The sequence below is a fragment of the Sarcophilus harrisii genome, chromosome 5 (genome assembly GCF_902635505.1).
Source record: "Sarcophilus harrisii chromosome 5, mSarHar1.11, whole genome shotgun sequence".
Lineage (NCBI taxonomy): Eukaryota > Metazoa > Chordata > Mammalia > Dasyuromorphia > Dasyuridae > Sarcophilus > Sarcophilus harrisii.
This window is the reverse complement of record NC_045430.1, coordinates 27,003,023-27,147,201: the sequence shown is the minus strand read 5'-3', so window position 1 is coordinate 27,147,201 and position 144,179 is coordinate 27,003,023. Positions and strand designations below refer to the sequence as shown.

Genomic DNA, 144,179 nt, shown 5'->3' with positions numbered 1-144,179 from the left:
TCCCCTACCTTTCCATGGTCCCCCAGCAGCCCAGTCTCTGAATAATAGATGAATTGGTATTACTTGTGCTAAAATTGAGCCTTGTTTAAAATTCGTTAGTGATCCACTATCAAATAAAGTTCATATTTTTTGTCTGGCATTCAAAGCCTTCCACATCTACCACTACCTTACCTTCCCAACCTTATCTCATATTACTCTGTTCCAAATAATCTGCTTTCAGCCTCTTTCTATTCCCCAAAAACATCCTGAGCTTTCTTGCCTTTGGTACTTTGGGTGCTGCTGCTCCCTAAGTCTAGAATGAAGCTCTCCCTTTCCATTCTGTATTTGTTGGATTCTTAACCATCCATTAAAGCCCAGTCTCCAGGAAGTTTTCCCTTAGCTCCCTTATTGTTAAATAGCATTGCTCTGTACTTCTCTCATGATGTTCAAGTTTCTCTATGTTTGTGTCTCATCTTCCATATTCAACCATGAGAATGGGAATCTTGTCTTAACTAAATTTGGTATTTTCTAAGAAACTAGCACAGAACTCTCCATACAATAGGTGAGGAAGGAAGGAAGGAAGGAAGGAAGGAAGGAAAAGAAAGAGAGAAGGAGGAAGGGAAAGAGAGAGGGAGGAAGAGAGTGAGGAAGGGAGGGCAAAAGGGAAGGAGAAAGGGAGGGAGGAACAAGGGAAGAGAGGGAGGAAGAAAGGAAAAAAGGAAGGAGGGAAGAGAGGGAGGAAGGGAGGAAAGGGGAAAGGGAGAAAGGAAAGAAGAGAGGAAGGAAGGAAGGAAGGAAGGAAGGAAGGAAGGAAGGAAGGAAGGAAGGAAGGAAGGAAGGAAGGAAGGAAGGAAGGAAAGGGAGGGAGGAAGGGCAAAAAAGGAAGACAGACTGTCAGGTACCAGGCAAACTACTGTCATGAGGCCTCTGGATTGGGCATCTCAGCAGAGAGAAATGAGAAAGAGGAACAAGGACAGCCCAAGAATGGCTTTTGCCATCTTCACAGTCTTGCCGATTGAGGGCCAGCCCTGCCTGTTGCTGGCTTTTCCAGCTTCACCTTGTTTCATTTTCAACTTTATCCTTCAGGATATGCAAACTGCAAATTTGAAGCTGGCTTTGGCAGCGTATAAATGGAATGACATTCTCACCCTTTTAAATTTAATTCCATGTTATAATTAAGCACACAAACTGTACACACATGGGTATAATACAAGCTGTCGGTTCAATTTGGAAGTGTGCATTAAACAAATCCAAATAAGTAACAGTCTAGACAAAATAGTTCTGGGCCCATGAGCAGCGTGTCAGTCTGAGGAAGGCTTTATTTCCATGTATCATGCTGCCACCCTGTGGCCAGTGGTCCAAAACTCATCAGCAATATGGACATTTCTGATTGAGGAGAAAGTCCAGGTATTTCTGGATCCATGAAATAGCTAAAGGGCTTAGGTTTCATCCCATTTCCTGTTCTTCCCCCTTTGACTTGTCAGAACTATGGGGAAAATTAAGCATTTTCTACAGGTTGAAAAATTTGATTTGTCTAATGGTAACAATTGCTTTCCCTTGCAAATCTCCAGGGCAAATATCCCTTTTTTACCCTTCTCAGCACCATAGTATCCCCAGTTCTTGACATTTTGAAGGTGGTAATCCTTGGTCTGTCTGGCTCATCAAAGACTGTATCTTCCAATGCAAAAGATGCCCCAGTGGACACAAAACAGCCAAAGCAAGGTCAGATGGAACGAGTAGGGGAGAGTCGCCTCCCTCCAAGAGACAAAAATACTTTCCTGTAGAAAGAATAGTTAAATCCTTCTATCTGGACTAATAGGAAAGATCCAACAACAGAGTTTCCAGTTCTGCTCCCTACTACCCATATGATCTTTCTGGACCTCAGTTTCCTTCTCTATAAAATCAAAGGGTTGGACTAAATAAGATAAAGTAAACCAAATTTGACAAATATAACAACACTTCATTTTAAAATATGAAAATAATTTTTAGCCTTGCAGGCTTTGCAAAAAACAGATCGGGGGCCTATTTGACCTGAGCCCTAAATTTCTTCCAGTTCTAAATTCTATAGCCCTTTGGACCAAAATGACTACTGTGCATATCTGAAATCACACCTAAAAGCAGGATATTAAAAAATAGTTGGAGAGAGTATTGACATGCTGTCCTATAGAAGTAACAAATAAGGTGAACCCCAAAAATTCATATCCTCTAACCAAGAGTGTTTAAATAACTTTTGTGGCTTAACCATCACACTTTGAGTTAGAGACAAGGGTTGCAAGCCCTTGGGAAGACATCATTCACAAGATCCCCACTCCTGGATTTTAGTGCATGAGAATTCCACATCTTTTTTTTTTTTAATCCCCCAACTTTTTCTTTTTTAATAAGATTTTATTAATCTTTTTTTAACCTCACCATAGTTTCTCCCTATATTACACCCCACCCAATTTTGTGTAGGGTCAAAATGCCCATAGTCACAGTGGAAACAAATGGCTATAATGTCATTGAACTTGGATTCAAATCTAACTTGTATAGGGCCAGAATGTCTATAATCACAGTGGAAAAGGATTGCTCTAATGTCATAGGACCTGGGTTTAAATCTCATCTCTGCTCCTTGCTACTTGTATAGCATTGGGCAAATCAATTAAAATTCCCTTGACTTCAGTTTTCCCATTTATAAAATAAAAATATTGGACTAGAAGGCCTCTGAGTTCTCTTCTAGTTCTAATTCATTGATACTACATATTAAAAGAGTTCTAGTCAACAAGATTATATGATGATCAATTCTGATGGATGGGGCTCTTTTCCAATGGTCTTGTGATGGAGAGACCCATCTGCACCCAGAGAGAGCATTGTAGGGATTGAGCATGGATCACAACATGGCATTTTCACTCTTTTTCTTGTTGCTTGCTTGCATTTTGTTTTCTTTCTCATTTTTTTTTCCTTTTTGATCTGATTTATCTTGTGCAGAATGATAATTGCAGAAATACATATAAAAGAATTCCACATGTTTAATATAGATTTGATTACTTACCATCTAGGGGAAGGGATGAGTAGAAGAGGGGAAAATTTTGGAACACAAGATTTTGCAAGGTCAGTGTTGGAAAATTATCCAACACATGTTTTGAAAATTAAAAGCTTTAATTAAAAAAGAGTTCTAGCTCTGGAATCACAAAACATGGTTTCTAATCCTTCCACTGATATCTGCTCCCTGTGTGACATTGAGGAAATCACTCAAACTCCTTTGCTTTCAGTTTCCTTAGCTGGGAATTGATAAGCCTTAATAGCCCTTGAGGCCCCTTATAGATCTAAACTCATATGACCTGTATACTTATTATGTATCTAAGTTATATTTTAATATATTTAACATCTACTGGTCATCCTGCCATTTAGGGGAGGGGGTGGGGGGGTAAGAGGTGAAAAATTGGAACAAGAGGTTTGGCAATTGTTAATGCTGTAAAGTTACCCATGTATATATCCTGTAAATAAAAGGCTATTAAATTAAAAAAAAAAAAAATAAAAAAAAAAAAAAATAAATAAACTCATATGACCTTATAAGCTTCTTCACTCTATTTAAGGTCATTCTGTATCATATGTAGAACTACTCAAATAAGGGGAGTCTTCATTAATCTTAAAAGAAAAATCCATTTGAAGAAGACTTCAAAGGCTATGGTAGAAGCAATGATTCAAAGGATAAAGGAATGAAATGTTAAGGTTGGATCAAATCAATTAGTCAGTCCCATGATACCATTTGATAGATGAGGATCATACATTAAGAGCTAAAAGAGGAGCAGCTAGCTGGTACAGCGGATAGAGCACCAGCCCTGAAGTCAGGAGGACCTGAGTTCCAATCTGGCCTCAGACACTTAACACTTCCTAGCTGTGTGACTCTGAGCAAGTCACTTACCCCAATTGCCTCAGCAAAAAATAAAAAATGGGAAAAAAAAAAGAACTAAAAGCTATCTTAGACTATCTCCCAAAAAGATTAGAAAAAAAGAAGAAGGAAAGGATCCATATTACAGATATAGTTACAGCAGTTCTTTTCATGGTGGCAACAAATTAGAAACTAGAGGGAACTAGAGGATTAGAAACTGAGGGGATGTCCATCAACTGAAAAGTGGCTGAACAAGGTATGGTATATAAATGTGGTGGAATATATTCTGCTGTAAGAAATGATGAAGGGGGTGCTTTCAAAGAAAACTAGACTTGTATGAATTGATGTGAAGTAAAGTGAGCACAATATCTTATATAATAACAATGTGGAAATATACAATAACAATATTATAATGATAGTCAATTGTCAAAGCCTTAGGAACTCTGATGAACACAATCACCCACAACAATTTCAAAGAATTTATGATGAAAAATGCTACTCACCTCCAGGTAGAGCGCTGATGGACTCAGACTGCAATTTGAAGCATATTGTTATTTCTTTCCTTTGGGGGGGGGGGGGGGGGGGGGGGGGGAAGAAGATTGCTAATTTAGGGATTGCTTTGCCTAACACACACACACACACACACACACACACACACACATATATATCTGGAATGGATTTTGTTTCTCTTGCCTCCTCAATGAGTGGGTAAAAGGAAGATGGGAGGAAGAAAATTCAGAACTAAAAATAAAATAAAATTCAACTAAATATGAATAAATGAAAGTCCTTGGAAATAATCCAATCTAACCTTCCATTTTATAGATGCAGAATCAGAGAATCAGATGCAGAGAAGGTGAAGGTCTTGCATTGAGAAAAGAGAATATACCAGCAACTAAGGAGATCAGGAAAGTCTTTCCTTAGGAGTTGAGTCTGAAAAAAAAGCAAGGGCTTCTCAGAGGCAGATGGAAGGAAGGAATATGTTTCAAGCAGAGAGGACAAGTCTATGCAAAGTTGCAGAGATGGGAAATTGCACACCAAATTCAGACAATAACAAGAATAATAGTTAGCATTTATAGAATGCTTGTAAGTCTTACAAGTACTTCATCTATATTATCTCATTTGATCAACAAGTTCCTAAAGAAACTTCAGAAATTGAGAAAAACAGCCTCCAAATTTTAAATGCTACTTTTTTTTTTTTTTTTTTTTTTTTTTTTTTGCTGAAGTAATTGGGGTTAAGTGATTTGCCCAGGGTCACTCAGCTAGGAAATGATAAGTGTCTAAGGCTAGAATTGAACTCAGGTCCTCCTAACTTCAGGGCTGATGCTCAATCTATTGCACCACCTAGCTGCCCTAATGCTACAAATTTTAAGTGATCCTCTAATTATCAGAGACTAGTCTACAGATAAGATCTATATATCCAAAGACAAATAATTGCTTTACACTGTGAAAAAGTGGAAAGAGCAATGGATTGGGAACTAGAGAATTCAAACTCAAATCTGACTTCTGTGTGACTTTCCCAATTCTGTGCCTCATCTATAAAATGAGAAAGTTGGATAGCCGAAAAAATCCCTTCCTTACCTTTTACTAATGTATGTACAAGGAAACAGCTACCTTTTCCTGAAAGAAATAGCCTAGTTTACTAAGAGAGCCAACTGCTATATTTATTTATTAAAAAGACATCTAAACGACCCCATTTCTCCTGCTGGTATTTACTCCTCAAAAGGGCACCTTTGAAAGTTATTTGATGCACTTCAAAAATTTATATCATCATCTGTACCTAGAGTAATGTTTGAGGGAGATAACATCTCCGGAAGAAATTCTAAGTAAACTAAGTGAAAATGGTAGGAGGAGGGCAAACTGAAGAGACTTGAAGACATTTCAAGAAAAAACATATCCATTGCAATGAAAAACTTAAATTGGGATTACAGTCAGCAGCAGCAATAAAAAAAAAAAAAAAAAAAAAAAAAACTCCAAAATCTCTTCCAGCATGAGAGAAGGCTGCCTATTCTGACCTCTTCCTCCAACAGGGAGATTCAGAAGTGAATACAGGTCAATCATTAAGAGACAATCATAGCTTCACCAAAATTTTATTGTCCTATGCAAGCCTAATTTATGGAGCTGAAGAAAATCGTTCATCCATCCACCATCTTTTCACATGCAATCCTTTTAGAGATGGTATAGTTTGAGAAGCATTTCCTGCCAGTGAGAGCTGTTAAACCTTTTTGGATATTATCAAGGGAGGCTGTGAAATATCCTCCCCTTAACCTGAAGATCTTTTAAAAATTAGAGCTATTTATCTGCTTCTCTTGACTCTCCTGTTTCACTGTTTGTTGCATTCACAGGGCACCTCTCACAGAAGATCATAGGATCATAGATTTCAAGCCAGAGGAGATTTTAGAGATGAGGAAATTTAAGTCCTAAAAGGTTAAATGACATGATCAAGGTCACACTAGTAACTATCAGAGAAGGAATGAGGTTTTTCATTCCTCAGATTTCCCTAAAGTATTTTGTTTGAATCTCTCCTTTCACCATTTCTCTCCACCTTATATTATAGCTAGCTGAAAAACCATAACTCTGGAAAGGCAACTGGGGTTTTTGCTATATTGTAAGCCGTCATGCAGAAATAAAAATCCAATTCTCGGGTGCCACCTTCTTAGCCAGCTGCTTACTCCCCAAACTCTTTTCCCCCCTCTTCTATATCCCTTGCCTTCAATCAGCAACAATGAGAAAAACATAATTTGTTTCCCTATGGTTTTTGGTTTCTTGCTCAAGATTTCAAAATTATTGTCAATACCCAAAAGGATTGCCACTAATTTCGAAGTCTTGGACAAAAAGTTTCATCTAGAAGTGTCATTTTTGCCCATCTATCTTGAAAAGTTTTGAAGGGAACAGAGATAGAAAAGACAGAGAAAGGAGAGGGAGGGAAGAGGAGAAGAGGGAAGGGAAGAGGAGGGAGGGGAGGGAGAGAAGGGAAAGGAACGGGAGAGGATGGGATAAAAGAGGAGAGGAGGGGAGGAGGGGAGGGAATGAAAAGGAGGGAATAAAGGGGAGGAGAGAGGAGGAAAGAAAGGGAAGGGAAGAAGAGGGAAGGGGAGGGGAAGGAGGGGTCAAAGGAAGAGAAGAAAGGATGAAAGGAAAGGAAGAAAATAGGGAGGGAAAGAGGGATGGAGGAAGGAAGACAAGAAAGTTGGAAAGGAGGGGAGGGAGGGAGGGAAGAAGGAAAGGAAAGGAAAGGAAAGGAAAGGAAAGGAAAGGAAAGGGGAAAGGAAAGGAAAGGAAAGGAGAAAGGAAAGGAAAGGAAAGGAAAGGAAAGGAAAGGAAAGGAAAGGAAAGGAAAGGAAAGGAAAGGAAAGGAAAGGAAAGGAAAGGAAAGGAAAGGAAAGGAAAGGAAAGGAAAGGAAAGGAAAGGAAAGGAAAGGAAAAAGGAAAGGAAAGGAAAAAGGAAAGGAAAGGAAAGGAAAGGAAAGGAAAGGAAAGGAAAGGAAAGGAAAGGAAAGGAAAGGAAAGGAAAGGAAAGGAAAGGAAAGGAAAGGAAAGGAAAGGAAAGGAAAGGAAAGGAAAGGAAAGGAAAGGAAAGGAAAGGAAAGGAAAGGAAAAAGGAAAGGAAAGGAAAGGAAAGGAAAGGAAAGGAAAGGAAAGGAAAGGAAAGGAAAGGAAAGGAAAGGAAAGGAAAGGAAAGGAAAGGAAAGGAAAGGAAAGGAAAGGAAAGGAAAGGAAAGGAAAGGAAAGGAAAGGAAAGGAAAGGAAAGGAAAGGAAAGGAAAGGAAAGGAAAGGAAAGGAAAGGAAAGGAAAGGAAAGGAAAGGAAAGGAAAGGAAAGGAAAGGAAAGGAAAGGAAAGGAAAGGAAAGGAAAGAAGGATGAAGAGAGAGAGGGAGGAAGGGAGGGAGGGAAAGAAAGATGATTATTCCTGCATAAGAGTAAAGAAATAACATTGAGGATTTCTCAAGGTTTCTTCAAAATTTGTGGTTCAATCTATCTCTATATAATCTCTCTATGATCACAATATATCTTTTAAAATCTCACACAGGAGCTTTACTTAGATCAGAATGAGTCAGTCCATCTACGTAAGCAGGTGAAGGCCAAATCTAGCACATTATTTTGCGGCTCAGCAGTCTACATCTTCTATTTCTGAAAATCCTAAGTTTAAGTTCCAGGTATGTGGTTTAGACTGGCTGATTTTGACTCTTTTCTATTTCATGACATAAAAAGGAAATGTTCTTTTCATACAGCAATTAGATTGAAGCTTTGTGGGAACTAAATGACCCATAAACCTGTGCCCAGAAAGAAACCAGAGCAGGTCAAAAATAATAGAATGAACCAAATAAGACCTATTTCAACATAACCACTCAGCACTTCCCAACTGTCTCCGTCTGTTTATTGCATAATGACTTTCAAGATAGTTGACAGATTTTGACCAAATTTCAGACACTGTTCAAAAATTTCAAGACATACCTCAGTTTCAATTTATGGTTCATCTCATCATCTTGAAACCAAATGGAAAATTAAACTACAAATCAAACTCAAAGCACCACAAACCAATTTCCATCTGAGTCAGAGGATCATTTATTTAGAGACAGCTAAAGGTCAGTTGCTCCAACTCTTTTATTTTAGCAATGAGGGAACTGAGTCCCAATTACCCAGTCACAGATGATCAGCCCAAGGTTCAAACCAAAATTCTCTCTCTTCCATTCCAATACTCATTCTACTAACCCATGGGCATTTCTTTTATAATTTGTAAATGAAATAGAGTTATACAACTAGTGATTCCTGAAACTTATTTTAATAGTTTCTGCCAGCTTAACAGAAAATGGATATATTTCTTGCCACATTTACACAGATTCAACCTGTCCCCAAGTAGGATAATAAGATATATGTCACTTAACTGCTTAGTTACATTTGTACTTCAAAGAATGAGAAGTTTTAATATATTCTGCTAATTCTACCCATTCACAATTACTTCCTGACTTCCTTTTCTACTCTTATTTTCTCATAGTTCTTTTGTTGTTGTTTTTTATTTCTTTCATCCATATTAAAGAATTCTGCTTAGAACCATTTTTATAACCTTTATCTTTGATCTCTTCTTTCATTTTCTCAATATAAGTAGAATTTGGGTTGCTCCAGATATATTGCTAGCCCAAAAACCCCTATAACATAGTGGCAAAAGAGATGACATGAAGAGCTGGGTGCAAGTGCTGACTGATATGGAGCTGTAGGTTACAGGATAAATCACTGAAGCTCTTTGGTTCTAGATGACTCTCTGAATCAATGAGTGGCAGAGAAAATGCTTCCCTGAATTGATAAAAAGGATTCCTTTACCCAGGTATCACCTATAACAATGAAAACATGGGGCCTGTCTGTCCTGTGTCTAAATCGATGGGTTCTCAAAAGGTGGGCTGCAAGACAATAATGTGACATGATTTTTTTTCACTAAGTACAACCCAACATTTTGAAAGCTATAACTGCTGATAAAAGAAAATCCTTAATTTTACTCTAAATTTTCTTCATCCAATATGTGCACATGGTAAGTAAAGAATTAATAAAATAAACACAAGTTGCCTATTATATGTTTGCTCTAAGCACCAAACATGTCAGACCTTCAAATCACAAGGAACTCCACCAAAAAAAAGTGTTCTTGTTGGTGGAAAAGTACTGGAAGATGTCTCTTGATTTCCATGTATTGCCAACAAAATCACTCAGTGTGCTGGAATTCTTTGAGGCAAACAATACGGTGTCATGAAGGGAGAAAGAACATGATCATTTATTAAGTATTTGTTGTATACACATCACTCTGTCAAGCACTTTACAAATATTATCGCATTTTATTCTCATAACAACCCTGTGAAGTAGGTACTATTATGAGAAAACTGAGGCAAACAGAGTTGAGTGATTTGCTCAGTATCACACAGATAGTGAGTCCCTGAGATCACATTTGAACTCAGGTATTCCTAACTTCTAGTCCAGTGTTCCATTCACTGTGCCCTCTTGGAATTGAGTCTAAAACAAAAGCTTGAGAACCACTTATCTACCTTTATAACCTCACAAAACTATTATGACTGGCAAAGTTTATAAACTCTAGATTATATAAAGGCAAACTATAATTTCTATGAGTTATTATTTTGTTTCTGATCAGGACTTGTAATTTCTTTTTTTTCTTTTTTTAATAGTATTTTATTTCCCAAATATATGCAAAACCTTGTGTTCCAATTTTTTCTCCTTTTCTCCCCCTTTTCCTAGATAGCAAGCAATAAGTTAAACAAGTGTAATTCTTCCAAACATATTTCCATATTAGTCATGTAGCACACACAAAAATCAGATCAAAAAAGGAAAAAACCATGAAGAAAAAAAAAACAAGCAAGCAAACAAACAACAACAAGAAAAGGTGAAGATACTATGCTTTGATCCACATTCAGTCTCCATAATTCTGTACTGGATGTGCATGGTTCTTTCCATCACAAGTCTATTGGAATAAGAATTGTACATGTTTAACATGTTAACTTGCTATCTAGGGGAGGGAGTGGGGGGGGGGAAAGAAGGGAGAAAAAAATTGGAACACAAATTTTTGCAAGGGTGAATATTGAAAATGATCTATGCATATGTATTGAAAATAAAAAGCTTTAATTTAAAAAAAAAACAAATCTATTGGAATTGTGCTAGATGACACAATGGATAGAGCACCCTAAAGACAGGAGGGCCTGACTTCAAATCTGGCCTCAGACACTTAACACTTCCTAGCTGTGTGACCCCGGGCATGTCACTTAATTCCAATTGCCTGAAACAAAATAATAATAATAATAATAAAATAACCACAAATCTATTGGAATTGCCTTTAATCACCATTTTGTTGAAAAGAGCTATGGGACTTGTAATTTCATTGGTGTTTAAAGTAATTCCCTCTACCAATATAGATTAGCACCTGCTCAACAGCATAGAGTCATAGAGAATTTACTATAGCACTGAGAAGCAAACCTATCCAGAAGCAAAAGCAAGTACATGTCAAAAAAGCAGGACTTGATCCAGGTCTTCTAGGCTCCAAGAGCAGCTCTCTACCCATTATGTCATGCTGCCTTCTCTTCCATGATGGTTAAACCCAAGAAAGTATTAATTTCTAAGAACTCTTTGGAATGGTCTTATTGGTTAAAAGTCTCCAATACATTCCAAGATCTTCTTGATAGTCTTGTCACATTTTGAGAAAGGGCCATAATCATAAGGAGGGCATAAAAGCTCCCAGGAGCATTAGCTGCTTAGAAAATGACTTAGCCATTCAGGCCCTTGCCAATTAGGGTCCATAAGACCATCAACTGAGAATTGAAAGAGAGAGACCTCAATTGCCATTTTCATTTTAAATATGAGAAAACAGTCTCAGAGAGATTCAAAGAGCCTGTGAAATAGTCAGAAAAAAACTTTGAAGCCCATTTAGTCCAGTTTTCTCACTTGAAAGATGAGGCAACTGAAGCCCATGACCTTAAATTAATCGCCCACGTTCATTGCCCAAGATCATACATACAGAGAGTGAGCATCAAAGGAGGGATTTGAACTCAAGTGCTCTGGGACTCCAGAGATAGTGCTCCTTCCATGGTACAGTGTGCCTCTGATATGTGTATGTCTCAGGACAATGTAAGCTCCTTGAGGGCAGGAACTTTCACTTCTGCTTCTCTAGCACATAGCACAGTGCCGTTCTTCAGTCGTTTCAGTTCCAACTCTGGATTTCATTTGGGGTTTTCTTGGTAAAGATACTGGAGAGGTTTGCTATTTCCTTCTCCAGTTAATTTTACAGATAAGAAAACTAAGGTAAACAGGGTTAAATGACTTGCCCGGGATCACACAACTTAATAATAATTGTCAGAGATTGGATTTGAATTCAGAAAAATTATTCACTGTGTTCCCTAGCTGATCTAGAACAGTCACTTAATAAATGCTGTTGGATTAAATCAAATAGTTGTTACTGAGTATGATGTGACTCTAAGCTGATAATCAAGGAGGTTCATAGACTCATGGATAGAGAATGAAGGATATTGGGGGTCATAAATCCAAACTACAGATGAGAAAGCTGAAGCCCAGAGAGGCCCAAGGTTGCAATGATCCAAACAGAAGGTATAAAAAATACCCAAAGAAGCTTCCTGAAAGTGCTCATAAAAAATTTTAAAGGACCAAAAAGAGAGGTAGAAGAAAAAAATGAGAAAAGAAATGAGAGCTATGCAAGAGAGAATCAACAGCTTGAAAAAGAAAGGGAAAAAATTGACTGAAGGAATACCCAAAGACTCAATTTCTTCCAAGGCATTGGTTCTCTTTGGTTGTTTAGCAGTTTTACAAAGAATAGTGGGAAAAGCAATACCAATAATAAACTAAGAAAGCTCAGATTTGAACTCAGGTCCAGAGAAAATCCATGACTCATTCGAAAATGTTTTACTAGTTGTGTTCAACTAGCTTATCAAAGGCATATAGTCAGGCCAAGGAGAGCACCAAATGAAGACACGATAGTGAGGAATAAGGTGAAATAAAGTTGAAAAGGCAACATGGAGGGGATAGATTGTGGCGAGTTTTAAATCTCAGACAGAACTAATATTTGATCCTAGAGGTACTAGAGAAAGTGGTATAGTGAGACCTGTGCTTTAGGAATATGACCATAGTCCAGCCATGGACTAGAATGGATAAAGACTTGAAATAGGTAAAAGCATTAGGGGATTATTTCAGAGAGGTGTCAAAAATCCAACTTACACTTAAATATCTCAAGCCAGATTAAAATGGCAAACCCCTCCAGTATTTGCTAAGAAAACAAACCCATAGAGGATCACACAGTCAGACATTTATGAAACATCTGAAAAATAAAAAGCAGCATACATATCAACATGTATATACATATATATTCATATAACCACATACATATAACATGCCTTGGCACTTTGCTAAGTTATTTATAAGTATTACAATAACCCTACAGAAGTAGGTACTATTAAAATCCCCATTGTACAACTGAAGAAACTGAGGCAGAAAAAAGTTAAAGTAACTTGCCCACTGTCACACAGCTAGTAAGTAAAGCCATATTTGACTCCAGGTCTGGTTCTTTTCCCACTCTACGACCCAGTTCAGGTTCTGCTTGGGCAAACTTTAACCCAGCACTCCCACACTCTCTCAACAAAGTGAGCTGAACGCTATTAGTTATTTATTAAGGCTTGTTATGTGCAAAGCACTAATGCTAAGAGCTGAGGATGCAGACAAAGAAGTAAAACAGAACTCGTAATGTGAGCTTCTTGTGAGCAGAGGGTGTTTTTTCCCTTCCTTGTATGTGTATTCCCAGCCCAGAACCTCACACATTGCTTGTTGATTGATTAGTTGATTAGGAAGAAGGGAGGGCCAGAAACAAAGTGAGAACTCAGGGCTGTATCAGGACTAAAAACCTGAATGAGTGGAAGAATGGGGGTACCCTGGGCAATTATAGAGAAATGCAGAAAAAGGGATGCTTGGGGGGGGGGGAATACAATGACTTATATACGATGAAAATGTATTGAATTAATTGTGTTGTGAGCATGTTGAGTTTGAGACAGCTACAGGATATCCAGGTTAAAACATCCAACAGGAAGTCGGTGATGCTTTAGGGAGTGACAAAAGAGATGGTCGGGTACCCCCAAAAGGAAGCATCAAAAGCTGACATGATCAGAATGAAAGGCTCCCCTCATTTGTCACAAAGAGAATACCAGTGGGCAGTAGGGAATCAGCAAAGCACTCTCCTATTTATCCCCAGCTTTAGAGAGGTAAACTCCAGCAGAGAGCAGCTCAGTGGGGGTGTACAGGCAGTGGTGCCCAAAGCTGCCCCGACCATAATTCCTTGTGACCTGCTGCCCTGAACATACATATCTTGTCCACAGGAGGGCAGAGAGGGAGCACAGCTTGCCGGCTTTGTTTTTCTGAACTCTCTTCATCTGGTCCCTCCCTGACCCCTGGGGTCTGGTCCTTTTCATATTTGATCCTCGACTGATTAATGAGTTGCTTTGTCCACCCGCCTACTGAATTCTATAGTGAAGTAATTTGCCCTCCAATTCCCACGAAACACGATGGTGGTCAAATGAATCAGGAATCAGTAGTTCTAGTTTCATCTTCAATAGGATGGGGCGGGGGGAGAGAGAGCTAGGTATGGGGACAAGAGAGCATCTCAATCCTCTCCCTTACTAACAGGGGCAGAGGGGCTTACACATCTGAGCTTTAGTCTCTTAAATATATATATATATATATATATATATATATATATATATATATATATATATATATATAAAGAGAGAGAGAGATTATATATAATAATGATTGCACTACTTTCCATTGAGGGAGGTAAATAGATGATACAGAAGAGGGAGGAGAGGGAGAGAGAGAAAAGATGAAGAAGACAGAGACAGAGAGAAGTTGAAGAGACAAAGACAGAAAGAAGATGAAAAAGAAGAGACAGAGACAGACAGAGAAAAGAGAAATATATATATTAAAAAATATATCTATACATATATATAAAATAATGACTGCACTACCTTCCATTGAGGGAGGTGAGTAAATAGTACAGAAGAGGGAGGAGAGAGAGAGACAGACAGACAGAGACAGAGAGAGAGAGAGAGAGAGAGAGAGAGAGAGAGAGAGAGAGAGAGAAACTATTTATACATATATATAAAATAATAACTGCATTACCTATCACTGAGGCAGGTGAGCAGATGGTATAGTGGATAGAAGGCTATGTTTTGTTTCAGAAAGACCTGACTTCAGATGATTTTGATCTATGTGAATCTGGGCAAATCACTTCATGACTTTCAATCTCAATTTCCTCACTGGTAAAAAGAGAGAGAAAGAGACAGAGAAAAAGAGGGAGACAGCCTCAAAGATTGTAAGGCAAATTCCAGACAAGTATGAATGATGACAAGGATGATATTACTGAGGAGGTATATAGCTTGGGGCAGTTCATTTCACCTACATATATATACATATATATCTATAAAATGAGGAAGCTGGATTAGAATATCTTTGTATAGACATAATTTCCTTAGGGAATTCTGCATATTCCATTACACCACACTGCCTTAATTATGTGGAGTGACCCAAAAAGCAACAACTTCCCATGATCATTGACACTGTTGCACAGATATCAACCCGGTACTTTTAAGTGTGATAGAGGGCCAACAAAAATAAACATTTTTCAGAGAATACTTTCAAGAGATGCAGCTTAGAGCCACATTGCTTCACCTCTCCACAAAGGAAAACCATGTTTTCTGTAGTTTGTTCTCTTTTGCAAAAGGCAATTAAGAAACCCTTTGGGAATAGGAGGTTGCTTTTGAACTCACATCAAACCACCCGACAGTCTGAGGTTTGCCAGGGCTTTGAGAGACTCTAGCACGCATACAACATCATTTCTTCCCTAGATGTGTATTAACAGAGTTAATGTCTTAGCTAGTGCCAATCCCTATTAAAAATAATCACTGGAACTGGTGCACAAGTCTCTTTCAAACACCTCATTATCTCTATTCATTTAAAAATAAGAACCAAGAATATTTCATTTATTCAGATATTAAAGGTTTCTTGTTATTTTAAAATATATAATATGTATACATGTATTTTCCTCATCTGCATGAATCTACTTGTATGTGTATTCCCACCTATTTTCTTTTTTAAATTTTTGTTGGGTTTTTTTAAGAGAGAATGATTCTAAAATAAGAAGCCCTTTGTATTCTTGTCCATCATTGTACCCACATGAAAGTTTAATTGAACTAGTGTTAACTATTTTCAATTCTATGCTTTATGTAACTACATTTTCCTCTCTTCCATTTTCACCCTTTGCTCCTGGTTCTCTCTCTGGGATTAAGCAGAAAGATGCTCATCCCTTTACCACAAGGGTATCTCCTTAGATATTAGATGTCTCTCCTAAAATATCTCTTCTCCAGAATGGCTATCCCCAGCCCTTTCTACCCATCTTCATGATCCAGACCACCTGGGAATCATTTCTAGGTCCTCATGGACAGAGAAAAATGGAATCATGATCAGAAGATGCTGAGTCCAAGCCAAAATAAGCAAAAGACAGAAATGAACTCGATCTGAGGACCAGGGAAGTCTTATTGATATTATAAGGCAACAATTCACCAATCAGCAAGGTATGTTTACTTCTCATCTTTCATATGGAATATTCTCTCTCCCAGGAATGATTCTTGAGAATATACATGTCAGGAAGGGAGCCTCTGTGAATGGGTGTCTTCTCCAAAATGGGATCTGTTTTTAATCGATTATGTTAATAGTTTTTTTTTTTAATATTGAACAATCCCTGCATTGCTGGTATAAATCCCATTTGATCACTCATGAGTACCATCAACCGGATAGGTGACCAGAATCAAACACAGCAGGTTAGAGATAGGACACAAACAGAAGTTTAATTTATTTCAAAATAAGGAAAACAGCTTTCAAGCAAAGAAACACTTGGAGGAACTGGGCAAGGTAGTGTGGGGAGAATGTAATACTTGTACCAATGGCTCTACAGTGAGCATTAGCCCTGACAATGACAATAACAGTTATAATGTGGGAGCTCAGAGCAAGATGATGGTCACTTGTGCTCTCCCCCAAACCCCTCCAAATAAATTTAATGAATGACTTTAAACAGATCCTAGAGCAGCAGAAGCCACAAAAAGATGGAGTGAAGAAAAACAATTCTAGTCCAAGACAACTTAGGATCTGTTATACCAGAGTAAGGGAAGACAGCAGTCCAGCACAGGTCATAACAGTATAGACACAGCATAGCCCTGAAGTTTCCAGACCTCTCAGCCTATGGACAGTAAGGGGATCAGATAACAGTCAGAAGGAGATTTACTGGAAAGATCCTTCTGTTGGGATGAGGGGCAAGACTCTGTTGTGTTGCCTACATCATAATCCTAAATCTTATCCCTACTGAGAGGAGGAGCACTAGCACATCTGTATGCAGCTGCAGAGGATCAAGTATCCTGGTCACAGTTCCAAGGTTGAAAAGAGTACTTATGGTCACTCATAAGGTCAGTTCATAGGACAAGAGCTCTAGATCATCCCACCTTGGAAGAACAAAAAATTTACAAGTCTCCAGAATTACCTCTTAAAATAGGTACACAAAAAAACCCTAAAATTTGAAACAATGGCCCTTCCATTAAGACTTCAGACACTCATTTTAGCAAAGTTAAAAGTTAAGAAACAGGCTGGGAAAATGAGCAAACAACAGAAAAAAATCATTCTGACCACAGAAAGTTCATAACAAGGAAGATCAAAACACTCAGAAGAAGACAAAATTCCTAACTGAAGAAAATAACACCTTAAAAAACAGAATAGGCAAAGTGGTTAAAAAAAAAAAAAAGCCACAAAAATCCAATGAAGACAAGAATGCCTTGAATATACAAAAATTCACTGAAGAGAAGAATTCCTTAAAAAATAGAATTGGCCAAATGAAAAAGATAATACAAAAGTTCACTGAAGAAAATAATTCCCTAAAATTTAAAAATGGGAAGTGCAAATGAATGACTTTATGAGACATTAAAAACAAACAAAATAGAAAGAATAAAAAAAAATAAAAGACAATGTCCTATATCTCATTGGAAAAACAATTGACCTGGAAAAACAGATCCAAGAGAAATAATTTAAGAATTATTGAACTACCTGAAAATCATGATCAAAAAAAGAGCCTAGACATAATTTTTCAAGAAATTATCAAGGAGTATAAAAGAATTGCACATGTTTAGCATATATTGGATTACTAGAGGAGGGGGTGGGGGAAAGAAGGGAGAAAAAATGTGGAATACAAAGTTTTGCAGAGATGAATGTTGAAAACTATTATTGCATACATTTTGAAAATAAAAAGCTATTATTTAAAGAAAGGGGAAGAATTATTTAAAGAAATAAAACAATATTGCTGTTACTGGAAAGAAAGAAAGAAAGAAAGAAAGAAAGAAAGAAAGAAAGAAAGAAAGAAAGAAAGAAAGAAAGAAAGGAAGGAAGGAAGGAAGGAAGGAAGGAAGGAAAGAAAGAAAGAAAGAAAGAAAGAAAGAAAGAAAGAAAGAAAGAAAGAAAGAAAGAAAGAAAGAAAGAAAGAAAGAAAGAAAGAAAGAAAGAAAGAAAGAAAATGAGAAAAAGAAGGGGGATGGAGGGAGGGAGGGAGGAAGGAAGGAAGGAAGGAAGGAAGGAAGGAAGGAAGGAAGGAAAGAAGGAAGTCAAGAAAGACTGCCCTGGAATTCTAGAATCAGAGAATACATTAGAAATTGAAAGAATCTACTGATCACTTCTTGAAAGAGATCACAAACTGAAAAGTCCAAGGAATATATTATAGCCAAATTTGCAGATCTCCTAAATCAAGGAGAAAATACTGAAAGCCGCCAAAATTCTCTTCTATTTTTTCATTCTTATATTATTTCTTTGTGTCTTATGAAGTCATTATCTTCCCTTTGCCCAATTCTAATTTTCAGCAAATTTTCAGCAAGTTTTTGGATTTTTTTTAATTGGATGACTTTCTTTTCATTTTTTTTTTTTTTGCTTTTCTGACATTATTATTATTACTTTTCCCAATTTTTCCTCAGTCTCTCTTATTTTATTTTTAAAGTCCCTTTTAATCTCTCCTAAAAACTCTTTTTGGGTTTATGACCATTTTACATTTTTTACTGAAGCTTTACAAATATCTCATTTGACTTCATTATATTCTTCTGAATTTGAGAAGAAACCTGATTTCCTCTATCCCCATAGTAGATACCTATAATGAAGATCTCTGTCTGCTCATTTTTTAATGATCTAGTTCTTGGCTGTTAACTTTATATTAGGGTCAGGCTCTGCTTCTGGGGTGTGGAAGAGAATGTCTTAGACTTTGGGGTTTTTGTACTGTGTGTTCTGAGCCCCATTTGGGTGGCCTTTGACCTCTTGGCTCTTCCAGTGTTTTAGAATCCAAGTCCATTCCTGCTCCAACCACACCTTGGTCTATGGGTCCTCTCAGGGACTCCTCTATCCCTGAGCCACAATCAGAGCACCCAGCACCACGGCCATAAAAAACACTCTTGCTCCCAGTGATCCCTGAGTCTGTAAGCACCAGCTCGCCTCTCTGCCCAAAATCAAAACCAGGAATTCTGCTGTCCTTTGGATAACCACAACCACCAGGGCTCTCCCTGATCCCCCCCACCCCCCGTGATACTGCACTCAGCAGTTTATCCATCCCGCCTCACCCAGCCTTGGACCCCATTGCACCTGGTCATTATGCCTGGGTTCCATGTCTAATACTAGCAAACTCCTCCCACATTTTTTCCTGAATCAACCAACTGACCCTCACAACTACCATGGAAACCAGAGTTCCCAAAGCTCAGGCTATACCACACAGCTGTCCCCTAGACTTGCTGTTTGTCGACTTGGTAGTATCTGCACGTCACATCACCATTTATCCACAACTCCCTCCTTGATAACTGTATTTAATCTAACTCTTTTCCTTTAAACTCCTATTTTTTTTTTTTTGCATTTAAAAACATTCTGGGAAATCTATAAACTTCATCAGATTGACAAAAGAAAATAGAATGAGGAAAGAAAATCTTCTGGCCACAGGCAAAGAAAAACGCATTAGAGCTATCATCCCTTTAATATATATTGGAGAAAAAAAGATATATTGGAAAGGATGGTCCTATTATGTATTTGAAACTGTATTAAAACCAGAAACTTTCAAAATCTGCTCCTCAGGACAGCTAGGTAGCACATTAAATAACCACCAGCCCTGAAGATGACCTAAATTCAAATCTAGCCTCAGACACTTAACACTTCCTAGCTGTGTGACCCTAGGCAAGTAACTTAACTCCAATTGTCTCAGCAAAAAAAAAAAATTCTGCACCTCTTCTACTTACTTCAAAGTAAGTCAGGAGATTGCAATGCAAGAGGAACTTACTAGGATCACAGATTTAGACAGGATAAGTCCATCACTTTCATTTTAAAGATAATTTACTTGCACAAGGTCACACAGCTTAAGTGTCTGAGACAGAATTTGAACTCAGGTTTTCCCGATTCCAAGTTACATGGAATTATAAGCTTCCTTGAAGACAAAAACTATCTTTTTTTCTTATTTGTATCCCTGGAGATTTGCTCAATGTTTGGTACATAATAGACAATTAATAAATGATTGTTAATTAATCCAAATCTAGTACCTATCCACTGTCTAAATTATTGATGCAGATTTTTGTTGTTGTCAGTGAACATTTAAATCATACATTTAATATACATTTGAGGGAGATAGAAAAACTCCAGGAAAATAATCCTATAATTGTGAGCTGGTAACAAAAGCAAGTGAGCAGAAATAGGGAGGTGGAAGGGGAGTACCCAGAAGGCATAGCGCTAAATTTGCCCCCAGAAGGTAGTGAGCTGCCTGCAAAACACTCCAGGATAGGAGGAAAGAGTAAATTACTTGAACTAGGGAAAACAAGTTCCCAAGCTCAGGATGTGAATAATAGCCCAACCTGCATGGATTATCAGTACCACCTAGTGGTTATAATGACAAATAGTTCTGATCTCTATATTCTGATAGACTCTAATGGGTATAAGAAAGCAGCATGCATATTGCTCACAGTGATTTGCTCAAAAAAAAAGTGTCATAGATTAAAAAAAAACTAAAAAACTAAAAAAAAATCATCAAGGAATTGTATAATGGGAAAAGGCAGTGGATTAGTCATTTAGGGAAAATCAAAGACAATGTTAGACAGCCGGAATGTTATGATGTTAATGTTAACAATAATTGCTTGTCTTTATAGATAAAACATTTACAATGCATTTCACAAGCTGCTTTCTTTACAATAGCCTTGTGAGATAGGAAGCGTAGGAATTATTAGTTTTATTTTACAAATGATGAAATTAAGTGGGGAAGTGTGTTACCTAAAGTCACATAGTTAGGAAGTCTTAGAGCCAGGTTCTCTTTGCTCCAAATACTTACTACCTTTAATAAATTAGAAGAACCAGAGGAAGGACTCCAGCATTGTAAATGAGGCGATAATCATGCCGTGCTACTGGACTACAGCCTCTATTTCCACCAGAACTGAAGGCCCCACCTTTGGGATACTGAGTTCTGATTGATGAACTTGGTCAATGACACCATTTCTCAGCTGTCTCTATGCCATGCTATCTACATTTCAGTCTATATCTCCCTCTAAAACAAAATACCCTTGGCTCTGATTGGTGAGTGTCCACCTCATCCTGTCCTAATCCAGAATTGCCATTCCACTACCCAATCATCCTCACTCCCACATTTCAGTCTTTCTCCCTCCCAACTATCAGTTGGCTTATATTATTAAAATGTAATGTCCTTGTTTATGTTTATAACCCCAACACTTAGCATAGTGCCTAACAGATTATAATAATTGAATCCTTTTTCATTTATTCATTAATTCATTTATTTATCCATTTTAAAATATCTAAGGGAGACAATGGGAGAGGAATTATAAACCATATGAAAGAATACCTAGACTTTAATTAGATTATAAACCCATTAAAGTATCTTATAAATGAATGCAAACTGCCGGCACCCCGGTGCAAATTATAGGAACTTTTTACATAAATAAAACAAAGTGTTTTAAGTGAAATGTTAGCTATTCAAGAACAAGGGTCTTTCGGCATCTTTTCCATTCTTTTAGATATTCTTTCAAAGGTTTCCAAGTATGGCTCAACACCAGTTCCAAATTTCCTTGTTTGTCATGTCTTCTCTATAAGAACTTAGACTATTTTGCCCCCAAAGCTCCACAATATGTTAAAATGAGGTGATCTTACATTTTTGTTCAATCATTTTCAATCACATCTAACTCTTCATGACTCCATTTGAGGTTTTCTCAGCAAAAATACTGGAGAAGTTCACCATTTTCTTCTTCAGATGAGGACATTAAGGCAAACAGGATTAAGTGACGACTATGGGTCACATCGCTAATAAATGTCTAAGACTAGATTTGAACTCTGGAAGGTAAATCTTCCTGACTTCAGGTTGGGTGCACCATGGTGCCCCCTAGTTGCCCTAATCTTACACTAGAACCCCAATTCAATTCAAAAACCATTTATCAAATGCTTGTTATAGACAAAGTGGTTTCATTCTTTGGGGTGATTTTTGGACTATATCAGTTATAAGGAATTCCCAATAAGGAAACTCCCTCTATCAAACAGATCAGCAATTGTCTAACCCCAAGAGATTGACTGATTTGCCTGGAGTCACAAAACTATTGTATATAAGAGGTACACCTTAAACCCCAATCTTCCTTGATTCTAAAACTGATTCTTGATCCACTATAATAAGTTACTGATAATAGTATCAACTGATATTTACATAGTACTTTAGGCAAAATCTCACATTTTACTCTTACAGTGAGGGTGCCAGCTAGGAATCATAGGTATTATGCCCATTTAACAGATGAGAAAATTGAGGTTGAGACACTAAACTATGTTCCCATAACCTGCAAGGGTCCAATCCAGATCTTTCCTGAGCTCAGGTCTAGCATGTTGTCCAGTACGCCACCCTGACTCCCAAGCTGATTTGCTCTTATTCTCATGCCTCCAAGTATCACAGGATGCAATGAAACTATTATTTCCATTTACAAATAAGAATATTTGGATAGAGAGGGAGTAAAGTGACTTGTTGGGGTAACAGAGCTAGTAAATTGCACAGCTTTGCTTCAAAACCATGTTTTCTGATTATAGAAATCCTCTTTCTATGATCCCATCTTTCTTTAATACTTTAAGCACCTCTAATTTAATCATGGAGAAGCTTGGTAGAGATCTGAAGTCAGGAAAACTTGAGTTCAAATCTGCCCTAAGATACTTACCAGTTGTGTGACCCTGGGCAAATCTCTTAATCCTGTTTGCCTCAGTTTCCTCATCTGTAAAATGATTTGAAGAAGGAAATGGCAAGCTACTCTAGTATCTTTGCCAAGAAAGCCTGAAAGGGGTCATGAAAAATCATATACAAATGAAAATTACTGAACAACAATTTCATTTGTCATCAAAATAGGCTGGTGATCTATTAATCAATCAAGAAGCATTTATGGGGCAGCTAGATAGCACAGTGGATAGGGCACTCACCCCAAAATCAGGAACTGAGTTCAGATCTGACTTCAGAGACAACACTTTCCAGCTGTGTAACTCTAGCCAAGTCACTTAACCCCAATTTTCTCAACAACAACAAAAAAATTCCAAATCACCTTCTCTGTTTACTGGAGATACAAAAGCAAAATAGTAACTCTCCTGGAAAAACTTATATTCTATTGGGAAAAACATGTATGTATACATTCATGCATACATATGTATAAACATATACACTGTATACAAATCTGGTGTGTACATGTGTGGTACATATTTATAAGTATACTTGAATAGCTATATATGCATAAGTGTGTACATATATATTATATTGCATTGTATATATTTGTATGCATATGTATGCATGTCTATATGTGTATATATACACATGTTGTATTCTCCAATATAATATAAGCTTCCTAGAAGCAGAGATTTTTTATACATATAGATATATCCATGCATCTGTATGTTTCTACATCTTTCATATATATCACATCTTTATATATATACATAAGGTAATGAAGGGGCAGGCTGTAGGGAGAAAATAGGGGGATTCTTGTGTACTAACCAGTACTTGAGTCAAGTCTTGAAGGAAACTAAGGGTTCCAAGAGACGGGGGGTAGAGAGAAAGGGGAGGGGGAGGAAGAGAGACAGAGACAGACAGGAGAGAAGTAGGGGTGGAGTGGGATGGGGAAGAGCATCTACCAAGGTCCAGGAAGAAGAGCTTGAGAATCTTCTAGGAGAAGCAGAAAAAAGGCCAGGCTGGCTACACCAGAGAGAGTAACGTGTACTAAGACTATCAAGTAGATCAGAGTCAGGTTATGAGGAACTCTGAATGCTAAAAGGGATTTTATGGTAGCCATAGGAGAGGGGCTTCAAGAATTGAAACCAGTTCAAGGGCCTCCTCAAAAAGAAAGTATGACATAGGACAGGCGAGAGCATTATCAGTGAAGTCCGTTTATTGATCTGAGAGCCAGGGTTTATATACTCTCTAAGCTAAGGTGGAAGGAAGGAAGAAGGAAGGAAGGAAGGAAGGAAGGAAGGAAGGAAGGAAGGAAGGAAGGAAGGAAGGAAGGAAGGAAGGAAGGAAGGAAGGGGAAGGGAAGGAGAGAGGAGGGAGGAAAAGGGGAAGGAGGGAGGGAGAGAAGAAAGAAAAGATAAAATGAGAAAATCCACAGCCTTCCCTCTCACCAAGACCAATAAGAGACATCGGAAAGAAGAATCATAGAGTTAGAGTTGGAAGGGGTTTCAATGTTCATCTAATTCAATGCTCTCACCTTAACAAATGAAAATCTGAGGGTACTTGTTCAAGGCCACATAAAGGATCAGAGCTCTTGATTTAGTCAAACTCCCTCACTTTACAAATCAGAAAATTGAGACTATTTGTTCAAGGTCAAAGAGATAGGTTTATAGTTCAAGATGTATGATCATCTAGTTCAGCCCTATGGTCTTGCAGATGAGGAAATGGAAGAGAAGGGAAGTTGAGTCAAATGTGCCCAAATGCATACATGTAATAAGAATCAAAAGGTCCTCTATCTCCACTTCTCTTTACATTGTACTATGATGATCTTAGTGAAAGTACCTTCCATTGGCTCTGGAAAATAATATTCAGCTACAAAATACTTCTTCTGTGTATCCTCCTCCTACCAGAAATGATGGACTCAAGATGCAAGATGAGGAGTATTTTTGTCAAGATCAAAATGAGAATTTGCTTGCTTAACCATATATACTTATTACAAGAGTTTTAAAGCAGATACCTATCAAATGGGAAATAAGCTAAATAAATTGTGGCCCATGAAATTTTGTAGGTGATGAATACAGAGAAATATGGAAAGATCAACATGAACAGATGCAGAATAAAGTAAGCAGAATCCAAACAACATACCTAGTAACTACAGTATAAATGGGGAAGGTGGAAAGCACATCAAAAAATCAAATACAAATGCAAAATAATAAAAATTATGTAACTTAAAAGGAGAGATATGAGGGGCAGCTAGTTGATACACTGGATAGAGCACCAGCCCTGAAGTTCAAATCTGGCCTCAGATATTTAACACTTCCTAATTGTGTGACCCTGGGCAAGTCACTTAAATGCAATAGCTTCAGAAAGGAAAAAAAAAAAAAAAAAAAAAAAGAAGAGATATGAGAGGACACTCCCAACTCACCCCTTCATGGAAGTGGGTACAGGTACACGTTTTCAGACATTCATTATATTGATCAATTGCACTGATACTTTCCTCTTCTTTTTTCTTTTGTCTCTTAAAAAAACACTATTATTGTGGATAAGTCTCTAAGGAGGTAGAACCAAGATGATATAAAAATAAAAGACACAAATAGAAAATCTTTTTTAAAAAACTAATGACTTGGTTTTATTTTCCAGTGGGAATAGAAAGAGGTAGGAAAGAGAAAAAATAAATGCTTACTAATTGAAAAAATAATATGACTTTTCTACGGACCTCTCATAAACCCAGCATATGTTTCACATTTCTTTTTCAAATTCACAATCTTTTTATTCAAATATTTTGCATAAATCTCACAAATTCACCAACCCTAAGACAAAGGAAGAACTTTATATTTTTTTTTTTGAAGATTTAGCTTGGAGAAGACTTAATAGGGGATCAATAACTGTCTTCTAGCATCTGAAAGGGCATCTTGAGAAAAGCTATTAAAATTGTTCTGTTTGACCCCGAGGGTAGAACTAGGAAAAACAGGTGCAGATCATATAGAAACAGATTTCTAGAAGGAGAAACTCCCTGGTTAGAGTTGTCCCACAGTGAGAAGGGCAGTCTGGGAGTAATGGTTTGTTTCCCAATGTCTGGAAGAGGTATGGAGCAGGGAGAAGGGGGGAAGACAGAGGGAAGAAGGAAAGAGGGGAAGCAGGGAAGAGGATAGAAGGAAAAGGAGGGGCAATTTTTAAGCAATGGCACTATGGTGACATCGGATATGATAGTAAGAGGAATTTTTTTCCAAGTACAAGTTGCTCTGGATGGCTTTGTAGGTCTCTCCTTTCCAACTCTCAAAATCCTTAATTTTGTCAATTTAAGCCAGTCAAGATTATGCCTTTCTTAAATATTCATTTACTTGGGCATTGAAATTGCTCTTTTCCTTAATGGCCCAAATAGGCAGGGGAATTATCTAGCACTAGTATTTTCTGACTAGGGAAGATCAAGGAAGAAAGAGAAAATGCATGAGAGTTTAATATTGCTAAGAATATTTTTATGTACCTGCCTGCTAGGGGAGGAGAGTGGGAGGAAGGAGGGGAAAATTTGCAACAAAAGGTTATGCAAGGGTCAGTGTTGGAAAAATTACCCATGCATATGCTTTGTAAATAAAAAGCTTTAATAAAATTTTTTTAAAGAATATTTTTATACAGATTAAAAAGTAGCTTCTGTGAAAGATATTTACAACCACCACTACCACCCTCAGCCCTCTCAGGCCACTAGCATGGGGTCTTCAGAGAAGGCTTTAAAGAGGAAATATCATTTAGGAAGACCAGAAGACAAAAGGGACCACTTGTTTCAAAATACTAAGAGATAATAAGGCAGACTTAGCTGTTCGAAGACTTGATCCTCTCAGAGATTTCTCTTTTACTTTCGAAGGGAGAAGAAATAGACCTTAAAACTACTAATCTTTTTCCCTTTTCTTATTTCTGTTATGTATGAAGAAGTGTGTTATATTTCAGCCTGGAATAAATCATCCATGCTGAATGATCAATTGAGGTTTGTAGTGGAAATCACTATTGACCTTTGAAAGGGTACTATCTTTATATTTTCCCATTTTGCTGCTTAAGATATCCTCTCAGAACTATGGAAAATAATCTGCTATTGATTTTTCTTTATACTCTTCAAAATGGAGTTTGAAATTGACCTGGAAAGCTCTGGGATGCATCTTCTTGCTTACATGGCAGCATTCTTAGAAAATGTGATTAATGGCCTTAGCATTGAACATGAGATTTCTTAAACCTGTCCTTACTGGACAGGACTATTTTATCGTATCTGAATGACACCCTCCATTTCATAGTGGGGAAAATAATGTGAGACTCACAAAGTTGGGTAAAGGCTGGCTACTGTTGGCAAAATATTCAGATATGTTTTATTAAAATATTAGACAAATTCAGACAAAGACAAATTTTCTATACTACCTTTGTCTTTTTTAATAGTTCTATTTCTTCAATAACTAACTTCCATCAAAGTGTTTTAATTTTATTCTTTCCTTCTTTCAAATTTCTGTCTTTTTGTCTTATTTTTATTGTCTTTTCTTGGGTCCAGCAATTCTCTGTCTGTCTGTCTCTCTCTCTCTGTCTCTCTCTCTCTCTTCTCTGTCTCTCTTGCTTTCTCTCTGTCTCTGTATGCCTCTCTCTCTTTCTCTAAATAGAATACTTCTTTAAATGCACATTTTAGTAATTGATGATTAACAAACAGGCAAAAGTGAATAATTTCTCATATTTATATTAATAAGGATTTTTTTGGATCAGATTCCCAGTGAGGAATCCTTCTCCATTTAAAACTTATTCTTCAATCATAACAAAGAAAAAAAGACCCCCGTGTGCAAAAATGATTGTAGCAGCCCTTTTTAATAATAGCAAAGAACTGGAAAGTGACTGGATACCCATCAGTGAGGAATGGCTAAATAAGTTATGGGTATATGAATGTAATGAAATATTATTGTTTTATAATAAAGGATCAGCAGGATGATCAGAAAGGCCTGGAAATACATGAACTGATGCTAAGTGAAGTGAGTAGAATCAAGTGAACATTGTACATGTCAACAACAAAATTATGTGATGATCAACTCTAATGGACATGCCTCTTTTCAACAATGAAGTGATTCAGACTAATTCCAATAGATTTGTAATGGAGAGAATCATCTGCATCCAGAAAGAAGAATATGTGGATCACAATATAGTATTTTCATCTTTTGGTGGGGGGGGGGGGGCGTTGCTTGCTTTTTTTCCCTCGTTTTTTTTTTCTTTTTGATCTGATTTTTCTTGTGTAGTACGATATTTGTGGAAATATATATAGAGGAATTGTACATGTTTAACATATGTTGACTTACTTGCTATCTAGGGGAGAGGGTAGGGGAAGGGAGGGAGAAAAATTTGAAACACAAGGTTTTGCATTGACCAATGTTGAAAACTGTCTTTGAATGTTTTGAAAATTAAAAAAAAACTATTATTAAATATTTTTGAAAAGAAAATTTCAATAAAACATTAAAAAAAATCTTACTCTTCAATTTATAATTTAGACTTACTGAAATTAAATTACTTGCCCAGAGTCAACTAGTATGAATCTTAAGTTGGAAGCTCAAATTAATCTCCATGATGTAACTATCGGGCACCATTTCTTTAAAAATTTTTCATAATATCAGGTAATGATTAAAAGAGTCATAACAATGAATGTTTTGTATAAAGGAAGAATTCTGTATTAATGGTGAAAATGTATGGGATATTTGTCCTCATTATGGAATTATAACACCCCCACAATTTAATTGTGAGACATTTTGTTGCCATTTCATATCCACATTTGAAATGTGATCTGAGAAAAACTACTTATTACCTCTATCCTACTAAAATACCTCCTTAGCCAATCTGGCACAGTACCTAGGATTCTACTACTAGAAATTTATTCATTTGGCTTAAGATTTTGACTTTTATTTAATTCTTCCCCACACACCATAAAAATTCAAATATCCCTTGGAAACATAGCATTTTGTTGAATTTGAGCATTATTAATTAAATTAATTGAGGCAGAATTCATGAAAAATATGCATGGGATTGCTCTAAGTCCTAAAATAACAAATTTGGCCCAGAATTTTAGGTATAGGCTTACAAATATAGATTTCAGCCTTAAACAGTTTTCAGTAAAAATCTAATAAGATGAGTCTACCTACTCCAGAGCAGGCACTCTATCCACCTGCACCACCTCACTGCCCACATCTTATAATATCATTACTTCAAAAAGCCAAAGCCTCATGAGCAGAATGAAATGGAGCCCTGGTTCAGGTCAATAGCATTATTTAATTACAAGCAGACATTTATATATTTGTTGTTGATCATCCTTCATTTGAGAAGAAGATCAGTATCTTAACATATATATAGACACAGAGATTTATGTATCTCTATGTATCTCTATTTAGATATATAGACAGATCTTTGTATATAGATCTAGATATATAAAGATACATAGATCTTTGTATATAGATCTAAATATATAGAGATACATAGATCTTTATATATTTATAGATCTAGATATATAGAGATACATAGATCTTTGTATATTTATAGATTTAGATATATAGAGACATAAATCTATGTATATTTATATATCTTTATATATCTAGATCTAGATATATATATATACATAAATATTTTTATATTTATATATCTTGATCTAGATATGGATCTTTGTATAACTACATATCTAAATATAGATATATAGATATAGATAGATTTCTATCTATAGATATAGATATATATATAATGCTTTGGCTTGCAAATCACGTTGTGTATGTTCTCATTTAAACCTCCCAATAGTCCTGTGAGCTAAGTGGTGTTTTTATCCCATTTTACAGTTTGGAAACTGAAGCTCTCCAAAGTTAATTAACATGCTCAAGGTTACAGAGCTAGTAAAATATCTGAACCCATCATACTATTCCACACTTCTTTCCTCTGAAGGGCCTGTGTTAGTGTTTCAATCTTTTTCCACTTGCATCCCCATTTTTTAAAGCACCATCCTGAAATTTCATGGAATTTTAACAGGCAACTGGAGCAACACAGACAAAGCATCTGGTCCCCACCATCCCCACCCCCACTCCAGTCCCTACCAGTTTCTGCTTCTGGAATCATCATCTACTTTGTCACCACACCATAAGGATCATAGAACCTTTCATGGCACCTACCACTGAAATCTCCCATATGTGTTGTCTCTACCCTTAAAATGTGAGTTACTTAAAATGTGAATTACTTAAGAGCAAAGAGTGTCTTGCTTTTCTGTTTTTAACTCCAGTACTTTGCTTAGTGAAGCCCTTTTCCATTCATTTATTTCATATATCTCTCAGTATGGGATCTAATGTTCTGTGGAGATGCTAAGAGAATCAGTTTCTTTTCTTTTCCAATTTTCCAATTTCTTTTCCAATCTCCTTAACCCCTTCCCCCAACAACAATAGAGATAGACAGACAAAAATACCCAGCTCTGCCACTTACTGCTTCATGATCCTGAGAAAATGTCAACTTCCCTGGGATAAATTTTCCGCACCTGTCAAATAAGAGAGTGGACAAGATGGTCTCTGAAGTCTTTTCCAGGCCTTGATCTAGAATCCCATATGCACCTACATATTCCCAATGGATGGAAATATAAATCCTGAATTGTAAGGGTTTTGAGCAGAGCAAAGGTTATCAATCTGTCCAGCAGAATATAAAATCCTTGAAAGGAGGGAATGCTTCTGGTTGTTTTTTTTTTTCCCCATAACCCCAAACCTATCACATAAACCTATCTCTATTCTTAATTCTTGTCAACCTTCTATAATGCTCTTGACATAGGAATCAAACCTCCTCAGTTTTTTCTTCTCTTTCTTTTCTTTTTTTTTTCTTTTGTGAGGCAATTGAAATTAAGTGATTTGCCCAAGATCACACAGCTAGGAGTGTTAAGTATCTGCTGCAGGATTTGAATTCAGATCCTCTTGACTCTAGGAGCGGTGCTCCATCCACTGCGTCATCCAGCTGTCCCCATCCTCAGTCTTTTTTTATAGGTGGAAATGTAGGAAAAATACTTGATTTAGAAAACTGTCTCTGCTATTTGTTTCCTACCTGTGTGACTTTGGAGCAGCGATTTAATGACCTCCATTTTCTCATAAAATGAGGAGATTGGACTAGGTGAATTTGAATGTCTTTTACCATTGGGAATCTATGATCCTACGACCTACAAAATTCACTGACAGGCCTCCACCACCCTCTGCATACCAGGTGCAATGAATCAGATGTGATTGTTTCAAATAAACAGCTCATCATGTGTAATTTCCTGTTGTAATCTCCAGGGCTCTCCATTGCAATCTCATTGTAAATCCAGCAATCTCTGCCAGAATAATATGAAGGCTCTGCTGGCTTTTTCTCCCTGACTCTCAGTTCAGGGCAGGCCCTTGGCTGCACTCCTCTGCAGTTATTATATAACTAAGAAATCCTTCCCCCACCCACCCACCCTTCCAAAATAGGCAATAAAATTTAAGGGATACCCTAAGGATCCTGGTCTTCCATCTTCTGAAATGGATCAAGGATTAATCTAGACTTGTACTTCTCATTAAGCAGAAATGACAAGTTAGGTTTGAACATTAATGCAGAGAAATACAGAAACACATGTTCTGTTTAGTCTTGGGCCAAGACCAGATAATTTGAACTATGCAGACGGAGGACAAGTCAGAAAGGGGGGAGAGAGGTGGATCAGGAGTGCATAGCATAGCAAACAACTGACTGGTCCTACAAGATTCTCAGCCAAGCTGCTGGAAACTTTCTGTCTTCATAAAGCTTTTGTAGACTCCAGCTACCCATTCTTCTCTTCTATCCTTGATGCCTGACCCTAATATATATGTCAAACATGGTGCTCAGCACTGGATACCATTGTTCATCATTGGTCCTGTGGAATCATGGATGCTTATTACATTGATCATAGGAAGGAAGGAAGGAAGGAAGGAAGGAAGGAAGGAAGGAAGGAAGGAAGGAAGGAAGGAGAAGGAAGGAAGGAAGGAAGGAAGGAAGGAAGGAGAGGGAGGGAGGGAGGGAGGGAGGGAGGGAGGGAGGGAGGAAGGGAGGGAGGAAGGAAGGAAGAAAGAAAGGGAGGGAGGGAGGGAGGAAGAAGGAAGGAAGGAAGAAAGGGAGGGAGGGAGGGGGGAGGGATGGAGGAAGGGAGAGAGGGAGGAAGAAAGGGAGGGAGGGAGGGAGGGAGAAAGGGAGGGAGGGAGAAAGAGAGGGAAGAAGGAAAGCAGGGAGGAAGGAAAGGAGGGAGGGAGGGAGAGAGGGAGGGAGGAAGTTGATTAACGCCAATGCTTCTGACAAAAGTTTGCAGCTTTCCCAAATAACCACAAGATGTCCTCATGGTTCTGAACCAAATTTACATTTTCACTGGAAATTTTACATCTCAAATAAGGGAATATGCAAACAGCCAGATATCTTGGAAATTACTAATGACATTGGAATTATGATCCAAATTCTCTGAATTCTTCACCTAGGGTTCCAATAACAACAGAGACACAGATTTCTAATTCTTAAGATTCTTTGACCAAAGAGATGGAGCAGAACACTAGATGCACTTTTAACATAGTATTTACTACAAATGCAAATAGTTCACAATTGCATGATACTTTAAGATTTGAAGAGTAGTTTAATATTGAACACCATGTACAATTTTTTTAAACATTAGCTAAATGCACTTTTCTTAGCATAGCAAGGTAGAAAGGACCATTTGCCCTTCCCCCTCTCTCAAAGTACATTTATTTCTTCTGAACATATGAGTGGTGATGGATAATTCATCATTAATCAATTAACTGATAAAGCCCCAGAAAGAAAAGGAGACATAGCATTTTCACTCTTTTCGTTGTTACTTGTTTGCATTTTATTCAGCTTTTTATTGGTTTGATTTGATTTTTCTTTTGAAGCACAATAATTATATAAATATGTATGCTTATATTGGATTTAACATATATTTCTGCCATGTTTAACATATATTGGACTATTTGCCATCTAGGGGAGGGCATGGGGGAAGGGAAGGAAAATTGGAACACAAGATTTTGCAAGTGCTAATGTTAAAGAATTGTCCATGCATATGTTTTGAAAAATAAAAAGAAGAAAGAAAGAAAGAAAGAAAGAAAGAAAGAAAGAAAGAAAGAAAGAAAGAAAGAAAGAAAGAAAGAAAGAAAGAAAGAAAGAAAGAAAGAAAGAAGGAAGGAAGGAAGGAAGGAAGGAAGGAAGGAAGGAAGGAAGGAAGGAAGGAAGGAAGGAAGAAGAAAGAGAGAAAGAAAAGAATCGCTCTGCATGGAAAGGCTGTGATTTGATGGAAGAAATATACTCCGGTTATCCCAGATAGGGTACTGAACTTGGAATCAACAAAACAGGAATTCAAATCCCACCTCAGATAATTCCTAACTATGTGATTCTGGATAAGTCACTTAACTTTTATTTCTTCATTTTTCTTATCAGGAAAACAAAGGAGTTGAACTTGGTAATTCCTAAAACCTCTTCCAGCTCCAAAATGAATTCTCTGTGGTCATGAATACTTTAAGAAATGGAAAAATCAGTTCTGTAGCATTCTAGAGCAGGACTTTTTAATTTTGTTAAACATTTCCCAGTTACATTTTAAAATAATAATACCTTTTTATTTTTCAAAATAAATGCTAAAATAGTTTTCATATTCACCCTTGCAAAACTTTGTGTTTCAAATATTTCTCCTTACCTCCCCCTTCCCCTAGACAAGTAATCTATTATAGGTTAAAGATGGGCAGTTCTAAACATATTTACACATTTATCATGCTGTGTAAGAAAAATCAGATAAAAAGGAGGGGAAATGAGAAAAAAAGAAAAAAAACAAGGCAGCAAATAACAATGTTTTTTAAAGTGAAAAATTATGCTGTGTGGATCTAGGCTTCTTAATTTTTTTTTACTCATGACCTCTTTTAACAAGATTTTTTTCCCCCTGAGGCAATTGGGATTAAATGACTTGCCCAGGGTCACACAGCTAGGAAGTGTTAAGTGTCTGGGATCACATTTGAACTCAGGTCCTCCTGAATTCAGAGTTAGTGTTCTATCTACTTCGAAACCTTGCTGCCCCTTACAAGAAATTTTTACATAACCCTGAGTATAGTATATAAAAACAAATCAAAAACAAATTATTATGATAATAAATCATAATTTCACAACCCCCACATTCAGTTACATGACTCATATAGAGTCGTGATCTACATTTTAAGAAGCTTTGTTCTAGAGGACTAGGATTGATGGCTTATGATTGACTAACCCTTTAGTTCACTGCTTCCTCCAGGGTTTATATACCCTTAATGGAAAGAACGTAAGATCTGAAGTCAGAAGTCTTATTCTAGTTCTACTACCTACAAACTATATGACCTGGGAAAATTGACATCTTTGGATCACATTTTATCATTGTAATATCATTGTATGCTGTCACATTATCATTAATTGCCCTTAGGAGATCCAATCCACCGTCAGACAGTCCCAAGTGTGCATGAAATGGAGAAGCTGTGTGAACGGAATGCTGTTTGCACAGTCAAGGACAGCTTGCTAAACCACCAAACCACTGTCTTTTGCAATAGTTGTGCAACAATTTCCTAGAACCTACCCAATAGCTGCTAGACTTCAGTTATGTACAATCACTATTGGCACAGATGGCACCCGGGGGGCTGGCGGAGTACAAACATTATCTCAGCAAGTCATCAAGACAACTCTGCAACTTGGATGATAATTTTAGCTTCACTTTACCAAAGAAACTTCCATAAGGTTCAGAGAAGTTAAGCAACTTGATCACCACAACTATTAAGAGTCTGAGGAGGGATTATAAAATCATAACATATATATATATATATATATATATATATATATATATATATAATATAAAATCAAGCTATAAGAGTCCTTAGAAGTCATTGAGGCTGTCTCATTTTACAGATAAGGAAACTGATGAATTGAGATCCAGAGAAGTGATGAGATTAAAAAATTAACCAGATAAATTGTTTATTTTTTTTTATAATCTCAATTTGGAACTTGGGTTTCTTGTTTTGTTTTGTTTTGTTTCTGACAGCAAGTCTAGCGCTCTATCCACACAACAGGCTGTCTTTTCAGGGGAACAGTCTTTGATAATAACAATAATTTAGGGTTTACAATGCAATGAGATAGGGGCCACTAAACCACTAAACATAAGAATCCCCATGATCAGCACATTAATTTAGAAAACCACATATTAGCATTACCTACCTGCTCTAATATTTTCTTTATTTTGTTAAGTATTTCCAGTTCAAGAATTATTAAAGCATTTCAAGAATAAGGAAGTAGCCTGACTGCCTAATGCTCTATTTTGATGTTATAATGTCGCAAGTCAAATCTCTGATGTCCCTATGAAATTTGTCACTTTCAGGGTAAATAAAAAGTTCTTACTCAATAATTTCATAAATCTGTGATTTGGGTTCTTTGGTGTTTTTTTTTTTTCTTTTTGTAGAGAACAAGGACTGTTTTACTTTTGTCTCTGTGACTTAACATGATGTCTGGAATAAGTAGATACTTTTTGCTAAATGGTTGATTATTTAAGCAATCTCTATCTAGAATCATCTTATTAATTCATTCAACACATATTTAATGAATGTATTCCCTTGCATGTGACTCATGGCCCATCAAGAGTCTCCAGCTTTGGACTCATGTAGACTTAGATTCAGTCTTTAAAAAATCTGACCTCTAAAGAGAGGGAATCGTCTTCTTTTCTAACTCTGGCACATTATACCTCTATCCCAGAGTAGACTTTTAAGGAAAAAATATCTTTTTTTTTTAAGGAAAAAACATTTTAAGCAAAGTTGAGCTTTGGCTCATGTCTAGCATCTCCCCAAAATAGAGTCACTTTAAAAAAAATTCTCAGTCTACAACATAGATCAGGTTGGTCAACTATGAAAGACTTGGTTCTCTTCGTTGTCTCAGTGATCCAAGGCAATCCCAACACACTTTAGATAGAAAACACCATCTGTATCCAGAAAAAGAACTATGGAAACTGAACATACTATGCTCCTTTTTTCTATCTTTTTTTTTCTCTCTCTCTCTCATGGTTTTTCCTTTTTTGTTTTTCCTTTTTGTTTCTCTCCAACATAATTCATAAAGAAATGTATATTTAAAAAGTTAACATTGGGGCAGTTAGGTGGCGCAATGGATAGCGCACCAGTCTTGAAGTTTGGAGGACCCAAGTTCAAATTTGACCTCAGACATGTAACACTTCCTATCTATGTGACCCTGGGCAAGTCACTTAACCCCGATTGCCTCAGGGGGAAAAAAAGTCAATAACCAGAAAAAAAAATGTTTTTTAAAGTAGATCACATATAGGACAGCTATTTATTTTCTCTATCACAAAAGAAATGCTTAAAACATGAAAAGTGTTTTACATTGTCAAACATTTAAAACATGAAACACTAACCCATCAAACATATTCTCAGGAAGCTGATACTTAAAATGTAGAAAGATTGAACAGGGATTTTGCTTTGACTTTGGACTAGCCTATCTGAGCAATTCACTCAAAATTCACAAATTCTAACAGCCAGGCACGCCTAACTCAGTCTCCTGCCAGTGGTTATCTCCTCTGAGAAAGGTGGCAGGAAAAAGACGCTTTCCTTGCAGCTTTACAACACACAGGATCTCCCAACCTTTCTAACTCACAAGGAAGCCACCAAACCTATAAAACACCAGAGCTAGACAGATTTTTTTCAGCATGGTTGCTCAATCCCTTGTGCTTAGTGTGAAAAACAGCAGAAGAGGCAGTTTTGGACCTAAGATGTAGTCTCAGGTTTATCTATTCTTGTATATGTACTCACTGTCATTTGGAAGCAACTGCCATTGCTGCTATTGATGACAGTAAGAAGGAAAATAATATCTCCATTCCACAGCAAAGGTCTAAGGGATCTATCCTGCTCAACAGCCAGAAAAGATGAAAATTCCAGAACTTGTATCTGCTTTTAAGAAGTACTACATCAATAGCTCTTCATTGCTCAATAGACATCCCCTTTGGCTTCCTCCTCTCCACAGTCCCCAGTCTCCCAGTCACAGGGACCATGGGAATAAGCAGAATTTGTTGTATCACTACAAAATAAAATCTTCCCACACAGAGCAAATGCATATATGGTCCACTAGAGGGGACTGGAGTGAATATTCAGTCCCTTAACCCCTATGACAAGGATATATTTATGTAACATGAGCTTCAGGATACTCTTGCACAGAAACTATATAAAGATATAGAAACTATATCTTTAAGAGGCAATAAACTCCTGAACAATGACATTTGAACTCATTCTGTGAGTTGTCATCCTGTAAAAACCTGTAAAGTGTGATGGCTGCATAGTCTATAGGAGAATAGAGGGAAAGGACTAAGAGAATTTTTTTCCTGCGGGAACTATTTTAACCCTTACCGTGAGAATAAACTGACTGAAGAGAATTCTTGAGTTTTAACTGGTCTCTGAAAGAGCTGAACAGTGAGAATATTTTTCAAGAACTGAGAAGTCTAGTGATAGTAATAGAAGTGATAGGTAAAAGTGACTCTGGCAATGATATTTCTCATTGATGATACATTTTAAATAATTATTTATGTCTTTACCTTACTGTCTGTTAAACTGTTTTAGTTAAACTGTCCGTAAACTAAACCAATAACTGATATATAATTAAGTATAGGAGACTTTGTACATAGTGAGAAAAGAGTGAAAAATAGGAGAAACAAAGTTTCTCCGCTTTATTACAAAAGATGTACATACTATAACATAGTATACCATATACTGCCTTATAGTATGTTATATTATGCTACACTAATTATATTGTATCATACTAATTTTATTATATTATTATAATCTTGAGTGTCCCAAAGTTTTGGTATAGTTTTAAGACTTTGGGGAATATCCCATATGTTGGCAGTTAAGTGGTCCTGTAGATAGAGCAATCCTAAGCAGTCAAGAAGATCAAAATACAAATCCAGCCTTAGATATTTTCTAGCTGTGTGATCCTGAGCAAATCACTTAACCTTGCTTACCTCAGTTTCCTCATCTATAAAATAATTTCTAGAAAGAAATAGCAAACTACTTCAGTGTCTTTGCAAGAAAATTCTAGGGACAGTTGGTCCATGGAGTCACAAAAAGTCAGGCACAACTAAACATTGAAGAAAAAAAACAAGATCCCTTCAAGTTCTAGATTTACAATTCTTACCCCACTGCAACTTTATTGTCTCCTATTTTCCATGGCAATGTGTGATACTTAAGCTATGTTATAGGTAAACTGAATTGTTTTTGTGGGCTAAGCTGGAAATCCAACCACCATATGTAGCACTGTATCATGGGGGAGTGATTTGAAACAATTAACACAAATGAATGTTTGCAAGACAGAGAAAGCTTCAGCTTGTGGGAAATTATGATATTAGGAGATGGGAGGGGTGGTGACTGTGATTTGCCTGTTATAGAACAGAGAACGTTTGTTGATATTTCTTACTTTCCTTCTGCCTTATGCCAGGACCAGTATGTTTCCAACTTAAAAATGCCAGCTTCCTGGACAGGTCCAAGGGAAGAGAATTTCCTCATGGGTCTGGATTTCTGGGATTTCAGCCAACAAAAGGTCTGACACTCCTCTAAAGTAACAGGCTCTTTTTGCCAAGACTATCTCTGACCCATGTGTTACATAATTAAAAGAAATAATTTCAAATGATGTTAGGGATTGGCTTTTATTAATTTATCATACTGGACACAAAAGATGGTGCAACACTATGCCTTACCAAAATAAAAAAAAAGAATATTTTTTTACATTTTATATGACAATAAACCTACCCCCACTTTATTTTCGTTATGAATTTAACAAATACTAAATGAAATGGATATTTCCATTTATGAAGTAGCACAAGAACCATAGGTATCTATTAAGTACAGGTTATTTTTCTTTTTGGTGATGTAATTATTACAGCTTCAATGATGTCCTGCTTGTCTGTGATTCTTTCTGGCCTTTCTTTTGTTCATTTTTTTTTTAAGAAGCCTCGACTTTAACCCATCCCTTTTTCATTATCACTCCATCCCGTGATGTACTCACTGTCCTCTCCTATCCTTTCTTCCTCTCCTATCCATTCTCATTCTCAGTTGAAAGGAGGAAAAAAGTCCTTTAAAATATAAAGAGTCAAAATATGGAAATATGTTTTGCATGATCATTCATGTATAACCTATGTCAAATTGCTTTTCATCTCAGGGAGGGAGGAGAAAAGGGAAGGAGGAAGAAAATTTGAAACTCGTTTTTTTAAAAAGAATGTTAAAATTGTTCTTTAAATGCAACTGGAGGAAATGATATTATTTTAAAACATAGAGAATAAAGCAAAACAAATTCCCACATTTGCCAAAGTGTCAAAAAATATGAGTCCTGTTTTTTATTTGATTCTGTCATCTCTGTGTCAAGAGATGGTAACATTCCACTTTGGAACCTTCTCTGATAACAAACAGAAGTACAATGAATTGATTCATCAGCTACATCTGAGAGGCAAATTGATAAACTGAATAATTCTTTAGACCTGAGTTCAAATTCTGCCTCATTTTCTTAGTAGCTATATGACACTTACCTGTACTGGGCCTCGGTTTCCTTATCGTCAAATGAGGGAGCTGGACTCAGTGACCCAGCTCTACATCTAAGATCCAATGACAACCACTGTACAACATTATGTAACCATAGTCCATCCCTATAGTAAAAGGAGAGAATGTGTGACCTTTGAAACCAAGAATGGTTGTTATATTTAATGTAACTTCTGATGTAGTTTTGTGTAGTTCTCCTTTAGATTATTATAGTCCTTGAATTTATCGTTCTCTTGGACCTGCTCTCTCTGAACCTTAACATCTTCCTTTGTTTCTTTCAATCCCTCATATTTATCATTTATTGCAATGCAATAATATCCAACTGAGAGAGCCATGTGCCAATTAATGGGCACCCACTTTCTTTCCAGTTCCTTACAAGCCATGGAAGGGGCACAGCACTTAGGGATAATGCATTTTTAAATCTATGTGAATCTTGAAAAAATAAAGAGCAAAGAAATGTTATGAAAAAATAGCTTAGCTAAGCCTTTTAAAAATTTATTAAATCCAGGGGGGAAAGAATTTTTTTCTCTTTCCAAACAAGAAGTTAGAAAATGTTATAAAAGGCAATCATCCAAAAAGCAGACAAAATAAAAATATAAACCTTCTCTAAAAAATGTAAAAGAGTCCCTTAAAAAGATAATAAAAAATGAATGCACTAGCAAGTATCATAAATATTAAGAATATAAAGACTATAGCTATTCTCAGTAATAGAGTGATCCTGGAATTGGGATGGAAAATGCCATCCACAATCAAAGAACTATGAAGACTGAATGCAGAGCCACACATACTATTTTCAGTTTTGTTTTGTTTTGTTTTCTTTCTCATGGTTTTTCCCCTTTGTTATGATTTTTCTTTCTCAATATGACTAATTTGGAAATATGTTTAAATTGTGTATATATATAACCTATATCAGATTGCTTGCTGTCTTGAGGAGGGGGAAGAAAAAAAAATTGGGAACTCAAAATCTTACAAAAATGAATGTTGAAAACTATCTTTGCATGTAATTGGAAAAATTAAATACTATTAAATAAAAATAAAAATAAAATAAAATGGGGGGAAAATATGAAGACTCTCCACTGGTTCCGTTGTTTGGGACTATTTGTGTTTAGTCTGCTTTAAAGCTCACTGTAGGGTCACAAAACTTGACTGTGACGTTTATAGTTTTTGAGGAAATTTAAAAGCAAAACAAGATGCCAAAGTAAATGGGTCAGACCATAAATGCCTTAAGAGTTCAGAATGAGGGAAATCTGGAAGGCAGTAGAGGGAGGTATCATCTCATGGAAGAGGCACATGAGGTGCTGAGTCCAACAGACAAGCTCTTGGGACTTTTAGCTCCAAATTTAAAGGCGGGTCACTGTGCCACCTAGCAATGCCAGCTGCAACTTTGTGGTTTTCCTTTTCAGCATGTGTGTAAACACTTGTTGAGCCAAGTCTGGTGGATAAACAGCAATTGGGCAAGCCATGACCAGAGTTTTGATGAAACTGGGGCAATGTTTTACTTGAACTGGGCAAAAGAGAGAGCAGATAGAATATTCTGGCTTGTAAAGGGGGAAGGCTCATTTGATTAGGGTAGGCACTCCGGAAATTGGACTCGCTGATTTTTTAAGACAAAAATCTATTGATTATTGAATCACATAGGACTTTATCCATTAAGCCAAAGAAACCAAAACTTAAATTAGCAATTACATTTTATTTTAATAATAATGATAATAATAGCATTTATATAATACCTTAAGGTTTGCAAAGTCTTTCACATATATTATCTCACTTAGTCCTTGAAAAAACCCTGTATTCAGCTCAGTTTACAGATGAAAAAATTGAGACTGTACTACTAGGTTAAGCTATATGCCCAGGATCATACATCTAGCAAAAATCAGAGACTATAGATTCAAATTTCTCTTTCTGATGATAAATCTAGTGCTCTATTCACTGCCAATATTATCCCCCCCAAAATCAAAATACTTTTCCTTATTTTTAATGTATTTATTTATCTAAAATTTAAATGCAAAATGAGAACAAAACAGAAAAAGACAGAAAAAATGTCATGCCCTGCAGAACATAGAGGAGGATTCAAAATATATAACAATAAATTTCTATTTCAATAAAGCATATATAACAGTAGAAGACATTGTATTTCTAACTGTCCATCTTTTCTTTGCTTCCTTGTAGGTTTTCTTTTGTTCTCTTCTGGGCACTTTTTACTTTATTTTTTTCCCTTTTCCCCCACTCTCCCAAGCAGACTTCAGTTAAGCAAAGATATATTCATGTTTACATATATGTGTGTATGTATATATATGTGTGTATGTATTAGGCGCAGGTGGAAGTAGATATACATACATATATGTCGGTGGGAGTATATACATATATACATCTATACATTGTGTACATGTATACATACACATATACATATATGCATATACACATACATCTAAGACAATCTTATATGACCAACATAATATTTATTATATTATAATATATGTTATAATATAATCTGATATTTTCCCTTATAACAGTCATTGAATTAGATAGGAGAAGAATGATCATTCCCATTTTACAGATGAGGAAATTGAGACTCAGATTATGATTTACCAAGGGTCATAACTCCAGGAAGTATTGGACCTAGGATTCTAAACCAATTCCTGACTCCAGGTTTGGTGATCTTTACACATGCTCAAGACATATTGTTTCTTCTAAAATTGGTGGCTATATGTTTTCACTAATTCTCTCCATTATCATCTGTGGATTTCTTATTTCAATGTTAAGAAAAATTGGGAATTATCTAGTCAGTAGAACCATACATACCCTATGTATTATTCATAGTTAATACAGAGAATTCAAACAGAGATATATGTTCTGACCTGAGTAATGTTAAGTGAGTGAATAAGAATAATGATAATAATTAGCATTTTTAACACTTACAAATCACTTCATAATTATTATCTTATTTGTTCCTCACAACAGCCTTAAAAGACAGATGCCAGACAGCTAGGAGGTGCAATGGATAGAGCACCAGCCCTGAAGTCAGGAGGACCTGAGTTCAAATGTGACCTCAGACACTTAATACTGCCTAGCTGTGTGACCCTGGGCAAGTCACTTAACCCCAATAGGCTCAGGGGAAAAAAAGTCACTTAAGCTTGATTGCTTCAAAACAAAGAAAGTAAAAAAGATGGTGATAGTAGCTAAATGGGCAGGGCCTGGCTTCCACTCTCCACGGCAGAAGGAGATGGGGGTGGGCAGTGTGATGCAAAACAGCCCTCCTTTTTCTTATTTTTATCCTCTTCATAAGTCTTCCCCTCTCCCCCAACCTCCCTCTCCTTTCTCTTCCTTTTCCTTCTCCTTAATCTCCTCCTCCTCCTCTTCTTCCCCCTGCTTCTCTCCCTCCTCCTTCTATACCAGAACATTGTACACAGCAAAAACAAAAATTGTACGATGATCAATTCTGATGGACAATAGTGAGGTGATTCAGGCTAGTTAGCCATCTGCACCCAGAGAGAGGACTTTGTGTGGACCATAACATAGTATTTTCACGTTGTTGTTATTTGCTTGCATTTCATTTCCTTTCTCATTTTTTTTCTTTTTTAATCTGACTTTTCTTGTGCAGCGTGACAATTGTAAAATATGTATAGAAGAATTGCACATATTTAACATATATTGGATTGCTTGCCATCTAGAGGAAGGGATAAGGGGAAAGGAGGGAGAAAAAAATTTGGAACGTAAAGTTTTGCAAAGGTGAATGTTAAAGACTATCTATGCATGTGTTTTGAAAATAAAAAGCTTTATAGATAGATAAATAGATAGATTTGTGTTCTTTAAAGTTTTACAAAAATAAATATTGAAACCTATCTTTACATGTATTTGGAAAAATAAAATACTATTGGAAAAAGAAATAAAATTGTATCTCTTTACAGTGTTGTTATCTTTTAAATTGTTCTCCTGCTTCTGTTCACTTCATATCTTTATCAGTTCATATAAGCCTTCCCAGGTTTCTAAAACTATCTTTTCAGCATTTCTTAGAGCCTATTAGTATTCCATTACATTCATTTATCATAACTTGCTCATCCATTCCTCAATTAATATAAAGTTTCCAGTTCTTTGATATTATAAAAAGAACTGCCATAAATATTTTTGTACTAATAGGTCCTTTCTTTCATTTCTCTGGGATAAAGACTTAGTAGTGGTACAACTGAATTGCTACATGTAGTATAGTAACTTTGGGGGTATAATTCTAAATTGCTTTTTCAAAATAGCTGGATCAATAAATTTACAATTCCACCAATAATGCATTAATGTGCTTTTTTCTTGCATCCCCTCCTACACTTAATTTTCCTTGTCTGAAAGTTGAGAGATAGAACATGCTGGTGTCCTTTCTCCCAACCCCACTTTTGCCCAATTCATATATAAAGAACACTCCTATGATTCAGTCATCACCACCATTTTCATTTTCATTTTTTTATCTGTTAGTGACTTGGAACATTTTTTCATACAGCTGTTGAAAGTTTGGATTTCTCCCATTCAAAACCAACATATATTTCTTTTTACTACTTCTCAATTGGAAAATGGCTCTTCTTTACAAAACTTTCCCAGTTTTCGTCCTAATTTTAGCTACATTGCTTTTGTTTGTGCAGAACCTTTTTGATTTTTATGATCAAAATTGTCCATTTTACCTTCTGTGACCCTGTCTATCCTTTGTTTGGCTAAGATCTCTTTCCCTTAAATGGTTATGATATATGATTGTAATAGAATACTATTGTGCTATAAGAAATGACAACAGGATGGTTTCAGAAAAATAGAGGAAGACATATGAATCCATGCAAAGTGAAGTTAGCAGAACCAGGAAAGCATTGTATGTAGCAACAGCAATATTGCAAGGATGATTAACTGGGATTTAGCTATTCTGATCAAGATAAGATCCAAAAAAATGATCCACATTTCCCATAATAAAAAATGCTACTCATCTCCAGAGACAGTACTGATAAATTCTGAAAGCATATTGAAGAATACCTTTTTATTTTCTTTATTTTTCTTGGATTTTCATCTGTTTTCTTTTGCAACCTGGCTAATATAGAAATATGTTTTGCACAATTTCACATATATAATCAATGTTAAATTGCTTGCCTTCTGCATTCGCAGCTATGCAGTAATGAGGGACTGAACTAGGATAGAGGCTATATTGTGGAAAGAAGGAATAGAGGAAAGAAATATTGTGAGGGTAGAACTGGTAGGATTTGGCAACTGGTCAGATAAAATTAGAAGGAGGAAAGAAAAAAAAGAGTCAAATATGACTCTGAGATAGAGGGATGCTAATGCAAGAGGTAGGCTCTACAAATATTTATAGTAGAGGGCAGAATAAATGCCAAATGAGTGGTACAAATGAAAGGCTCTGTCCCAAAGTTCCACATGGGAGGAGGCATTTCCTGTGGGACTTATTGTAAGATCAAAGATAAAGAACTTGAAGGGACCTTCTGCAACCTTCTACCAACTCTCTCATTCTACAAATGGGGAAACTGAGGTACATGGAAAGGAAGTTAATTGTTAAAAACTTATAGGATCATCTTCTTAGAGCTAAAGGGACCTCAGTCAAAGTCCAACTCACTCTTTCTATATATGAGGAAACTGAGCCATATGGAAGGGAAGTTAATTGTAAAAAAGTCTTAGGATAATTCTCTTAGAGCTAGAAAGGACTTCAGTCAGAGTCCAACTCAGTCATTCTGCAGATGAGGGAAACTGAAGAGAGGTTAATTGTAAAAGGTCATAGGATCATCCTCTTAGATCTAGAAGAGAAGTCCTAGGCCATTGAGACTAAGTCCCTCATTTTACAGATGTGGAAACTGAGTCCCAGAGAGGTGACATTACTTAGGATGGCAGAACCCAAAGGGATCTTAAAAGTAATCCAGTCCCTTGATTTTAAAGACAGAGAAACTGAAACCTAGAGAGCTTTAGTGGCTTGTAATCATAGATTTAGAAGTAAACTTTTTTTTTTTTTACAGAAGAGCAAAGTGAAGTCACAGTGGTTAAGTCACTTGCCTACACTTATTTGGGTGACAGGTCCAGGACCTGAATCTAGCTCTTCCAAGTCTAAATCTAGCACTCTTTCCAGGGGATCCATCAAGAGGCGGCGTGCTTTGGACAGGGAACTGGCCTGAATATCCTCACAGGTCTCTTTTAACTCTGGGATTCTATGATTTCCTGTCCCATCTTGATGAAGGGAAGTTTCTGGCCAGTGTAGTATATCATTAAGGTAGTACCAAAACTTTGAAGTGTTTCCCATCTTTCTTTGCACACATGCTGTCTGCCTAAACATCCACCCAGATAAATATTTACTTGATAACATCTACCACCTGTCAAGGGATCATATATAATTATGTAAAACTACAAAGACAGTGCAGACTGCTCAGGGGTATGGTTCACATCCTAGGAATAATCTCTCTGAGACAGAATTCCTTGAAAGAGGAAAAAGATCGTTTCTTTCTCTTCACCCTCGGTAGTAAAATTTCTTATTCCAGGGATTTTAGAAGGTCCTCTCATCATTCCTACATCAGGATTTTCTGCTTCTTTGGATTCCTGTATTTTCTGGGAATAAATGTTTGTCCCACTAGATGGCAGGCCCTGAAGTTGACAAACCAGTGGAGTTTGTGAACTTAGAGTGGCAATGCATCTGCAACAGATCGGGCAATGAAACCTCACCTGTTTGAGCTTGTCAGTACTTTTAATAGATGGTTTTCAGGTAATTAAAAGGACCTTATCACCTCATACCTTAGCTCCAGCAGTAAATACTTAATCCCCACCTCTTCTAATCCATTTCACATCTGCTTCCAGGATGATTTTCCTTAAAGCACAGTTTTGAGAGGGTCACACCCTGGATCAAGCCCATAATTTTACATATGAAAACACTGATACCTAGAAAGATTAAGTGAATTAGGATCATAGACTCATATATTGAGAGACAAAAGGTTTCTCAGAGACTATCTAGACTAGGGATTTTAGCATGGATGAATGAATGGATGGATGGATGGATGGATGGACAGATGGACAAATAGATAAATTGATAGATAGATGGATAGACAATAGGTAGACAGATAAATAGAAAATGTATATTGTACTGGAATCAGCATGATTTTATAATTGTTCTATACAGTATTGTATTAAACAGTGAAAATTGTACTGGCTTGCAAGAATTGATTATTAAATTTTTAGTGTGAGTATTCAAACTTCAGGAATCAGCAAAATCAGGGATTTTTTTGTTGCTGATGTTGGTTGTCTGGACTTTAAAAAGTGGTGAAGAAAATGTTATGCAGATTAAACTTAAAAACTTTCTTTTCAGAGAGCTTATTGTTAAACATTTACCAGCACATTCCTGAGGAAAGGAAAAAAGAGAGAGACAAAGACAGAGAAATATTTCAGTATAATTTGTCTCCTTTGCAACACTACAAATTTTATTTTATGCATTTAAAAATATTATTCTGTTGCACATGTTTAACCTATATTGGGTTACTTACTGTCTAGAGAGAGGGGTGGAGGGAAGAGAGGGAGAAAAATTGGAACACAAGGTTTTGCAAGGATGAATGGTGAAAACTATCTTTGCATGTATTTTGAAAATAAAAGGCTATTTTTATTTTTAAAATAATTTTTATATATTTATGTGTATACATATATGTATGTGTATGTGTATATATATATATATATATATATATATATATATAATTTTGAAAAGGAATCCATTGGTTTTACCAGATTGCCAAAGGGGTCTGGGACACACAAAAAAGTAAGAACCCATGATTCTAATCAACCTCTATCATTTTTCTTTCTTTCTTTTGGTGAGGCAATTGAGATTAAGTGACTTGTCTAAGGTCACGCTGCTAGGAAGTGTTAAGTGTTTAAAGTCTAATTTTAACTCAGGTCTTCCTGATTCCAGGGCCAGAACACCATCCACTTTGCCATCTAGCTGCCCCTACCTCCATCATTTTCAATGATGAAATAAGCATTTAAAGAGATTAAATGATTTGTCCAAAGTCACAAAGGTAATTTGTGACAAAGATCCACTGACTCTCTTTTCTCTTAACTACACTGTCTTATATGGTTGTGACCTTGAGGAGAGCACAATTTCCCTGCTTACTTACTCTGATCTTGATACCAGCAGTCTGAGAGGAGAAGAGATTACAGGAACAATCAATAATCATTTATTAAGTGCCTACTATGTGCCAGACACTGTGCTAAGCCTTGGAATATAGATCTTAGAGTTGGAAGGGATCTTAGAGATCATTTAAGTCTTTTTTATGCTTCTACAAATAAGGAGACTGAGACTCAAATACATAAGATGACTACTCCAAAGTCACACAAGTAGACTATATTTCTACTAGGCTGAAATGGAAGTGAACTGAATGAGGACAGATGGGCAGAAACAGCCACCAACTCCTTAATATCTGAAATGAACTAAATGGGATGAACCATCGTGGTCAGATTAATCCAACTCCCCAAAGGACCCACATATGCAAAAATGTTTGTGGCAGCCCTTTTTGTAGTGGCAAGAAACTGGAAACTGAGTGGATGGGGAATTGCTGAACAAGTTCTGGTATATGAATGTTATGGAATATTTTGTTCTATAAGAAACGATCAGCAGGATGATTTAGGAGACCTGGAGAGATTTACATGAATTGATGCTTAGTGAAATAAGCAGAACCAGGAGATCATTGTACAAGGCAACAAGATTATACGATGATCAATTCTGATGGACATGGCTCTAAGAATGAGATGATTAATGCCAGTTCAAAGGATCTTGTGATGGATCAAGAGAGCCAACTACACCTAGAGAGAGAACTGTGGGAATTGACTGTGGATCACAACAGAACATTTTCACTCTTTTTGTTATTGTTCACTTGCATTTTGTTTTCTTACTCATTTGCTTGTGCAGCAAGAGAATTGTATAAATATGTTTATACATATTGGGTTTAACATATATTTTGACATATTTAACATATATTAGATTGCTTGCCATCTAGGGGAGGGGGTGGGGGAAAGGAAGAGAAAAATCTGAAACACAAGACTATGCAACGGTCAGTGTTGTCAAACTATCCATGCATGTTTTGAAAATAAAAAGCTTTAAAAATTAAAATAAAATAAAATGAGGGACTTGGGGAAAAAATCCAATTCCCCCAAAGGGAATTACACCAAAGCATTGCCCAATGTGGCTGTTTCAGTGGTGTCTTCAAGGATTTGAGTTTGGATCTCAGCTTTGCCATTCTAGGGCAGGATCCTAGATAAGTCACTTCTTTGTCTCAGTTCCCTCATCTCTAAAAATGATACGGTTGTATTTCATTGGTCTCTAAAGTTCCTTCCAACTTTAAATCTAAACATATTATTTAAAAGATAAGGCTCTTCCCACCATGCTATGCTGTTCTTCCATATTGGTATAACTCTGGAGGTTTCTCCTGAGGAAATTGGCTCTCAAAACCCATAGGTACATTTTTTGTTTTGGGTTTTTTTTCCTAGCTGAATTCTCCAAAGAGAAGCAAATCTACAGGGAGCTAATTAGAATTGTATACAGCCAAATTCTCCTCAACTGCCTGACTTGTAATTGAACTCTCCATAGAATTTTTGGCTGGAGACACAGTCGTGCATTTATAATACTCAGCTTGGAGAGGATCCCTTGGCTTCCAGATAGTTCGATGAGTAATTTTAAAAGCACAACCTTCACCCTGGAGATCACAAATCTAAAATTAAGGGTAGATGTACTGGTGCTTCAGTTTTATTAGGAAGTCCATGATGATTCATACCCACACCCACATCCAATTCTCAGGGCAGCTGCTCCTATGGAACAGCTTGGCTTCCTTCTTCACAGGTTGATGTTGGAAGAGAGCTTGAATTGGAAGAAAAGGAATTGTGAAAAAAGAATGTATGTGCGTAAGGAAGCAACAGGGCAAGGAGTGAAGCAGACTTGGAAAAGGAAAGTATAACTGTCTTTAAAAAAGAATATATCAGTATCTTTGGTTTTTCCATCATTTGCATTTCCCAATGGATACCTCCTTCCCCACTCTCTACTCTCAGGGAGCCATCCCTTACAACAAAAAAGGGATTCAGCAAAGCTACCAACATATCAAAAAAAAAATCTAATATAACATGCAACATTTCACACCTCTCCTTTCCGAGAGAGGAGAAAAACAGGGGGGTGGCACCTGCAAGACTCTATTGGAGCCAGTTCTAATCCGCTCCCAAGATTGTTGGCAAATGATATGACTCAGAGATAGATTTATTGTTCTGTTGATTTCTAAACTTAAGAAAGTGATAGGGAAAATGTACATGTTGCAGAATAAATTTAAAAGGTGCCCAACTTTTATTTTCTTCATAGAGCTAGTTGTTAAATCTTTACCAGCAAATTCTTGGTCCCTTATCCCTTTTGTTCTTTAAAATCAAGCTTGATCATAGTATAGCTGTTTCTTAATTATCAATATTTGGCATTTCTGTAGTTTTTTTTAATTTGCAAACGACTTTAAGTTTATGATCTCATTTAATCTTGCAATTAAATTAAATTGCAAAAACCTGTGACATATATATATATTATATATATATACACACACTAAATATATGGCAGAGATTTTAAGCTACTTTCCATATAAGTGCATAATAAAAATACTAGAAGAACTATTTATTTTAAAGATGAGACAACATGAAGCTGAAATTAAGTAAGACAGGAAGAAAGGAAACAAGGAAGAGAGGAATAAAGGGAAGGAGAAAGGAAGGGAGGGAGAGAGAGAAGAACAGAGGGAGAGTGGGAGGGAGGGAAGGAAGAAAGGAAGAAAGGAAGGAAGGAAGAAAGGAAAGAAGGAAGGAAGGAAGGAAAGAAAGAAAGAAAGAGGGAAAGAGGGAGGAGTCAGACTAGAGAAACAAATTCTAGAAGTAGCAATTCAATTCAGCATTCAATAAACTCAAGACCTCTAATTATACCCTGAATTGAACAACTGACTTTGTTTGGAACTTTACAATCATGAGACCTTAGTGATCACCTAAACCAGTCCTTCATTTTTCAAATGAGAAAACAGAGACCCCCAAGAAGGAAATGCCTTTGGGTCATGGATTTAGAGCTGGGGAAAACCTTAAAGGTCATCAAGTCCAATCACCTGATTTTGTCACACAGTGGTTATGTCTGATTCAAATCAAGCATAATTGACTTCAAGTCCATTGATCTATCCAAGACACCACACTACCTCTTTATGTCCTATACCTGTCAAAGTTCAAGTATTGGTCATCTTCAGCTGACTTTCAAGACACCTTATTAGGTATTCAAGGCATCACATCAACAGACTGGCAAGAGTCCACCACAATTATGGCAGTGTCCCACATTTGAACACTTTGTCCCACTTCTCCTAAGTGCAAAATTGGATACTCTATATATTCTTTATCTCAGTGCTAAAGAAACTAAATATCGTCATTTCCTAAGCCTGCTTCTTGGTTTTAATAAATTCATTTTCAGCTCCTACTATTCTGAACTTGTTACCTAGTTTGATTTTTAAATTGTTATTATTAGCAATAATAGTAATAATAATAGCAAATTCATTATCACCTGCTACTATTCTGAACTTATTACCTAGTTTGATTTTTAATTATTTCATTAGCAACAATAATAATCATAGGTTTTATATAATGCTTTAAGATTTGCAAAGCATTCTATAAATATTTCATCTAATCCTTACAGCAATCTTGAATAAGATAGCAACAAGTCAACATTTGTTGCTATAGTCTTCCAATCTTTTCTAATTGTTGGTGGTGGTGGTATATTTTAAACTGATGCTTTTCTTTGAGTGGGCCATTCCCTATAAAAGTCTTATCATAAGAAATTAGAGTCAAGGAAAAGAAATCAAGATATTGACAATCATCATTATCATCAATCAGAAATCCTCCATTTTCTCCCAAGAAACAGTAAATGTGCCTTATCTAGTATGACTTGGGTATGCTACAAGTTCTTTGGTTACAGCTGTCATGTGTAGTCAGGGGTTACATTGTTCTGAATTATTGAAGAGCATAAACATTGAGATGAGATATCTATGCAAGATATTACACAAAAACAAGTCAGTACACATGGAAACACTACCGAAATAGAATTTCTAACTGGAGCATCTGTTGTTATGAATATTTTACAATATTTTATGTCTTGCCCATATGATAACTGTTCTTCTCCATCTGATATTTTGACTTTTCAGTGGCAATGCAAAGGGAGGCAAAATGTATTTTTCCCTTCTTAATTCCTTTTTACTTTTGATAAGAGTTTTGATGAAAATTTTTATAATAATAGCTTTTTATTTTTCCAAATACATGCAAAGATAGTTTTCAACATTTATCCTTGAAAAACCTTATGTTCCAAATTTTTCTCCATCCTTTCCCCACCCCCAGAGAGCAAACATTCCAATATAGATTAAGCATGTGTTGCAAAAATTTTAAAGGATAAAAAGTTTCTCATGAAATTTATGTTATAAATTCTATCCTTTACTTTTTTTAATTTCTAGTTTAAAGTATCTGCTTTTGTTTTTCATATAATCTTTTTCTGTTCTTTTTAATGTTTCATCATGGAGTATTAAGTTCAGAATTTTAAAATTAATTTTTAAAGATGTGCTTTTGGAAAACTGTTTGGATCTGCACACATACATTGTACCTAGGATATACTATGATATATTCAACATATATAGGACTGCTTGCCATCTAGGGGAGGGGGTGGAAGGTGGGAGGGAAAAATCGGAACAGAAGTGAGTGCAAGGGATAATGTTGTAAAAAAAAAAATTACCCTGGCATGGGTTCTGTAAATAAAAAGTTACTATAATAAAAAATAAATAAATAAAATAAAATAAAGATGTGCTTTTGGAAAAGGTGATTTATGTAATCAGATTTAGAGCTAAAAAGAACCACAAAGTCATCTAGTTCAACTTTTTGTTCTTTTATCCCAGTTATCTCTAGACATAGTTTTCCCCAGCTGGAATTGAAAGGAAGGAAAGGAAGCTTCCTGTGTAAAAAAGAAATTTGGAACTCTACATTTTGGGCACGGAAACAATCTGCCAGAAACAATTTTTTGTCATGGCATGGTCATTTTCAAGTTAAAATTTGCAATATTTGAAAAATAACACAAAAATTTTACATTGATATAAAATATATTTACAGAACTCTGATAAAAGTTTAGTCAACAGAGTAAGAATTGCACAACTTTTGCTCACCTTGAAAAATCATTTCCCTAAAACCATTCAATCTGTCTTTAGCCTTTGAAGATTCTCTTTTCCATTTGATGATGATATACCTCTACTCAAGTGAAGTAATCAGAAACCTGTTAATTAAAAAAATAAAATGAATTTTAAAACAAACATTTTAAGATGGAAGGGACATTCAAGATGATCTAGTCCCATCTCTTCTTTTAATAGATGTGGAAACTGAGGCCTGGCAAGCTGAAGTGTCTTACTCAAGGTCACAGTAGTAATAACAAAGATTGGATTTGATTCCTGTTCTTCTGACAACACATCCAGCCATGTAGGGATGTACAGTTTACTAACTGCCATCCAAAATCAAGATTGGGCAGCTAGGTGGTACAGAGAGAAAGAAAAGAAAAAAGAAGGAAAGAAAAGGAAAAGAGAAGAGAAGGTGGTACAGAGAGAAAGAAAAGAAAAAAGGAAAGGAAAGGAGAGGAGAAGAGAGGAGAGGAGAGAAAAGGGAGGGAGGGAGGGATAAAGGGAGGGAGAGAGGAAGGAAGGAAGGAAGAAAAGAAAGAAGGAAGGAAGGAAGGAAGGAAGAATAGTTATGATGTTCAAATGAGATAACCTTAAAGTATTATGCTATTATTATTCCTAAGAGATTTTGCAAACCTTAAAACATAATATAAATGCCTGCTGTTTAACTGAGCATTTCTGATTCAGTTAATTATAGTACCCTTTCTACTTTCTGGGTCCAAGGAACCTCTTTTCTCCAACATTATTATAAGTTGTTTTGTACATTTTTCTTCTAGTTCTGCTTATTTCATTCTGTATCCATTCACATGTTTTCTCTATTTCTTAGAATTCTTCATATTTTTCATTTCCTTCTGCATAAAAAAAATTCTATTCTATTCACATACAACAATTTGCTTAGATATTCCCCATTCAATGTGCACTTCCTTTACTTGATTTCTGTAGTGACAACTCCTATCTACTACAAAAAGCCCAGCTATGAATGTTTTGGTATTTTCCATTCTATTCCATTTTTCATCTTCCATGGCACTCTAAAATGCAAAGCATTTGAAAATTACTTTCAAAAGTATCAACTAAAATTTTTAAAAATAAATGAACAAATGGAATTGAAATTAAAAATGGAAAAAAAGAGAAAAATACCAAACACTCTCCAAAGATGTAAAAAGGAGACTGAACAGACCTTCGAACATAACTCTGCAAAGGTTTGCTCATGGCAAAGCTTCTGATTTCAGAAAACAATGAATCATGCAAGCATCCAGGGTTCATCTGCCTTCCTGACACAATCTATTATTAACCATGTTTCCTATGCCCTTACCACAGGGGAATTAACTAGCAGACTAATTTTTCCCTTACTTACTACAAAAAAAAAAAAAAAAAGTATTGGATCAAAAGCCAATATAAAAGTGTCCTGGCTCTTACTGCTTAAGTTTTTCCAAATCATGTTTTTGCCCTACGAGCTTTCCTCATCCCAGTAGTCCCCAAAGACCAATGCTAGCTTAATCTTCCTCACATATTACTCCCCCTCAAAAGTTGTTACTGGCTTCCAAATCCAAATTAAATGAGATAATACTGAATTGGAGATAATATTGCATACAACTGGATCAAAAGAGATAACATTTGTAAAGCAGTTAATACAATGCTTGGAACACAGTAAGCACTTCATAAATGCTTATTCTCTCTCTTTCCCTTACCATATTCTCTTCCCCTTACCACCTCCACATTGCTAGCAGAAAGCTTTTCCTCCACATAAAGACCAGTAACTAAACTGGCCCCACTCTAATCATCCAATCTTAAAAACCCATTAGTATTTTCACTCAAGCAGAATATAATATGGTATATAGAGCAATGGTCTGGAGTCAGAAGATATGAATTCAAATGTTGCTTCCATTGTGATTCGGTGACATTATTTGTCAATGAGACTGGCTGGGTCTCAGTTCTATCAGTGCTATCTTTGCAGTATTTCTTTTAAACATGCCCTTCTCTTCTCTGAAGGTGAAGTCCCTCATTTCCTCACGCCTGAATGATTGCAACAGCCTTTTTATTGGTCTCCATGTCTCAAGCATCTCCCCATTCCGGTTTATCCTCCAAATAATTATCCTAAAAATGTCACCCCCACTCACTAAACTCCAGTGGTTCTCTATTATCCCAGAATCAAACATAAAATCCTCTGTTTGGTTTTTAAAGTTCTTCACAACTTGGCCCCCTCCTACTTACAAGTATACTTACATAGTATTGATATTCCCCCTGCTCTTTCCTGTTCCTCAGGATCTTCATCTTCTAATTCCAGCTGTTTTCACTGGCTGGAATGCTCTTCACCTGTATCTCCTGGCTTTCCTGGCTTTCTTTAAAACCCCACTTTCTACAATATTTCTAATCTAATTCCCCTTGATTCTAGTATCTTCCCTTCGTTGATTATTTCCAATTTCTCTTGCATATATCTTGTTTATACATGGCTATTTGCTTGTTGTCTCACTCATTAGACCGTGAGGATAGTTTCAGACTCTTCATGATCCTATTTGGAGTTTTCTTGGAAAAGATACTGGAGTGCTTTGCCACTTCCTTCTCCAGCTCATTTTACAGATGAGGAAACTGAGACAAACAGGACTGAGTGACTTGCCCATGGTCACACAGCTAGGAAATATCTGAAGGTAGATTTTTAACTCAGGTTTTCAAAGTTCCAGGACCAATACGCTATCCACTATAGCCCAGCTTCTTAAACTGTGGGTCTCAACCCTACATGAGATATCACAACAAGATTGGAGCCACAAAATTATGATTTATTATCAGGAAATGTTTGAATTTGTACACCTACACTTAAGTGGTCATGTACTGGAGTTAGTGCAAAAAATTTCTCAGGCAAAAAGGTCAGGAGTGGGAAAAGTTTAAGAATCCCTATATTATACCACCTAGCTGATCATCCTTGAGAATAGGGACTATTTTTTTATCTTTCTTTCTATATCTAGCACTTAGCACATTGTCTGGCATATAGTAAGTAGTTAATAAATGTTTATCACCTAGCTATCTGCCTGACTGATCCTTGAAGCTGCTCCCACATTCCCTCTGTATCTTTCTGAATCCATGTCTGTCTGGAGTGTGTGCCTCTGCTCCTCATTGAAAACACTGACTCTTTCCAGTCCATTAAGTCTCCTTCACAATGACAGGGAAAATGGAGTAGGGGGAGAAGAAAAAGAAATCCCCTCCTCTCCATTCCAGGGAGTCTTACTCTACAAATGCTTCCAGTCTTGATTGCTTAGACATCTTCAGGACATTAGCTTTCAAGAACCCTCAGAGGATCAGCTAATTTGATTTCTCAGCCCATCACATTGCTTTCTTTCTTGATAAGATTAAGGGAAAGGATCCCACTACTCATTTTAAAATTGGTATAATCACTGGGTATTAATAAGGTATTACAATGACTATAGCATGTATACTCTGATCTCTTTAACAAGTACTGAGCTCTCAGATGGGGAGGGAGGATCCTCCTGTGATTTGTAGCCTTCTGAAAATCAAATTAGATTTATTATTAGAGGAAATGAGGGCTAAAGATCTGAATCTTATGATCCTTTCAAGTTTACTCTCCTGTGTATCAACAGCATTACAAATACCATGGATTAGTCAGTAAGCATTTACTAAGTTTTGACTACATTAATATTTAAAACTTAAGTTTTATTTTGGTCTCCTCTATAGAAAGGTGAGAGGGCTACAAATGCAAAATGTGGCGTATACTGTCCAGTAAGATAACCACACCAAACAGTGCCATTTTTTTTTTCTTTCTAACAAAAGAGGGTTCAAAGTTGTCAGAAGTGATACATATAGGGAAGTGATTGTGGGTTAAAATTAATTTTTTTAAAATGTGTTCAATAAATATTCATGAAATAAGTTAATAAATCCCCCAAGACCTATAACCCTGTGTTCCCTTTTCCCCTTTCTCAGCAGTTTTAACACAGAGACTGGACACATGATGCCAGGAGCTTAGAGAATATCCAGAAAAGGAAATCCCTTCTACCAGTAAAAGCCAACACTATTTCTGAAACTGAGATATATAGCCTCAGGGAGTAATAAGAGATTTGCCCAGGGACCCAGAATCTGTAGGGGTCAGAGTGAATTATTGAAATCAGGTCTTCCAGGCTGTAAAGCTCCATGTTAGCCACTATTCCACACTGCCTCTCTCCTCTAATACATGTAAAATAAAAGCATTTTACTTTTGCAATGCTTTATTATTCATTTTTATTTTTCAATCATTATTTTATTTCAATTAATTATTTTTCAATCATTAATCAATCAAAAAACATTTCTTAAATTCCTCTGTATGCCAGGCAATGGAGATACAAGCAGGAAGGATGAAACAGTCCTTACTGGCTAAGAACTTGCTTTCTAGTCCTTCAGTAATTAATTCCTCCTCAGGGTCATTTTTACCAAGAGGCCCAGGGTGATGTAAGGGGACCCTTCTTTCTGCCTCTCACATTCACTGTTCTAAAATGGTAAAAACAGCTCTCTCCACCCTACCAACTGAGAGTTGAAATACCAAATGCAATTGGTTAAATGTAATTTTTGGATCCTACTCTTGAATCTTTTTCTACTCATCTCTCTACCCACGAATCCTATTTCCAACCCACTGCCAGACATAGGAAAGTGAAGTGAGCTGTGAGTAAATGAACATTAAAGCATTAGCTTTAGCAATGCAGAAAAACACATGATTCAAAAGCCATGTGCACCTTCCTCAGTAACATTTGTACTACTTAGAGGGTCAAATACAAAAAACACATACTCTTTTTTCCTTTTTAGGAATTCCTGCCCTCTTTTTGGGCACCATGTAGTGCAAAGGAAGGGTTCCAAATTATCTATGCTTCTTATAAAATAGTGAAAAGTATAAAATGGTGACCCGGATTTTAATTTTTAAATGTGCTCTTGATGTTCTTTTCTCTTTTACATCACTGTCAGTTCCCAATGATTCCCACCACCATGATCCAAGGAGCAGTGAGAAAGACTCCTTTTCGTGAATTCAAAGCTGGCCTCAGACATTTAATGGCTATATGAACCAGATTAAGCCACTTAATGCTACTTGCCTCAATTTTCTTTCTGTAAAATGAACCATACACATCCAGAGAGAGAGAATTATGGAGACCGAATGTTGTTGTTTGTCCGTTTGCTTGTTTTTTTTTTTCTTCCTCGTGTTCTTTTTTCCCTTTAGATCTGATTTTTCTTGTGCAGCATGACAAATGTGGAAATATGTTTAGAATTGCATGTGTTTAACCTATATTGGATTACTTCCTGTCTAAGAGATGGGGGAGAGGAAGAGGAAGGGAGAAAATTTTGGAACACAAGGTTTTACAAGGGGGAATGTTGAAAACTATCTTTGCATGTATTTGGAAAAATAAGAAGCCAGTATTATAAAAAATTAAAAATAAAAACAGCCACATACAAATAAAATAAAATGAGCTAGAAGGATGGCGAACCAAACTATTATTTCTGCCAAGAAAATCCCAAATGAAGTTACAAAGAGTCACATATGACTGAAAAGTGACTGGATGAAGATGAGGGAATCACTCTGGGTGGCCCCTTGAGGTCCCTTTTCATTCTAGATCTATATTCCCATGAAATACAATGTTTAAAAAAGCATTGTGTAGGGGCAGCAAAAGAGCACCAGCCCTGAAGTCAGGAAGACCTGAGTTTAAATCTGGTCTCAAACACTAAATACTTCCTAGCTGTGTGACCCTGGGCAAGTCACTTAATCCCAATTGCTTCAGGGGAAAAAAAAAAAATATATATATATATATATATATTAAATTGTTATTAATGGGAAGACTAGAGGGAGATATAAATAAGGACAGCTTTGAAACAATATATTGAATGTATTCTATAGTTTTAAAAAAACAAGCTATACTTAGAGATTTACCCTTTCACACATGATCTTTCTTCATCTTTTATTGAATTCCAGAGTATCTCTCTCTCTCTCTCTTGCTTTCTCTTTTTTTAAATCTTTGATTACAAGGGGTGGATCACTGAGGGAAAAGATGTATTTGGAAATAAATGTAATTGTAAAAACAAAACATTAACAAAAAAGAAAAAAATTTAAAATCATGGTTTTTTCTACTGTATGTTGGTATGGGCATCATATCATCCCAGAAGCCCTGCATTCCTGAGGGGTGAAAAAAAAAAAAAAACTAGAGAGTAGTTGTGTTATTTTGTTGCTTTATTCTTTCACCATGTTTGCCTAGAATTGATTCCTTGACAGTTTTTTTTAAGATCACTGAAACTAGACTTTTAAAAAAAAAAGTATTCGCTTAGTCTGAATTCTATTTTCTGGATTACTCCATTTCAGATAATGATCATGAATCATGGATTGTGTTGGGTTCTTGCTAGTGTTTTTCCCCCTAGTTTCTCATCAATCTGACAATAAAAATCAGTAAAAGAAGGTTTTTCCTTTTTTAATGAAGTTACTTGACAATCTTTTTGTTTAGATTGTAAAAATGGCTAAACTCTGCAGTTTTGCTAATACTTCCAAAAAATCAGTTTTCTATGGTCTGTTATCACAGGTAGAACTTAGTGTGATAGAAAGTACGGGGTCAACAGGTTCTTTTTTAGAAAAATAATCCTTATGCCTATCTGAAAGTCCACCCACAGCTTATGATTTCCTTGGTTAAAATCCTGGTATTGTACTGATTACAGGAGCCTGGAAGTTTCCCATGACCCTCCCTTGGGTTCAGCCTTCCTGTGATTTCCCTTGAAATTTTGAAAGTTAGTAAAATTTTAAAAACACACTTATATAACACTATCAAAACCCTAAAAAAAAAAAGTGCCAGTCCTTCCTTCTGTGAACCTCCTGAGAATCTGCTTTCTTACTGAGAACACTACTGGGAAACATAAGTATAAGACCATTCTTTATGGTCTTTGTACATTACAAGAGGTTTTCCTGACAGCAGGGATGCTTCCTGTTCCTTGTCAGTCTCAACAAATGGCAAGAGAAAAAAGTATCCCAGCCTCTCATGAAAAGGTTTATACAGAGAGTTCTTTTCCTACCCTGAAGCAGTCCAAACTTTATAGAGAGATTCCAAGGCATAATCCTGAACCAGAAATGAACAAAAATTAAGCCCTGACTTCCCTGACTTACTCTCCATATCAAATCAACTAATACTCACTTGCAAATACTGCCACTCCCTCTTATCACCCAAATGGTCTGTTATAATTAATAAGTCAATGGTAACTCCTTGTGGCTGATAACTTTCCAACTTAAATATTCTCCACCCTTCCAGAATTTCCTGCCATGTGTACCTGGTGATTTAGCAAAGCATACTCAGAGATGAGAAAATATACCTTCTCTTTTCCTTGGAGAAAAATGGGGCTATGGGTACAGAATGTCACTTAGGCTTTTAATCTACATTTTTAACAGGGAGAATATTATAATGGATGGACTGGCCAATAAGAATGCAGCCCTCAGAGATGGGTCAGACCTGTGCTATCTGATGAATTCTACAGAGCCCAGACTCTGCCTATTTCCATATATACAGGCTTGGTGAGCCTACTTCTAGCCATCCATGATTGACCAATAGATACTACATGGAAATTAAAAGTCTTTTGATTGATTGAGGAGTTGGAAGTACTAACGATTTAGGAAAGGATGAGCTGAAATTGCCTGTCTACAAAAGGTTAGAGGAACTGGTCTTTCACTCTCATCTCGGTGAATTTAAGATCAAAAGTTTGGCCATGAGCGCTCAAGAGAAGAAATTGTTTTTCCTCCCACCTAAGTATCATGTGTACCATCGTGGTGCCTCTGTTTCTCTTGTGATTATTCTGTGCTTATCTTATGCATATGAGTATCTTGAGACAGAAATGACCAAGTGAATAGTAATTTCAGGAGATTCTTCAAAGTTATGAGAAGTCATAACAGGAATCTAAATCATTTACAAAGTCAACTGGAATAGTAGCTGATAATTTAATATTTTATTTTTTTCTCCCAATTACATGTAAAAACAATTTTAACATTCTTTTTTCAAATTTTGAGTTTCTACCTCCCTTTCCTCCCCCACCTTGAGAAAGCAAGCAATTTGACATAGGTTATACATGTATAGTCATGTAAAATAATTTCCATGTATGTGTGCTGTGAAAAAAAAAAAAGAAATTAAAGAAAACAATATCTTCATTTTGCATTCAGGCTTTACTAGTTCTTTCTCTAGAGACAGACAACACTTTTCTTTCTTTTTTTTTTTTTTTAATAGCCTTTTATTTACAGGATATATGCATGGGTAACTTTACAGCATTAACAATTGCCAAACCTCTTGTTCCAATTTTTCACCTCTTACCCCCCCACCCCCTCCCCTAGATGGCAGGATGACCAGTAGATGTTAAATATATTAAAATATAAATTAGATACACAATAAGTATACATGACCAAAACGTTATTTTGCTGTACAAAAAGAATCAGACTCTGAAATATTGTACAATTAGCTTGTGAAGGAAATCAAAAATGCAGGTGTGCATAAATATAGGGATTGGGAATTCAATGTAATGGTTTTTAGTCATCTCCCAGAGTTCTTTTTCTGGGCATAGCTAGTTCAGTTCATTACTGCTCCATTAGAAATGATTTGGTTGATCTCGTTGCTGAGGATGGCCTGGTCCATCAGAACTGGTCATCATCTAGTATTGTTGTTGAAGTATATAATGATCTCCTGGTCCTGCTCATTTCACTCAGCATCAGTTCATGTAAGTCTCTCCAGGCCTTTCTGAAATTATCCTGTTGGTCATTTCTTACAGAACAGTAATATTCCATAATATTCATATACCATAATTTATTCAGCCATTCTCCAACTGATGGACATCCATTCAGTTTCCAGTTTTTAGCCACTCCAAAAAGGGCTGCCACAAACATTCGTGCACATACAGGTCCCTTTCCCTTCTTTATAATCTCTTTGGGATATAATCCCAGTAGTAACACTGCTGGATCAAAGGGTATGCACAGTTTGATAACTTTTTGAGCATAGTTCCAAACTACTCTCCAAAATGGTTGGATTCGTTCACAACTCCACCAACAATGCATCAATGTCCCAGTTTTCCTGCATCCCCTCCAACAATCATCATTATTTTTTCCTGTCATCTTAGCCAATCTGACAGGTATGTAGTGGTATCTTAGAGTCAGACAACACTTTTCATCATAAATCCTTCAGAATTGTTTTCAGTCATTGTATTGCTGAAAATAGCTGTTATTGTGGACATTGTTCTCCTAGTTTTGTTCATTTCATTTTGCATCCGTTCATGTAAGTCTTTTCAGGTTTTTCTGAGAGCATCCTGCTCAACATTTTGTAAAGCACAATAATATTCCATCACAATCACATATAAGAACTTATTCCACTATTCCCAATTAGAGGAGTAGAGGCTACCAAAAAAGGAAGTTCCTAAAGATAAAGTTGACAAAATTGTGCCCTAAGATACAGCAAGTGCCTCAAAGATCATGAAAAAAGTAAGTGATGGTTTTGGATTTTAGAAAAGGACTCAAAATCCAGCAGAACTATACTAAGGAGACTTCCATAAGGACTCCATGAAGAAGGGAAAGGGACCCGCATGTACAAACATGTTTGTGGCAGCCCTTTTTGTAGTAGCAAGAAACTGAAAACTGAGTAGATGCTCAACGTGGGAGAATGGCTAAATAAGTTATGGTATATGAATGTTATGGAATATTATTGTTCTGTAAGAAATGATCAGCAGGATGATTTCAGAGAGACCTGGAGAGACGTACATGAACGGATGCTAAGTGAAATGAGCAGAACCAGGAGATCACTGTACACAACAACAAGACTATACAATAATCAATTCTGGTGGATGCGGCTCTCTTCAACAGTGAGGTAATCCAGGGCAGTCCCAATGATCTTGTGATGAAGAGAGCCATCTACACCTAGAGAGAGAACTATGAGAACTGAGTGTGGAACACAACACAGCATTTTCATTCTTTTGTTGTTGTTGTTCACTTGCATTTTATTTTCTTTATCTTTTTTTTCCTGTTTGATTTGATTTTTCTTGTGTAGCAAGATAATTGTATAAATATGTATTCATATATTGGATTTAACATATTTCTATTATGTTTAACATATATTGGATTACTTGCCATCTAGAGGAGGGGATGGGGGAAAGGGGGAAATTAGAACACAAAGTTTTGCAAGAGTTAATGTTGAAAAATTATCCATGCATATGTTTTGAAAATAAAAACCTTTAATCAAAAAAAATAAAATAAAATAAAGAGAAAAAAAAAGGACTCCGTGAAGAGAGAAAATGCCTTCTGGAGCCAAAAGCTTATAGGTATCATCTCTTCTCTACAGATCTACAGAAAGACTTTGGGTTCTGAGAGATAACAGAATTCTTTATCTATAGTTGGAAATGACTTTAGAAGTCATTTAATCCAATGCTCTAATTTTATAGAGAAGGAACTGAAACTAAGGAAAGTTACTGATCTAATTGTCCATAATCACAGAAGGAATGTCTGAATTGGGATTTAAATCCAGATGTTTATTGCATGTCCTAGATCCCTTTGGCAGTCTGGTCAAGCCTATGGGCCCTTTCTCAGAATTACATTTGTTGCCTTTATCCATAGTTGATGATAAATGCTAAATTTCAGTTAGACTTTAGTCAAAGTAAAAATGTTATTTTTTTAACCACCCTAATTCACAGAATCCCTGAAATCCCTCTGTGAATATGTTGTAGGTCTGTAAACACTAACTTAAGAAACCATATCCTTGAATCAACATTTTTATCACTGGGTCACACTGAGTCCATTCCTTAAGTACCTAATATCTCATAGTCCTCAAGATATTTTGCCTAGACAATCAACAGAATTGAAATCAAAGCTAAATTAATTAGGTTAATTGTTTTAAGACCTCAAACCCAAGAATCTTGAAAACCCTTTCAGTCCAGTGCTCGTGGACATAATATGAAACGGGAATGAAAAGGGAGCATTTATTAAATACCTACTATGTGCAAAACACTTTACAAATATCTCATTTGTCTCTTGTAGAGATTCATTCTGAAAACTACTATTTCAGATGCACAACTACTTAAAAACCAGAAAATAAAGTTCTTAACACCAAAGTCTGGCATCTTATAAATATTATAAAAGACTTTGTCAGCCCCACTCAAATAAAAAGATCACTGACCCAATTTATTGATTACAACTAGTCTCACGTTATGATAAATTGGGCAGCTAGGTGACATAATAGATAGACTGATGGACCTGAAGTCAGAAAGACCTGAATTCAAATTTGACTCCAGATACTAGCTGTGTGACCCTGAGCAAGTTATTTAGCTCAGTTTGCGTCAATTTCCTCATTTGTAAAATGATATGAAGAAGGAAATAGTAAACCACTCTAGCATCTTTGCCAAGAAAGTCCAAAATGGGGTCATGAAGAGTTGGGTATACCTGGGCAACAATAAACAATTTATTAATTAATAAATTGATTGTGCTCAGAACTCTGTCTCTATTTACCCTATTTTCTACCATAACAACATATACCACACTTCCTTGGCACTTCCTCCTCCTACACAAAAGTACCAACCTTCATGCTTCTCATTTTGAGTTTTCTTCTGTATAGGAGACACTGAAGAATATTTGAAAAAAGCTCTCCAAAGAGGACTCCTGAAGATGTCTTTCTTTGTTTTCTTCACAAGCAGACTAATTTTTAAAAATTTCTACAGTCACATGATGGATGGGGAAAGATGTGTAGAAGAATTGTATATGTTTGACATATATTAGGTTGCTTGCTGTTCAGGGGAGAAGGTTGAAGGAGGGGAAGGAGAGAAATTTGGAGCATGGAGTTTTGCAGGGGTGAGTGTTGAAAGCTGTCTTTGCATGTATTTTGAGAATAAAAAGCTATTTTTTTTTAATTTTCTGCAGCCTTTCCTTGTGAGTTAGCCTTTTAATAATTCCTCACATCACTGGGATTATCCAGTGCATTTCAGATATAAAAGAAAAGAACTATTCTATTGACCTTATAGTAACCAAAAGGTGTTTCTCTCTTGACAAGCTATAAAAGCAGACTCAAAATTCCTTTTTTTTCCCCTTCCATAGCTCATTTAATGTAGATAACTTATTGTTAGTACATATTATTTAATGTTTTGGCTTATTTAAAATTAATATGACACCCCCTACCTTCACAAAGGATTTTACCAAATTCAAATCACTTACTTATAAAGTCGGTTACTGTTTCTAAAAACCTTAATTATTTTTAATTCTACTCCCACATTTAGAGTAAGAAACTGATCAGGAGAAGCATTTTAGTGCAGTGTATTACAATGAGAAGTCTTATTCTGTAGAAGAGAATACCAAGGTTCAAATGCCATCTCTGCCCATTATTGCCCATTTGAATTTGGGGACTGGTCACTACCATAACCAACTACAACTCTCCTTGGACCTAGAATTTGTAAATTTCTCAAACTTATAAAGTCAAGTCTGAACCTGAATACATTTACCATATTTACAAGAACCATGTTTAGTCACGTACTCAGGAAACACAAAACAGAGGACTCTGGGCATTAGGTCACCTGGTTGAATCTACATTGTCAGCAAGGGTTGATGATAAGAGGAAAGACCCCTGGAAGGAAGACTCAAAGTAAAGAAAGAGTATACTTTGGGACACACTGGAGCACAGAAGCCAATAGCTCTCTGTCCTATTAGCTAAGGACTTCCACCACCATCTTCCCTCACCTTCTCTAGCTAAAAGAATATGTGGAGTGACTGCTCAGGCCTTATCATATCATTCTAAAAAACAAAATTCTTTCAGTGCTAGGTCACCAATGTCTCTAAAGCATCTATATAGTCATTTGAATAGCAACTATGAACATGATCCATAGAGTTGATTTCCCTTCCCAAGGTGTAAAACATGGGACTGGACTAATCAGGGGTTAATCTGGAGTCTATGAAATTGTCTTTTTTTTTTTAATATATTTTTATTGATGTTCAGTTGTTTTACTTGTGTCATACTCTTGGCCACCCCATTTGGGGTTTTTCTTGACAAAGATACTGGAGATACTGGAGTCATTTGAATTCAAATCTTCCTGACTCCAGACCCAATGATCCATCTCATCTACTACACTACCTAGCTACATTTTAGTAATTGTATTTTAATCAGCCACATGAAGGGCACTATAGAAGTTACTTCTAGGAGATAGAGCAGCTCAGTGGTACAGTAAATAGAATGCTGGGTCTGAAGCTAGAAGCAACTGAATTCAAATCTTGCGTCAAATACTTTCTGCTATACTTGGATTTAGGAGAATCATGCTGACCAATAAAGGAAGCCTTGGAAGACTATGGAGTACTAATAGATATTCAATAATTGGCTCTGGTTGAGACAACTACATTTTGAAAGGGAGGCTCTTTGACTGGCTTAGGAATCATTTTCAGTCATGTCCAACTCTTTGTGACCCCATCTAGGGTTTTCATGGCCTTCATAGAACCTTCAAAAAGTCTTGTCAGTTCCAATAGACTTGGGATGAAAAGTGCCATCTGCATCCAGATAGAGAACTATGAAGATTGAATGTGGATCAAAGCATAGTTTTTCACCCTTGTTGTTGTTGGTGGTTGTTTGTTTGCTTGTCTTTTTTTCTCATGGGTTTTTTTTTCCCATTTTTGATCGATTTTTCTTTTGCAGCATGATGAATATAGGAATATTTAGAAGAATTACACATGATGTTTTAGGGAGGAGGGAAGGGGAAAGTGAAAGAAAAAATTGGAACACAAGGTTTTACAAAGATAAATGTTGAAAACTATCTTTGCATGTATTTGAAAAAAGAAAATACTATTAAAAAGAGGGGAGCTTGTCTGTACCAGCCACCTCTTCCAAATTTGTTTGCAAGAGTTTTAGTGACCATCAATTACAAAATGGAGCATGGTCCTACTATTTCACATGGAAGGAAAAAAATAAAATAAGTATTTATTAAGCATCTATTATGTGTCAGATAGTGTGCTCAGCACTTTACAGATACCTCATTTAATCCTTATAAAAACTCTGGGAGATACAGTACTATTATCATCTAACTCATTTCATAGATGAAGAAATTGAGGTTAAGTGTGCAGGGTCACATAGCTAGTAAATAGCTGAGACCAAATTTTAACTCAGATCTTCCTGACTCCCTAAATTGTGCCATTGTTCAGAAACAGCTGAAAAATGACTAACATTCAAATCTGAACTTCTGGCTTCTTGATTTCCAACTTCATTAAATATTGGACTCAGTTTTCAATGTCCTTTGTAGCTTCAAAAATCTATGATTCTGTGGTAATCTGAATATATTCTGCTAAATTTAATCCACACTTTCAATTTAAGTAAATTACTGGCTTTATTCTGCTCTTATGACAATCTTTCTCTAATGGTTGTATAGTAAAAATGAGACTTTTCAATTACAAAAATACAGCGCCAGGGGCAGCTAGGTGGTGCAACACTAGCCCTGAAGTCAGAAGGACCTGAGTTCAAATTTGACCTCAGACAACACTACCAGGCTGTGTGACCCTAGGCAAGTCACTTAACCCCAATTGCCTCAGGAAAGAAAAAAAAAAACACCAAATCTATCATGTAGATATGCATAATAAAAACGGGTTAAGTATATAGGAACACCTGAAGGGGAAAAAAAAAAACAGCCACATGACTTAACTCCTGCCAGCTGAGTCCTAGGTAACCCTGGGATTTCAAAGTAGAATACAGCTCTACCATGCTACAGAGGTTTTAAGAATAATCACTAAAATGGAGTATGTCTTGAATAAATTTGGAGGCATCTCCACTCCAAATGTTCAAATGGACTATTTGTGACTGACCCAGGGTAGAGCCTTCCCAGCACCCATTGATCTGATCAGCCACAGTCAAACACATTGCACCGTGATCCTGATATCAAGATGTTATTTCAGACCTTTTCTGGAATGGACCATAACCAATTATCCTAGAACAAAGTTCAGAAAAGTTCAGTTCAGTGAAATCCAGTAGATGATTTAATTTTTCATTTTATTTGCATAAAGATTGTTTTATTTATTTTTTCTTTGGCTCCCCAAGATCTGAGCTCCTAGCCTGACTTTGCTAATTCTTGCACAAAGTTATTTAACATCTGGGTCTCTTCTGTAAAATGTGTAGGGAGCAGGGGGCTGGGGAAGGGAGGCTGTAACATCATTTGACAGAGAGTTGATGAGCTCAAAAGATGAGATTTTCCAGGCATTTGTTTTCCTTTGCTCGGTATATTTCTCACAAAGGCTTTGTTTTTCTTTCTTTTAGAGAACAGTGGGTGGGCAAAGAGGGGAAGGTATAGAAGAGAATAAAAGAAGGGGAGGAGAGGGGCGTGGTGAAGGCTGAAGTCAAGGACACTTAAAGTACTGGTCTTAAAACCCGCAACTTGTGCTGAGTTTTGGTGTGACAACAAAGAAAAGATTTAAACAACGACAACAAGAACAACAAAACGATCTCTCCCTTCACTACTATTGTTTCCTTCAGCCAAGAAAGCAACATTGTTGCCTGCAATTGATGACTCAGTCTTCTGGGGCCCCACTACTCCCAGCAATCCGAGCTTCTCCATTGGAGCCTTTGTTTGCCTGGCACGCGTATATACCCACTTTGACCACAAGAGGGAGCTAGGACGGCTGGCATTTTTCAAATCTTAAACCAATGGGAAAACGAGGAAAACAATCAGACACGTGGGGCTGGGAGAAGGGAGAATGGGGAGGAGGGAGCAGGGGGAGGAGGAAGAAGGGGGAGGAGGGAGAAGGGGGAGGATGGGCGGGGTGCTTGCGGCACCAGCTGCTTTGCTAGTGTTAGAAGGATTATGATGTTTTTTATGGATCTAGAAATAAGGAGCTACTCAGCAAGACTCAGCTTTAGTTCAATAAGCCAGTGGGGCATTTTAGAAGACCAGGAGCTGGGGGGGAGGAGGGAAGTGGGCAGGGAAATCACAGTCCCTGCCATGCCCATGGGGCGTCTGCCCGCCCTGCCACCAAGACGGTACCAATCACCCAGCCAGCAGCCCTTGGGAAGCAAAGTGTGAGCAGCTGCCGTGCGCCAATGCCAGCGAGAGTGTGTGTGTGTGTGTGTGTGTGTGCGCGTGCGCGGGCTGGACAGCTCAACTTCCACGCTGTTTTCCCCATTTCTTTCTTTCCCAAGCTTGATTGTTGCTTCATCAAATCAGAATGTGTGTATGTGTGTGTATAAATAAATAGAATGTGTTGCTGGAGGTGTAGTTTTATACTATCCCGAGATACAGGACAGAAATTTTACACTGAGAAGATGCCAGAAATAGGATCACACAACATGGGATTATAGATTTGGAGTCCGAAGCAAGTCATCTTCCGAAATCCTTAATTTATTATTATTATTATAAGTCATCTAGTCCCCAAATCCTTAATTATTATTTAGTTTCAAAATCCTTAATTTATTATCATTAGTTTGGGGTTCTATTGTTTTTATTCAGACCTGTGATATCATCAGGTAGAAGACTCCCAATACAGATACTTGCCTGTATTGATGCAAATCTGCATCTCTTGTGTAATTTGTAAACAATAATGATAACAATTATGATATATAATAATTTTGTTGCTGTTCAATAGTATCCCGGCTTCAGGACCCTATTTGGGGTTTTCTTGATAAAGATACTCCAGTGATTTGCCATTTCCTTCTCCAGCTTATTTTACAGATAAGAAAACTGAGGCAGACGGTTTTTGCACATATAGGTCCTTTTCCCTACTTTATATCCCTCTTTGGGATAGAAACACTGCTGGCTCAAAGGGTATTCACATTTTGATAGTTCCAAATTGCTCTCCAGAACCGTTGGATCACTTGCCTAGGGTCACTCAGTGGGAGGACAGATTTGAACTGGGGAAGGTAATCTTCTTGACTCTAAACCACCTGACTACTACACCACCTAACTGCCATGTTAGGGGAAAGAAAGAAGGGAGGAAGGGAGGGAAGCAGGGAAGGAGGGAGAGAGAGGGAGGAAGGAAGGGAGGCAGAGAGAGAAGGAGGGAAGGGAAAGACTGCCATCAAACAATTCAAGTCTAATGGGGAAACAAGATGCAAAAAACTACAAGCAAGATGATTCAGTAGGATGGAGTAAGATTAAGAGGGATTGGGGAAAAGCTTCTCATATAAAGCTGGATTTTAAACTGGGACTAATGCATTGTTAGTGGAGTTGTGAAGTTACCCAACAATTCTGGAAAGCTGTTTGGAACTATGCCCAAAGAAGCAGTGCTTTGATCCAGCAGTTTTTCTATCCCAAAGAAGGATATAAAGGAGGGAAAGGGACCCATATGTACAAAAATATTTGTAGCAGCCCTTTTTGTAGTGACAAGAAACTGGAAACTGAGTGGGTGCCCATCAGTTGGAGAATGGCTGAATAAGTTATGGTATATGAATGTTATGGAATATTCTTGTTATATAAGAAACGATCATCAGGATGATTTCCAAGAGACCCGGAGAGACTTACATGAACTGATGCTAAGTGAAATGAGCAAAACCAGGAGATTATTGTACACAATAACAAATAAGATTATAGGACAATCAATTCTGATAGACGTGGTTTTTTCAACAATGAGATGATCCAAGGCAATTCCAATGATTTTAGAATGAAGAGAGCCAAATTTGCAACCAGAGAGAGGATTGTGAGAACCGAGTATGGATCACAACACAACATTTTCACTCTTTTTTGTTGTTGCTTGCTTGCATTTTTTTCTTTGTGATTTGATTTTTCTTGTGTAAGATATTTGTATAAATAAGATATTTGTATAAATTGTATGCTAGATACAAGATAATTGTATAGACTATTGTATATAATTGTATACAAGATAATTGTATAATATGTATGCATATTGGATTTAACTTATATTTTTACCATGATTAACATATATTGGATTACTTGCCATCTAGGGGAGGAGGTGGAGGGAAGGGGAGGAAATTGGAACACAAGGTCTTGCAAGGGTTAATGTTGAAAAATTATCCATGCATGTTTTGAAAATCAAAAAGTTTTAATATAAATAAACAAATAAAAAGAAAGAAAGCTGGATTTTAGCAGGAACCTGAAGTCTAAGATATCTAAACAATGTGTGATTCTAAACTACAAGACTATTGAGACCACATACTCCCTTACTTAGTTATGTAGGTTTGAGATCTCATCAACCTAACCAAACCAATAAACTTTTATTAAATGCCTACTATGTGCTTGGTATTGTGCTAGGTATTGGGAATATAACATCCCCTTTCCTCCTGGTCCATCCCAGGAAAAAAAAAAGTTTCTACATTCCAGATCATTCTACTGAATTTAGAGTATATAGGAATGCAAATATGCAATAAGGCTAATGCAACAGTACCTTTAATTAAGAGAGGCCTATGCTGAGAAAATTGGCAAATAGTATGGCAAAAACTAGGCTTTGACCCCCACCTAATCCCCTATACGAAGATAAGGTCAAAATGGGTTCATGATTTAGACATATAGAGTCATACTATAAGCAAATGAGAAGAACAATACCTCTCAGATCTGTAGAGAAGGAAGGAATTTGTAACCAAAATGGAATGCAAAATGGATAATTTTGATTATATTAAGTTAAAAAGTTCTTGTACAAACAAAACCAGGGCATATTTGTTTCAAAGCTTTTCTTTTTGGTTTTTATTTTTTTTAGAAAGAGAGAAAGAAGGAGAAGGGAGGAAGGAAAGAAGAGATGGAAGAAAAAAGACAGGACGAAGGAGGGGGAAAGGAAGGAAAAGAAGGAGGGAGTGAAAGAGGTATAAAGGAATACAGGAAGAGAAAGAGAAATGAGAGAAAAAAGGGATGCAGAGAGGAAAATAAATAAGGAAGAGAGGAAAGAAGGAAGTCACTAAAGCATTTTTTAATACACAGGAGAAAAGGAAAATCAGAAAGAATTACCAAAAAAAGATAGCTTTGAAAGAAAGAAAGCTCTTCATTATATTCACTGTTTCATGTACAAGCTTGTTCTTTTGTGTATATGGAAATCATCATTTTAATTGGTTTGTTAATGAAAGAATTTTTAAAATAGAAAAAAATAAATGAAAAAGTAAATAAATAAATAAATAAGAATTGCTATTGGTTTCAGTTCTGGATGCCACATTTTATGAAACACATCTAGAGAATGATGACCAGAATCATAAAAGTTCTCTAGATCATATCATGAGAATCAGGGGAAGAAACTGGCAATATTTAGACTACAAAAGAGAAGCTTGGGATCTTAGTTGTTGTTAAGTATCTGAAAGATTGTGTTGCAGAAGAGAGATTACATTTTTTTTCTTCTTGGCCCAAGAGGACACAACTACAGGAAATGGGTGTTAGTTACCAAAAAGGGCATTTAGGTTTGATGTCAAGAAAAACTAACAGTTGTAACTATCCAAAAGGTAAAATGTGTTTCATTTTATCAGGAGCATCGATACAACTTGGATGAACTTTTATCTAGAATAGGGTACAGGAGATACTTGTTCAAAAAAGGGATAAAGTTGCCAAGTTCTGAAGTTCTTTGAAACACTGAAATTCTAAAATTCTGTGATTCTCTTAGATCACTTTTGGATCCTCTGATTTCTCACCTCTCCCTCCTCTAAATAGTTCTAGCACTGACCCAAGGGCTGGGAAATTCTACTTACTCCATTTGTTTTCAGAGTCCATAATTATCCTGGTCTTAGCTTCCTCAACTTTAAAAATGAGTATTGGTCCACATGTCCTCGTAAGGTTTCTTCCAGCTCTGATATTCTGATTCTATTGTGATCTGAGGCTGATATGATATTGGAGGCAGTATGATGTAGAGGAGAAATAGCTATACTATAAGTGAAGAAGGCCCGGATCTGACTCACGTGATTCCGGGCAAATAATTTAAAATCTATCTCAGGGTCCCCAGGCCAGTCTCTCAAAGTCTACCTTATAGAAAAGTTGGTGATCTGGGGAAGCAGATCAATTGCTGATCTAAATTAGTATAGTTCCTTTCTACCTCTGTCAACCTGGTGTTTCTCATTTCCTCATCTGTATAATGAAGAGGATGGAAAGATTATTTCTAAGGTATTTTCTAACTCTAAATCTATGATCCTGTGATATAGTAGATACTTTTAAGGAAAATAATTCATTTATTTATTAAAAATAGTCAAAGGAAAACTTGTTTAATTGTTGAAATAATTATCATTCCAAGGTCTGATAAGTTCTAAGTTGACAATGCATTGGGAGCTTGCTTAGGGTGGGCCTAGGGATTTCCAGAGCTTTTCCAAAGCGGCCGCCCATGTTTTCTGAGCTCACCAAGCTGCACAAAAAGGGAGCTAGAATCAGCTCCCCAGTGTTCCACAGGGTGGTCTCCTGACTCATTCCTATCTACTGGATGAGAAACACCCTGATCATGAAATTGTTTTGAGTTCTTTTAAAAGTAACTTTTGCATTAATCATTGTCATGTCCTGTTCCAGAAAAAGGAGCCTGAACTCTTAAGTGATTTCTTCATTTTTAAGCATAATGCCTGACACAAAGTAGGTGTTTAACAAATGCTTGGGAGTGAAGTAAAAAGGCACAGGCTCCAGAGTTGGAGCTTCCAGGTTCAAATCCTGTTTTTCTCACTTATCGCCTCTATTTTCTTGAGTACATCCTCCCTGGGTATGAGCTTTATCTGTGTAAAATAAAAGAGTTGGATTAGAAGACCTCTGATGTCCTATTTAGCTAAAATCAAATTGAACTTTGAGGTTAGTTTTGTTAGGTCCTTAAATATAGGAGGCTCTCAAGAAATGTTTCATGAGTTAATTGAATTAAAAGAGAGGAGAAGGGGGAAGAAGAGAGGGGAGAGAGAGAAGTCATGCAATTAAATAATTGTGCTTGGGATCTATTCTGCAAACATCATTTTTCTTTCTTTTTTAATATTTTATTTCCCCCAATTACATGGTCAAACAAATTTTAATAATTTGTTGCTTTTTAAAGTTTGAGTTCCAAAATGTATCTCTCATTCCCTCCTTCCCTTTTCCCTTCCTTGAGATGCAATCCTATATAGTTTGTGTGAAATCATGTAAAACATCTCCATATTGATTATTTTATACAGGAAAACTCAAATAACAATAAAAAGAAAGGAAGAAAAAGAAAGACCGGAAGAAAGGAAGGAAGGGAGGGAGGGAGGGAAGGAGGGAGGGAGGGAGGAAAGAAGGAAGGAAAGAAGGAAGGAGGAAAAAAGGGAGGGAGGGACGAAGGGAGGGAGGAAAGGTGGGAGGGAGGGAAGAAGAGAGGGAGAGAGAGAGGAAAGGTGGGAGGGAGAGAGGAAAGGTGGGAGGGAAGGAGGAAGGAAAGAAGGAAGGAAGGGAAAGAAAAAGAAAGAAGGAAAAAGGAAAGAAAGTAGAAAAGAAGGAAAAAAGGAAAGAAACAGAAAGAAAGGAAAGCAAAAAACAATATGAGTATTCAGACATCATTTCTTTCTCTAGAAGCAGGTAGTTTCATTAGGAGTCCTTTGGGAAGGTCCTTAGATCATTGTATTGCTGAGAATAGCCAAGTCATTCATAATTCCTCAGTGCCACAATGTTTCTGATATTGTTACATTCTCCTGGTTCTTCTCAGTTCACTCTGCATCAGTTCACATAAGTCTTCCCAAAACATCATTTATTTTAATGTTACATGATCTCTATGAGCCTCAGCTCACTCATATATGTAATGGAGGCAATAATTCTTACTCAGTCCTTCACAAGTGTATGATGAAAAAACACTGAATTTTAAATCAGGAAGTTAAGGGATCCAATACTGACTTTACTCCTTTACTTGGGTGATACTGGATAGGTCTCTCAATATTTCTACATCTTGATCCTGCAAAAGAAAAGTTGTTGTGGGAAGAGACCTAATCTGGGAGTTAAGGGGCCTGAGTTCAAATTTCTGTTCTGCTATGTGACCTGTATTCCCCCTACCTTGGCCGTCCCCCACTCAGAAAAGGCTAGTCACTTCTTCTCTTTGACCTAGAGAAGGGGCAGAAATGGCTCATTTGTAGGAGCCAGTGCTCTTTCCACTATACCATGCTTGTGGAGGATTGGATCTCTCATGTCCCCTTCCCCCAAACATACAAACTCATTTGCCAGTCAGGTAACTGAGCATCCTCTATCAAGGCTATTATTTGCCCTGCTGGATTCCAATGATAAAGAAAACCTTTTGTAAAGCTTCCCACACACACACACACACACACACACACACGCAATTGGGATCAAGTGACTTGCCCAGGGTCCCACAGCTAGGAAGTGTTAAGTGTCTGAGATCATATTTGAACTCAGGTCCTTCTGACTTCAGGACTGGTGATCTATCCACTGCTCCACCTAACTGCAGCACCACCCCACTCCCCTTTTGTAATTCTTAAAGCAGCACAGAAGTGTTTGCTCAGGCACACCAGCAAACACAAATGTTAAAACTACCTTCTTCTAATTGCCTTCATGTTATTTTTCTGCTAAATATAGCCGTGTCCTTGGGACTGTGCGATAGATATTCCAACGCAGCCTATCACTGGCTGAGGGGAGAGGATTTGTTTCATCTCAGATCCTAAACCCAACTGGTCTCTCCTTACCCTTCCTTTTTAGGAAGAAGAGTAACAGGTGGGGGACCTCTGTGTTCCCTAGCTGTTGCTGATGCAGGCCCCTTCTCAGATCCCTTGGGGGTGGGGGGTATTGGAGATTACACTTCCACATTTATCTTCATCATGGTAGAGGGTTGCCAGATCTTAGTCTGCAGAATCCAGTATATGGTCTCAAGCTTTTGCAAAGTTTCCCTCTCCCTTCCCCCACTACCACCTCTGAAGGTGGGTGTTTTCCTCAAATTGTCTACCTGTGTCCCCAGGGCTTCCTATCTGGTTTTATACTTCTTTTAGAGCCACTTAGGTGGTGCAGTGTCTTGTGCTGGACCTAAGAAAACCCAAATTCAAACACAATTTTAGATACTAACTAGCTGTGTGATGCTGGGCCATCACTTCATCTCAATTGTTTCAGTTTCTCAACTATAAAATAGAGATAACACAAGCAACCAAACTTCTAGGAAAGTTATGAGGATAAAAGATAATGTTTGCAAAGTGACTGGAATATAGTGGGTACTTAACAAATACTTATTCCTTTTTCCTTATCTGGATCTACTTCTGAAATTTCTCACTTGCTTCCCCCTTCCAAGTAGAATGTAAACTCTTTTGAGGGCAGAATCATTAAAAAAAAATCATTAAATCATTAAAAATCATTTTTTAAAAATTGATCTTCAATGCCCTAGAAGTATCTTGCTCAAAGTAGATGCTGAATAAATCATAATCTAGTGGAAAACATGTTTTGTTGGTTCACTTTAAACATTTGTAAAGTAAGGCAGGGAGAGAATATCAGATTAAAAATGGCCTTTAAAAGTCTCTTCCAGCTCTAAATGTATTCTACCAAGTTACTTGATGCATCAGAATCCCAATTTCCTTATTTGTAAAATGAGTAGTTTGGGAAAAGTTGGTATCTCCAAGGTTTCTGTACACCTCTCCCACCTCCATTACTTTGTAATTGTTAGATAGTGTATATATACATGTATGTATGTGGATGTAATTAATATCAATGTGGCCTAATGAGTCCAAAACAGAGTTTCTCTCTCCCACCTTGTGAACTTTCCAATTACAGTTGAGGACCACTATTCTTCAGATAGGTGAATTACATGAAATCCAATCTAGCATAAAGTCTGCCTCTTCTCTCTCTCCTATCTTGACCATCCCAAAATGAAGTTCTCTCCCTATTCTGAACTCTAATAGCACAACAAAGTAATTTTATAATTAGCCAGTCTTGTGACATCTCATTGACCTGTTATCTAAATTAATATTAATTTCCATCTGTTCACTTGCTTTTCAAAGCAGTTATTTGACAGCAGAAGCATCATCTTATAATCGCTTCTTTTGTCTCCCCATAGTACTGCAAATATAGAAAGACCTTAAGAGAGTGGTATGTTGACTTACTTTAACTGCATTCAGAGGCATCTATTTGTCTAACTAGACTCAGATACTGGACCATTATATTTCTTATCGAGGTTAAAGGTTAAAAAAAAAAAAAGGCATTGAAATATGAAGCAGGCCTGAATACACTCAACATATGGTAGCCACATGAGGGGAGCTCAACAACCTTGATCTAGGGGGAAAATGTTAAACTTCCTTGCTGGTGTTATACCAACTCACCCAACCGGTTTAATTTCCTTTTTTTTCATAGGATAGCATAATTCCTATATAGCTCTATCTCTAATATTTCACATTACCTTCTGGAAAAACTTTGGGAAAAAAGCCCTACATATATTTGGGGGGAGTACTATTATCCCCACTGAGATAAAGAAACTGAGGCTCGAGATTGAGTGCTCTGTCACCCAACTAGTAAGTGTCCTGAGTCAGGATGAACTCGTTTTTACTCCAGATCCACAGTTCTATCTATTACATCACCTCAAGGCAGCTTCCCTGTGGGAATATATGAACAAGAGGTATACAGGAATAGGGGCCATGGAAAGATTATGTAGGTATTGTTGGAGCCAGTACCCACATTTTGAATCCACTAAGGATACTTAAATAATAACCTAACTTTTTGTTTATTCCACCCTTTTCCACTCCCATACCACTGTTGTTAGGGAAGGGCTTGAAGACTTATTAGCATTATGTATATGATACATATGCATATACAGACAATTCTCACTTTTCGCAAATTCCCATTATACACATAAAGAATTTTGAAAGGCATCTACATTCCCCCAAAATCTATTTTAACTACTGCACAGTGCTGTGCTCTTCCTTTGCTGCTTCCCTTCTACTAGGCACTCTGCAGCCTGCCCCTTCCCCTCAAAAAAGTACCCAGAGGCAGTGACCAACAAGGGGAGAGGGAGGTTGGATGGAGACCACCCAGAGGTGACCTTATTCACTGCCCCCGTATCTGGCCCCTATTTTCCATCCCGGAATGTTCCAGGACCATGTGACTATCTTCCTTTTTCTGCTCTGGCTTCTGTCACCGTATCCTTGAGCCAGGAACCGGCCTTCTCCCTGGACAGATGAGTGCCCCCTTTGCCTGCCTCCCTGCTTTCCTCCTCCACTTCTGGGGGCACGCTGGATTTACATAAAAATGGCTTTAAGCAAAACTCCGCGGAATGCTCCACTTCCCTAAAAGGATTATGGGATTGCAATAGCATGGCCCATTCAAGTTCAACACGTCCACAACAGAGCTTCTTCTGTCCCTCACCTCTCAAACTTTCCTATTTCTGCTGCTGAAGGCCCTACAGGCCCACAAGCTCGGTGCCGTGTTTGAAGCCCGCACTCCATATTTGCCATCTGTTTACGCATATTGTGCTTTCTACCTTCCTAACCTGTCTGTCTCCTGCCTATCTCCTACTTTTCTTTATAAACCCACCTGGATGGCTGCAATTGCCTCCTAAAGTCTCCCTGTCTCTCTCCTCCCTGATCCCTCCTGCGGCAGCCTGTGATTTCCCTGAAGCAGAGGTCTGGCTGTCTCACCCACCTAACCAACAGCTTTGGGGCTCCCTATCACCTCTAAGGCTAAACGCAAAGGTACATTTGGCGTCTAAAGTCCTTCGCCCCTGCCCTTTGCTCTTCTCCAAGTCCCGGACCTTGCCCGGGTGCAGCTCCTGCTGGTGCAGCTCCTCCTTCCCGCTCCGCACCTCACAGCCCAGCCCCCCACCCACTCGCCTCTGCTCGGGTGGGTCCGGGCCAGGCTCTTGGATACCTTCCACCTGCTCCGCACTTATTTACGCAGCTTTCCTCCTCCTCCTCAGAATGTGACCTCCTGGAAGGCTCGGAGGTTGGGGGGGTTGGGGGGAGAAGGGGGAGAGGATCCCCCTATTTAACACAGAGCCTTAAACAAAAATCAAATCAAACCGCCTTCTGATTAGCCACAAGCAACTGCATAGTGATCACTGACAATTGTACGACTGCAAGCGTTCAGCGGGTTTCATATAAAATTTTTAAAAGGATCACAGGTCTTTTCTATTACAAAACAGCCTTCCATAGCACGCGTTTCACATTTTAATATTCTCCCAAGGCTTAACTAGCGCCCCTCTTTTCCTTAAGAACAACCAGTCACTTTCCCGAGGGGGCCTCGGTCTTTCACCACTTAAACCTGCGTTCCACTTCGTCCGCGATCACCTCGGAAATGGCCAGGGAGGCGGTGGCCGCGGGGGACGGGGCGTTCCTCACGTGGAGCACGCGGGAAGCCAGGCCCCCGACCCCTCCGTCGAACACGAAGTCGTCCACCAGGTTTCCGAGGCTGTCCAGGGCCTGCGCCCGGACTCCGGACGGGCCCCGCTGGACGTCGCTGACGGTGATCTCGGGCAGCAGCTTCTGGAGCTGCCGGACCGTGGCCGTGAGGGACAGGGCCCGGTACAGCTCGCCGGCGCCGAAGAAGGCGTGGCGCAGCGCCAGGCGGGCCAGGCCGCTGTTGCGCAGGGAGTCCCACGTGTCCTGGGCCGAGAAGTCCAGCGGGCTGTAGCCCTCCCGCTTGAAGGCCAGGACGGCGTTGGGCCCGACCCAGACGCTGCCGTCCATCCTGGGCGTGAAGTGGACCCCTAGGAAGGGGAAGCGGGGGTCGGGCACGGGGTAAATGTTGCCCCGCACCATGAAGGCCTTCTCGGGCCGGAGCACCAGGTAGTCCCCGCGGAAGGGCACGATGGCCGGCTCGGGGCTGCAGCCGCTCAGCTGGGACACGCGGTCCGAATGCAGGCCCGCGCAGGTGACCACGAAGTGTGCCTGCACGTGGGCGCCCCAGATGCTCTGCAGCACGATGGGCACCTCGGGCCAGTCGTGGGCCAAGTCCAGGCGGCTGACCTCGAAGTTGGTGCAGATGGAGCCGCCCGCCTCGCGGATGTCCTCGGCGAAGGCGGCGGCCACGCGCCCGTAGTCCACGATGCCCGTGGAGGGGCACTCGAGGGCCAGCAGGCCGCGGCAGAAGGGCTCGCGGAGCTGGATGTCGTGCGGCGACAGCAGGCGCAGGCCCAGCACCTTGTTCTGCAGGCCCCGCTGGTGGAGGGCGTGCAGGCGCGGCAGCTCTGCCTGCTCCGCGGCCACCACCAGCTTGCCGCAGCGCCGGTAGGGGATGCCCCGCTGGTCGCAGTAGGCGTACAGGAGGCCCGCGCCCTGAACGCACAGCCGGGCTTTCAGCGATTCCGGCAGGTAGTAGATGCCGCTGTGGATGACGCCGCTATTGTGGCCTGTCTGGTGCTGCGCTATGGCCCCCTCCTTCTCCACCACAAGGACGCGCAGGCCCGGCCGGCGGAGCAGCAGGGCCCGAGCCACCGCCAGGCCCAAGATGCCCGCGCCCACGACGACCACGTCGTAAATGTCGGGGCCGCTGCTGCTGTGGCTCTGGCTACCAACGCCGTGGGACAGCGCCCGCCTCACAGGGCCCCGGGTCTGCACCCCGGAGGCCCAGGCGACCCGGGAGAGCCGAGCCACCAGGGCCATCCTCGGAGCCACCAGGGCGTGCTGGAGCAGCAGCATGGCGTGCCTCAAAGGGCCGAATGTGTCGGAAGTGGGGCTGCACCTGACCAATACTTCCGGTGAGAGAAGGGGGAAGAGTGCACGAGAAAGGCTAGCTACCTTGAACTAGGCTGAGGAAAGGGAGCAGAGCATGAGCTCCTCGTTAGTATAGTGGTTAGTATCCCCGCCTGTCACGCGGGAGACCGGGGTTCAATTCCCCGACGGGGAGAGTGAAAGTGTTTTATTTTTCTACATTTATTCAATTGTAATTTCTCGGAGTTGTTGCTGAGTAGCCGACCAATTGGGATTAAAGCCTGGGGGCCCTAGGCTGCGTTTGCTAAAACGATTCAAAGTCAGGGATGAGAGTTCAGAACTCCCACTGCCCTCATAAAGAAAAGGGGCGGGGCATAGCACTTTCTTTGGTACAAAGCCTAGAGTGGGCGCGCGCTCCCCAAGAAAGAGCGGGAGCCCCGGGAGAGCGCCGCTCGGGCGGGGCGCCAGAAGCCACCGCCCTCTTGCAGAGAGTGGAGGGCGGGGACTTGGCTCTGAATCCTCCTCCACCCCCAGCCTTGGGGGTCCCCGCGGCTGGGTCCAGAAAGAGCGGGAGGGGTCGGTCTGGTTCAGCGTCCCCCGGCCGAGCGAAAGCTGCACAGCGAGGGGCAGGGAGGGGGGGAGGGGGAGGAAGGCTAGCCCACACTGAGCAAGCGCGAGGCTGGGGTGGGAGCTGACGGGGCGGGGCGGCCAGGTTCTAAGAGCCCGCGCGCACCACAGCCCAGCAGGACCTCGTGGCGCAACGGTAGCGCGTCTGACTCCAGATCAGAAGGCTGCGTGTTCGAATCACGTCGGGGTCAAACTCTTTTAGCTCTCGGGGATGCGGAATTTCATTTTAACGAGGGTGCAGGAGACCCCACCGGCTCTGCTCCCTGACGGGGGAGGGCCAGATTCCCTCCCCATCCCATGTTTTCTCGAGCCCGATGGGAGCGGGGGGGAGGGGCGCAGGTAGACCGGACTCCACGTGGCCCCCGCTGCTAACGCCACCTCCGACAGTCGCTCACTGAATACTTGCAGCCTAGCTCGGGACGGAGATCGCCCATCCCCCCCGCCCCTACGCCACGGGCCGGCTTCTGGGGCAGAGATTTCAGAGTTCGGAGGTCGGGCTGTGGTCACCCTGAGGTCCTCTAGCCCCCAGTTCGCCGTCCCTTCCTGGCTCCGCCAGCTGCCGCCGGGCTGAGCAGCTCCGAGCGGGGGCAGGGAATGTGGGGGGCGGGGCTCTGCTCTTGGAAGGCGCGGAGGCGTCCGCCCGGTGAAGAAGGAGGACCCGGGCCTGAGAACTTGGCGGGCCCCGCAGGGCTGCTTTGTCCCTCGGCGCCCGCGACCCCCAGGCAGAAAGCCCCTCCCCCTCCCAAGCCCCCTTCTCAGAGAGTGGGCTTTGACGTGGGTCCCTAAAACTGGATAGACTTAAAAAGCGTCACATAATCAGCGAATACACTGATCCGCCCGAACTTCTCTGATCCCGGGGTCAGGTCCGCGATCTGGGAGTTTTCTCCTGGTTTCTTCCTGTTCCCGTGGCTTAACTTTGCCTTCTGCCCGTGGGCAAGAAGTGGGGCGGCCCAGGGCGGCGGGAGAGGAGTCCGGCCTGGGGCCCGGGGCACGCGTTTCAGACAACGGGCGGGGAGCTGCGGCTGAGAGAGAGCTTGGAACGATCCGGTGCCGCCGGGCCGGGAGTTACGGGACGTGTCCGAGGGGACATCGGCGAGAGAATCCCGGCCCCCAGCCAGGCTCGCTTAGCAAAGGGCCGTACGCGTCTAAGACTTAGCGCTCTCTTCACTTACCCCGCCTCCTGTTAAGAAATTTCATTTTAGATTCCCTAGAAATAAGGAAAAGGTGATGTTGTCATGATCCCAATGCTCTGGGATTCTTGGATCTCCACCCAGCTTTGATTATGTGTCGGGAAAGAGATCAGGACCAGATCTAGGAAGGCCGCTTTCTCTGGGGATGCCAAGGCAGAGGCTGGCATTAGTCTGACTCACTGCTGAACTGCAGGCGGCACATGCAGAAAAGCAGAAGTGGGGCCCAAGGAGGTAACGCACGGGCACGCCGCGGTCCCTCCCCACAGTCCCCCGCTTCTGCAAAGGAGAATGGGAAGGGAATTCTTCAAGGACACGTTTTTGTATGGAAGAATCAGATTCTATAAACAACTTATCCTTTCAGTAAACTGAGTCACGAAGTCTTTTCTTTTCTTTTTTTTTTGGAAGAAATCTGATGACACGCTAGAAGAACAAGTCCTCCCGCCCTGAGCTGAGCCCGGCTTCTGGGACCAACAATGCCCAACATCCCCTCACCTCTTGCTGCTGAAGTCAGCATCTTGAATCCTAGTAAATGTTTGCTTTGTATAACATGGTGTGTAGCCCTTCCTTCTTTGCCAGAGAGCATTAAAGCAAACATAGGATTCTTGTAGATTTGGGGTTAAAAGACCGTCAGGACTCAAGGGACTCATTCAGGACTTGTGACAAGGGGGATATTTTCACAGGGAGATCTCCGTGGTACCATCCAGTCGCAGCGCGTCGGCAGCTGCCTTACTGGAAATGATACTTGGTCACTTACTTCTTGCTCTATGAATTTAAACTTCTTTTACCTTTCAAAGGAAAAAGCATATGAAGTAAAGGTGGTGAAAAGGCACTCCGCTCACTGAATAATTACAATGCCCAAGAAACCTAACCCTGAAAAAATACTTGAGAAAAAGCGCCTCCTTCCCTTCGTGGGCGAGTGGGGAAGACTCTGGAGGTGGAAATTGTGTATATTATCCGGCTTGGTTAACGTGTTGTTTGTAAATTTTCCTTTTCCTATTCTATGTTTCAAGATTGGTTTCATGAGGAATTGGGAGAAATGGGAATAAATTCAGAAATGAAGATGATATAAAAATGAAAGATTTTTTTTAAGAGTACATGTCTGCAATATGGAAGAAAAAAGGCATTCAATGTTGGAGGGGATGTGGGAAAACAGGGACCAGATACATTGTTGGTGGAATTGTGAACACATCCAGCCATTCTGGAGAGCAATTTGGAACTATGCCCAAAAAGTTATCAAACTGTGCATACCCTTTGATCCAGCAGTGCTTATACCCCAAAGAGTTACTAAAAAAGGGAAAGGGACCTGTATGTGCCAAAATGTCTGTGGCAGCCCTGTTTGTAGTGGCCAGAAGCTGGAAAATGAATGGATGCCCATCAATTGGAGAATGGTTGAGTAAATTGCGGTATCTGAATGTTATGGAATATTATTGTTCTGTAAGAAATGACCAGCAGGACGAATACAGAGAGGATTGGCGAGACTGGCATGAACTGATGCTGAGCGAAATGAGCAGAACCAGGAGATCATTATATACCTCAACAGCGATACTGTATGAGGATGTATTCTGATGGAAGTGGATTTCTTCAACAAAGACAAGATCCAACTGAGTTTCAATTGATCAAGGATGGACAGAAGCAGCTACACCCAAAGAAGGAACACTAGGAAATGAATGTAAACTGCTTGCATTTTTGTTCTTCTTCCCAGGTTATTTATATCTTGAAAATCCAATTCTCCCTGAGCAACAAGAAAACTGTTCGGTTTTGCACACATATATTATATTCAAGATCCACTGCAATCTATTTAACATGTATAGGACTGCTGGCCATCTTTGGGAAGAGGCCGGAGGGAGGGAGGGGAAAAATCGGAACAGAAGTGAGTGCAAGGGATAATGTTGTAAAAAATTACTCTGGCATAGGTTCTGTCAATAAAAAAATTATTAAAAAAAAAAAAGAAAGAAAGAAAAAAGGCATTCAAAACAATTTATAGATAGTGTTAAATGGGCAAATTGTGCTTTGAAAGAATGAGAGAAATATGAGAGAGGAAGAATCTAATTCAAGAACAAAATCATTCCTCCTTCAAAGTAAGGGAATGTAAGGAGCTATGTTTGAAATCAGCGATCCCCATAAATAAAACTGCTCCCTTTCTTCCCACCTTACAGCATGCATTAATCCATTAAACTATTTTGATAACATAAATAAAAAGTATTTCCCCAAAGAATTGGCAATTGGAATAATTTTTTCATCAAAATAATAAAAACACTTTCATTTTGAAGTATTTATGATGTAAATCTTATTCTTGCCATAACAGTGTTTTGGATAATATCTTAAATATTTACATGTGTGGTTTGCAAAACAGAAAGAAAACTTGTATGATGTCAAGCCACTTCTGATAGCCGATAACTGAGAAGTGCCAAGGACAAGCCTGGGCTTTTAAGTTACCTCACTGGCAAGTAGGAAGAGGGAGACTATTGACGCAAAGAGACCAATTGGAGACTATTTAAATAGTCCTAGAAAACATCGTTAAGAACCTGACTAGAAATTTAATGAAGGGAGAGGAAGTAAATCGATGCTTGAGTCAATAAGAATTTAAAATAGATTTGATACAGACTTAGATAATAGATAATAGAACTGATATCCAGCATGTGCTGTCTGCTTAAATTGTAGATCAGTGGGTCTCAAACTTTTGTTTTTGGTACATTTGTACTATTAAAAATTATCGAGGCTCTGTTCAAAGAGTTTTCGTTTATGTAGGTTTTATTTATATTTACTATATTAAAAATGAAAACTAATTTTGAATTTGTAGACCTCTAAAAGGGTTTCAGAACCCCCCTGGGAATCTCTGGATTCACTTTGAGAACCACTGTACAGATATAGTGTTAAAGCTTAAAACTTCACTAAGACTTTGGGGGCACTCTGTATATTAAATGGATATCTAGACCTTTTCTGGTTTAATACCCAAAGCTTAGCATAATGCTTTGTTCATGCTAAGTGCTTAATAAATGCTTTTCCTATTCCCTTAGTTCATTCTTAATAGGTCATAAGAGAAAAGGAAGATCAAGGATGATTCCCAAGTGAACCTAGAAAACAAGAGAATGTGAAGCTTTTATGTAAACTGGGAAATTAGGAAGAAGGGAATGCTTTACGATAAAAATAATGAAATCTACCTATCTCAACTGGGATACTTGTTTGGAAATGTCCAAAAGATAGATCTCAGGGAGATAGCTGGGTACAGACCAGATCTAGTTGTGAGCTCCTGCTGAAAGGAACTGATGAGAGATCTTGGGAGAGAATGAAGGATCTGGGCTGGAGCCTCAGAGCAAAGGGGGCAGCTAGGTGATGAGCCAATTAGAGAGACTGAGGGAGAGGTAGGAGGAGATAGGAACACAGCAAATCCACCAAAAGGAACAGGTCCACAAGGTCAAAAGTTGCTGGAGGTCAAGGAGAATGAGGATTGGGGAAAGGCTATCAAATGTGGTAATTATGGTATCAGTGGTAACTTTGGAGACAGCAGCTTCAATCAAGGAATAAGATCAGAAGCCAGGTTGCCAGGGGTTGAGAAGAAAAGAAGAGAAGAAAATGGAAACAGAAAGACAGCTTTTTCCATGAGTGTTTTTAAAAAAGAGAGAAGAGATAGTCAGGGAGTGTGCCGGAGCCAGGTATGGCTAAATTAGATTTTCAGTGTGAGCATTTACACCTCAAAAACTGGAAAACTTGATTTATTGTTTTGTTGACAACTCAAGAAAGTGATGGAGAAATTGTGAATAAAGTAAAATTAACTTAAAAGTATGTCATGATATACATCTCCCTTCCTCCCTCACCTAAAAAAAAAAAAAAAAAAAAAATTACCAGCATCCCTCAGTTCAGACGATGATAGAATCAAGTCTTGAAAGTTGGCTTTTCTTTTTTTGTTTGTTTTTCAAAGTTTGGAGAGATCTATGCATGTTTGTGTCCTGGAAGGAAGGAGCCGGAGGTAGGGAAAAACTGAAAACAGAGAGGAAAAGGAGGCAGATTCTAGGGGCAGGCAGCCAGAGGAGACAGGAGGGGATGGCATCAAGAGTACAAATAGTGGAACTGTCATTGCCAAAACTGGATAATTAGCAGAACATATATTACCATGCGGGCAAGCTAACGTGAACGCTTGCTCGTAATTACCAAAGGCTCATGATTACTAGGGAATAGTCGATTAGAAGTTAAAGATAAAAGAGCTCTATGACCTAATTCTCTGAACTAGGAATTAGGACACATAGTCTCATAGTAGATAATCCCCTTTTGAAAAACCTGTTCTTTGTTTTCTTGGACTTGAGACTTCCCTCGGAAATCTAGGACCTATAGTCATGACAGGTGTGGCTCGTCAAAATATAGAATTGTACTGTAGATAAATACGCTGGCAAAAGTCTGGAAAGGCTGGAAAGGAGAATGGGGGAGACCAGGAGGGAGGTACAACAATGGGGATGCTGGGAATTCCTGCCGGGGCCCTGCAGAACAGCATCTGAGCCAGAGGGGAAATGAGCTTCTCATAGCCAGAGGCAGAGGCCCAAGATTCTCACCGAGGAGTTGGGCCGTCTCCCTGCACGGGCCAGCTCCCTGCTTGTATGGTCCTAGCAAGAGAACCCTGTGCCCATTGGCAAACCGGGCAATCTGTTCTCAGACAAAGGAAGCGGGGATTATGGGTTGTCATCAAGACTACAATTTACTTGTGGGCTTAGCTCACTCAGCAGTAGGGCTGAGTCTTATTCCTTGGGTTGCCTCTCCCAGGCTATTTGCATTTAAATGATTATCTCTAGATGTGCACTGAAAAACCTGGTTTTCTATGAAAGGAACACATTTGAAGCCTATGGGAGATATTGAAGGAAATTGGCTGGAGACCAGGAAGCCTGAGGGAGGCCTTTTCCTTGATCCTAAAACCACTATACAAAAGCCCTGGGTGGAGAGCCAAGAAGAACTGGATTGAAATCCTACCCCCTGACAGTCATTAATACCATGCCTGACATATACTAAATGCTTAATTGATGCTTTTGCCTATTTATTCATTCCTAGCTGTGTCATCATGGATGAGCCCCTTCTCTTTACGACTCAGTTTCCTCAAGTGTAAAATTAGGGTAATGTGATCTACCTCATAAGGTTGATGTGAAAATCATATGAGACAATGCATATAGAAAGATTGGCAAATCTGTGATTTATAGTGACAATGGTAATGGGAGCGGCCCTGAAAGTCAATTTGTTTTAGTTGTTTTACCTTTTAATGTTTAACTTTTATTCTCAACTAGCATTTATTCTCTCCCTCCTAACCACCTCTCCATTGAGAAAAGAAAAATGTATGTGATAAATATGTATAACCAAGCAAAACAACTTCCCACATTAAACGTGTTTAAAATTTGATGTTTTATGCTACATCTTGAGTCCATGAACGCTCTGTCAGGAAATGGATAGCATGTGGTCTTCTGGAATCATGGTTGGTCATTACATTAATCTACACTCTTTGAAATATTCTCCTGGATCTATTCATTTTACATCAATTCATATAAGTCCCCTCAGATTTCTTTGAAACCATGCCTTTCATTTCTTATGTTGCAATATTTCTTTACATTCATATGCCATAATTTGTTCCATAATCCCCAATTAATAGGAACTCCACATTTTCTAATTTTTTGCCACCACAAAAAGTTACTATAATTATTTTTATCCATAAAGGTTTTTTTTCCTTGTAAAATCTCTTTGGGATATATATGTTTAATAGTGGTATCAATGGGGATTCAGTTTCAAATTGCTTTCTCCTGTTGAACTGATTTCATAACTCCACTAATCATTAATATGCCTGTTTTCCCATATCACTTCCAACATGTCATTTTTCTCTTTTGTCATCTGTCAAGCTTATGGTTCTAAGATGATTTTAAGCTGTCATTTCTCTAAATTATTAGCAATTTGAAGCATTTTACATGGTTATTGATAACTTGGACTTTTCTTCTGAAAACTGTTCATAAATTTTGATTACTTAATCAAATGAATGGCTTTTGTTCTTATACACTTAAATCAATTCAGTAGCTTAAAACTCCATTTAAACTCTTGGTATACTGTGTATTTTGGATAGGAGAACTTTGTCAGAGAAACTTGCTGCAAAGATTTTTTTTCCTCATTACGTTTTTACATGTAATTCTTTCTGATTACTTCAAATTCTAACTAATATAGTTTTGTTTGTGTAAAAGCTTTTTAATTTATATATGCAGAGTTGTCCATTTTATTTTCTGTGATCTTCTCTGTTTAGGACTTTTCCCTCATCCATAGTTGCAAAAGGCAAATTTCTTTTGCTCTTCCAACTTGTTTATGATGTGACTAAGTCATAGAGAGAGAGTAATAAAAGGAAAGTCAAATCAAGAAATCATCTGAGGTTCCCAAGAGCTAAATCCTGGCAAGTGACAAATGATTTTGAAGCAGAAGAAGATGGAAATGTGACTAAAAAATCCAATGAATTGCTCTCAGGAGGTATAAGGGAAGTTATCACATCTCTAAAATCCATGAACAAGAGACAGATAAAAGCAAGGATAGTTAATATGTGCTAATTACCTGAAAATTGGCAAAGTCCTAAACATTCAGAAGGCTAAAATCAATATGAATTTTTCAAAAATGCTCAGGACAATGAAAAGAGCTTCTGAAATTAGGTTTGAGAAGAAGATCAAAGAAAGAGTGAGATCCTTTCTTAGGGATCTGGAAAGAAGATGGTGAATCAGTTAACCAAGGGAGAAATCCTAGTTTTATCTTTTGCTTCTCTTTTTTTCCACCAAGGAGAATGATTTCAGACTAGAAAGAATAGAACAAAAATGAATAATAGGACATTAGAAGATAAATGAAGAGACTGTAAAAGAGGATTTAAGCAACTTTAATAAATTAAGATTCCCCTGGTTTAGAAGGAGTGCTTGCATATAGTAGGTAGTTAATAAATGTTTATAGACTATTTCCCAAAGTACCAGAGGAATATATAAATATGACTGCTACACTAAGACTGAGTGATTCTTTCTTGGAAGAATCCTGGAGAACAAGGGTTGCTTGATATCAGAGACAAGCAAATATCTCATTTTTAAAAATGAGATTTACTTTCTTTTTTCAATATGATTTTTCTTTTGTAGCAAGAGAATTGTATAAATACAATGTATAAACAATTATACATATTGGATTTAACATGTTTAACATATATCGGATTGCTTGCCATCTAGGGGAGGACATGGGGGGAAGGAGAAGAAAATCTGAAGCACAAGTCTATGCAAGGGTCAATGTTGTCAAATTATCCATGCATATGTTTTGAAAATAAAAGCTTTTAAAAAATTTTTTAAATTAAAATTAAAATAAGAAAGAAGTTAAGTGCTTCAAAATACTGACATATGAATTTGATTTATATTCCTTAATTATATTCCAAAATTCCTAACTATATTATTAAAGGGATGGTGTATAAGTGATCATGAAAGTGATCATGAAAGAATGAAAAAACATTTATTACAAGTTCATTAGGGCAGCAAGGTGGAGCTGCAGAGTGTTGGACATGGAATCAGGAAAACCTGAATTATAGATTCCTGTTTCAGGCACTTCCTGTATGACTTGAGCATGTTATTATCCTATCTTGGCTGATTTCCCCACCTGTACCCCCTAACTCATGGTTATTAATTAACAACAATCTTATCACCAGTGTATTAAGCACTTACTGTGTATGTCAGTCACTGTGCGAAGTGATGGTTATTATATTATATATTATGCAAGCAAACAGGACAGTTGCCACCCTCAAAGAGCTTCCATTCTAATGGCTAAAAATAATTTGCTAAACATTCTGGAAAGCTGAAGTTTGGGGAAAGAAGGGTAGAGGGGGATAACATGTAAAGCTCTTTTTAAATTTTAAAGCTAAATAAATGTTAGCTGTTATTATGTGCTAAGCCCTGAGGATACAAGTAATACAAGTGAGATAGTCTCAGTTCTCTAGAAGCTTAATTGGGAGAGAAAGTCAAACATAGGGTGGAAAATGCCCTGGTTCCTTTAGGTTTGAAGGGCAGAGGCAGAGCACTTGAAAAACTGGTGTGAGTAATTCTAACACCCTTACTCAATTTAATCAGTATTTACTCAGTTCGTGGTGATTTGTGGGTAAGAATGATTGTCTCTAAGACAAATAAGATAGAATTGAGTTTGGTTTCGTTAACACTGTCAAAATTGGAGTTGTGTAAGGTAGGATTAATTAACCCACTATGTATTAATGATTATATTGCATTTAGTTGATTTATAGGATAGATTTATATATATATATATATATATATATACACACTGGTTACAAAAATTTACCAAGATTCATGTTAACTCATGTATCACTCTTGCTCTACTTCATCTATAAATGTACTATAAGAGCTGTGTTCCAAAAATATAGTTTCCCCAATTCCTGTATTCCCTCACACCTAGTCACTGCTTGTGGAAAGTAAAGTAGTAGAACCCTGGTGACTAAATATTGATGAAACACTGGTGATTGATGGACATGTCCCTGAGCCAATTATAGACTTCTTCACCCATCCATACCCACCCATCCCTACCCCTTTTTTGGAATTGACTAATCATGGATTATGCTGCTTCATTTTATTTTTAGGAATCTCTCAATGTCTATAAAAACTTGAAGAATGCAAGCAGAAAGGTCCTTGACTGCAGAGAAGAACCTTGGATCCAATTGCTAATAAATTGATAAGTCTTCTGAATAAATTGATTGGGGATCAGCATTCTGTCTCCATTTGTTGCAGATTGGATTTTTGAGGTTATACTGGTGACTTCCAAGTCATACTCTTGGTGGTATCAAGTCAGCATCAGATCACCTTGAAAAAGTTATTAATTAACAACTATTTATTAAATTTTGGTTATATACTAGGCTTAACCAATATCCTTGAAGGAGACTTTGGGAAAATGTTGCTATGATAGTGATATATTTAGGTGAATTCAGAACTGATTGTTATCTGGACCCAAACAGTGTTAAATTATGGATCACTGTCATGGTGGTCACTGGGAGAGTGTCTCAGCACTCTAGATCTTTGGTTCTTTTCTAGTCAACAGTTTTTCCTCAGTGACAAGCATGGTTAAAAAATAGTATACCTAGCCTGTATTAACTAGGAAAAGTGGGTGAACTTCATTAACCCTGAAGTAAGACAGATAGGGGCTTTCATTGGCTTTCTGCTCTAATAATAAGCTTACATCTAAGTTCCCTTTGTGGCCTTAGTAGAAGCTGTACAACTCATGAAAAGTCAGTTGAGGAGAGGACTCTGGGAACTGAGTGTGGATCACAACGTAGTATTTTCATTTCTTTGGTTGTTGTTTGCTTGAATTTTATTTTTTCTTTCATTTTTTTTTCCCTTTTCAGTCTGATTTTTCTCGTGCAGCAAGATAATTGTATAAATACGTATGTCTATAAAAAATAAAATTTTCTAACTTACAAAAAAAAAAAACCTTTTAAATAAAGATTTCAGTAGATTTTTGGAGGGGAAAAAAAAAAGAAAGAAAAGACAGCTGAGGTTGAGAGGTGCATCATGGTCCTGCAGTCTGCTCTAGAAGTTACTAAAGTATCTCTTGGGACAAATTTTCTGAACTCTACTAACATGTCTGTGCTTTGTAGTGGACATCTTTTTGTGTTCCCTAGCATCCTCTCTAAACTTACTTCCCCTTCATAGCCATGAACATTTTCTGGAATCCCTCTGAACAGCTCCAGCCTCCCCCCACACCTGGAGGTCGAAGGATTCTACTGTGCTTTTTCAGATAAGGCAGGGACACCCACCTAATAGGTGGGATAGGCTGAGTGATTGCAGGAGCAGTTGCTGTCTAAGGTACCAGGAATAACCCTTTAGATGCTTGCCCCCCAAACTCCTTGCACCCAGCCCAGAACTGCTGTACTCTGACAACTGTGGTCATGGCTGTTTGCTTCTTTAACCAGATCTATGATTTCGTTAGTATAGGGAACTTTCTTCAATTAAAAAGAACATTCTTAACTTGCAAAGTAGGTGCCTAAATTTATAGTCTGAGGGACAGAGTAGTAGAATCAAACTAGCCAGTGGTAAAAAGGCAGGACTTGAGTTCAGCTCTCCATGACAATAGGCAGCCTCTCTCAATGTCAGTATTGAGTTTTACCAGAAGTGTATTTCCCCTTAACAATCAGCCAATACACTCAACCCATTTTTTAAAAAAGGCATTTGCTGCCCAAGGGGCGGCTAGATGGCACAGTGGATACCTGAAGTCAAGAGGACCTGAGTCAGGTACTTAATATTGTCTAGCTGTGTGACCTTGGGAAAGTCACTTAACCCCAATTATCTCAGCAAAAAATAAAAATAAAAAAGGCTTTTGCTTAAAAGGTGAGGCCCACAGATAGTTCCAAAGCCTTTTCTGTTCCCTGTTCCTTAGAAGTGTCTCAAGCCAGGTAGCCTTCCAAGATTGAGATCTCCAGTAAATAGCTGGGAAAATATTTGGCAGTAACCTGTGTCCTGGAGCAAATTCTTTGTTTTAGGTCATTTTCTTTTGTATTTGAGCGACTGGATCTCTTAGAACGCTCCCAGGATATGGAAAGCTTCTGGTATATCTCAAAGGGCTTTCTCTTTAGTTCTAAAGTCTTTGTTGCAATGTCTGCCCTTCTATCTTGTTTATATTTAAATAGAGTAACTGATGGGCACATTGTAGTTTGGATTACTACCTGAAGGTGGTTGAAAACTGGGCAGGCCACTTAAATTATCATAGCCCAGGCAACTCAGCTTCCAGTTACCTATCATTCACTGGCTAACTTATTGACATTCATTACTGGAAAGTAAAATTACAAGTGGAGCTGCTAGGTGGCTAAATGGATAGAACACCCTAGATTTGGAAACAGGAAGACTCATCTTCAGGAGTTCAAATCCGACCTCGAACTCTTTAAAGCCAGGTGGTGCAGTATACCGAGCTCCAGTCCTGAAGTCAAGAGAGCTTGTTAAATGTCTGAGACCAAATTTGAACTCAGGTCCTCCTGACTTCAGGGCTGGTGTTCTATCCACTGTGCCATCTAACTGCCCCCAAATATCTTTTGACACAATTTGTGAGCAAGGCACTTAACCCTGTTGACCTCAGTTCCTCATCTGTAAAATGTGCTGGAGACAGACATGGTAAATCACTCCAATATCTTTACCAAGAAAAATCCAAAGAGCTAGACATGATTGAAATAACCGAAGCACAAAATTACAAATCCCTAGCAAAAAAGAAAAAGAAAAAAAAAGGCTTCCCCCTTGGCTATTATGAAATATGAAAATTAGAGCTAAAGCTTTTATCATAAATGTTGGGTTTTTTTAATACCTCAGTCATGTCAGGGATTATTATCCCACTCTTCAAACCTTTTCCTACCTTACATCCCAACTCTCTACACTGGCTGCCCTCAATGCCCCAAACATTGTTATTCCTCATCTCTCCTTTTTGTAATCCCTGGTATCCTTCCAAATTCAGCTCAAATGCCTTGAAAATATTCTGCTTCACTTAGCCAATAGTCCCCTCTCTTCCCTTTTATATATCGTTATACATTTACATGTTGTCTCTCCCATTAGAATGTAATCTCCTTCAGAGTTGAGACCAATTCACTTTTGTATCCCCTGTGCTTAGTACAGTTCCTGACATATAGTAGTAGGTACTTAACATTTGTTAATTAATGATCTTCGATTTTTAATTTGTGTTATTATTTAAAGTTAATATTCATTCTTTTTTTATTTTGTATTATTTTATTGAAAGTTCTCAGAGGCTGTTTACTTTTTCTTCAATGACACAAGCTTTCTCTTTCTTGAAGACATTTCTGATGGGCACAGCCAGTCCTGTGAGCTGGGTTGCCAACCCGAGTTCTTCAGTAGAACTATCTCCCTTCTTGGGTGCAGATGGTTTCCTTGGGAAGAGGATCAGTTTGGAACGATATTCTTTCAGCTGCTGCACATTTGCCTGCAGAGATTCTATAGACTAATTTTGGCGACGAGGATGCACAGAGAAACCAATGGTGGGTGCCACCTTTTCATGGATGCCCGCCACTTAAAGTTCTTCCAAGCTGAATCCTCTACCATCACATACTTTGGTACAGTGTGGGATAGTAGGGCACCTCCCAAGGGGCCAGATGCTGGGTGAGGAGCAATTCGACAGGCTTTTGCTTGGCAGGCTTTTTGCCTTCTGATCTTCCTGGCTGGCTGGTTAAATCATGTGGCAACTCATCTTTCCCCGTCTTTTGGAAATGGGGCTTCAGAATCATGCCCTTTTGGTTGGGCACCATAGCTGCTTAGAGCCCTCCTCACAGGCACCTCAGCCAAGCTGAAAGGAAAGAAGCGTTAATATCCATTCTTAATAATTGAAATTGTATATATTAAGCCATTCTCCACCTGATAGTCAGAGGATATGAAGACAATTTTCAGAAGGAATTAAAGCCATTTCTAATCAATGAAAAAAAAATGCTTTAAATCACTATTAGAGAAATGCAAATTCAGACAACTCGGAGGTACCATAACTCATCTTTCAGATTAACTAAAATGACAGAAAAAGATGATCATGTTGCAGGGCATGTGGGAAAACTGGGACGCTAACACATTGTTGGTGGAGTTGTGAACTGATCTAACCATTTTGTTGAGTAATTTGAAATTATGCCCAAAGGACTATCAGACTGTGATACCCTTTGATCCCCAGTGTCTCTACTAGACCTATATCCTAAAGAGATCATAAAAAAGGGAAAAGAACCCACATCCACAACAATGTTTGTAACAGCCCTTTATCTAGTGGCAAGGAACTGGAAAATGAGTGGATGTTCATCAGTTGAGGAATAGCTGAGTAAGTTATGGCATATAATATAATAGTATATTATTATTCTATAAGAAATGATCAGCAGACTGATTTCAGAAAGGCTTAGAGAGACTTACATGAACTGATGCTAAGTGAAGTGAGTAGAACCTAGAGAACATTGTACACGGCAACAATAAGATTAAGGGATGATCAATTCTGATGGATGTGGTTCTTTTCAACAGTGAGATGATCCAGGCTATTTCTAATGGTCTTGTGATGGAGACAGCCATCTGCACCCAGAAAGAGGACTGTGGGATCTGAGTGTAGATCAAAACATAGTATTTTCACCTCACCTTTTTTGCTGTTGTTTTCTTGCTTTTTTCTTTCTCATTTTTTCCCTTTTGATCTGGTTTTTCTTGTACTGCATAATAAATATGGAAATATATTTAGAAGAATTGCACGTGTTTAACCTATATTGGATTACTTGCTGTCTAGGGGAAGGAAATGGGGAGAAGGGAGAAAAATTTGTAACACAAAGGTTTGCAAGGATGAATGTTGAAAATTAACTTTGCATGTATTTTGAAAATAAAAAGCTATTTTTTTAAAAAAAGAAGGAAAGAAAAAGCTATCATTAAAAAAAAAAAAAAAAAAAAAGAAATTATATGTATACATCCCAGAAGGTTTAAACAAATATCACAAGGGAAGGAATCATGTCTTCTTTATTATTTGCACCCCATTCTTATATTTGTACACACCATGAAAGCTTAAATAAAGCCATTAATATTACATTTAGAGAAACTCAAAGTGATAAAGGGTATTAGAGATCCAGGAGCAGCTAAGGAACCAATGAATAGAGCACCAGGTCTGAAGTCAGGAGACTCACTTTCCTTAGTTCAAATCTGGTCTTAGATTTTTTTAGTAGCTGTGTGAATCTAGACAAGTCACCTAATCCTGTTTGCCTAGGCTTCTTATCTATAAAAGGAGCTGGAAAATGAAATGGCAAATCCCGCTAGTACCTTTGTTGTAGAGAGAACTTTAGAAAGGAGAGGAGGGAGGGAGAGAGGGTATAGTTGATCCATCCTCTGTATATCCAGCCTCCTCTTAAGTGCCTCATTACTTAGCGCTCCCTTCTAGGTGGGGTGTCCTGCTAAAATGTTTTTCATTCCATTGACTTAAGATTCCCTATTAATTTCATTTACCACCCTACCCCTTTGCTCCAAGTTTAATACTCTCTCATTCTGCTTTCCCATCATTGTAGATACAGGCAACCAGCCAAAGCAATTGGAAAGTTGTTTCCATGTTGGATACTTTATTCTGAATTTTTTAATCTAATGACATGTTAGGTTGTCTTTCCTTTTTCTGAGAGGACCATGATGTCATGAGTGATGTCTTGACTTCCCTGTGAATTAGATTTAAGTGAGCCAGAGTTGCACAAAGTGGTCAGTCTTGCTCTCTCTCTCATCCCGTGGCAAGCAAGACTTAAGCCAAGATGAAGTCTTCATCTGCGTGAGGTAGCCCCCCCACATCCCACTTCACTGATGGGTTTTAGGCCCATCGTTCCCTCAGCCTGGTTTACCCGTCTGCCGAGATGTGCGGCTTCGTGGGGTCACAGGTGAAGGCAGACCTCCAAGGGGGATGAGCAGCCCTGAAGAGGGCTCAGCAGCCCTTACAGGAGATGCTAGTCCTCCAGGAATACCTGTCATACTAGTGTAAAGATTAAGAAGTTTTTAATATCTATCACTTAGGAAGCCCCATGGGGAAGGTTTTGTTAGGATTACAACTTTTTGCTACAGAAATCCTCATCGTGACTTATTTTGGAGATGGACGATCACAAAGGCTGTAGCTAAGCAAGCATGGGGCCACATTTTAAATCATCTAAAACAAGCGAGTGAACTTTTGCTTCTGCCATGAAGGGACCTGAGAGACATCTGTCCTGTGTTTACATAGCTAAACTAGTTTTTCTTTGTGTTCCATAGACCTGTCTGTTGGCCTTAAAGGCATTCTACTGTATTTCTATTCAAAGAACTGTCTGGCTCAATAGGTGAGTTTTATCTCCAGGGGAATAGCAGGATAAAACATTTTCTCTGGGAATTAACCAGCCGGCAAATTTCCTGACAAAAAAGGAGAGTCCTTGTGAAACATCTGTAGTTTGTTAGTCCAAGACCAAATTATTCTATTAAAAGAGCTTTTGGGGGCAGCTAGATGGTGCAATGGATAGAGCACCAGCTTTAAAGTCAGGAGGACTCAGGTCAAGAGGACCTGAGTCCAAATTTGACCTCAGTCACTTAACAATTCCTAGCTATGTGACTCTAGGTAAGTCACTTAACCCCAATTGCCTCAGCCAAAAAAATAATAATAATAAAAAAGAGCCTTCTGTATCAAAACTAGAGAGAAGCAGGATTTCAGGAGTTATCAAGCTTTAGTAGTAATAATACTTAATATTCCAGCAACCCATAAATAGTACAAGTGTTATTCCCATTTTATGAATATAAAAACTGAGTCTTAAGAGAATAAGTGACTTCTCCATAGCTCCATACAGCTAATAAATATTGAAGACTAAACTCTACCAGATATCTTGATGACATCATCCTATTGTCTCCCAATATTTCCATTATCCTGGCCCCCACCCCATCAGGAATTCTCTCCAGAGATCTCATTCTCTGTGGCCTGTCCCCCTGCCCCAGTGCCTTCATGATATCAGATAACAGAAAACAGGGCCCCTTCTCAGACAGTGAACACCAGTTTTATTTAATCTTTACAAACTATGTAGGGTCAGAAGTTAAGTTGATGATCATCCAAAGGGAAATAAAGAACAACATGGTGGGTCACACATTACAAATAGTTATACAGCAGGTTCAGTATAAAGGATGTCATCAGAGAAATATATGACCAAAGCCAAATGGGCCAGTCTCATAGCAACAGTAAGCAGCAACTCGTGGACTGCACATATGCTCCTTTGGTATCCATGGAATGGCAAGAGAATGTGAGGAAGGCCCGGCACACTGGGTAAATCCCTCCGTGGCAGAGTTATGTAAAAGAACATGGACAAGAGTAATACAGGATAGGGAAGTGTGAGAAGGCAATTCGGGCTGGAAGAATGGGCTCCTGACATATCCACTTGTTTTTTGCATTTGATCCTGCCTGAGTTGAGCTGTTCCCTGAGCTTCGTTTTCCAGTGAGAAAATTCCTTTCAACTTCTTTCCATCCCTATCATGACCATCTTGGTCCACATAAATTACCCAGGTTGTGGGGGAAAGGGGGAGAGGACGAAAGACCAAAAGGCACTGAGTGGAGCTGGTAATTTTTATCCTTTTCCCCTGCCCATGATAGAGATGATGAACATCCCTTTATGATCATTATTACTTATTTGCCAAGATAATTCAATTGTTTCGAAAATATATTTTTCTCTGTCAATGTATTGTTTATGTTCTGGATTAAAAGTTTGGTAAAGATCATTGATAAAGACCTGAAGATTTATTGGTGACTATATACAGTATTAGATTTAGATTAGTCTATAAAGTAGACCTTATAAGTTAGTTAACTATGTCTTTTACTTTTTTTTTGCATTACACTACTTATTTTTATTATAGCTTTTTATTTACAAGATATATACATGGGTAATTTTTCAGCATTGATAGTTGCAAAACCTTTTGTTCCAACCTTTCCCCTTCTTCCCCCCACTCCTTCCCCCAGATGGCAGGTTGACCAATACATGTTAAATATGTTAAAGTATAAGTTAAATACAATATATGTATACATACCCAGACAGTTATTTTGCTGTACAAAAAGAATTGGACTTTGAAATAGTGTACAATTAGCCTGTGAAGGAAATCAAAAGTTCAGGTAGACAAAAATAGAGGGATTGGGAATTTTATGTAATGGTTCTTAGTCATCTCCCAGAGTTCTTTTTCTGGGCGTAGCTGGTTCAGTTCATTACTGCTCTATTGGAACTGATTTGGTTGATCTCCTTGCTGAGGATGGCCAGGTCCATCAGAACTGGTCATCATATAGTATTGTTGATGAAGTATATAATGATCTCCTGGTCCTGCTCATTTCACTTAGCATCAGTTCATATAAGTCTCTCCAGGCCTTTCTGAAATCATCCTGTTGGTCATTTCTTATACAACAATAATATTCCATAATATTCATATACCACAATTTATTCAGCCATTCTCCAACTGATGGGCATCCACTCATTTTCCATTAACTATTTCTTTTAATGGCATTTTTTATTCATTTTAAAACTTGAGCTCTTTCAAATTACAAACTTGGCCCTACACACAACTTAAGCTGCCACTCTAGTGATGGGATACACAGGAAATGAGTTTGGAGCCCAAAGGCTTTCTTTTCTTTTTTTTTTTTTTTTTTTTAAAGGAGGCTTTGTTCTGAACCATCAGTTGCTCAAAACAATTATAAACCCTCTATCTCCAAATGTTGTGGATATTAGAGGAAAATTTAATATAGTCATGCCAAAAGTTGAAGAATACTAGGAAGACCTTCATGCTGGAAGTCGGAATTTTTCTAGTAATTTAATGACAGCTAACATAAAATGCTTTCCATGTGTCATTTTGTTTGATCGGCACAACAGTGCTGTGAGACAGGAGATATTGGTGACTATTTTATAAAAGAGGAAACTGAGGCTGAAGATAAAATAATTTGCCCAGGGTTACACAGTGTAAAGCAGAATTGGAACTCATCTTTCTGGCTCCAAGTTTTACACACATTTTGTCATGTACATTAACCACACATTCGTTGCCTACTCATGGTTTATCTTTAATAAAAGCAATTTTTCATCATCAGCCCCTTAGAATTCTGATACCTAAAGTGTTGTTTTTCTTCAATTTTTGAAATTATGACTGTTGCTTTCACCTTAATTCTTGTAAAGTCTTCCCAGTTTCCCCCCAACCATTCCCCAATGTTGGGGAGCCCAATTTGTTTACAGTTGTTTTGCTAACTAAAAGTGTGCTAAGAAATTATGAAAAGGAGGCTTCTGAAACCTTCTTTGGATTTATTCCCAATAGGGGGGTCTCTGCATCTAAGCGGTTAGGATCTCGAACCCGGTGTTTTTATTTTTGTTGCTGGAGTCCCTGTGCCTGAGAGGCCGCTTTGTGGTCAGTTATCTTTGAGTCAGAAGATCTGGGTCCAAATTTCATCTCTGATAGTCACTGATCATGTGACCCTAGACAAGTCACTGATCTCAGTGTTCTGAACCAAATGTATCAAACCTAAACAGAAACAGGTTCATTAAACTCTCTAAATGTGGGCTCCTTCTTTGAGAATTTAAGTTCCTTGGGAGGTTTACTTTTTCATTTTTATTCCCTAACTTCTCAGTGCTTAATTCAAGAAAATTCCCTCTATTCACGTAGTTGTGCAACACTTTATTATGGAAAACAGGTGGTTCTTTTAAGACTATAAATTTGTGAAAACATAGACCAGCCGCGGTAGGGGAAGTTTCTTTTATTATTTTTTAATAGGAGGTTTCTTTATATGAAAGTTCCCTGTATCAATGAACTTGCCGGCGCTGGTCCCCTAGTGCAGCATTTCCCCAAGAAGGGGCATTAGCTTTGCATCCTCTCCTCACGCGTACTTTGGGGCCACCTTGGCCGACATCCTGACCAGCTCCAGCCACGGTGCGCTTCTGGACGGGTGCCCTTTTAACCTCTGGGCAGCCCAGGAAGCGGCGCGGACGCTTCCTTTGGGGAGAGGGCCGCTGACAGCAAGGGCAGGTGCAGCCCGTCCTTGGGATTTAGTAATCTGGCTGTGTTAACGATTTCCACATAATCGGTTTCCTCTCTGGTATGACGTGTTTATCTCACTCAGAGTCGCTGTTGCGAACCCCTGAAAGGGCCACAAGCCCGGTGCGGGTCCTTTCCCTCCTCCTGAGCGCTGCCTTGTCTGGTCAGGGTCTAGGCCTGGGAGCCCCTTCCGGCCGCACACACCCCTCCCTTACTCTGGCCTCAGACATCGACCGGCTGGGTGGCCTTGCACAAGTCACTTCTGTGCCTCAGTTTCCTCTTCTGTAGAATGTAGGGGTTGGACTAGGCGGCCAGTCTCAGGGCTGCGACTTTGAGTCAAAATGACTGTAGGCAGCACACAATAGGCGCTAAATAAATAGTAAGTTAATGAAACATCCCTTTCCGACTCTAGATCTTTGTCTCCACGATCTCACGGCACATAATCGTTCTCCGCTCAGTTCCCTCATATGTAAAACAGCACTTCGACATTGCTCCCTTCCCTTAGGGCTGGGGTGTCTCTCGCCCTCCTGAAGCCCTAACACTCCGAGCCTCAGTTTCTCCAACTGTAAGAGGGGCAGTGGACGTCATCTATCGGCGACCGTGTTTACGGTTACGATTACACCGGGCTCGGCCGAGAGGCTGGGCAGGGCCGGAGCCGCGCGGCCCGGCCAGAAGCAACCGCTCCAGCCCGGGCGCCTTTCAAACTGCGTGTCTCGAGGTTGGCTCGGCTGGCAGCGCCTCTAATGGAACCCGCGCGCGGCGGCGACCAATGGGCGCCACGCTTCCTGCAGCCGCCATCCAATGGCGAGGCGCCTTCTTGGGGCGTGGGCGACGCGGGCGTCTCTCGGCGCTCGCCCGGACCGTGAGTGTGTGCGAGTGTTAGAGGCAGAGCGGAGCGGCTGGGTCTGGGCGCGCACGGCCGGGCTTCCTGCAGCCTCTAGCTCCTGCTCCGATCGCCCGAGCACCGGGCGCCCTTCCCGAAAGGCCCGAGGCCGCCGAGGAGCACGCGTGCGGGGCCCGGGGAAGAGCGCGGGGCAGCCGCCGAGGAGATGCCCGAGTTCCTGGAGGACCCGTCGGTGCTGACGAAAGACCGGCTCAAGAGCGAGCTGCTCGCCAACAATGTGACGCTGCCGGCGGGCGAACAGCGCAAGGACGTCTACGTGCAGCTCTACCTGCAGCATCTCACGGCGCGCAACCGGCCCCCGCCGCCACCCGCTCAGCCCCCGCCGCCGGCTCCGGCCGCCAACAGCCGCGCGCCCCCGGACTTCTCCAGCGACGATGAGCGCGAGCCCACGCCGGTGCTGGGCGCCGCGGGCCGCGGGCGAGGAGGAGGCGCCGCCGCTGGAAGGGTACGGGCCCCTCCCCTCCCCTCCCATCTCCACTCCCGCTATGCAGACTGTCCTCCGGTGGAGAAGGGCGGGCCTTGTCTGAATCCCTCCCCGGGGTATGGAGCGTTCCTTCCCCGCCTTGACAAAGCCCCGTGTCGTCTTCCCATTCTCCTCCCCGCCCCCACTGGCGGAGGGCCCCCTCCCCCCGCCGGCGTGACCGAGATCGGCCCTTTGTGGCCGAGGAGGCGAGCCCCGGCCCCAACGAGGGCCTCAGTTTCCCGCGGGAGGGGCTTCCATCTAGGACGCTCCGGAGCCGTCGTAAACTGGGGGTGGGCGGGCTCCCGAGTTTGCGGGCCGAGATCTGTTTCTCTAGCTCTAAGGGAGGGAAAGAGCAGCTCTGCCGACACGCTTCTGTGGGCCTCAGGGTTTGGGGCGCCTCGAGCTGTAGGAAGAGCCCGAGTGAGGGGGTGTCGATCTCTAAGGTCGGGGGGCCCAGAGTCACCTGACTTTACACGTCTGGGAGCCCGGTCCCTGGCGGAGAAGGGGGGGACCGTTCCGAGCCCACGGCCGGGCAGGGGAGGGGGCCGTCCTTTTCCCGCTTTCCCGACCGCGGGGCTGGGCGCGGAGCGCGCCCTGCAGGGCGCTGGGCGAGCTGCGGGTCCCGACGCCAGTTTTAAATCGCGCTCCGAAGTTCCCGCCTTTTTGCACCCCCGCCTGCCCGAGCGCCGGGAGGGCCGCAGTTTATTTTAAATGTTTCTGCCGGAGTCGCCTGGCTCGGCTCGGGCCCCGGAAGCTCCTTTTGGTGGCTGAAGGGCAGGGTTGGACTAGACTTCCCGGGATGGCTTAGCGGAAGGGGATCCCTGGGAGGGAGCGGTCCTTAAAGACCCTTCCCAGGAGGGCCCCGCCCGCAGACACCTCCCCTCCCGTTGCGGCCCGTTAATACGGACCCAGAAATCGGCCTGGGCCCGGGCTGCCTTGGGAAGCGGGGCCCCATCGGGGCCTCCTCCGCGGCGGCGCCCTGACGGTCAGGGACAGCTCTCCCAAAGCGGCCGGGGGGTTCTCCCGGGGTGAGGGGCGAGGGCCAGCTGTGTCACAGGATACCGATAAATGGGAAGGAGGCCCGGCTTTGCTCCTCGGTGAGGATTATGCTTTCCAATCGGGCCGCCCGAACCTTTAAAAACAGTGTTTGGAGAGGTCAGCACTCAGATACTGGAAGTGCTCTCAGTTTTATGGGAAGCGAAGTTTTCTTTCAGGATTTGAATATAAACACTTTGAATATAAGCATTTTGTTACTGCCGTTTTCAGCTCTCCCTGTGTTAGGGACAGGGGTACAGCAGGGGTACAAAAATGAACCGGCCCCTCTGCTTTCCGAGGAATTTGCGTTTTATTGTGGTTTAATAGTGTGGTTTTTGCCGCTCAAATCTCTCCTCTGGGGATGGAGGTCTTCTCAGAAGGCCCCTGGCTCGGCAGTAGCTTTCACCGAAATGGCATTCAACTACCTCCAGGCCACAATGAAGGGCATCTTCGTTGGAGAGATTTTATAAACTTGTAATAGCAACAAGTTTAATATTACTTAATGTTACTTCTAAAAACAGACAACTCTTAAAGCGAATAAACATTTTTTTAAAAATTATTAAAACTTTTTACAAAACATGTGCATGGGTAATTTTCAACATTGATCCTTGCAAAACTTTCTGTTCCAAATTTTTACCTCCTCACTCCCTTCCCTAGACGTCAGGTAGTCCAATACATGCTAACTATTAAACATGTTTTTTAAATCCACAAAATGATCTAAGTGGTTTTTATCATCCCCAAAGTGGTTCTTTTTTTTGCTATAATCTGTATTTTATTCAACTGCTTTGTGCTGATAAGCTTAATCTCATTAGATAACTTATCTTCCCAATATAAAGAATATATATATATATATATATTTCATTTTTTTAATTAAAACTTTTTATTTTCAAAACACATAGATAATTCTCAACATTCACTCTGGCCAAGAAAAAAATCCCTTCCCTAGATAGCAAGTAATCCAATATATGTTAAACTTGTGCAAAAAGAATATCCTAATATATGTTCTGGGCTCAGTAAGATCAAAATGCATGGTTCTTAATATTTAAGAAGTTACCCCTAAAGTAATCTGTGCATTAATGTGTTTGGTCTACAAGTATGATTTTTTTTTTTAAGCTATTGTAAAAAAAAAAAAAGCAGCTATTGTAATGATGACATCTGTTAAAGTAAATTGGAAATGCTGAAACATTACATAGTATAATACCTTGTTTATATACTAGCACCAGAAAATGAGCTATTTTACAACTCTAAACAGATGAATATTTTTGATAGAAATCTTTCTGTCTCAAATATCATTTTGCCCATTCTTTATGATTTGTGGAAATGAGTGGTACAATGAATGGAAAGGGCATTAAACTTGGAATTAATGTCACTCTGCATGTGCTGTCCCTGTTCTTAAAAAGAAACTAAATTAAATTTGGTTCTTTGATTTTTGTTGTTTGGTAGTGATTTTATTAATATTATTTCCAAAAAAGAGTTGTTGCTTCTGTTATGTTCCCACTTTGCCACCTACATCTAACTAGTTGCAGACCCTTCCTTCAGACAACTCCTTATTCTTTGAATTGTTCAAAATAGCTATAATGATATGACAGGAGAGAGAGAAACTTGGAGATTTTAAAAAGGTTAAAAGCTGGGAGCTGCTACCTAGACATGCAAGTAGAGATGTCCAATAGATGGTGGTGCAGAGCTGGAGGTGCAGAGGAGCCATTCCGGTGGTGATTGTGGTGACCCTTATCCTGTCATAAAGTTAGATGTTAGAGGTTTGTTAATGAACAGGAACTCCCTTGCTGCATCCTTGAGCAAGTAAAATAATAGGTTTTGAAGGTGATTTTTTTGTTTGTTTTTCAATAGAATTTCAGTATAAGTGAAAATTTATTCTTGGTAGACCAGTTTTCTCCTTGCAGATTGTACTGTTTATTTTATTGCATGCGATTGACTTTATGAGAGGAATGTTGGGAATGAAAGAAAAATGTATTTAAGTTTCCAGTTCTCACTCTGTCCTCCATATTTTCTTAAATATCTTTAGTATGTTATCAGAGGAAAATATTTGCATATTGAGAGCTTGGTTTTAAAAGGCAGCAGTTAGCTTTGGTTTGTACTTCAGATTGGTTTGCAATTAGGATCATCTCAGTATTCCTAGGTGTTGAATTATCAAGATAGTGACTAAATTAAACCTTTATGTGCAATTATGAAGTATATTCCTAATAGTTAGACTTGAGTGGCAAGTTGCCGTTCTCTTTCATGAAAATAATCATACAATATTGACTACTTGGAAACCAGCAAAACTGTTTCCTTGAAAATTTTAACAAACTTGTGAATTGATAGCATTTTGCAATGTTTTATTTCAAGACCTCACTAGACTATGCTTTCCAGATTGCTATCCTAAGAATTGCAAGGATATTGCTATTGAGTACTTTTGTGGCGTGTTCATAGTGGTATTGGGCCACTGTGATTGGTAGACTTAAAAAAGAAAACCTAAACACCTATTTCAGATGACCATCACCAGTACCATCAATAGGATTTTAGAGTTTGGATGAATGAAATATAGATGTGGAGAATTAAATTGGGACAAGAAAGATAAAAGGAACTGAGAAAAGTTATATTATCTAATAAACATTATTTATATAATATAAATATTTCTCGAAAACTGAGAAAAGCAAGATGGTATTTTGAGAAGTTTTCAGGTACAGTGGCTTATTTTTTGGTATTGATGACTGGATCTCCAAGGAATCCTTAATCCAGAATATCATTTTATTTTAGCTGTATTTTTTCCAAGTGGAATGTAATAGTAGAAGCTTTATGTTCAAAGTGCTAGATATGTAGTTTATATATACTATGTATATTATACATTTTTTAAGAGAAGAAAGGAAACAAGGATTTATTAAGCACCCTGCTCTGTACCAGTTCCTTCACTTTATAAATATTATCTCTTTGATTTTCACAACTACTCTGGTAGGGTAGATGCTATTAAATAGTTTCCATTTTATAGTTGAGAAATTGAGATTTCCAGCAGTTAAGTGACTTGGTCAGGTTTACACAACTAGTGTCTGAGACCTCATATGAATTCAAGTCAAACTAAAAGCTCGTGGCAGCCTCTAGCAAGTTTTTCTACATATTTATTCCATCTCTTATTGACTGACAAGGGAATAGATTTTTTTTGACCAGCATTCATAATGAATTGGAGATAATTATTTATGACCTGTTTACATTTGACCTCCTCCTTGACTGACAGTGTTTTAAAACAATACTTGCTTTGTGGATTATTTCCAATAAAAGCTTGAAAAAGAAAGTGTAGTGCAGTCTATTTTGGTGAATTGATTATTTACAACTCATCTTTTATAAAGTAATATTCAGTGCTAGTTGTGTACAAAGCAATATGCCAGAAGTTGGAGATGAAAAGTTGAGATAAAACATGCTGAACATCCCTCCTGAAGCTTTCCAGCTAATTTTGGGGTATTTGATACAAACATCACTTTCGTGAATCATGGATACTCCCTCTACTGGCACATTTTCTCAATCTGTGTAACTCCTTTTTCTTCTTGGAGTAGACACTACAGGGCCATTTTTTTGAAAAGCAGTAAGTTTTAACATTAGAAAACATCAGTACACTCTAGTCACTCCCAGTAAATCTTAATTGTTTTATTATTATTAATTATTTGTTATTTTATAAAACTTTTGGTATTTTATGTTCATGCACATTGCTTTTATTTGTATTGTAGGTTTCTCCCTTCAAATTAGTATAATTTATATAATACTTTCAGGGTATAGTCTCAACAATGAAATTAATTGGATTAAAGAGGTGTGTGTTTGTGCTGCTGCCAAATTTCTATGAGAGAGATCTGTTTATAATTCCATCAGCATTCAGTAAAGGTCCTTGTTTAAAAACTAAATAAAGTCTTACCAGTTGAATGTGAGTTGGCCTCTCAATGCATAATATGCTACTTTTTGATTATTTGATTGTTTTTTTCCCCAAGTGATTATTAATATTATGTGTTTATATATATAGTGTGTATATATATATACACTATATTTTACATTGTGTATATACAATTATATATAACATATAATAAACTCCCTTGATCATTTAGTAATTGAGGACTGGTAGTAGACTTTGTAAATTTTCAATTTGCTTCTGTATTTTAGATATCAAGTTTTTATATATTACTTTGATGGTAACTTTTCCCAGTTTTTTTTTTTTTCTTCTGATCTTTTGTTCTACAGATTTTTACATTATGAAGTGAATAAGCATATCTTTTATTTCTACCGTTCCCTTCTATTAGTTTAATAGAAAGTTAACTATTGTCTTCTAATAACAGTTGCTTAGTTGTGGTGATATCCATTATTAAAGTAAATTAGAAATGCTGAAACCTAGTATGATACCTCATTTATATAACAGCATCAGAAAATGAGCTATTTTACAACTCTAAACAAATGAATATTTTTGGTAACAGTGTTTCTATTTTGAATATAATTTTGCCTGTTTATGATTTGTCGAAATGAATGGTATAATGAATGGAAAGGGCATTAAACTTGGAGTTAATAACACTCTGGTGTTGTCCCTGTTAATGTGATTTGGGGCAAATCTATAAGTTCTGTCCCAATTTCTTTAATTATAAATGGAGATAGTGAAGAAAACACTTTGTAAATTATGAAGTACTATGTAAAAGTGAATTGTTTTGTCAGCTGAGTATCCTTTATTTGTATTTAAAATAAGAATAAATGGGTTTAGAGTGAAGGCCTGAGATTAATAATAAGATTATATATTTAGAGCTGGAAATGACCTTAAAGGTCACCAAAGCCTTTAATTTATAAATGAGGAAACTTAAGGTCCAAAGAGGTTGACAGAAATCTAATTAATTAGTAAGATACATAGATCACTTAGAAAAAAAAAAAAACTAATTCTTTTTTAATTAACAAGTATTTTCTTTTCACTCCTCTTCCTCCCTCCCCTCCCCTTGGAAAAAAGAGAAAAAGAAGCAAAATTCCTATGTGACACATACACAGTGAACAAAACAAATTTCACATTGGCCATATCCAGAAATTTTTGGAGCTTCATCACTGGTCACTATACTAGCTTATATCTTCTACTCTGTATAAATTGTTTCCCTGGTTCTACTCCTTTCACTCTACCAGTTTTTATAAGTCTTTGAAAGGTTCTCTTTCATCATTTTCTTTTTTTGTATCTTATGTTTATACTTGACGTTTCCTAATTCCCAATATTGTGGTTGATATTGGAGGAATGACTATAAGATGAGTGAAGTTTAGTGGTAAAATTCAAATAAGCTTTCTGATGGTTTTTTTTTTTTTTTTTAAATGTGTGGACCCAGGCAAAAGAATTGACTTGGTATATTCTTGAAAGATATTTGGCTTTAGAGGACTGGGTTTAAATCACAACTGTCATAAACTGACTTTTGTGACCTTGGGCAAATCATTGAACTTCACTGCGTTTTTCTGTTTCCTTATCTGTAAAAGATCAGAGTATTAGACTGGATGTCCTTAGGTGTCCCTAACATCTTTAAGTGAGTGATCTTAATGCTTAAAGCTATAAATATATAAATGTGACTTTTTAGAAAAAATATTTAACACTACAGATTACAGTGTTTTACCAATACAACTTTTTATTTTTTAAAGACTCACCTTTTTATTAAATTTGAAAATGAGAGGAGTCTAAATTTTAAGGTGTGAAATGAGACTTTTAAAAATAAATGACAGGGGCAGCTAGGTGGTGCAGTAGATAGAGCACCAGCCCTGAAGTCAAGGAGGACCTGAGTTTAAATGTGACCTCAGATACTTAACACTTCCTAGCTGTGTGACCCTGGGCAAGTCACTTAACCCCAATTGCCTCAGTTAAAAAAAAAATGATAGGTCATCCTCTTCGAATCACTTTTAAGAGTTTATACTCAAATAATAGTACTAATATTCAGCGTTTTTGTAGGTTTTTAAAAATTTCAGTAAGCAAGCAATTAAATTTCTTTCCCTCTTCTCTTCCACTGTGGTGGGGAGAGTAAAACACTTGTAAGAAATATGTAAAGGCAAGCAAAATAAATTCCAAGTCTTCACAGTCCTTTGAATATTTTCTTTCATTCAAATTTGCCTTTTACTTAGAAGTTAATTTGAAGTCTGGTGAATGAGATGAATATGTAGGATCAAAGATACAAAGCTAGACAAGATTTTTTAAAAACCCATTGAGTCATTCCTTTATATATAAAGGAAACTGAGGCACAAAGATTAAGTGATTTTCTCTAAATCACGTACTAGTTACCTATATGAACTAGGATTTGAACTTTAGTGCACTATTCACTGTCCTTCTTGTTGCCTTATACTAACAGGTCAAATATTTAGTCTTTTTTTTTTTTTTTTTTTTTTTTTTTTAAAGTTTTGCAAAGCACTTTATATGTATTAGTGAGGTAAGTACTATTTCAATTTTACAAATGAGAAAACTTGCTGCGAGATTAGTTGTTTTAACTCAGATCTATCTCAATTCCTAGTCCATCCCTTTCAATCTCCTATACGACCTAGATATTTCAAGATGATTAATCATTTGTTTAATAATGACATCTGATCATAAAATCTTCAGTTAGATTTTCCATCAAATCTGAAAAATAAGAGAAATATAGTTTCTCAAGAGAAATTTGAGAACTGTTTTAGCATTATTGAAATAAAGGCATATAACATTCCAAAGGTAAAGAGGGGAGCCTTCTTTGAAAAGAACACATCAATTTTGTGGCACTCAGGCTAATTCTGTTTAGTCCAACTTTCATAGCCATACATTGCTACTGGAAAACCACAACTTTGACTATGTCAGCAAGGTAAAGTCTCTTTGCTGTATGTTATCCATATTTGCCATACCTTTCCTTCTAAGGTGCAAATGTCTTAATTTGAGCCTGAGAATAAAAACTCTGACACTGCTTCCTTTTCTTGTCCCTCTCTTTGCCAGGAAGTAATGAGACCAGTTGCCAAGATCTTAGTTTTTTGGGATGGTAAGCCTCAATCCAGCTTTTACATACTCTTCTTTCACTCTCATTAAGAGGCTTCTTAATTTCACTTCTTGCCATGAAAGTGGCATCTGAAATTATTGATATTTTTCCTGGCAGCTTTGATTCTGGCTTTTCATTCATTGAGCCTGAAGTTTCCCAAGATATACTCTTGCATGTAAGGTGGAAAAAATATACAGTCTTGTACTTCTTTTCCCATCTTAAACCAATCAGTTGTTCCATGTTTGGTTCTGATTTGCTTCTTGGCCCACATATAGGTTCCTCAGAAGACAAGAAAGATGAATGGATATTCCCATGTTTTTGAGGACTGTACACATTTTGTTGTGATCCAGTCGCATTTATGTGGTTTGTATGGCTTTTTTCCCCCCTGAAACTCCCATACTTGTTCTACTATCTAACCAATGTTGGAAGTGTGGTTTCTAGTTCCTCTGCCTCTTGGAAAACCATCCTGTTCTTTTGGTAATTCTGTTTTTATTTTTGCAGAAGCCTCACTTGTAGAATCTTAAGCATAAGCATAACCTTGGTAGTATTTGAAATGAAGACAGTTGTGTTCTTTAATTTGAAGGCATTTCTCCTCTTTATGATTGGGATGGAAACTGGTCTTTTCCAATCCACAAGACTAATTGACCATTTCGACTAAGATTTTTTAAAAATTTAGTATATACACTCAGCTATTAAGCTTGTAGACTCGGGACTTAGTTCATTAAATTCTTATACTTTTCCTTTTAAAAAAAAGTCATTAAAATGTTAAAATATATTCTAAGAATAGATTACTGTATAAACTCATTTTTACTTCCAATGTAATTGTGTATAGAGTGTGCTAGGAAAATAAATGGATATTTTATTAATTTATGTGGAAAAGAATTATAGATATTTATAAAGAATATGCTGTTTTTACAGAAAGCCACAAAGAAAACTGACAAACCCAGATCAGAGGAGAAAGATGATCTTGATGTAACTGAACTCTCAAATGAAGAGCTGTTGTGTCAACTGGTGAAATATGGAGTAAATCCTGGCCCTATTGTGGGTAGGTTAATCTAAATTCTTTTCATTTTCTGACTGTACCAAATTGTTGCCTTGAGTTTTCATTTGAGTCAAAAGTAGACAGTACTTACTATCTGATCTCCTTACATCAACTGGGATTTAGCAATCATTTAACATGTGTGCTTGAAGTAATGTACAATATGTTGGAAATACAACAGAAAGCCAAAATCATATCCGTCTTCATGTTTATATTCTAGTGAGAGATACTTTTATCTCTCACTATATTTAATATGCATATTAATATATGTAAATCAGGTATTCAAAAATATTTATTAGGAAACTTTCTGTCTATAAAGCTCTATGCTAAATGCTACACACACACACACACACACACTTTTTTTTTAAACACTTTAATGTTCTACCTAAAATCTTTATTAACTATGGGTACTTCTAGCAATACAGATTGCCTCAGATAACTTAGAATTGTATGCCAACTGTCCCCTAGTCTCCCAAATCATTTGCTATCTAAATGTGATAAGACTAGTTTGGCTGGACTTCAGGAAACAGACAACAACCACAAAAAAAAAACAGTCTGTCATCAGTTCTGAACTTGGAATTGAAGCTTTTTTTAAATTGATAAGACCCATTAGATTTTAGTGGAGAAATAGTAATTTCTATAGTGCTTTATGTTTTCTGAAGTGCTTTTCTGTGTGATACCTAGATTTAAAGTCAGGAGCCACGCTAGTCTTGACTCTGCCAAATAATTTTAACTGTGTGCCAGAGAATTAATTCTCTATGCCTCAGTTGTTTCCTCTATAAAATCAGGATAATGACATTAGGCAATTTACCTCTTAGGGATATTGGGAAGAAAGTATTTTGTGGATTTTGAGGCACTAGATGTGTGCTATTAACAAGGATACTTTTCAGTATTGAACTTCATGTCTGACGTCTTTGAAACACACAGGGTAAATATGTCCTTATGCATCTATCAATGGAAAAGGAATCTGAGACTGAAGGACTAAAATATGGTCACACAGGAGTAGTTACAACACCTGGACTAGAATCCAAGGCCCCTTTATTTTATTTTAGTCCAGTGCCCTCACCATGTATCTCACATAGGTTAGTGAGAAAAAGCCTTGACACTAAAATGGTAGAAACAAGGGTTCAACCCATCTACTAACTGTCTAGGATTCTGGGAAAACCATTTATTTTATAAACCCAAAGACCGATTATGACTTTCTCAACTTTTAGGAGCCTATTTTCAGTTGGGGACATGTTATGTATACATATAAGTGTATAGAAAATGAATATAAAATATGGGGGAGCAATAAAGCAAGGTCTCCCTCAGTGGTGGAGCAGCGTAAAGAGTATTGCATTATATAGAGGTGACAAATTCAAATTCTGTCTCAGACAATAGGTTTATGATTTTGGGAAAGTCACTTAACCTCTCTCGGGCTCAGTTTTTGCATCTATAACAGACATACTAATAGAAACTACCTCACAGCATTCTTACGAGGATCAAGTGACAAATTTATTATTTTATTTGCTGAAATCATTTCAGGATACCAACCTTCAATTTCTTTATCTGCAAAACTGGGTTAATGGTATTGCACTGTTTCCCTTATGGGATTTTGTGAAGAAAGCACTTTGTAGGCTTTCAAGTATTGAGTAATTTTTTTCTAAGGTTAGTATACCATACATGCCAGGATTTAGTGCATTAAGCTAAAATTGACTAGAAAGTTGGGACTCCATCTAATTTATTAGGCCATGACATAATTCTGTTCCTCCATTACAAATTGAAAGAAGATATTCATAATTACAGAATCACCTTATTTCTATTGATAATGTGCTGGTGGGAGGGGGAAGTCACAGGAGTGATTGTTTTCTAAGGCTGCCATAGTCTATGGCAATCACTTGCAAAGCCATAGACAGGAACAGTTCATTGTCAGAATGACTTTTTATAATGCTTTGTGTACCATGGTACTTTTTCTTCCTTTTTGGTATATTTAAGCATACTAGAGTTATTTTCACCCAATCATTAATGCTTAGTGTTAGTCCCTTGTACTCTGCTAGTTGTAAAATTTTAGTAACTACTCTATTACCTTGAGGATCAAATAAAGTCCTTCATAGTTTGACTCTCGTCTACCTTTTCAGATTCATTGCATGTTACCCTTTACATACTACCTGACTCTCGTCTACCTTTTCAGATTCATTGCATGTTACCCTTTACATACTACCTTCCAGCTAGCTTGACCTCCATAGCATTTGATTTCTTGGATTCCTATTTTTGGGCCCATAGGCTGGCCCTGCAGTTTTATCCTACCTCTTACCTATGTTAGAGGATCCCCTCTTATATGTGGCCTTTCCAGACCACCCCTTCCTTTCCTTAATATCTACTGTACATGTGTTCTTATCAGGTATGTATACATCCTTTTCCTTCAATAGAATGAAACCTTGAGAGAAGGGACTATTTCACTTTTGTTCCTGTATCTAGCATCTAACAACATCTGATTTTTAAAAATACGTGCCCATTACATAATTAAAATAAGGTTAGTTGTAAGTTTTATTTTGCTTCATTTTGGTGTAAATGACTTGAGAGAAATAGTAGTTATACTATATACTGGGCAACAATTTTATTCCAGTGGCACATAGTTAACATTTATTTTCCCAAAAATCTATCTTCTCTCCATACTTCCATTTTCTATTTCCTGAGAAAGTAAGAAAAACAAAAGTCCTTTTACAAACAGGTAGAGTCAAGCAAAATTAAATTCTTAACTTGGCTAGGTTCTCTCCCAGTTTGTGGCATTCTGCACTCTGAATCCATCAGCTCTCTTGGATCCATGAGCATCTCATGGATGACTCCATGAGTCATCTGGAATTGTGATTGGTTCTTAAGTTCAAAGTTTTTGAGTCTTTCAGAGTTGTGTTGTAAATCATTCTCCTGATTATGGTTTTTCCCTCACCACCATCTTATTTGGTAACAGCACAATATTCTTTCTCATTCATGTATCTTACCTTGGCCAGCCATTTCCCAATTAATGGTCACCCCTTCTATTTCCAGGTCTTGACCCTCACAAAACAAAGCTGTTATAATTATTTTTGTAGATGTGGGCCCTTTTTCTCTGTTTATATTCTCTTTTAATTTTAAATGCAGTAGTAGTAGTAGTATTGAGTCAAATGGTATATGCAGTTTTTCAGAATGCCTGGGCCAGTTTACAGTTCCACCAACAGTGCATTAATGTGCCAAATCAAGTCATTTTCTCAAAGCCCCTTTTCACTTATTTTACTAATCTGATAGGTGTGAAGTTTGGTTTTTTTGTTTTTGCTGAGGCAATTGGGGTTAAACAACTTGCCCAGGATCACACAGCACAACTAGGAAGTTAAGTGTCTGAGGCCAGATTTGAACTCAGGTCTTCCTGATTTCAGGACTGGTGCTGTATCCACTGCACCAACTAGCTGCCCCTAGGTGTAAAGTTTAAACCAGGAATTCCTAACCATTTTTTGTGACTATGTTTTTGGGACTTTGAAGAAACCTATAAACTTTTTTTAAAGAAAATTCAAGACTTTATTTTTAATAATGAAATTAAATTATCTTGCATATTTAAATTTGATATATGTGTTAACTACAAAAGTTAAGAAAATTAGCATGGGTACAGTTTATATACAACTGTACATACCCATTCTCAATACAAAATGCTTAATGATTAACAGCCTAAGAAGTTATGACATAATTGAACATATAAACCAGTGTGTCAAAAAATTAAATGTTAAGTTTTGTGATTTTTATTACAAGTACATTTATCAAAAAAAACAGGCAGAATTGGTTGAATTTCAGGGAGTTTTACATAAGAGGAATTACAATAATAGAAATTGAAGACAGGAAAATAACTTGGGAGTCGTAAACATGTTGAGAAAGATTTGATATAGGGTCAAAAGAAAAAAGATATCTAAATAGGGTTAGTTTCCATGTGCTATGCTTTTGATTTACACAGCATGTTTATCAGGTTTACTTTTAATAGAAACTAAATACTAGTAGGAAAAGAAGTGTGAAAAACAAGCAAAAATAATGATGAAATAAAGGACCGCATGACAACAGTTACTAAACAAGTTTTGTTTCAATGTAGGAACTACCAGGAAACTATATGAGAAAAAATTGCTAAAATTAAGAGAACATGTTCTAGAATCCAGATCTTCCACACCTCTGCCAGCAGTGTCTTCATCAGCAGAAAATGCTAAACAGAATGGAAATGATGACTCCGATAGATACAGTGACAATGAAGAAGGTAAACTTTAAAATTGTGAAAGAGCATGTAACTTTTGTTTGGGATTTGGGTAGAGTAGTACAACCAGATAAAATTATTTCAGGGTAGCCCAAAAGCAAAATTTTTGCCCCCATTGTTCTTAATAAAGTAATGTGACAAGTAATGTTCTTCTTTTTGACCACTTCAACTTGAATCTAAGATTATTCTATTCTGATTATTATGTACTTGTCAATGAATCTGACAGGTTATATGAATAGAAAGTTACTCAGATTTTTTTTAGTGATAGAAATAGGATAGATGTTCTAAAATCTAGTTTAAATACATTAGTATTTAATATCTCCTATTTTCCCTTTATGCCTAATTGGTAATTTGACCTGGGTAGCCCACATTCTTATACTAATTAATTTATTAGACTATATAGAGAGCTGTGGTTTTGCCCCCTCCTCCCCACCAAAAAATAATAATAATAATAGAAGCTTTTCTTTCCATAATATTTTAGCAAGGAGGCAAAAAAAAAAGAGAACCAGGTCATCCACCAACTATACTTAAATTTCCTGCCTCTTTTGCTTCTACAGGGAAGAAGAAAGAACACAAGAAAGTGAAGTCCACTAGGGAGTCTGTCCGTATTTCTGAACTTCCAACCTCTCCCTCTGGTGGATTTTTTCAGGCAGTTTCTTTTCCTGAAATTCGTGCCCGTCCTCCCTTGGGCTGGACTGAATTACAGGCAGCTAAAAGAGGACATAGTTCTAATAGAGACCCATTCAGGGAATCTCTGAATACCTCAAGCTTACTTGGCATAGGACAAGCAGAAAAAGTAGTTTCAGGCGAGGATATTTTCACTTCTTCTAAGTACAGCCAGGAAATAATCTTGTCGAAAAGTTCACTATCTTCCCAGCCTGAACCATTTGCCACATTGTCCTCAGCTGCAGTGAGGCCCTCATGTTCTCCTGCGCTTAAAGACCCCACTGCCAAGAGCCTCGGAGATCACTTACAAAACATTTGTGGTGAAAATAAGGCTGAGTTTGGTTCTTTTACTGAGAGGGCATGTAATCTAGCACACTCGGTCCTCTTCCAGAATAGAGAAAAGCCAGATACTTTAGAGAACTCGCAAAGAATTACTCCATCTCTAGCTCAGGCCATCAAAGATTATGTAAATTCTCTGTTAATAAAGGCAGGAGCAAGTAATTTAGGTGGGATTTCTAACTTTAATTCTGCCAATGTGGAAAACCTACATAAAGAGGCTGGCCCATCTCAGTTTCAAGAAACTGAACCCATGTGTACTCCTAAAAAATTTCCCAGAGTACATGAGAGATCAGCAAAGGAACAGGATTCAGGTTTTCTTTGTCCTTCTCAACATAGTGTAGCTCCTTCTGCCTTTGCAAAAGCTGTTATTTCTCAGTCACTCAGTACCTTAGGCATAGAAACTCCTGAGGAATGTCAGCATGACACTTTAAGCAGCATAGAACCATCTTTCCCCCTCCATGACTCTATTTTAAAGGTAATTGATGAGGAATGGAGTCAAATTGATGGGCAGATTCCATCAGTGGCGAGCAAATATCCAGTTTCTGCTAAAGAGACATTGCATGTGTTGTCAGTTCCAAAAGTGGATGCTGAAATCCTAGAATTGACTTCTGAAGTCACTTCTCCAGCAGCCTCTCAGGCTTGCAACAATCAGCTTGATCTTGCCTTTTGTAAAACATATGAAGCAGCAGCAGGAGCCCTGCAGATTGCAGCCCATACGGCTTTTGTTGCTCGGGCCATACAAACAAATATCAGTCAGGTTGCAAACATTCTCAACTCTGATCCTAGTCAGATACCTGAGGCACTTAGAACTCTAAACAAAACATATGATGCAGCCTCATTTCTCTGTGATGCTGCCTTTGATGAAGTGAGGATGGCTGCCAGTACCATGGGATCTTCTACCATGGGGCGTCGGCATCTCTGGCTGAACAATGACAAAGTCAGCCCCACTCATAAGAACAAGCTGCTGGCGCTTCCTCTCAGTGGGGGAACATTGTTTGGAGGAGAAGTACAGAAAGTTATTAAAAAGCGTGGGAAGAGACAGTGATGAAATTGTAAGGAGGGATCTTTCCTGGGATGATAAGGCATAAAAAGCCCTAGAGTCTTGGCTAACAATTTCCACCTGATACAGGCCAAACTCAACCCAATCCTTTTTTCTTTGCACAAATTAAAAACCCCATTCCTAAGTTGTCACTTTTATAGTTTATGCTTTACACAATACTAGTAAATCCTTTCAAACTTTGGTGGATTTACTTTAATACTTTCCTTTTGAGACTTTTTATTTCTATAAAATTATGAAACTCTTTATAGATTACAAGTTTATCACCTTTCATAGTTGTGTACATTCCAGTTTTTACAACTAAGAAACAAAATCTTCAATGTATTTCAGTACTTTTAAACATTTGTAATTTCACTGTTGTCACTGTTTTCTATCACAATAAATTACAACTCCTCCACATTTTAGTATATGCTTTGATAATTATAGTGGCCTGTTTCTAGTGAAGAGCTCCAAACTTTACTTAGCTTGTCTCTATGCCATATTAGAAGTCTTACCTGCTTAATATCACCATGCAAAACTTGTATATCATTAGTATAACTTTGGAGAAAGCAGACAGACAGACAATCTTGTTTTTCCTTCATTCTTTCCCTGTAGTTAAAATGACACATTCGAATAGGAATTTAAGGTTAAATATGCAGGAAAAAAAGTAGTTTTTATTGTCAGAAATTGGCTGTCTCAAAATACCTTCCATTCCCACAGTCTTTTCTTCTATCCCCTTTATCTTATCCTCTTGTACCACAACTGAGTCACAAGTCTATCACAGGAAAAAAAAAAGTCATAGGTTTTCTATAAATAATTATCCACAATAATACTGTGTATTTTCAACAACTATGTTTTGTATTAGAAAGATCAGAATTATTATTTTTTTGATATTTTTCCTTCACCTTGTTTTGTGCTTTCATAAGTAAAACTTTGTAATTAAAGTTAAAATTAATTTCCAAAATAAGTTTGAAATATTTGGTATGTGAAATGATGGTGGTGCCAAAAGTATGTTTATGTAGCTAGTTCTACAAAAGCATGATTTTTTTTTAACATGTTTTGTTTTTGGAAATATGTATTCAGTAACTGAACCCCCTATTTTTCTGTTTTATGGGAAATGAATGGTAACTTGGTCTTAAATGTACCAAAAGAATTATCTGTAGAATAAGGTAATTAGCAAGTGGATTGTTGACCCATCAAAAGTGCCTAGAATTTATTGAACAATCTAAAATATTTGTATATAGAAGAATATATAAAACTATATATAAAACAATAATTATTAAATATGATCGCCTGGACATTTGCTGTCCCAGAACCCAACCAGTCTTAGATTTTTAAAAATATGTTTTATTACCTTTTATCTGTCTGGATTTTGTAAGGAATGTTTTTTGTTCATTTTTTGTCTTCTCTGAAATGCTGTATGTGCTACTTTGCAGAGCGCTGTGCAATTAAGTTGTAATAATGTAGAGTGCCTCCACAAATTCAATAAAGTTTTAAAACTTGAAAAATATTGTGTGGCCTTCAAAACCATGTAGCATGTGTGTGTTTTTTTGGAATTTCACTAAATCGTATCTTATTCAACATGGATCCCTTTCACAATTCCTTGGAGTAAATTTGACATCTTGTAGTGTTTCCTTTTAATTGAAAATGTGTTCACATTATTATCACTTTTGATTTCCCTATTGTATAGACTGTCTTCATTACTCCTTTTAAAGTGTTTTCTAAATGTTATCAAAATTTGTGAGGAATTAAATTCATTTGAGCCCATTTAACTTCAGTTTATATATATTGACTCTTGACTTTAAAATTTTTTTCTGTTCACTATTTTCTGTTCTACTTCCTGTCTAGTCAAAAACCAAAAACAAGACCTAAATACCTAAAATTTGAGAAACCCAGAGGGATTATCTATTCAGAGTTAAAAGCAATCCAATCCAATCTTTAAATTTTACAGATGAAAAAACAAATCAGGAAGGGTTGTGCTATTGTCATCCAAACAAAAGCCAAAATTCAAATTCAGGGCATCCAAATCTGTTCTGTCTTCCACTGCCTCACTTTAAATAGCTCTTGTCCAGAAATAAAGTTACTATTATTGGGGGCAGGGACAATGTAGTGCCTCAATTTAAAATAAAAGTAGAATTACCTTGGTAAAAATCAATTTTATTTCTAATTTTGACATTACATAACAATCACATTTAAGATCCAGAAAGCTTAAGATGACTTTACCCAACTGCATCCATTTCAGGGATGGAGACGGTTTAACAAGTAGTTGCCTGGTTTTTTTCATTTTGTTATTGACGTCTGGGTACGATTTTTCATTGTTTCATTAAGAGGCTAAAGAAAGAAATAGTGTAAGCTGAGCCATTAGAGATTAGAACTTGTAGTTTTCTGATTCTTTAAACAGTGGCAGCAAAGCTTATGACTAGGAAAATGAAATTGTCTTAGTTTAACAGTTTTAAGAAGAGAGCGTATGACCAAGAAGGTTATAAGCCACTTAGGATCTTGATAGAGATTACAAACTCCTTGAGGAAAGGAGTTTATCAAATAGATACATCCTGTTTTTAATCTCCATAATAGCTAATAGATACATTAAAATTAATTTCTCAAGATATTCACAGTGTTCTGTGAATGGTTTTGTCATTGTGTACAATTTACCCCCAAACCTCAGTGGGTTACAACCCCAGAGGATAACAATAGTTTGCCTTAGAGACCATATAAGTAGTTTGTGTTACTCCCATCGATGACCATTTGCTGGTTGATTGAAGGAAAGGCTAAAGTCATTTTGTAATATCACTTATTGCTTGAGTACACAGAATTGTACAATTTTTAGTTTATTTCCTTTAAAGTTTTCAAGTTATTGTTTCAATTAAAGTGCTTTGTAGAGCACTTTTAAAATACAGAGTTGAAAGGGCTTTTATAAAGGAGTTTGGTCTCAGAGAAAATGGTGGGGAGATGAAAAAAATATGAAGAAAATGGTTATTTGCTTGAGAAAGATAAATAGGACACAATCAAATGAGACTAGGCAACTTAAGGCTTACGTTTTGGACAGATCTGCCTTTTAGATTTTCATTTATAGGGATAGGAATGAAATGGTTGGATTTTTAAAAACTAATATCAATTAGACTGATTTGAAAGAAACAGCAAGGTGAATTAGCGTTAAGTGCCAAAGATTAACATTGCTTTTGATGTTATTTCTAGAGCTCAAACTTGAGAAGAGAGAACCATTAAAAGGCAAGGCAAAGACTCCAGTAACCCTCAAGCAAAGAAGAGTTGAACATAATCAGGTAAGTAGCTTTAGTTTTATGATCGCAGCCACTTAGATATATATTTAGTTTTTTGGCATTATTCATCCCACTTAATTTTTCCTTTAGTGGAGGAGATACAGGTCCTGACAAGTGTCATAAACTGTTGACAGTAGATTTTACTACTAAAATGTTGTCTAATTAAATAGCATCAAAAGTGGATTCTTGTCATGTGTTCAGTGTGCAGTTGCGATTTCTATGTGAATATCAAGTTCAGTGTCTTCTCTGTGTCGGTTCTGTGTTAATTTTTAAAGCAAAGCATACTGACCATCCACCCTGTGGCACTGAGAAATGGTCAGCTGCACTCAGATCATAAAACAGAAACAGTTCTCAGCCGTCTGTCTGACTTGGGTCAGAGAACATTTTCAGCCCTTCACAGTGACGTTTGGCAGGGACAGACCTGCAGCTGCCACCATGGAAAAACTCACCATTTCTGAGGCGGGTTGTGCCGTGGTCTGGAGACGTGTTTCTCATTTCAGAAGCCCCATGTGTCCCTCTCCCCTGTGACCTATTGGTAGAAGGTCCTAGAGAGGCCTTAGACTTTCCCCATAGGTTCAGGCCCTCTTCCCTACCTCTTCAGCCCTGGGGCCTGTGTCCACTTCTCACTCCAGAGTTGATCACCACCTTTGCAGTGGGAGTAGAAACAGCCTAGATTTCCATTTTGTGTTCCCGGTGTCCCGAGTTGAATAATGAATGCTCCCCTATAAGACATTGTTACATGGGCCAGGCAACAGGGTTCCTGTCTTTTGTTGCTAATCTTGTATCCTTGAGCAAGTCTCGTCTCGTCTTCATTGGTAAAATACAGACAATGCTTGGTCTCAAAGAATTCTTTTTTTTTTTTGTACTGAAATTTAAAACTTAATGATATATTTTATAGTGCTTTTAAGAAGGATATTTTGAAATTAGACACTGATGGCAGTGTTGGAATTTCAAAAAGACTGGTTTCTTAGAAAGATTACAATAACTGATGCTGAGTGAAGTGAACAAAATGGGGAGAACATTGTGTGTGATAATCAACTGTGGTAGACAGCTCTTCTCAGCAATACAATTATCCAAGACGATTCCAAAAGAGTCATGATGGAAAATGCTGTCCAATTCCAGATAAAAAACTCTTATGGAGTCTGATTGCAAATCGAAACATACCATCTTCACTTTTTTGTTTTTTCTTTCAGTGGTTTTCCTCTGTTGTTCCGAGTTTTTTTCCACAAGATGACTAATGTGGAAATATATTTGATATGATTGTAGATATATAATCTATTTCAGATTGCTTGCTATCTTGGGGATGGGAAAAGGAAGAGATAGAGGAAAAACAATTTTGAACTCAAAATTTTATAAAAATGAATGTTGAAAACTATCTTAATGTGTAATTAGGAAGAATACTATTAAGATGGAGGGAAAGACTTTTCATATTGGGGGTTAGGTAGGAATGAGTTGTGCAGAAAGGGCCAGGAATAGGAATCTGGCTTTTTCAGGTGGAGTCTAGCAGATAGACAAAAGGTTGGGTCTCAAAGAATTCTTACAAGGATTCAATGAAATAGTCTAGATTAAGGACTCAGCAAACTTTAAGGCCCTACATATATTGTAGCACTACATTTCAACTACGTTGTGAGTTAAAATGTTTGTAGCAATCTGCCGTTTTAACATGTTTCAATGTGGGCCTATGGGATCGTAGATTGAGAGCCTGAAAGGTCCCTAAAAGCCATCCTGATCAACCCTCTCAGAGGATGAGACACTAAAGGTCTTTCCTAAGGTTGCCCAAGTGCAAGAGGCAGGATTTGAGCCTGGGTCTTTTTGATGCCAAGTCCAGCATTATTTACTATGTTTATTTTTTTAACAGTTGAGTTTGTTGTTGCTTTAACACTTAACATGAATTTTTGGAATATCATTAATTTAAAATTTAGAGATCTTTTGTATTTTTACACTTCTGAAAGAATTAACTAGAAGGGAAGAGACCTAGGTGCACACTTGGCTTCATTTCTGTCCCTCTTTGTCTCTTGTTGTCTTCTCTGGTTCTAAGATGTCCCTCAGGCACAGGGAACCTGGCATGTCTTTGGCTGAGATGTGCACGTGTCTCATTTGCTACAGTGTAAACTCAAAATACTTTAAAAGAATTTTAATAGTAGAACGAGAGGAAAACATCCCAAGAGCAATTAAAAAAAATTAAAGGGCACAGAATTCTGATCTAGCCAAAAATAACTTAATACACACTTTACATTTTTCTTTTCATTGACTTAGTCATGTTTGGCTTAAGGTAAATTTGAGTTGGTCAGTCTGGCGAGGTCCTAAACCCCTTGCGAACTCAAGTTGTAGCTGGTCTGGCTTTGCCCATCAGTGCAGAGGTTGCTTTCTCATTTCTGTGCCGCCTCTTTTTTCGGGCTCCTCCTAGAGGCTTTCTTGTTTTCCTGGAGGGCTCTGGCTTTTAACCCCCTCTTTTCCTATTCCTGCCTGCACATTTACTATCTAGTTTATTAGGACCAAACATAAATTCTTACTTATTCTTGACCCAACCCCAACCTTGTCCAGCCTCATTGTACATCCTTTGCCCTCCTACACGCTGATTTGGCGAGAGGCTAGGATAGTCCCTCCTCCATCTGGCAGAAGCCTATCTGCCCCAGTGGACTGGGTCTGAGGTCATCTAAGAGTGCATGGAGCCTTTCCAGATTCCCCCCAACTGTGGGTGTCCTCTCTCTTAGGTTTCTTTAGAGAATTCCACTTACTTTGTACATAAACTGTGCATATTTTTACATGTACTTGCCTTTCCCATTAGAATATGAACTTCCTTTGTCCTTTTATCCCCATAGCCCAGCACACTGCCAAGTGTATAGTAGATGCTTCATAAATACTTATTGACTAATAGATTACTGGACTGTGAAACCAGGTCTCTTCACTTGTTCACTAATAGTCATGTGATCTTGATAGCCAATGCCACATTTCCCAGATACTTGTCTGTATCAGACAGATTGAAGCAGTTTTAATTCTCCAAAATTTTCTTTTCTTTTTTTTCCCTCACTGTCTTCTGTGATCACGTTTCCTTTTTGAGGGAAAACACCAGCTCTTAGGTCATTTGCAGAGATCTGGTCTCTTCAGAGAGTGGTCAAGCTCATGTTATTATCTCACTTTACTCTGGATGCTTTTTAGTGATTCGTTACTCAGATGTTCTTAAATAGAATAATGATCTTTCATAACACTTTTATTATGTTTGGCTGTTTGTTTTTTTTAGTCCAGACTTTTGATATCTCAGTCTGAGGACCTCTGGGTTTCAAATTCTCATTTGGTGAAGCCTGTAAACTCTCTGTAACAGTCTTTTTTTTTAAAGGAATAAAACAAGCATTTCCAGTTTTAGTATAATTTTTAAAAATGATTGTACATGAAACTGCAGATCTATATACAGCTTGCTATTCCTTTCAGCAAAAGTAGGTAAATTTCTTTCTTTTTTTTTTTTTTTTTTTTTCTTCTGCCCTCTTCCCCTATAGAAATGTCTATCAGTTCTTCTCTGGATGAACATAGTATCTTCATACATCCTTTATGGTTAATTTGGGTATTTTTATGATAGACAGAATAACATACTTGCTCAAAGTCATTCTTAAAACAATACTGCTGTTACTGTATACAATGTTCTTGATGTTCTATAACTTAATCTTTAAGATTGCCAGAGTCAGACAGGACTTGAATGAAAATTTTCTGTATTTCCATAGCAGACCTGAATAAAGCAGCCAAGGAAACTCAGAGTAGAAGATCAACTAGCAGAGAACTTAGGGAAGATGGGGAAGGGTGTGGATTATAATTCAGTGTGATAAACAAAATGAACAGTTTGAGAAATTTCGTTTTGAAACTTAGGTAACTGGACTAGTGTCATGTGAAAGAAAAGTGCCTTAATTCGTGGAACTTTATGTAGAACCTTGTCTTAAAAATGAAAGAAATTATGAATTTGGAAACTGTGGGGTGGTCAGGCTTTAAAACCTACAGAATAAAAATTATTGAAATTCATTTTGAGGTTTTTTTGCTTGACAAATTGGCAGCATATAACGCAATGCTCAGAGGTGTTGTGGGAAATTGATGTAGATATATACAATTTTCCATATATTTTGCATATGTGCTTAATTCATTTATCATCTTATTGTTGACTGGCTTATAACTATCTCAATTTGTATGAATTTCACTACTTTTTCCTGTTGTTTCAATTTATTTGTTTGTTGTGTTTTGTTTTTTAAAAAATATATATGTGCAAAAGCCAAAGGTTATGGATTTATGCTTCCTGTATATTATGTATCTACCAATTTATCTATTTTTAAAATGTTGCTTTTTTCCCCCAATTATATGTAAAGACAATTTTTAATATTACATTTTTTTTAAAAATTTTGAATTCCAAAGCTTCTCCCTGTCTGATAAAGCAAGCAATTTGATAAAGGTTATACATATTCAGTTTTGCAAACTTATTAGTCTTGCATACAATATTATAATATATATTGTAAAAGAAGACACAGACCCAAAGGGAAAAAAAGTTTTCCTGATTCTGTTTACTTAATTTGACCTAAATTCATTAGGTATTTCCAGGTTTTTCTGAAATCAACCGATTTGTCATTTCTCATAGCACAGTAATATTCCATTATATATTGCAGCTTTTTCTGGCATCTTCCTCAATTTCCAATTTTTAGCCATTACAAAAGGATGTTTTTGTATAAATGCATTCCTTTTTTTTTTTTTTTTTTTCTTTATTTTTTAAAATCTCTGGTGTACAGACATAGCAGTGGTATTGCTAGATAGCCTTTTGAGTATAGATCAAATTATTCTCTAGAATGGTTGGATCAGTTCATAATTCTAGCAACAATGCATTAGTGTCAGTTTTCCCATCTCCCTTCCAACATTTATCCTATTTAAAGCATTTTGATAGGTTATTTTAGAATTGAGATCTTCACATTTCTTTACTTTTACTGTTATTATACCCCTAAGCCATACAATAAATTGCGCTATCTCCTGACTCTTAAGTTTACCTTTGAATTGTATTTTGGCATGCTTTATTTTGGGGCTCTGCCATTATGTTCATAGGAAAATCATAAGCCTGAAATTTGTAGGGAAACTGAAGCTTATTTAGTTCACCCACTCACCTATCCTAATCCATACCTTAATAGGATTCCTGTCGCAGACTCCTTGAAAAGTGGACATCCAGGACTAAAGAGCTTTCTTTCCCAAAAGGTTCCCTTTTGACATTTGGGAAATTTTGTTAGGAAACTTTTCTTTAGGCTGAGTGAAAATCTGTCATCTTGTACCTTTGAGTCATTAGTACTGTATCAATCTACCAGGATTGATTATATTTGCTTTATAATTTATATAATATAAATATATAATTACTTTCCTGCTCAAGATATCTCCTTCCTAGTGTTAAACAGAATTCCTAATTCTAATTCAGCCTGTTTTTGGTGACTTGGTTTTGAAATGTCTCAGGAAAATATTGGCCTTCCTCGGGATATTCTGTAGTCATCAACTCTTTCATTCTAAGTTTTTTTTTTTTTTTTTTTTAATTCATTCTAAAATCAGATTAGGTTTTTGTTGTTATTTTTGGCTGCCACATGGCATTGCTAATAAGTGTCAAGCTTGAATTCCACTAAAACCTTGAGATCTTCATATCAGCTTTTCCAGGGATCCTTTATACATTTCCATCGTTTTAAACCAACCTGTCCTTTGTCCTTTACTTTTTGAAATCTGCCCAAGAGCAGCTCAGCTTTACTCATCTATCTGTTCCTTTTGGCCTAATGGTCTGTAATTCCACAATATGGCTTCTGGGTTTTTTTTTTTTCCCTTCCTTTGATCTTTGTTCCAGTTTTAGATTACATGCTTCCCTTTTCTTTTAGTGAATCCCATGAGATCCCTGTTACCCTCTTTGCCTAACAATCTCTAGTTCATAAGGAAAAATTTTTAAAAATCAAAGTACTTTTAATCGAGAATACCATTAAAGGAGATTTTTTTCAGACTTTACTAGTGTGTATAGATATATCTTTTCCAATAATGAGGTAAACTTTTTCGGAAAAGTGAATAATCTTATAAAAACAAATGTTTTATACTAAGTTGTCTGTTAATAGACATGAGAATTTAACTATTGGTTTTAACAGTATAATTGAATTTTTAAAGTAATTTGGACACAACAGCAATAGAATTAAGAGAAAAATAACAGACTGGGAATAATTCTATGGCAAATAGGACAAGTGAAAACTTGACTTATGAAACCTATAAGGAAATATTTAAAATTTATTCCCAAGCCACAGCAGATAATGAAAAAATTTAAATGGAAGCCTAGTAGTTACTTTGAATAATATGTATCTTACTAGTTATCACATAATTATGAATGAAAATAATGTTGAGATACTTCTACAAATCCACCAATCAGTGTAAATGAATTTTTAAAATGAAACTCGGTGCTGGTAGAATTGTGGAATTAAACATAATTGTTCATTATTGGTAGAATTACAATCAGTGGAATTTTTGAAAAAACATTGTAATGGGACACAGTACAAGTTATTTTTAAAAATTACACTCCTTGACACAGTAACCTCATTGTTGGAAATATCACCAGAGATTGTTATTAAAAAGATGTTCAAATATCTGTACTATTTATATTTGAAGGGGAAAAAAGCATCTTAATATCCAATAATAAATATTATATACTAATGGAATGGAATGCTAAAATGCAATTAAGATTACATGTATAAAAGAATATAAAGAAATCTCAGAGAGGGGGAGAAACCGTAATGAAATAATGAAAACTAGAAAACAGAACCAGAAAAACAATAAAGTGTGTGCTAATAACGACCAGGGAAAAGCAAGTGAAAATGAAGGGCCAAACAGAAGTCTTTGTAGAGACAGAGTGGTCCCAAAATACATCATCTTGTATATGGAAATGCAAAGTAGCATTTAGTGAACAATTTGTTTTAAATATAATCTACACACATACAAGGTGGCCTTTAGATTAAATTGTTTTTACTTGAGTTTTTAAATTACTTTTCAGTTTATTCAGAATGAGCACCTCTTGATTCTATATAAAGTAATCAGGGATGCCTCAAAACCTATACATAGCTCTGGGCCCAGATTCAGGAAGTCCTGAGTTCAAATGCAGTCTCTGACACTTAGTTGCTGTGTAACCCAGGGCTACAATGTTTCCCTACTTTTTGTCAACGGGGTTATAGAGATCATAATAACACTTTACTCCCAGGGTTGATGTGAAGATCAAATGAGATAATATTCGTAAAGCTCTGGCTAGCACAAAGTAGACGCTTATTTGTTCCCCATACCATCCTACAAAGGGACCAGTTTTCAAACTAATAATGATAGTTGCAGAGCTGGAAGGGACCATAGGAACCTACTGTCTAACCCTTCATTTCACAAAGAAACTGAAAAACTGGAAGTTAAGATGAAATGTGATATATAGAATGTGCTTTGTAAACTTTGAAAAGGTATGCATTTAATGCTATTGCTGATGTGACTTGCCCAGGGTCACATAGTTGGTTAGTTACAGAGCTAAGATTGGAACTTAATTCTCCCAACTCTTGGGGTTGGTGCTTGTCTGCTAGACCATACAGCATATCTCACTGATCTATCACAGAGCTAGTCTTTCTGGCCTTTCCAAAGTGAGGAAGTTAAAGGAAGATTGAGTTCCGTTTTCTTATTGAAACATTCTAGAACCCCACAGCACACTCTTTAAAAACCTATACACTAGCATACTGCTTAAGTCTGGCATCATCTTATGCTTTCCAGATCAATTTTTTTTTAAGCTTCCTTTATCTTAATTGCATTTAATAATGATGTTGTCTGTCAAGAATCTGTTTTTTCCTGATGATTATTGTTATCTTTCTATATCTCCATACATGATCTTTGAGAATTTCTATGACTACTTTCAGAGTTGAATGGTTGTTCATCACTTTGCCGCTTATCTGGTTATGAGATTTAACAACTTAATTTTCCCACTTCAAATACACAGTTTGACCTGTACAGACACTACCTCTAGGAATGCAAGATTACATCTCCATGCTATGATGGGTCATCAGAATGAAGAAATGCCTTAAAAGTGCTTTTTAAAAAATAATTAAAAGCAGCCTTTGGAGAATGTGGAAGAAGACAGATAGTATCCCCTTTAGGGGCAGTGTGGCTTAGTGGATGCTCAAACAGTTCTGGATTTGGAGTCTGGGATGGGTTTGAATCTCCCACCTCAGACACTTACCAGCTAAGTGATCATTGATTGGCAAATGATTGGATCTCCTTATCTATAATATGATAATGAGGGTAATTTTATTTGTACTACCTTCTTCACAGGTTTATTGTGATAAAAAATACTTTGCAAAGCATTAAAGCACTATATAAAAGGGCAGCTAGATGGTTCAGTGGATGGAGCACCAGCCTTGAAGTCAGGAGGACCTGAGTTCAAATCTCACCTCGTGACACTTAACATGTGTCCTAGCTGTGTGACCCTGGGCAAGTCACTTAACACTAATTGCCTCAGCCCCCCCCCAAAAAAAAAAAAAACACTATGTAAAATTGTTGCTATTGTTATTATTAGAGATAAGGAACCTAACAAAAGTTTGCACACAACTAGTTACTGAAAAATTAAGAGTGAAAATTTTGCTGGTTCCATATATTTACAACTTATTTTGTGTTGCTTAGTTCCTTCATCTATAAGATAGATCTTAGAGTTGTGAAAATTCACTGAGTTAAGCTCTTTGTATAATATATGAATTATATGTGAGCTGTTATCATTACTGATATGAAATAGCAGAACCTTCCAAAAAATGCTGTCATCTATAGAATGCCATAAGAAATAGATTAGTTTTAGGTTTACTTTGTGTATAAAGTAATAGAATGGGGGAAAAGAAGCTCAATTTAGAGCTTACCTAAAATTATTTTGGATTTCATTTTTTTTTTATTTGAAACTGATTCTTAAACTAGTAGACGCATCATTATTTAAAATGTCTAATAATTCAGATTATTAGAATTTTATGGATTTTGCCACAAGAAGAATAAAATAATTGAAAAATGTGTCAGGCCCCATGAAAGAACATCATATTTATTATACCTATATCTCAGTTGAGGATAACAGACATTAGTTATCTAAATTACTAATTTGGACACATCACAACATAAGCAGATGGTACTAAAAATTTCTGCTCTTCTCTGAATATTACCTCATGACATTACTGAGTAAATACTGCTGAATTTCAAAAAATAGTTTAAAATTTTTCCCTGAGGGATTATTGCTGATGTGTGCTATTGAGGAAATGGCATGAATGCCCTCTGCATACCTCTGTGGCAAGAAACAACCTACAACATATTTGGGCCACACATGTAAGTTGCCTGGGCTGATTCTGTAATGTTGTGCAACTTCAGGATTTGTTTGTTTGTTTCTTTTTTAATTGCTTTTTATTTACAAATTATGTGCATGGGTAATTTTTCAGTATTGACCCTTGCAAAAATTTCTATTCCAACTTTTTCTCTCCTTCCCCCCACCCCCTCCCCCAGATGGCAGGTAGACCATTACATATTAAATATGTTAAAGTTTGAATACAGTGTGTGTGTGTGTGTGTGTGTGTGTGTATCCATACAGTTATTTTGCTGCACAAGAAGAATCGGACTTTGAAATAATGTAAAATTAACTTGAGAAGGAAATTAAAAATGCAGGCAGACAAAAATAGAGGGATTGGGAATTCTATGTAGTAGTTCCCATTGATTTCCCAGTGTTCTTACACTGGGTGTATCTGGTTGTATTCATTATTGAACAAATGGAACTAATTTGGTTCTTCTCATTGTTGAAGAGAGCCACGTCCATCAGAATTGATCATTATATAGTATTGTTGAAGTATATAATAATCCAGGATTTGTTTCTAGGGACAGCTGGAAACCTTTTAAAAGAGGTGTTTATAGATTATAAATGGATATGTATCATCTGTACTGTACCTGCTTAACAGCTGAATGTAGAAAAAAATCATGTGTAATTTGATAATATTCCCTAAGTTTAATGATAAAAGTTTTATGTTTTAATTTTAAAATACTTTAGATCAAAGTATATTTCCAGGAAGTGATCCTTTCTCCTGTGATAGAGCGACAAGGGAATTGGTGATTTGGTTTGGTTTTATGAGGTTGTTGAAAGAGTTAAAGATGAGCTTTGATTTCAAAGCTAAAAACAAAAATAACTCACCAAATCTTTACCATTGAGTTGAATTAGCCAATTGCAATGTTGAAGTACCATGATTATTTTTGTCATATTTCCCCACCCTCCTTCCTTGAGAACATTTGGTTATCATACTTCAAGTGTTAGAATTGGGCTTTTTACTTTATTCTGATTTATTTTTGTACTGTCTAATAAGATCAGATTATCAGTACAATTAATGGAGGGATTTTTCTAAAAATGTGGGAATATTCTATAACTTAGACTGCACAAATATTGATGGAGCCATTTGATGACTTCATGCTGGCCAGTAACAAGCATTGCTTTGGGAATCAGGTGGCTTGGTATTTTTTTTATTTTCTGAATGATAATAGAGCTGTTAGTTAAGGTATTGGTGTTTAATGTTGGTATATGGCTTTCTAACTTGTTGATGCTTGAAATAGAGCTATTCTCAAGCTGGACTTACTGAGACTCTCTGGACAAGTGGATCTTCAAAAAGTGGACCCCTGCAGGGATTAACTAGGGAGCCTACAAGAGGGTCGAGAAGAACTCCAAGAAAAAGGGTGATGAAAGGCTTATTGTTTAGAATGGTTTGTCAGATTGGCAGGGCTTTAGTGATTATTTTACATTTATTGTTTTTGTTTTGTTTTCAAACTAACAGGTGGAAACTGCAGAACAGTTGCGTGTAGATGGTGCAGTAATTTCAGAGAGTCTTCCTATAGCTGAAACTATAATGGCTTCAAGCAACGAGAACTTAGTAAATATGTTTCATAAGTTATGCAAATGGCCTTCTTCTGTAAATTGACTGATAATTAAAAACTGGGGAGGTGGTGAATCCTGACAGATTTCAAATTTATATGTTGTTGAAAATTCTGTTTAGCCCAATTTGATCTTATTTTTAAAAAAAAAAAACAAAACATGTTTCTTAAGTAAGCAGTTTTTATAAACAGTTAATCTGAACTTTTGTGCAAGGGCTGAAATAATTTTTTGAGAAGTGCTATAGCTCAATATGTGTCATGCTTTTAAAATTATATTTATTTCAAGGCTATGTTGCCTGTTTTTCTTTTTAAGAGTTGCTAGAATTTAATTATTACAAACTTTACAACTTCAGTTTTATTATTATTATTTTTAAAATCTTTGTTGTACTTGGCTAATTCTGAGTCTGAATAATTTGAATCTTGGCAGGTTGTCAATAGGGTGACTGGAAATTTCAAGCATGCAGCTCCTATTCTGCCAATCAGTGAATTCTCAGACATACCCAGAAGAACACCAAAGAAACCATTGACAAGAGCTGAAGTAAATGATTAAAGTTTAGATGAAATATTTTCATTCCTCTTTTTTGGGAGGAAATGTTTGTATTTGTATCCTGCAGTGGGAGGGGCCCAAAGCTTTATTTATTGGGTTGTACCAGTAATTAAAATTAGCGAAGTTTTAGTGTTTTACAAAGAGGTTTTATATATATACACATACACACACACACACACACACACACACACACAACATAACAGATTTTCAGAGAAATATTAATTTTATAGTAACTAGGGTAGTGTTAAACTAATCTTCCAGTCTAATGACAAAACTAATACTAGCGTCTTGCTGCTTTATGCCTCTGAAGTGTCTGTTTTATGGGAGAGGGAGATGGGGAGCAACTTGGTGCTTTGTGGACTTTCTCTTTGTTCTCTTTGCTGTGGATAGAAGTTCAAAGTGTGATAGATGGGTGCTTTAAAATTGGTGATACTGCTTTTCATTAGCTAGTGCTGTTTTAAAAGACTATGGATGGCTTTCAAGTTGTTTAATCCCTTTTTAACCCAGCTTTAATGTCTTCCATAATTATACTAACCTGCATGGTATCTTATCACTGTTTTATCAACTTTTTTTTTTAACTACTACTAGAGGAAAACCAAGTGTGCTTGATCTTGATCATTCAAATTGAAAACATTAGCAAATGAAGGAAATCTTTTCTTATTTCTTCATAAGTAAACATGTGCATGTTGCCTAAGAAGGAGAGGCTGGGATTGCTACTTTACCCTCATAGTTTAAGAAAAATTCAGTATAGTGTATGTTTTTAATTGCTTTTTGCAACTTATATTTCATTCTGTCTCGAATATATACCTAATGAAACAAGAGAAAACAAATTTTCTTTATTTTCTTTGTGGGTGATCATGGCAGATTGAATGATGTACTCAATACAGTTATATGAATTCTTGATGTTTGGGGTTGGGGAAGAGTTTGTAATTTTGTTTTTATTTATGAAACAATTTTCTTTCAAAATCAATTAGAGTTTTGAAGATGAGAGTTGCTAAGCTAATTTGAAAAATGAAGTTTGTAGCTAGAGTTTAACTAGAAGATATAACTATGCATACATGGGCAAACAAAACCTCATCACTTTGGGTCTCTTTAGTGTATATCCATTTTAATTTTCCAAGCTAATATAAAAGATTTTTATTTTTTTTTTTTTTTTGCTATAGGTGGGAGAAATGACAGTAACAGAAGAAAGAAGAATTGAAAGAGATATTCTTAAAGAAATGTTTCCCTTTGAAGCAGCAACACCAACAGGAATTAGGTACTTAGACCTACTACTTGAGAATTTCTTTGTACTCACAGACGTGCAGCTGATAACAATATGAAAGCAGTCTTAATTTTTTCTATAGAGGAGCAATATCTTTCAGTCCATAACTCACAAGTGTACTTAGACTTATTTATGGAATTTTAGAGTTGAAAGAAATCTTAGATATTATCTGGTCTTCACTTTCTAAAGGTAAGCAATAAGATCTTTAGGTATGTAAGTATTTTACCTGACTTGCAGTTGTTTTGAGGAGGTTGTCTGTTTTTTTCTTTTTTCCTTTTCTTTTATTGTCTTTTTTTTTTTTTCTTAAGAAAAATAGCTTTGATAATATTCTAGAAACAGAAAAGGTTGAGTTTTATTTGTATTGAATTGCTGTTCTTGATCAATTGACTTGATGATTATTCTTATTTTAATATCATACATAAGTACTCCAAATTTTACTGGTGTGATTTATTTTTCAGATATAACGGCAAAGGTCATAAAATTTAATAATTTTACTAGTTTTTAAAAGACACTGAACTTCATGCAATATTCATTAATATTCAGTATTTTCCTCTACAAATAAAGTCTGATTTTTTTCTCTCATAGGAAAAGTTTTTTAAAAATGTTTTTAAATTATAATAGAAAATATACTCACACATACAACTGTTTTCCTCCTTTGTAATTTTCTTTACGTCCATTTTGCTAACTGAAAAAAAATTGAAGTGGAGAAAAAAGAACTGAGTCATTGATATGTATATTAGAAAACTTGTCTTCTATTTTACTCTTAGGAAACTCATGTAAGTTATTTGCATAAATCATGACTTAGATTGTCTTTTTTTTTCCCCTCCATCACAGTGCTAGTTGTCGCAGACCTATCAAAGGGGCTGCTGGCAGACCGTTAGAACTTGGTGACTTCAGGATGGAGGGAACATTTTCATCAAAATATGTCCCCAAATATGCTCCCTTGGCTGATGACAAGACAGAAAAGACAAGAAAAGGACGCTCCATTCCCATGTGGATAAAGATTTTGCTTTTTGTTATTGTGGCAGTTTTCTTGTTTTTGGTCTATCAAGCTATGGAAACCAACCAAGGAAATCCTTTTTCTAATTTTCTTAATGATGAGTCTAATGCTTTTCAGGCAAAGGCCAACTGAGTGTTATCTCGATGGCACACCCAACCAATTTGGTCTCCTATTTTTAATAACTAGAAAGAACTCTTGTTGGCTCAAGATCTACTTTTAAAATAATGTGTTTTCAACTTCTTAAATTTAATATTGCATTGAAAATGAACAAGACAGTACAAATGGACCTCCAGTTTAAGTGTTTTGGACCTTGGACTAGTAGGAGATCACCTTGTGCCATATGAGTAATCTTTTTTTAGCTCTCTGAAACTTTTTTGTAGGCTTTATTTTTTTAATGTGAGCATCTTAATTCTTTTTTGAGAAAATTGTATATTTGTTTTGTGTTTTGGGTAAATGAGAAGGGCAAAATATGGTAGAATAATGTGAAGCTAAATGTTTTAAATGCTCTTACTTCATGCAGAAAAGATTTTTAAAAAATATTTCTCCTGGACAGAATGTTTAGAGAAGCAATGTGAAACATAATCTTATGCAGGATAAAGGGAAATTCATTGGAGGTTGTGTTTTCTATAACTACAGCCAAGTATTTGACATTGTTTATTTGAAAAAGTACAGCAATAATCGCTTATGTAACTTTTTAGTAATGTTACTGTAATCCTGTTGTACTCATTTTTATAACAGATTTCTAGTATCATGAGTTCTATTAGTAAATTCACCTAAGCGTAGAATCAGGTTTTACCTGAAGGTCATTTTTTAGTGTTACATTTATACATTTGAGAAACCTGTTACTAGAGCACTGTAGTTCAAAACTTAATCCTTGTTTCCCCCAGAAACATTTATTTCTTATTGACACTTGGTTAATTTAATCAATTCCAGTTTACTACTAAAATAACATTTAGATGAAAAAGGGTGTGTGTGTGCGTGTGCGCACGCGCGCGCGTATGTGCAAAGAATTTAGGAAATTTATATAGCACCATACTTAAATTTCTTCCATCTGTTTGACTTAAATTAACTGTTAAACTAGATTCATTTCATTAAGCAAATTTTGCCAATTCTTTTTGCCCTTTACGTAATGTAATCTGATTATAATGTGTTTCATAAATGTTTATTTTTAAATTGCATTGTTACTTTCTTGGATACTCCATCCTTTACTCTTGAAGTTCTATACTCTTGATGTGAGGAGGGCATTATAATGCTATGTATTCACTCTTTTGTAGTTGTCTTATTTTTTAAAATTGAAATTTACCTCATATAACTTGGTTAAGTAGACAGCTGAGATTTTGGTAGGATCAAGTGAAATGTGTAAAAATTAAAACTTGTGTTTTTGAATTTGAAATATACAGCCATTGGTCATATAGTATACTTTATACAAATAAGTTATTTTAAAATACCATGTCTTATAAAGACTGACATTTCTAATAAAAGAATAAACTAAAGACATATGTTTAGATGGGCACTAAATTTTGATCTGAACTGGACATAATCTAATATTTAGTTTGTCGATAATCTCTAGGCATTTTACTTTTATTGTCAAGACCAGGTACTCTTAATTTTTGAGTAAAGGGGCTGAAATACCAACTCTTAACCTAGAAATATTTGCTGATTAGAATGAAATTGCTTCTTTCTATTAAAGTACTTCACTTCAAGAGAACATGTTCTGCCCTTTTCCGCCAGCACAGGAGTTGATACTTGGTTGTAGTCTTGTTTTTAAATTTTTCTCATTTAGTTAATATGTTTAGGTCTTATGTTCTTCCTTTAGAAATTGTTAAGGAACACATTTGATGTTTTAAAAAGCTAGGAAAATCAACATGACTTAAGTGTTGTATATAGCATATGATCAATTCTCTTATAGGAAAAATGTGGTCCAAAATATCACAGATAGGACTCACTTAAACAAATAGTCAATTTCCAAAAACAAACAAAACCCCGTGTACTCTGTTTTGTCTTTGTCTGTTTTATGCCACTAAAGTAAATGTGTCTGAACAGTAAATTTGAAGCATTTCTGATTAAATTGTAGAAGTAGTCATTAATACTTTACAATATAATCTGATTAATAAAAAATAAATTACTTCTAGTCTTGTCATTGTAGTAAGTGCTTTTCAGATAGCATAGGTAAGTTCTTTAAATGATCCCCAGAAAATAAATATTCTCTTGGGATATTTGTGAATCATGATATGATATAATTTTTTTTTAAATTTCAGTTCTTATATTAATGTATCATTCCACATTTTATTTTTGATATTTAAATAAGTCATTCATTCATTAGATCATAAATATATATATCTTTCATGTTCCTGGTTGTCATTGGAAATAATGATCAATCTCCACTATTGGTTCTTTCCCCCCATCATAGTTCTTCTTTCTAGGTGCTTTGAACTTATTAATAGTCCCTTCAGGATTTCTTAAGTCCTGCTGTTGGACCTGGTAACTAAAAGAGATTTTGGTCTTCCCTTAGGGTTAATGCTTTTCAATGTTTATGTAGCAACAATTACCCCTTTATGTAACATACCAGAAAATTGTCTTCCAATAAGTGATCTCATTATCAGGGTTGTTATAAATCTCACTTTTGCTTTAATATCCTTTAATGTGACTCTACAGCATTTATAATAGGTTCATGAGTTGTTTTGTTTTATGTTTTGATGTACCTGTGGTTAATTTTTTATTTGTTATATTTTAGTTACCAATCAAATTGCCACCAGGAGATTGGACTGGTTAGCCTTCAACATGTCCTTTATTTGATTTTGCCTTTGAATTTGGGAAAATCTTACAGGAATTCATTGACAAAGTATTTGAATAATGTAATGCAGAAACACCAGTTTAATTTAATCTCCTTGACAATAAGAATGTTCTGTCAAAAATAGTGCTTTCTTTATCCCTGAGGAGAAAATTGGCCATAGTCTCTGTATTTGTGGGAAAAGAAACATAAATCTGAGTTTCGGACTTGATCTTTCCTTAAGAGATCTATAGCGAGCCAGCATCAATTGCAGAGATGCTCATGAATTTTAAATGCAATTATATACTTTTTCATTTGGCTTTGTGTCATCCAAAATATGACTGAAGTTTACATATTCATCTTGTTAGCTGTAATGCAATGAATTATAAAAGAAATAGTGGGAACAGTACATTCTAATGAGCTTTGTTATATATGACACTTATATAGGCCTTTTGGGATTCATTATTTTTGACCAACTTTGTATAGAAATATTATTTTTATAGGGTGTCTTCAGGCTTCTCCTTAGAACTGATAGTAAGGTCAAGATACATCCTCCTATAGCAGAGTTTGAAGTGCCAGCAGGAAGATATGATGAATTACTATTTATTACTGAAACATGATTTATCACTAACAAATTGTTACTACTGATCAACTCTTATCATTGGGCCTCAATTCCTTGTATAGAAAGTGAAAGGGGTCTAAAATAACTTGATTAGTAAGGTCTCTAATATTTTTTAACTTCCCAAGAAGGAGCTTGATTTGTTGGAACTGTGTTCCTTGAGTCTCTTCAGCAATCACAAAGAATACAAATTGGATAAAAGTCCAGAGAATCCTTGGAACAGAACACTTCACTGTCAGTATGTAGTGAAATTTCTAAGTGGAAAACTTGATTAGAACTTGTTTCATCTGTACCTTAAAAAGTTGGGACCAGAGCAAAAAAACATTGGAGTTTGAAGGTGCAGTCAAAAAATGAAGGGTAAGAAGTAGGAATGAATCATAAATAACTTCTGGCCATCTTTTCCACACTGTACCAGAATTATAAGTCCTATCTACATCTCTGATCTCTGCTTCAAGGTTTCTAGTGATAGAAACTCACTTCCCTTGAGGGGGCAGTCCATTTTAAATTTATAGCTCTAACTAGATGTAAGAGTTTTTCTTAAAATCTTCTTTTCTTTAATTTCAATTTATTTACTGGATTTGGTTATTGCTTCTGAAGATAGAAGTTTCTAGTATCTCTTCCATGTGATAAATCTTTAAAAAATGTTTTTTTAATTAATAAAAATGTGTCTTTTCTCCCTTTCCCCTTTTGTTTGCCACCTCTCCCATATGGGAAGAAAGCTTTGCAATAAACTTAAGTGAAGTAAAAGAAATTGCCTTATCCATTCTGCTCAAAATTCAGTAGTTGACTTCACCCTCAGTCCTCTGGAACTATGATTGATGATTGTGTTGATCCCAGTTTTACGAAGACTTTAAAAATTACTTTTTTATTACAGTATTGCTGTTTGTATACATAGCTCTCTGATTCTGCTCACTTTACTCTGAATCAATTCATATAAATCTTCCCAGGTTTCTCTAAAGCCATCCCCTTTATTGTTTCTTACTGAACAGTGGTATTCCATCACCATGGGCCACATACTTTGTTTTGGAATTCCTCAATTAATGGGTCTCCCCTTATTTTCCTATGTGGCAGTTCTTAAAATATTTAGAGGTCGTTATCATTTCCCCATCAAATCTTTTCCCAAGGCTAAACATCTGAAATAATAAGCTTTTCTGGAATTTTGAGCCTCTTGTTTACTTTACTTTAGATGGGCCATATCTTAGCAATGTCCTTCCTGAACCACAGCTCCAGAATTGAACACAGACCACTCCCAGATGCATTTGACATGATCACAGTACATATTGTCAGACGATCATCTCCATTACTTTGGATACCATAAATATATATTTTTTAATTAATGCTGCTTAAGATTATGCATTAGGAAGCCATTTAAATTCTGAAGTTTTTCTTGCCTTTTCTTATTATAACTTTGTATTTTTTATTTTAGTTTAGTTCCACTATTTCAAGTCTATTTTGGTGCTGTTTTTCGTCATTCTTTGTTCCTCCTAGCTTTGTGTCTCCTGCCAACCTCATTGTTCCATCTATGCCTTTGTTTAAATCAGCCACAGAAATCATTGAATATCTAAGTTTGTAAGGAAAAAAATTATACAAACTTTGGATGGAGACTTCTTTTCAAATTGAACTTGTAACAATTTGTATTTATTTGGTTAATCAGGTACAAACCTATGTAATTACATTATCTGATCTATATCTCAGCCTTTTAACCTCGAGAATATTTTGAGAAACTTGTTAACTGTCTTGCCAAACTCCATTAAATGTTAATTTATGCATATACACACATGTGAGTTGTGTGTCCCTCTCCCTCCTCTTGATAGAGTATGAAATTGAAAACAATGATTTCTTCATTTTTAGTTTTTATCTCTATTACATGTCCATTTAATGTTTGCTGTCTCATCCCTTTCTTGATTTTCTTGCTATGTTTATTTTTAAACAATTTGTTGCCTTTAGAACCGAAAACTAACACAAGGTTACTTCCTGATTCTCTTCTTACAGTGTCTCCCCAACTCATATTTATCTTTAGATTTCTATCCTTATCTTTTGTATATATCCTTTAAACTTCAACTTAATGTTCATTGATCTTTTTAAACACCTTCCTTTTTTACTTATCAGAGTAGATTGGGAATGTGTCAAGAAGCTCATTCTTGAGCTTCATGTGACTCTTATTCATATTAATTCATATTTCCCTTTTGGAATATCACCTATGAAGGCTTTTGAAATTTGAGAATTGTATATTCATAGACTTAACAGCTGTAAAGGGATGAGAGACTGTCTAATTCAGCCCTTTCATTTTCACAAGATGAGGAAATAAGTTCCAGAGAAACTGATTTGCCCAATATCACATAGTCTCAGAGAAAAGACTTGAACTCGGCTTCTCTGACTTCTGAGCCAGAACTCCTTCCACCAAATCACATGACTTTTTTTTTTTTTTTTAACTTTGCTTATTTATTAGCTAGTCCTCTGTTCAACAATTATTTCCAATTTCAAAGACATTGATAGCAATAGCATGGCATATGGGTAGGTTTTCATTTCTGTCTTACCAAGCAGTTCTTATTTGTCAGAATTTGATCTGAGAGCAGTTCCTCTCACCTATTCCATTTTTTCCATATCTTTTGTAAAATAAATTGAGCATCTGCAATAAAAACTAGTCCTTTGATCCATCAGTCTCGTTCAAAATGGAGAACCAATAAGTTAACAAGGTAAGTTGTCCAAGGCAATATAACCCAAGTTAGGTTGTTTTGTTCTAATATTACTCCGTCTTCCATATTGTGGAGATGGCCCTGGATTCCTGGTGGCCAGAACAGCATAGTTGCACTCGCTGTCCTGAGAGTAGAAACTTGAGTGTTAAACTGATTGCCAAATTGGCCACCCTCTATGAACTTTGCAGGCAAACAGTCTGAGAGGTTCCCCACTTCTTAGAGGTATCGAGCAAGGGATCAGTAGTGGGAATATCCAAGCCAGAAAGTCACAGTAAAGTAGGGGAGTGTATGTGTGCACATTTTGGGATCTATGGGACTGTTTCTCAATGTTTGGTGTCTGATCAGGTGAGCTGGAGTCTGTAAACATGTGTGTACCTATGCATATATAGGTGTGTGAATGCCTAGATTTCAGTTAGAACTGGTTTCCTTTGTAATCCTATTTTATGTGTTTTTTTATAATCTGAGAAGTGGTCTATAGGTTTCACCAACCTGACAGGAAAGATTGAAGACCCTTGCCATAAGATAAATATTTGAGCTCAGTAGTAAAGGGTATGTGCAACATGGCATAGTGTTTATGATACCAAGGTTTCCCTTTAACTTGGCAAGACTGTTACATGGCCCCCGGGTTGTAGTAGGCTCTCATACATCTGTAAAATGGAATCAGCTACCTCATACTTTGTGTATTTGTTCATCCATTGTAATCTGATCTGAGAAGCCATATCAATTCAGAACCTTTCACTGGAGAACTTACTAAGCCTCTGCAGGGTCAGTGATGCACTGAGGGGTACTAGAATTGTACTTGGATGGAGTTCAGAGTCCATACTAGACTAGTAAGTGACTAATGGCAAGTCATGAAACTGGTCTGAGCCATTTTTGTCCGTGACATAAGGATGCCATCTCCTGTCCTGAATAGCTCATGTATTCTTGGGAGCTCGGTGAGACACTGCATAACAGATCTTTGCAAACCTTTGGGCACTATATAAATGTTATCGGTTATCTTTTCCACTGAAAAGCTGACCTGGAGTCAGGAGGACTCTTTCCTGAGTTCAAATCCAGCCTCAGATATTTCCTACTTTGTGACTCTGGGCAAAGTCATTTGACCTTGTCTGCCTCAGTTTCCCCATCTGTAAAGTGAGCTAGAGAAGGAAATGGCTGACCACTGGTATCTCCACCAAAAAAACCCAAATGCGGTCACAAAGAGTTGGACACAACTAAAAAATAATTGAACACTTGAAGAGCGCTGGGCCTGGAGTTGGGAAGACTTAAATTTGAGCATGGCCTAAGATAACTTTCCATCTGTGTGTCCCGGGGCAAACTAAACTCCCTTTTTGTTTTTGTTTTTTTCTCACCTGTAAAATGGGGATAGTAATAGCCACCTACCTCATAGGTCTAATGCGGGCATGGAAAGGAAGTTGAAAGATACTTAGGACACTGCCAGATACATAGTAGTGTGAGCTATTTGTGCAGCCAGCCTGGTGCAGTGGTTAGCAAGATGTCCTCCGAATCCCAAAGAATATGGCTTCAAATCCTGTTTCTAAGACTCTGGATAAGTTATTTGAACCCTTTAGAATCCCTGCTAAACTCTGAGACTTAAGTTGTAGAAGATGGTGACAGGGGAGTGATCTTCATTGGTAGAGGGATCAGTTGAGCATTTATCAAGTACCTTTTCTATAAACCAAGTTCTTTGGGAGGTGCTGAAGATGCAAAAACAAAATGAAATAATTCCAACTTGTGAGGAGGGATTGGGTAGGGGTTCTTTTGGTTTTGTATTCCCAGTTCATAAGAGAATGAGTGCCATACAGTAAGTGGTCACTAAATTGTTGATTGCCTGGGAATTTCTATACCCAAGTTTCTTAAACTGTGGGTCATATAACTGGAGATTTAATATCTCTCAACATTTTGAGTTTTATGTACCTTTAGGACAGACCACTAGGTGTCACTGGGGAACACATGTAAATCAATAATACTTGTTTTTGTGATGGGCAGTTTTTATCCAAGAAAAATGGGCTTATTTTAAATAATGGATAGCAATCCCCAGCTAGTTAATCGAATATAGGATTACGTGATCCCTTTTGTAATTACTTGGCGTTTTAGTCTGTGGACGTGTTCAAACCCCACCTTTAGGACCAGGCAATTCACTTCTGCACCTTCAGTTTTCCCATCACGTTTCTTGCTTGTTTGTACAGCCTTCAGGGATCCAAGCTCATTTCCTTCAGCACACTGAAGGCTTGAAGGATGACTTAAGGAGAATGGGAACAATGAGTTACTATGAGGCTTAGGTGGGAGAGTGAGAATAAGCATAATTCACTAGTGAGTTTTTTAAAGTACTAAATTCATGTTTTATTCAAATATTCAGGGGCAGCTACATGGTTCAGTGGATAGAACACTGGTCCTGGAGTCAGAGGGACTCGAGTTCATGAGATTCCAGGGTATGACACTAGTTGTGTGACCCTAGACAAGTCACTTCGCCCCATTTTTAAATGCCTTATTTTTAAAAAAAATTCAGAAAGCTTCTTAAAAATGATTTATATTTTATTTAGGGATTGTACAATGGCTTCTATGGTGCATCCCAAGTACTAAGACTAGGAAATACAGTCCAAAATTGCCCCTAATTCAGTATGTTAAGTAAGACAAGCAGGATGGTGTTAGGTAAAGATGTGAAAGAACTGGATGGTGCTTTTGAAAATTGAATTAACAGGGAAATGAAATAAATTAGGAAATTGAAAGCACAGAAATGAGAGGCTGAGACCTGGACTGAGGAACATAATCTAGGGGTGGGGAGTTTTATATTTGAAAAGGGACCCTCAGGACTTTGCCCCCTTTCTCCTCTGGTTCTTACATGTATTCTTTGCTCCCATTAGAATGAAAGCTTCTTGAAGGTAGGAACTGATTTATGTAATTTCTGGTGAAGATTCACGGTCGGTAATTTCTATAACACCCAATTAATGGGGAATCTGGAGAGGGACTTGCACTTGGGGATAGGAAATAAAAGACTGCCTTTGTGGTTTCAAAAAGTTGTCTACTAGCCTGGGCACCCATTCTTGCAAGAATGTAAAATAAAATCCAGCTGATGATTATCAGTGAGGTAGTGAAGTTCTTGGTGTGACATTTTGTTTCTTACAGAGCTTTGAGTCTGGACTCCGACACTTTCTAGCTGTGTGACACTTCTCTGAAATTTAGTTTCTTTATTTGTAAATTTGGAATAATTATGTATCACATTGGAGCAAAGCATTTTTAAAAATCTTAATCCTTTTTTATGTTTATATAAAACTGGTTCTTTAAAAGACAAGCAAAACAGGTGGTTCTTCATGACATGACCAGTTTAATTTCTGCTCTCCAAGTAAAACAAATCCACGTGGTCATGTCTGAAAATGTTTGTCTGATTCTAAATTTGGAGGTAATAACCTCTGTGTAAGGAGACAGCAGCTTGGGCACCTACCTTGCTTTGTGAAATGTGGAGCTCAGGTTAATCATTGCTTTGGTCGATCTTTCAAATTGTTTTGCTTTTCCAAGTTGTAACAATGAGTTACATTATTCTGGTTCTGCTCATCTCACTGGATCAGTTTATATGAAGTTTTCCCATGCTTCTCTGAAACTTCTTTTTTTTCATTTATTATAGTATAACAATATTCTATTATACTCAGAATGTCTTCTAATATTTCCCTAAATGGCAGGTATGTACCTTGTTTCTCTTTGACTACAAGGAAAAGAGCTCATTTAGGTATTTTCATATATGGAGGAGGGGTGTATTTTGTCTTTGGGGATTTTTAGTGTACTTGAGTCAAATACTGTTCACCTGGTGCTTGTAGGAAAATCGGCCAAATTCAAATGTCTCTGGGGACTAAGTTCTGGGTGGGGTATCGCAGCCACTGACTTAATCCATTGTCTTGCCATATATATGGCGCATGTTCATTTCCAGGGCATTTAAGAACCCTAGGATGGCACACTCAGGCACTAGCAAGTTTGAATGACTTGAATGACCATTGGGACAATGATTGAGCTTTTGGGATTTCATGAGTCTGAGCCATAAATCACATCAGCCATAATGTGACCTATAAATGTGAGCTATAATTTGCTGTTCAGTTTTTCAGCCATGTCCAACTCTTGGTGACCTTATTTAGGTTTTTCTTGGCAGAGATAGTGGAGTGGTTTGCCATTTCTTTCTTCTGCTCATTTTACAGACAAGAAAACTGAGGCAAACAGGTTTAAGTGACGTGT

At 37.5% G+C, this 144,179-nt stretch overlaps 2 protein-coding genes, 2 non-coding genes and 1 pseudogene across 6 annotated transcripts; 3 read left to right on the top strand and 2 right to left on the bottom strand.

Moving 5' to 3' along the window:
• Positions 1-74,632: 74,632 nt before the first annotated feature.
• L2HGDH (L-2-hydroxyglutarate dehydrogenase) lies at positions 74,633-79,971 on the bottom strand. The gene has a single exon (XM_031938226.1). It carries the CDS (start codon positions 79,834-79,836, stop codon positions 78,448-78,450), a length of 1,389 nt encoding a protein of 462 aa, XP_031794086.1. The 5' UTR covers positions 79,837-79,971; the 3' UTR covers positions 74,633-78,447.
• Position 79,972: 1 nt separating this feature from the next.
• Positions 79,973-80,044, top strand: TRNAD-GUC. The gene has a single exon. It is a non-coding gene; the product is annotated as a tRNA-Asp (tRNA).
• A 550-nt stretch (positions 80,045-80,594) lies between these two features.
• TRNAW-CCA lies at positions 80,595-80,666 on the top strand. The gene has a single exon. It is a non-coding gene; the product is annotated as a tRNA-Trp (tRNA).
• Positions 80,667-93,407: 12,741 nt separating this feature from the next.
• Positions 93,408-93,959, bottom strand: LOC116419331 (annotated as a pseudogene).
• Positions 93,960-101,003: 7,044 nt separating this feature from the next.
• On the top strand, positions 101,004-138,012 carry TMPO (thymopoietin). Of its 3 annotated transcripts, XM_031939321.1 has the most exons (9): positions 101,017-101,511; positions 110,457-110,583; positions 114,665-114,823; positions 120,057-120,142; positions 130,751-130,870; positions 130,969-131,064; positions 131,493-131,603; positions 132,776-132,870; positions 133,711-138,012. In XM_031939321.1, exons 1-9 carry the CDS (start codon positions 101,212-101,214, stop codon positions 134,006-134,008), a joined length of 1,392 nt encoding a protein of 463 aa, XP_031795181.1. In that variant the 5' UTR covers positions 101,017-101,211; the 3' UTR covers positions 134,009-138,012. The 3 variants fall into 3 exon arrangements, with proteins under 3 accessions (XP_031795180.1, XP_031795181.1, XP_031795182.1); XM_031939322.1 differs by lacking the exons at positions 130,751-130,870; positions 130,969-131,064; positions 131,493-131,603; XM_031939320.1 differs by lacking the exons at positions 120,057-120,142; positions 130,751-130,870; positions 130,969-131,064; ... (1 more) ...; positions 132,776-132,870; positions 133,711-138,012 and adding an exon at positions 115,378-118,638 and having other exon boundaries at positions 101,004-101,511.
• The last annotated feature ends 6,167 nt before the right edge of the window (positions 138,013-144,179 follow it).

Excerpts from the sequence above, each read along its gene's own strand:
- L2HGDH (XM_031938226.1), bottom strand. The coding sequence starts at position 79,836 with ATGCTGCTGCTCCAGCACGCCCTGGTGGCTCCGAGGATGGCCCTGGTG.
- TMPO (XM_031939320.1), top strand. The coding sequence starts at position 101,212 with ATGCCCGAGTTCCTGGAGGACCCGTCGGTGCTGACGAAAGACCGGCTC. Across the intron at positions 101,512-110,456 it reads GAGGCGCCGCCGCTGGAAGG|AAAGCCACAAAGAAAACTGA; the intron begins GTACGGGCCCCT and ends CTGTTTTTACAG. Across the intron at positions 114,824-115,377 it reads ATACAGTGACAATGAAGAAG|GGAAGAAGAAAGAACACAAG; the intron begins GTAAACTTTAAA and ends TTGCTTCTACAG.